The sequence below is a fragment of the Podarcis erhardii genome (genome assembly GCF_964252035.2).
Source record: "Podarcis erhardii genome assembly, chromosome: 2".
Taxonomy (NCBI): domain Eukaryota; kingdom Metazoa; phylum Chordata; class Lepidosauria; order Squamata; family Lacertidae; genus Podarcis; species Podarcis erhardii.
In genome coordinates, this window is record NC_138498.1 from 43,531,163 (window position 1) to 43,671,883 (window position 140,721).

The 140,721-nt window shown below is 44.0% G+C and overlaps 9 protein-coding genes and 1 long non-coding RNA gene across 17 annotated transcripts in view; 7 read left to right on the forward strand and 3 right to left on the reverse strand.

Annotated features, from left to right (window-relative positions):
• Nucleotides 1-756: 756 nt before the first annotated feature.
• Nucleotides 757-39,515, reverse strand: STXBP2 (syntaxin binding protein 2). Of its 2 annotated transcripts, XM_081850139.1 has the most exons (20): nt 39,363-39,470; nt 36,801-36,941; nt 16,228-16,277; nt 14,704-14,785; nt 14,275-14,351; nt 13,814-13,892; nt 13,052-13,155; nt 11,459-11,607; nt 11,034-11,118; nt 8,406-8,536; nt 8,163-8,270; nt 7,521-7,578; nt 7,118-7,183; nt 6,317-6,397; nt 5,959-6,097; nt 5,571-5,677; nt 4,920-5,015; nt 3,431-3,516; nt 2,374-2,531; nt 757-1,641 (listed from the first exon to the last, which is right to left on the reverse strand). In XM_081850139.1, the coding sequence occupies exons 3-20, from the start codon at nt 16,249-16,251 to the stop codon at nt 1,562-1,564; spliced, it is 1,710 nt and encodes a 569-aa protein (XP_081706265.1). In that variant the 5' UTR covers nt 16,252-16,277; nt 36,801-36,941; nt 39,363-39,470; the 3' UTR covers nt 757-1,561. The 2 variants fall into 2 exon arrangements, with proteins under 2 accessions (XP_081706265.1, XP_081706264.1); XM_081850138.1 differs by lacking the exon at nt 36,801-36,941 and having other exon boundaries at nt 39,363-39,515.
• A 448-nt stretch (nt 39,516-39,963) lies between these two features.
• LOC309335269 (resistin-like) lies at nt 39,964-52,164 on the forward strand. The gene is made up of 5 exons (XM_081850143.1): nt 39,964-39,989; nt 44,021-44,071; nt 48,945-49,084; nt 51,564-51,641; nt 51,965-52,164. The coding sequence occupies exons 1-5, from the start codon at nt 39,979-39,981 to the stop codon at nt 52,099-52,101; spliced, it is 417 nt and encodes a 138-aa protein (XP_081706269.1). The 5' UTR covers nt 39,964-39,978; the 3' UTR covers nt 52,102-52,164.
• Nucleotides 52,165-54,745: 2,581 nt separating this feature from the next.
• On the forward strand, nt 54,746-59,039 carry LOC309335510 (resistin-like). 2 transcript variants are annotated; one of them, XM_081850572.1, is made up of 5 exons: nt 55,880-56,004; nt 56,160-56,274; nt 56,809-56,948; nt 57,949-58,026; nt 58,841-59,039. In XM_081850572.1, exons 3-5 carry the CDS (start codon nt 56,825-56,827, stop codon nt 58,975-58,977), a joined length of 339 nt encoding a protein of 112 aa, XP_081706698.1. In that variant the 5' UTR covers nt 55,880-56,004; nt 56,160-56,274; nt 56,809-56,824; the 3' UTR covers nt 58,978-59,039. The 2 variants fall into 2 exon arrangements, with proteins under 2 accessions (XP_081706697.1, XP_081706698.1); XM_081850571.1 differs by lacking the exons at nt 55,880-56,004; nt 56,160-56,274 and adding an exon at nt 54,746-54,846.
• A 3,979-nt stretch (nt 59,040-63,018) lies between these two features.
• LOC309334813 (resistin-like) lies at nt 63,019-66,442 on the forward strand. The gene is made up of 4 exons (XM_081849405.1): nt 63,019-63,111; nt 64,609-64,763; nt 65,716-65,793; nt 66,232-66,442. The coding sequence occupies exons 1-4, from the start codon at nt 63,077-63,079 to the stop codon at nt 66,366-66,368; spliced, it is 405 nt and encodes a 134-aa protein (XP_081705531.1). The 5' UTR covers nt 63,019-63,076; the 3' UTR covers nt 66,369-66,442.
• Nucleotides 66,443-76,665: 10,223 nt separating this feature from the next.
• LOC309336138 (G-protein coupled receptor 54-like) lies at nt 76,666-85,803 on the forward strand. Of its 3 annotated transcripts, none has more exons than XM_081851612.1 (6): nt 76,666-77,275; nt 77,837-78,228; nt 82,161-82,285; nt 82,507-82,642; nt 83,486-83,724; nt 85,142-85,803. In XM_081851612.1, exons 2-6 carry the CDS (start codon nt 77,925-77,927, stop codon nt 85,376-85,378), a joined length of 1,041 nt encoding a protein of 346 aa, XP_081707738.1. In that variant the 5' UTR covers nt 76,666-77,275; nt 77,837-77,924; the 3' UTR covers nt 85,379-85,803. The 3 variants fall into 3 exon arrangements, with proteins under 3 accessions (XP_081707738.1, XP_081707736.1, XP_081707737.1); XM_081851610.1 differs by having other exon boundaries at nt 76,675-77,275; nt 85,013-85,803; XM_081851611.1 differs by lacking the exon at nt 76,666-77,275 and adding an exon at nt 77,434-77,578 and having other exon boundaries at nt 85,013-85,803.
• A 7,146-nt stretch (nt 85,804-92,949) lies between these two features.
• Nucleotides 92,950-96,388, reverse strand: LOC309335272. The gene is made up of 2 exons (XR_014153435.1): nt 96,294-96,388; nt 92,950-94,066 (listed from the first exon to the last, which is right to left on the reverse strand). It is a non-coding gene; the product is annotated as an uncharacterized lncRNA (long non-coding RNA).
• Nucleotides 96,389-97,134: 746 nt separating this feature from the next.
• Nucleotides 97,135-110,017, reverse strand: LOC309336382 (uncharacterized protein; the record flags this gene model as incomplete). Its single annotated transcript, XM_081851999.1, has 5 exons — nt 109,860-110,017; nt 101,195-101,305; nt 99,500-99,634; nt 98,109-98,242; nt 97,135-97,182 (listed from the first exon to the last, which is right to left on the reverse strand). Exons 1-5 carry the CDS (start codon nt 109,876-109,878, stop codon nt 97,135-97,137), a joined length of 447 nt encoding a protein of 148 aa, XP_081708125.1. The 5' UTR covers nt 109,879-110,017.
• A 2,464-nt stretch (nt 110,018-112,481) lies between these two features.
• Nucleotides 112,482-115,429, forward strand: TRAPPC5 (trafficking protein particle complex subunit 5). Of its 2 annotated transcripts, none has more exons than XM_081849399.1 (2): nt 112,482-112,871; nt 113,763-115,429. In XM_081849399.1, exon 2 carries the CDS (start codon nt 113,767-113,769, stop codon nt 114,331-114,333), a length of 567 nt encoding a protein of 188 aa, XP_081705525.1. In that variant the 5' UTR covers nt 112,482-112,871; nt 113,763-113,766; the 3' UTR covers nt 114,334-115,429. The 2 variants fall into 2 exon arrangements, with proteins under 2 accessions (XP_081705525.1, XP_081705524.1); XM_081849398.1 differs by having other exon boundaries at nt 112,492-112,875.
• A 2,211-nt stretch (nt 115,430-117,640) lies between these two features.
• LOC309334847 (asialoglycoprotein receptor 2-like) lies at nt 117,641-133,063 on the forward strand. 2 transcript variants are annotated; one of them, XM_081849441.1, is made up of 6 exons: nt 117,649-118,470; nt 123,890-124,003; nt 124,883-125,008; nt 130,429-130,574; nt 131,029-131,138; nt 132,837-133,063. In XM_081849441.1, the coding sequence occupies exons 1-6, from the start codon at nt 118,368-118,370 to the stop codon at nt 133,024-133,026; spliced, it is 789 nt and encodes a 262-aa protein (XP_081705567.1). In that variant the 5' UTR covers nt 117,649-118,367; the 3' UTR covers nt 133,027-133,063. The 2 variants fall into 2 exon arrangements, with proteins under 2 accessions (XP_081705568.1, XP_081705567.1); XM_081849442.1 differs by lacking the exon at nt 123,890-124,003 and having other exon boundaries at nt 117,641-118,470.
• Nucleotides 131,449-140,721, forward strand: part of LOC309334848 (early activation antigen CD69-like) — a 13,607-nt gene continuing 4,334 nt past the window's right edge. Inside the window, exons 1-4 of one of the 2 annotated variants that reach the window (XM_081849444.1) lie at nt 131,449-132,165; nt 135,096-135,304; nt 135,858-135,974; nt 136,588-136,713. In XM_081849444.1, coding sequence (XP_081705570.1) covers nt 135,187-135,304; nt 135,858-135,974; nt 136,588-136,713 — 361 coding nt within the window. In that variant the 5' untranslated portion in view covers nt 131,449-132,165; nt 135,096-135,186. Of the gene's footprint in view, nt 132,166-134,694; nt 135,305-135,857; nt 135,975-136,587; nt 136,714-140,721 lie in introns of those variants that run through there. The other variant, XM_081849443.1, reaches the window with a different exon arrangement.

Here is a 140,721-nt window from a genome sequence, read left to right on the forward strand (position 1 = left end):
ATAATAATAATAATAATTTATTACTTATACCCCACCCATCTGGCAGGACCTCCCCAGCCATTTTGGGAGGCTCCCAACAGAATATTAAAAACACGATTAACATCAAACATTAAAAACTTCCCTAAACATGTCTGAACTTGGCAAACTCCAATTAATTTAAACCCTGGGTGAGGAATCTGTGCTCCAAATATTGTTGGACTACAACTCCCATTATCCCTGACCACTGGCCATGCTAGTTGGGGCTGATGGGAATCAAGTCAAACAACATCTAGAGGGTCACAGGGTACTCACACTTAGTTTAAACACTGGTTTGCTCAAACAAGCCAGGATCAAATCATTATTTTATGTCCCTGGCTTGTTTGAACAAAGCAGAGTTTAAACTAACCAGGGCCCCCCAAGTTCAAATGTAACAGGGAACTCTGGTTAGTTTAAAAGTGGAAGTTTCCAATCTCTTTGTGGCTGCGCTAGAAGAGGAGACAGGAGGGAGGAGCAAATGTAACACTAAAGTTTTATGTCAAGTCCAAATTGGGCCTCCCTCATCTTACATGAGGAAGTAGGGTGAACAGAAGAGAGCAGGGCCACATAAACCTGTAACAAGATTTAAGGTTCCTAGTGAGAAACATAAAATTCCTTAAAGGAAAAAAAAGGAGCAAGCTGATCCACCATCAAGTGGGATACCATTCTGCCTGCTAACTTCGTTTTGTGCCACCACCAAAGTTTCACAGCTTGAGTCACAGAACAAATTATGTAGACAACTTTAATTTTCACATTTATTTATATACACTGGGATTCTGCAGCAGAGCTAAACAAGTCTCACAATGCAAGTAGTACACAGCACCTCCCATACATTCATCTCCCCTGGTCTTCTAAAAATAGTAGTATCCCCCGTCTTATACTAGGTGTCAGCAGAACCAGTAGGCCTGCAACACTGGGAATCCAGGAACAGCTACTGCTTCTACAGGTTACATAGGACTGGGGGGTAAATGGACTTGAATCCATTCAAACTTTTCCTCAAACCAACAACAACCAAAAATAAGTTATTTCAGTGAGCAATCTACCTTTGCCCTCCCAAAAAAAGAAAAAGAAAAAGAATGAGAACCAAGCTGGAGTCTAGACAAGGACATGTGTGTAGACATCAAAGAAGCTCATTTCCTGGAAATCCCCCTCGAAGGAGTAAATAACTGCACTGATGAAGGGAGAAGTAGGAGATGCTTATCCATCACATATACAGTTTACACTTCCCCTCCTTTTGGGGAAGGCTGGGCGGAGGTTGGGGGGAAGAGGGGAACAGAAAATAAAGTGCAACCAGAAACCTCATCACAGTGTTAAATAAAGGATTCACGTAACAGGTGGCTGGACCCTTGTCTTCAGCCTGGACACCAGACCAGGTCCTCCAATGTCATGCTCGTTCATGATAGCTGGCTGAAGGAGGGGCCGGTCTTAAAAGGACAGAAGCCAAGACAGGTGTGTGTGTGAAAAGGCATCTCTTTGAGAATAAAGGTTTATCTGGGCAGATAAACAGAACTGCTGTCAGACAGTCTCTTAGGGGCGTGGGATGTTCTTAGGACTTCAGTGGAGCTTGCTCAGTCAGATTGCGCACTTCTTCCAGGAACTGCTTGGGAGTCAGGATGTGGGATGAGCCTGTGTAGCAGAGAAGAAAAGTTGGAAGGGCAACCTTAGAGGAGTCCATCACAGATCACGTGTGTGTGATATGATTCTGCAGATCACACTGAGCAAACAGGCCCACATGTTAAGAAGCTGCTGTGCTCTGCCAGCAACTAGCTCATCATTACTTGCTAGCTCCCACATGATGGACTTCTGGACAGGAATGCTGCCACAGCTCTATATCTCAATCTACAACTGGTTTCTCCAGCCAAGGTTTGAAGAAGAATGTAGCAAACAACCTTTCCAGGTCCATGCCAACTGAGTCGGGAGAAGATTTTACCCAAAGAGCTTCAGGACACACAAGTGATACTCAACAAATCCATGTAGTGAAAGTTGGCAATATATAGGTTGGCATCAAAAAGCGGCTGCCAGAAGCAGCCATACCTGCCAGGGCAACCCCTCTCTAGCGAAGAACTTTATCTTAAGCCAGAAATAATTCATTTGTAGAAGCATTACATCTCCCCAATAATGATAGTAATAATGATGATGTTTATATGCATACTACTTTTAACCCCGAAGCCCCCATTGCTAGAAGAGTGCATTGTCAAGTTCCAGAAAACCCGTCTGAATTTGCTTTCTGCTCTGTGCGTTCCAATATATGTTGCAAGGAACACCAGGAAAATTCCTGAATCATTTACTTGCCTATGAATGGTTTCCAGCCTAAGGAGTGATCTGTGCCCTGGACACGCTCCTCATCAGCACACTTACCAATTAGCACCTCCCACTTTCCATCCGTGGCATCAGTGACTTCATAGGCACAGCGCATTTCCGACATGGTAACTCCCCCCAGTACAAACAGGATGAGGCGGGGTCCTGTCCGGTACTCGGTGGCTGTCTTGGTCTTGTGCCAATGACCAAAGCGAGCACTGAGGGGGAAAAGATGTTATGTGGGCATAGGGCACCAGCTGCAAGAAGACTGTCAAGTTAAGTACATGCCAGCTAGCAAAGCAGAGTTTTTCTCTATGTGCTGGGCCTGCTGCTTCTGTAAAGGATGGCTCCTGCACAGTCTCAGCCCAGGGAACAAGGAACATATTGCTATGTGAGTTAGAGTTAATAATGGAAAAGGAAATCTAAAAAAGGGCTTCTACAAAAAATAAAATAAAATGAATCAAACACAGCAGGACAGGGAAACATAACAAACATTGAGTTTTATTTGGAGAAAAGCAGCACTAGCAGCTTCAGATGCAGTTCTCTTGTTCTTTCATGGTGTATTAGGTCGTGTATCATACTTGGGCATCATAGAACTACGAGGTTTGATGTGACTCATTACAGTGCTATGAGGTTTGACACCACAAAATAGTGCCTGTTCGATCTCTTTCATCTTGCAACCACCACCCAATCCTGCTGCACAAACACTAGTGTATATGGATTATCCCTCTCTCTTAACTCCTCCCCGCAGCCTCTACAAACAAATTTAGGCACCATCACCCCCTTCTTTGCCTTTGCTTGGAGAAGAATAATCCCTACTGCATACTCTGCAGCTGTAGAATTCTCATGTTGTGCCTTATAAAGGAAGAGATCTTGTCCACCAATAAGTCTCAGGAAGATAAACACACACACTTTTTAAAAAGCTTTTCCTTGGTTCATTTCTCACTTGGTTCAAGATTTATTTATGGCCTTTTGTTCCCATAAAAGGGCGGGGGGGGGGCTTGAAATAAACTTTTGGAATGTAGATGCAAGCCCTGGAACCGTGTGTTTGTGGAGACCTGGGAAGCGGGTGGGATAGAGAAAGGAGGCATCACAAAATACTTCCACTTTTCCTCACCTCACAGCAGCTTGTGAAGAGGGGCCCGGGGCTGGGCAAGACACATAAGGCCACAACTTCTTGTCCAGCTTGTCCTCAATGACGTCCTGTGAAAACATGAACAAAGAAGATCTTTCTTTCTTCTCGTTCTGCTGGAAATAATAAGCTGCAGGGCTCATTCCACTGTTCAACTTGACTATTTATTTGGGGTGGGGGTTGGCTTGTTAACAGGCCAAAGAATAAAGGTGAATTATTCAGCACCCCTGAGGAAAACAACAAGGGTTGATTTCCACCAGGCAGTTACCACAACGTTGGTCAACATTACAGAAGATGTGGCATAACACCACAGAAAACGGCACAGGGCAGATAATATAAGGCATGCTGAACTATCACCACTTATTTGCCCAACCTCATCTCTGTGGCAGAAATACTATCAGAATCCTTTCCCCCATCCCTCTAAGCATTACTCACAACCAAACCACTCCAGCAGCTCAGAGGCACATGGGCCTGGGCTATACAACAACACGGGAATGCTTCATAATGAGGACTTTCAAATTAATCCTTTGTTGACTTTTTATGGTGGGAGCTTAATGTTTTGTGCAGCCCAGCTCACAGAGCTATGTGGAGTTGGCTGGGGTGAGAGCAGGCGAAAGGCTCCTTTGATTGGATTTAACTATCAGATTGAAGCTGAATCAATGGGCAGTACCAAGATGAATCGTCAGGGTAATAGCAACCATGTCAGCCAAGGGCAGCCTGGCCCAAGCAAAGGAATGCAAGCCACGCCCACCCGCACCCCATGGCCTGCATGATTCAGAGTGACCGCAGCAAAAGTTGGTCACAGGACAAACACATACAGGAGCCCCCAAAACAAGACAAAATGTTAGGCTGGACACATTCTCAGACCAGAAGTGGGGAAGGAATGGGAGATGGCAAGGACCTAGCACACTGTAAACGTGTTACTCATGGTAGTCACAAGGAAGGGCAAAACAGGTCCAGGTGACTAATATGGAGAGACTGCACCATAGGCCCTGCCTTAGAATGCTTTCGGTTTGTACTACTCTTTTGTGGGGGGAATCAAGTGAACCCCACCAAAATGGGCAGCTCTTTTGATGCTCTAGAGGGACCAAACAGGATATGCAAGCCATCTGCATAATTGGCTCCCAGTCTGAGGAGACAGAAGGGGAAAATAAAGGAACAGATACCTGCCTTTCCCAGGGTACACTCCATGTTCCTGGATGTGCACTGTAGTGCCCAACTGGGAGCATGAAACTGTTTGAAATGTTGAAGGGTATCCATGCTGGGCTGGCCTTGATTTTTTGCCCTGTGCTCTACATCTTGATAGCCTCACCTCCGAAGGGGCCTCTCTTATACAACTGCTCTGCCTCCAAAGGGAGATGCTCTCTGCAGTGAAGTCCCCCAGGACTTCTGAGGCAGGTGGCATAAAGAAACCCTCTTCTTTCCTGTAGCATTTGCGACCTTCCCCACCCCACCCTGACCCTTGTCTGTGTACCTCCATGACATCCTTAAGAAAAGGAATCCACCGGGAGAGCTGGTAGGTAGGCTCCAGTCGCACTTTCCTTATAGGTTTCATGTGTGCACCAATGTCCTGTGAGGTGAGGAATCAGTGAAACAAAATAAATTAAAGTTGAAAGTCAGCTGCTCTGGAGGAGGGGAGTGGAAAGAGATTCAGGAATGAGCTACTGCTTACCAAACAGGCTCCAGCTGGTTTGGCCAAAGAGACAGGCAAAGAGGCAAAAGAGAAAAACAACAAAGCAGAATGAGATAGATGGACAGACAGACAGACAGACAGACAGATGGAAGGGCTTCCCTCCCTCAGGAGAGCCGCCTTATCAGGAAACCCAGAAGTTACTTCCTGAAAGACCAAGAATTGCCTTGACTCTCAAAGAACACCGGCAACAGCAGAAGCACAACCTGACCCAGCCATAACAGCTTAGGCCAGCCTTCAACTGGTGCTTTCCAGATGTTGCCGACTACCACTCCCATCATCCAGATGGGCTGGCACAGATGGAATCTGGACTCCAACAACATCTAGAAGGCACCACATTGGCAAGCCCTCCTCTAAGGGCACCAGGTTGGGGGAAGCTGGTCCAGCCGCAAGCCACCTGCACAGAGATTGCAACAAAGAATGGGACTGAGATACCTCTGGCATGATGGCGGCCCCCAGGCAGTGCATGTTGTAGAGGATGTCCCTGTCCTGCTGTATGTTGGCATGCTGGATGAGCTTGGTGAGGTTCTCCTCGTTGATGCCTATGCAGAGAGAATGCGGCTCAGAAAAACAGCACTCCAGGATGCTAGACGTGGCCCTCAGGGTCACGCCAGCACCTGCCCCAAGCAGCTGTACATAAGATATATGTACCCACCCACTTGTGCTGCTGGGTGCTGAGAAAGAGCCCCAACAATAGTCCCATGAACCCATGCCTCAGTTTTTCTCAAGGCAACAGTGGCAAAACTCAAACCATGTCTTGGGAGGAAAGCCCTAGGTCTCTGCGGACGACGCAAGGTAGGAGAAGAAGTGGACAAGGGAGTACCGTTCTGGAGGAGGATGCAGAGCAGGATGATGCGGATCTTATCCAATGCGGCCACGTTGGTGTCCAGGACAATCGGCACAATGGTCTTCATAGGGTTTTTGATTTTCTCTCCGTCAACGTCTGTACCCGTGGCTAAGTCCTGGAGACAGGGAAGACATCCATCAATCCCCTTCTGCTTGGCTGCTCTCATGGAGCCATCTCCCAAGATCACAGGACAACATTACTCAAGAAAGCAAGGGGAGATTGTCCATTGCTCTATGCGTCTGTCCATGGCCTGAGCTCTGAGTGAGCGAAGTTGGAGGGGAGGTAAGGCTATCCAGCCCCTCCTACATTGCTCCAGACTCTTTAACATGCTCACCTGCTCCACGCTGCACAACCTCTCCACTGTGCCCTTGAAGGAATTCATGCAGTCCTCTGCCAGGTGCAGATGTGTGGAATACTGCAGGGTGAAGGAGGTGGGCAACGGGGGGAAGGGGTAGGACAATGATTACTTCCTCAGCCAACCAGTCTTTGACCATCCCTTCTCCTTGCCTCACAGTGAAACCTCAATGGGCAAGCAGCAATCTCTGGGGCCTCCTTTACTGGATGGGATGCAACAGAGTACCTCTTATGTAAGCAAAGGCTTCTAGCTTTTAGGTTCTATTTAGTTTCATGTTTGTTTTAATGTTTGCATTATACTGTAAGTCGCTTTGAGTCCACTTTTTGTTTTAAAAAGTGACCAGTAAGAACAATAAACAAACCAATAAATATAAAAATACTGCTCTTCTAAAAGAACAAGCAGCATATCTGTAAGTCCCAAGATGCTGATTTTGAACTCTGAAGCCTCAAGCAAGCATCTTAGGTATTCTTAAGGACTGTCGCCTTCCATGTGAGGCTGCCATGCTTTGGTCTTTTGGGGAGGCCCTGCTCCATGTTGGCCCTGCTCTCTCCTAGCCTTCCAAAGCCAGGTAGAAGCAATTAAAAACAATTTGGAAATGTACTGAAATACTTCTGGTATTTTAATTCCTGCTAACTGCTGCTGAATGGTTTCTGGTTTTTTTTTATCTGTTTATTACTTCCATGAGAGGCAGGTGCTCTGAGAGTGGAAAGGTGGTGGTGGTGGTGAGGAGAATAGACTATTCAAAGCAAAATGACAGTCCTGGTGCCTTGCATCTGTTACCTTGTGCAGTTCTTTCTGGTACTGGGGCATCTTCTTCAGGATCTGAGACAGGTCTTTAATGTTGGCCTAGAAAGGGAAATGGAGAGACCAGCAATGCCAAGATCAGATGGCATCAGAGATATGGACCAAAAACAACTTTCCCTACACTAAGAAAATCTGCAGGCTGGGGGATCCCAACTCATTCAACTCTTACCGAATCCCACGTACCCTGGAGCTTCCAGCCAGCAACACTTGAGATCTCCATGAAATTGAAGATGGAAACTTCAAGTGGTGGGGAGTTTCAGCTAAGCATCTCCAGCCTTGGTAAGCTGCTGGATGGGACACTGCCAGGAAGCCTCTCTGAACTCCCCAGGGGAAGAACGGCTAGAAGAGTAACACATAGGCATCAGCCTAGCAGCCTCACCTTGTCTGTGGTGAGTCTCTTGCTCTCACAGAAGGTCCGCAGGAGCTCAGTCACTTTCCTGTGGAAGAAAGTCACATTCATGGCCTGTTCTGGAATGGGCTCTCTGAAGAGCTACAGCCAAACAGAGGGCAAGCTGAAGGGCCATAGCTCAGGGGTAGGGCATCTGCTTCACATGCAGAAGGTCCCAAGGTCAATCCCCAACATGACAGGACTGGGGCAGACCGCCACGTGAAACCCTGGGGAGCTGCTGCCAATCAGTGTAGACAACAGAGCTAGAGGGACCCAATGATCTGATTCAGTATAAGGCAGCTACCTTTGTTCCTAACAACTCGCAGAGATCTGACTCTCAGCCTCTGCAATAAACAGCAGTGCTCCATGCAGGCTGCAAAAGTCAGAGCTCCCCACAGCAGAAGGGATGTTATTATCAGGGGCAGCAGCAGTGCCGGTGTAGGAAGACTGTATTTGCTATTACCACCTGATTCAGTCTGGCTGTAGACATAAGTTGTAACCCAAGTGGACCTGGGAAGTGAGGCAACAGCTATCAAAATAATTGATTCAGACACATCTGGGATGGGTTACTTCCAGCAACCAGGAAGCAGAGTGCGTATGTGTGTCTGCGCGCAAACACAAACAAGTTCTCACTTGGAGACGTCGGCAATGTGCATATGGCGCAGATCCACCCACAGGTCATCGTCCTCATCCAGCAGTACCACTTTTTCTCGTGAGTCGCTGATGCCTGTGGATTCATACCTGGCAGGGTTGAGGAAAGGCAAGAGGGGGAAAAGGCTTTGGTGAGACACACATGGCTGCTACCTGAGCAAAGAGGCATTCTCCCCCTCCAGGGATTTCCACCTTTGCGTTCTTGCCACCACCACCGGACCTCACCTATATGTATCGTTCTCAATGGTGAGCAGGTCATAGGCCATGGCCTGCAAGGTGAGCTCATGGAGAAGCGGAGATACAAGGTCACAACTGCGGTCTACAATCAAAAGCTGAGAGCGAGATTTGTCAGGACCCTGAGAAGAGTGGAAGAGGGAAGGTGAGGTGAGGAGAGAGATTAGCTGCCATTTGAGGCCAGCACCAAGCAGCCCAGAAGGAAAGGCTGTGTGCTCCAGTTCCCTGGGCCTCGCACCTCCTTCCTCCCCCGCCCCCCCCCCATAAACCTGCCTGCTGCACTAGCTACCAGTTGCGTGCAACCTCTCCAGCAAGCTCAGGGCAGAGGGCATGGTCAGAAATGCAATTATTAAAATGTACCAAATCCCTTCCCAATTGGCAGTGCACAATCCCATTAGTGCAGAGATGACTCAAAACATGTCAGGCTGTGCATGCTGTAAAGGAAAGAAGCCGTCACTGTGAGCCACAGACCTACCTGTTATCTGGGGTAGAAATTCTGCTTCTGGTGCTCTTTTACAAAAGTTATTTAGGGTTTGCTTGGACAACAGGGACTGCCTATAAATCCTTTCACAGATATCTACTAGAAGTCAGCTTGGATGAGGCCAAATTTGCAAGTTAAAAAAGGAGACACTGCATTCCAAAGCATTTAGGCTGCCTTGACGACAGGAAAAAATATCTCTATGAATGCAGCGGCAACAGCAGCTTGGGGGCTAAAAACAAACTATCCAAAATTGCAGCCCAAGCCAGGCTTTCAAATCCCAGCACTAAGTCTCATTTCCCAGCAATGTTCAAGCCTAGTCAGAATGAGCACAGGAATGTGCCTTTACACATTTGTGCAGTACATTCCCATGCCAGGAGGTGGCCACACAAACACACAGCAGTGTCCTATAGATGGTTCTTTTCAGATGAATCAAAGAACACTGCAGACAAGGAAGATAACACAGAGCAAGGGTAGCCCACTTTGTGCTCCCCAGGTGTTGTTGGACTGTAGGTCCCAACATCGCTGCCCACTGGCTGGACCTGATAAGAGTTGGCAGTCCAATAACACCTGAAAGGCACCCCCTGGGTTAAAGGCACTTGCAGTACCTTTGCTGTGGTCACACCTCCTTCAGAAGCCACTGTCAAGGCTACCCTCAGTCTTCCCAAAACGGTAGAACTATTGCTGATCGTGGGCAGTACCTCTTGTTCCCTGCCCAGTGAGATAATTATTGTTTGAGGGCAAAGCTGCTTCAAAGCAAATTGTTCCCTGCAACTAGCACTGCAGTAGCGCATCCTTTGGGCTGGAGGTGGTGGCTCCATCAATGTCATGGGAACATAATGGATGATTTCTGTGACATCAGCTGGAAGTGAGCCAAAAGTCCCTTTCCCTCTTATGCACACAATTTTGAAATCCCCAGAACATGAAGAAGTTAGCCCTAATTCCTGCTAACATAACATTTCCTGACATACTTGCGGAAAACAACTATTTCCAGCAAGCAAGACCAGTCCTGGTCTGCCCCCTTTCTTTATAAATTGGAATTCAAATATCATTGCAAGAGAGCCAACATGGTGTTCTGGTCTCTAATTCCCATCAGCCTCAGCCAGCACAGCCCAACCACCAGGGATAATGGGAATTGTAGTCGAACATCATCTAGAGGGCACCCTGGCCTAGAACTACTGCAGCAACACCAGAAAGAAATGGGACTCAAAGCCAGAGGGAAATGCCCTGTCTGGAAGTCATCTTGCACAGGACATCTTAGCCTTCGAACAGTGAGGTTCCATAAAATGGAACATTTCAGTGCCAAACTAAATGATGAGGGAGGGAAACCATGTGAACCATCTCTCTAGGTATTTTGCTTCGTTCACCTTTTTTTGAAATGAAATACGGCAGCAGGAGGCCTGATCAGAGCAGCACTTTGTGTATACACCTGTGCAACTGTGTGTGCTTTAACCCTTTCCCTGTAGACCATTTTTTTGGATTGTCATACACATGCCTCCTTAGTGGTTTTTCACTCATGAGAAAAAAAGAAGGTTGTGGAGAGCAGTGTAGAAAGACGGCCCTTTGGGAAGGGGCTAAAACACCCATGCACTTGTACACATACAGCCCCTATTGTGATAAAATTCACAGCCTCCCCCTGCTGTGTTTTAGTTTTAACAACAAACGGAAATAAAATGATGGGGAACTTTTTGCCCACACTACTTTGGTTCTTAGTACATGTTTAAACTCTCACAGGCAGCCTTTGCAAAAAGCACATCTTGTGGGTGTTTGGCAAGACACCCGGCATTCAGTTAAATGGAACATGCTAGCCATCAAGGGCAGGGCTTGGAGGAGAGGAAGGCAGTAAAGTGGTCAGGCTTCACATCCAATTGTCCACCCATGAATTAGTCACAAAGCTGAAAGCCAGCCATCAGCCACCCTGCCCCAGGTTGTTTTTCATCTCTGCGTGGAGGAAGGTCACTTCTGCATTCTCCTGCACTTCAAGGGAGTTTCCCCAGATCTCTCCTCAAGTCATCATACTCATGCTCTTCTAGTGAAATGCTGCAGGGCTTTCTGAAATTGTATCAGAGCAGCTGACCTCCCGCTGCCTCAGCCTCTTGCTCTACTCCACAGGCTGTGGCAAAAATGCTGGGATCACTCACCTCTCCCATAGTGGGGTTGTCCGCTTTGAAGGCATTCAGTTTTGCCAACACTGCATGGGCCAACAGGCAGCATTCTTCAGAGCCGCTACAACAAAACATCAAGAGGGTAAGGCTATTACCATTCCAACAATAAGTTGCAGGACACTTCCTCACGCCATAACGCAGCTTTCCGCAACCTGGTGCTCTTCTGATGTTTTGGAGTACTGTGCTGATGGGAGTGTACTCCAAAACCTCAGGAGAACAGGATGCCAGTAAAAGCTGGTGTAATGAATAGTTGGGTTATCTCTCATTGTAACTCCTAATATAAGACCCCCACCAACTTCTCTGCAAAGCATTATGGCCTGTTATGCTTCTGTCCACATCCTCCCGGTATCTCAAGTTCCCAATCCCCTCCCTCCCACTCCTCAGTATGCAGTGGTACTGACTTCCTGTAGCGAATTGAAGGATACTCCTTGAGGGTATCGCATAACGTGGCAATTTGCTCTGCCATCCTTTCTAAGTGATTGTTCTTATCCTCCCTGCAGTAAGGGCTAAAGAGATGGTGAAAGCTCTGCGGGCTGTCCAGGGTGTACACCTAGAAAGAGACAAAATGGGAGAAAGGGAATAATACACTAGTGGTCTGTTAGGAAGCCACCGGGAACCTACACCGTGCTCTAGCAATGGTCTTTCACAACAATCTGCCAGAAAAATCACAGAAGTCACCATTTCCCAAGAAATATTTTTCTGAAAACAGCCTCTGCCTGGATTACTGTGTTTGAAAACATCACCTCCTACACTGTATGTCAACAGGTGCAAACATGACAGGGCAACCTGTATCTTAAAATCCATCTCATCATAATCTCATCATAATCTCATGATCACACGATCATCACTGGGGCAAGAGCTAATGGTTATTTGTGAACTCTGAACGTGCAACACTTTAAGGTCATTAAAAGCTGCTGGGTTCTTGGTTCTCTGAAGCCTCTGAAGTGCTGTAATACGTCCTGGACCTATACAGGCCTCCAATTGGCATCCTTCCTTCAAGCTCTTTGGGGCTCTCATTCATCACCTTGTACAGGGACTATCTAGCACAAGACAGACTCATCTGGCAACTTGCTTGAGGTGATGAGAGCATATTAAGCTCTATAAGCAGATGCAAGATGATTTGATGAAAGCCGAGGAGTAATTGCTAAACCTTAGTTCCCCTTTCTTTGTAAACTTTTAACTTCTAGTTAACCTTTTAATAAAATAGCTATAGTTTAAAAAAATATAGAAAAGTTTATACGAGTTGCCTGTTAACCCACCCATCCACTCAAATCTAGTCCTGCACCCCAATACTGAGAATAAACTATGAGAAGCAGCAGAAGTGAACATCAGCATTATTAGGCAAGATGCTGTTCTCAATAGTTTGGCAGAATAATTGAAATATAAATTCTCTTGCTAGTCTCTACTAGCTGAAATGGTCGCTTAACTGACAGTCTGATACTTCTTCTGCAATTACTTAGCAGCTAAGCTTCCATTATCGGAGCAGGCACAAGCATGCATCCAGCAACACGGAGGAATCAAAGCTACAAGCGGTCCTCAACTTTAAGCAGATATGGCTTCTTCCATCCTTCCCCAACCTGGTGCCCTCCACATGTGGTTGGAATCCAACTCCCTTCAGTCCCCGCTAGCATGGGCAATGGTCAGGAACGATGGGAACTGTAGTCCAAGGACAACTGCAGCACACCAGGTTTGGTAAGTCTGATTTACCCAGCTGGATTGTTCCTTCCCAGCTACCAAGATGTGGCCAAAGTATGAACTCCTGAGGGAGTTCTGTGGGATATACATCACACACCTCGAGAAATCTCAACTGCAAGGCTGCCACCTCAAATTTTGTACAGCCACTGCAGAAAGCTCCCACACAAGAATTCCTGCACGTGGTGCCACGTGTTCTTAACAATGGCAACATCCCTCATGCAAAGCGTTACAATGACAGAGCTGCTGCCCCTCCATTTGCAAGCAATTCTAGTCCACCCTCTGCTCATCCGTCTCCTCACCTGTGATTCATAGGGAAGGAAAGCAACATTTATTTCCTTCAGTGTTTTGATGGCTTTGGTGATTCGCGACTTGCTGAGCTCATTGAAGAGGTTCTCGGGGCAGGCTGAAAGTCAAGGAGGAGGCAGGAATTATGCTGATCTTCCCCATTCCCCTCACCAAACTAACTGCACAGCAAGTTTCCTTAGGTAATAGCCCCCCACCCCACTCCGACGGCTACCAAGGTGGGAAAACAAAAGGTTGCAGTGTGACATGTGGGCCCAGAACTGGAGGCCACCCTGAGCAGTGCTGGTCAGCGTCTTCCTTTACTTCTCCCCAATGATGACAAGAAAACTCATGGGAAGTTCCAAGAAGCTCACAAATAGGGCACTGAGAAGGACAGATACTTCTCTTCAAGCAGAAGCATCAACTACTCTCCAAGCCATGTGACACGGGAGGCTCAGGGACATACTTTTGGAGTTTTCTAAAATGCACATGCTCACTGGGGCCAAAACACATTGAACCCTGTTGATAATATGTCAAGTAACAGTATGTGCTTCGGAGCACAGTCCAAAACCTACAGGTACAAGTGGAATTTGTGGCAGGAAGGCCTTCAGGTAGGCCAGGAATGCCCTCGATGACTAGAAATGCCACGGGACCGAAGCCAAATCTCTCAGTAGGATTATGGAGCGTTCCTCTATCCCACCATCTGCTCATCTCTCTCCCTTCCCAGAACAAGCCTTGACCTGCCTTCCTGTTTGATTAGGAGCAGGCCCTGAACTTACTGTCAGTGAAGAAGACGTGGGCAGCCTTATAGGTGAAGGTAGGAGTGGATTTGAAGTCGTTTATCAGAGCATGCACAGACTGCAGAAGGAAAATGGATTGTTAGCAACAGCTATATCTGCATTTGAGCTTCCACCGCTAACTTCCCTCACCTTGGTTTCACAAACAGGGATACTCCAGCCATACCAGGAATACTTAAATTGGAGAGTTTATGGGAAGAGCAGATTTCCTGGCCTATGGGGATAATAGGGCTTCAGGAAACAGCGGCAGGCAGCCAATGACACCTGCCCCACTTGCCCACAGTTCTTCCCACCAACTTCCTCCCTTCCTAAGGGCCTCCAGCATGCCACATGTTGAAATAAGGAACTGGGTGACTATTGTGGGATTCCCCCTCTATCAAGTGGCATCTGGAGGATCTCACCAATTCAGTGTCTGCCCAAGTATGCGGAGATTAAGGACCTACCGTCTCAATGGGGCTGATCAAGTAGATTGCTTCCAGGCTGGGGAGGGGCTCTCTGCGCTTGTTAATGTCTTCAATAACTGGAGAGAGGAAATGTATTTGAGATGTCTGAATTTTGGAAGGGAAAGAGAGAAAGAAAGAAAGAAAGAAAGAAAGAAAGAAAGAAAGGAGGAGAACGACGACACCAGATTCACTGACTTGACTAAAAGCATGAAGGTGCCTAAAGGAGCAGGTTTCTATTTTGTTCCAGGATTACACTATGCAGCAATTTGCAGATCCACCTTACTTTCAACTGATACACATATAATTCATTGGAATGGAAGGGAGGTGTCAGTGCCAGAGAGAGGATAGGGGCATTTCTCAAAGTAGTATAAGCCTCTGATTAAAACAGGATTAAAACAGAACATACAAAGCTCTTGCTCAAGTACTCACTTGTGATTCCTTCAGCCAAAAGGTCTGACATCTTAAAACAAGATGAGAGAATGCGGGTGCTCGGATGATCCATAACAAGTACCTGCAGGGACAAAGAGGGGAAGAATGATGGGAGTGAACACAAATCTGGTGAAAACAAAACAAATTCCTTCCAGTAGCACCTTAAAGACCAACTAAGTCAGTTCTTGGTATGAGCAAGAACTGACTTAGTTGGTCTTTAAGGTGCTACTGGAAGGAATTTGTTTTGTTTTGACTATGGCAGACCAACACGGCTACCTATCTGTAACTGAAACAAATCTGGTGGTCCACAAGGAAGCCATTTTTAACTGAGAAAAGAGATTTTTTAAAAAATCAAAATAATAATCACACCACTAAAAAGGCAGCATGGCAGAATCAACAAGTTCATGCTTGCTCCATCCCATTTCTTCCTGTGCTCTAGAATTATCAACCCACCTATCCTGTCCATTCTAAGCTATTAAGACTCTGCTTTCTTTCTAGAAATGAGCATGGAAAACTTTCAATTCTTACATATTCTGGGATGGAGTTGGGAGTATCCACTGTGGACTACTGGAGATAGATTTTGCTTGTAAAAAGGTCTGCTGGCTAAAACATTCCAAAGAGGACAATTTAGTGAATTAACCTTATGCAGAATCCCCACCAGCTCTTACATTCAGGATTATGGGAGCATCAGATGGTTTTCTAGGGTAGAGATGGGGAACTAGTAGCTCTCCAAAAGGGGTTGGACTCAAGATCCCATTAATTGCAGCCAGCATGGCTGGGAATGATGGGAGTTGGGGTCCAATAATATATGGAACGCATGGGTTCCCCATCTCTGTTCTAGGTGCTAAAGACCTTTTCACTTGTACCAAAGAAAGCTCTACAAAACATATCAATTCAGGATGCACTGAGTCTCACAAATCAGCTTCCTGATGTTTGTGGTGTGGGGAGGGGGTAACTCCCAGGTCTGCTTTCTAACCCTTACAAGATTTTCAGCTGCTGCAACACATAATCAGACACAGCAAAAAGGGATCTCTTTCTTTCTCTCAGTCATATTTGCAGTCTACAGGGGCAACTGAGAGATCCAATACTTTCCCTTTATGGAGGAAGAAATCAGAAAAGAATGAGAAGTGAGCTCTACAGAAGTCACGACAAGCCCTTGGAGAACCAGTGGAGCAAAGCTTATTCCAATAACCTCTTTGGTCTGTTGACAGCCAGTAATTTCATGGCTGACCTGGTAATGCACCCTCTTATGACAGCAAAAGTTATGGGGAGTTCTAGGAATGGTAATTGCCACGGAAGACACAGTGAACACATGGCCCAAATAATAACGACACACTTGCTACATTGCAGATTAAGTGTGGACAGCAATGGTTTGACTGAATTAAGTGCCCAGTAGAAATGCAGGTAATTTTTATTAGTAGGCTGAGAGATCACTGATCTGTAGGCAACATGAACCCTGTAGTCAGACTTTGTGTAGCTCACCCCACACATGCAGTGCTCTGAGCTGCAGCAACCATTTTTTACCTTCCATTCTCCTTCCTTCTTCATGCTGCGGATGACATCGTTCAAGATCTCTGAAAGGTGAAGGAAAGCTCTGAATTAGCACCGAGACAACTACTAGATGCAATTAGAATAACTGGCTGACTCCTGGGCTGGAGAGTGATAAGCAATGCCTCTGACCGCCCCAGTGTAGACATCTTCTGTGACATTCAATGAGCAGAGTCTAACTTTACTGTCCACGCAAGACAAAGTGGATTCACATGCCCTGTGGGGGAGCCCTCTGAGCAGCAGTTTTGAAGGCAGTAGGAGAACTGTACCCCTAACCTGGTGGAGCAGTTAGCTTCCAGGTTTCAGAGGTGCAGGGGAAAGATGTGGAGTGAGTAGGAACATAGGCGTCTGCCCTGAATAGTATCAGACCATGGGTCCATCTAGCTATCTACATATACTAGCTGGGAAAAGCTCTCAAGACAGGTCTTTTTCTCAGCTCAACCTGTGGACTGAACCTGGGATCTTTTGCATGTAGAGCATATGCTCTTCCCACAGAGCAACTGCCTTCCTCATTTCAGACTGTCTGAGACCATGGTATTTAAGAAAATGGCCTACTCCCATTTGGATATGTCAGGTGAATCAGGGGAATGGGGCGGCATCTACCAGGGGCTGGACCTTTTCAGTGCTGGTGCTTCAAGTATGGTGATTTCCCCCCTTATCAGCTCAGCTTGTGTCATATTTAACATCATTTAGACACCAGGTGCTTTGGAAGAGTTTGCTGCCATTAGAAAATACTGCTTAATTGCTGCTTTATCACTGTTTTAAGCACGCACCGTACTTTGAAAACATTTTATTCAAAAGCTGGGTCTGAAATGTTTTAAGTTGATCGGATGAGTCCCCTAACACGACATTTCCACTTTATGAATGGGACAGAAGTCAGGCGCATCAGTCATCAGGAAATTAAACAGGCGCTTCTCTCTAATTGGAACACACTCTGCATTCTCCCTCATTAAGTGTTCAGTTGGTAACTTTAAAAAAAAAAAACTACCAAGAGCCTTGATGCCGAACCAAGAACTGCAGGTGTTCGCACTTCTTCAAAAGTTATACTTTGCGGTCATCGGTGGGAGAGAAGCAAGGCTCACTACAGATCGTTTACTGGCAATAAAGATAACAAATCATGAACCTGACTGCTCTCTACAGAGGACTGGCAGGTGGAGAGCCAACAATGCCCAGAACTGCAATGTCAATACATCTTTGTTGTGCTCCAGCACTGCTCACCAGATATAGGTAGTTTTTTCACTAAGGGCTGATTCATACATTACGGGCACAGTGTGGTGGTTGATTACCTCTGCCTGGAACCTACACTGCTCTGGTGATGTCTGAGCAAACAAACTTGAGTGGGTGGAGGTGGATCACAGTCTCCAAGGCCAATGGAGAGATGGAGGGGACTGGCAGACATACAGGCCAAAGTTTGTTCTCACTGCTGTAGACCATGGATGGGGAAACTGTGTCCCATCTAGATACTGTTGGACTACTCTAGCTATGCTGGCTGGGGCTGATGCAAGCCGGAGCCCAACTCTGCCTGGAAGGCCACTCATTATCCACCCCTGACCTAGGCAATAGTCAGTCAGACAAAGTGAGGGGCAGACCCACTCTTTTGGTAAAGGGTCACTGCCAGCCTAAGAGCATGTGATGATCACCAAGATAAAATGGGGTTTACTCTCTGAGCCAGACAAGCTAAAAACAAAAACGGGTCAAAGTTTTCTAGGATCAGCTATGTGATAAATGCTGCTAACGAACATGGGTTACAGTCATAAGGCATAAGGAAGTGATGTCCTCAGTGGGGAGGTAGCCTGCACAAAATGACAGAAAACATAAAATGCTTCTTCTGCAGTAAAATGATCTTCAGTACTCCAGTTCAACTGACCTTATCCCACACCATATCTCCCTCCTTGCAACACACTAGTTCATCCATGGCATGGGGGGGGGAGGGGGGACAAGAGCAAACAGTTCCATTTTCTAAACTTACTCTGATCTCTTATAAACTGACAAGTCTCCCTCGGGAGGTTGTGGACTCTCTTTCCTTGGAAGTTTTAAAGCAGAATTTGGATTGCCATCTGTCATGGATACCCGGAGAGTCATGTTTTAGACATTTAAAAAAAAAAAAAAGATTGTCCAGGATTTTAACTGGTTTTATATCTACTGCTTTTTTGTATTTTTAATGTTACTACGATTATTGCTTTTGTTTCTGATGTTTCTGATCTGTTTTATATTTGTTTTATGGTTCTCTTTTGCAGGCTATCCTGAAAATCTAGATTAATAAAATTACTTTTAAAAAATAATGGATGTTTTATCTGAGATTCCTGCATTGCAGGGGGTTGGACTAGATAATTCTTGAGGTCCCTTCCAACTCTACAATTCTATGATTCTAAGTGGCAGAAGTTTCCCCCCGGATTAACCAAAAGCGCTTCCTGTCTTAGCAACTGCACACCAGTTTAAATCAGATCTCATGAGCTGTAATGCTGATAAACCTAATGATTCACTCAAAATCTAAACCCAAAATTGAATTAATGGATGGGAATGAGATATGGTATCCTTTCTTTCTGACAATCTCTCTCTCTCTCTCTCTCTCTCTCTCTCTCTCTCTCTCTCTCTGTGTGTGTGTGTGTACATAGATCATCTGGGGTACTAAATCCAAGACGCCTGAAACCGATGCCTCTGAATTAGTGTCACATGTTAATAGAGTGCTAAGTCTTTTTAAATTAGACACTCAAGGTGCTTTGAATGCTCCACGTACCCAGCCCAAAACCACATAAATGAACATAAACACAGTAACTGGACAGGTTGAATTAAAAAGAGTAACTGGTAATACTTGTTTAAAAGAGTTGTGACAATGAGCAGGGAAGAAAACAAGGCTATAAAACTACCAGCTGTGACAAAGTGAAAATTCTTTGGAGGAATCCAGCTGCCAAACTAGAGCACTGACTGAGAAAAGGCAGTGAAAAGTACACAAGGGGGCAACCAAGTCAGAAAGACCCTGGATATGCCACCGGCCACATTACCATAGACAATATAAATAAAATGGTTCTGCCTCAGAAACCATTCATGTTTTTTAAAAAAACAAAAAACCCAGGCATATACTAGGGGCTGTGCCTCTGCTTGCTCTGCTCTCCAGCTCCTTACCATTCCTGCCACATTAACTCCATGGAGCTTCCCCTTCCCATCCCATGCAACTATTAACCTTGCTTGTCCCCTTCCCAGCCACATTTCTAAAGCCACCTTTCTATTCCACAGCCTTGTTTTGCACCCATTTTCACCGTCACCCCATGTCTGTGCCTCCTCTCTTCTTTTCTTTGTGCAACCCCACCTGCATGGTAAATTCATGTATTTTCCTCTTCCCACACATTGAAATTACTAAGCATCCATTTCATCCTTTGCTCAATTATGAATCCAACTTTCCCTATTTTTCAGATCCTTTCATGTCCCTGCTTTCCTTTCTTTTCCCCGTGCTTCCTACTCCTTCCTTTTTTCTTTTTTTTTTTTTGCAAGCCCCCATTCCACCTCCACTCCTTTTACTCCCTTCTCTTCCTTCTCCTCAATTTCTCAATTTTCCCTTGCGCACAGGACACCCCCCCCAATTTCTGTGCCTCCTCATCTCTCGTATTCTGCAGTCCCTTTGCGCACACACTCCAGGCTGTATCTTTAAGATGAACAGAATCATAACAGCAAGTCTGTCAGGGCTCATCCACACTTCTTTTTGTGCTGAGTTTCTAGGTACAGTCATGCTTCATGTTACGTTCTTTCAGGTTATGTCCCGCGGCGACCCGGAAGTACTGGAAATGGTTACTTCCGGGTTTCGTGGCTTGTGCATGCACAGACGTGAAAAAATGATATCACTTGCATGCGCAGAAGCGGTGAATCGCAACCCATGCATGTGCAGACGTGCCACTGCGGGTTGCGCTCTTTTCATGTTGTGAACGAGCACGGGTCACGTTCGCAACCAGAGGTACCACTGTACAGGTCTGGGCTTCACAGGTCTATGTTTGAGTGTGGTGTTTGTGTGTGTCCCAGTGCTTCCCCCTGCATTTTATTGCTGAATCGGAGTGGTGGTGGGTATGGCAGACTGTTTTAGAATGCTGGCTATGAGCTTCATGTCTGAGCAGGACAATGCCATAACACTTCAGGAGGGGCAAAGCTGGGCAGCGGGCAAGAGCTGAAAATGAACAGCACAGAAGGCATACACAGCTGGAGAGACGTCATTATTTGGATAAACTGTGGGTGGTCTGTTTCATGCTCCATGTCAGTGGACTATGTGCTTGTGAATCACAATCTTGGTGTTATGAAGACAAGAGGCTCAGGGCAGCCAAGAGGCTAGACTAGAGAGACAGTGTAAAAAAGCAAATCACTTTGGACAATTCCTATCAGCATTGGGTGAGAAGACTAGGCCAGTGAACAGTTGGGGCTAGGGAGCATCTGGTAATGGAGGGGGTGTGTGGGGAGTGCCGAAATTTAACACAAGCAAATGCATATTAGGATCAACTTCTTATGTCAACCTTGCGGCTAGGTAATTTGACTTTGGATACAATTATCTACTGTTTATTCATCTCATCTATATTGTGCATCTAATAATACGCCACAGGAATTGTCATTTAATCAACTACTTTGGTATTTGCTACTGATTAGAATGTCTGCTGAGAAATACAATCCTTAAGTGTGTTTCAGGCTTGTAAAAAAACAATTCCATTTTGTTTCATGACTGATGCTTCTTCCCTGACAAGAAGCTAAAACTCTTCTGGGCCTTTTGATGCCATGAGCTCACAGGACCTGCTTCAGATTCTGCTGTCTTCCCCCATGGTCTGCAAAGTATGCCCCCACTCCAAACGTGAACCCCAAAACATGGCACTCTCCCTTTGCAAAATGAGGTCCATGACACCCAACCCCGGGCATCCTATATATTAAGAAGTGCCCTCAACATGGGACTTTCTGGCAACAGATTGGCCCTCTCGACTTCAGGACTGTACTGTAAGGTAGCATGGATCAGATGCAGGATGGAAAAGCAAAGGTGACTCCCCAAAACTAATCCGCCTTGCCCTTTATTTTTAACTACGTCACATATGTCTCTTACTATTCTTGAACAGACAATGCAAGTTACAACCAAAATCATAGCAAGCCCTTGTCATACTATTTGTACATGTCAGAGAAATTCCCATGAGCAATCCTCTTTCAAACTATCTTCTATGCAAGAGACAAACTGTCCATTGCACACAAAGTGTTTCTGGTAAAGCAGGGAGGGAGGCATTCCGAACGAGGAAGCAGTGGGTGGGGTGCTTAACCCTTTCCCCGCTGGCCACTTCCCCCTCTGAAATTCACTCCTCATCCATTTCCTTTCCTCAGGGTTCAAAACACGGGTAAACACATACTTGCAACCTTATGGCTGGGAAGAAGAGAGAGGGAACAGATGTGGGAGGGGCTTGGATTAGAAAAATGACCTATTCTCATCCCTAACCTCCAACTATGGGGTCATCTCAAAGATGCATCAAGAAAAGCAGTCACAGAGACAGCTACATGCAATTTGTAGCTTGTTTCTAAGCCACAGTTAAGTCCTTGTTTGAAGGACGTGGGGCAATGGAAAACTGTTTGTGTCAATCATGCTGCTATAATTAAAGAGCTTCTCTATTCATCTATTAACCAAGTTTAGCCTCAACTCCAATCTCAATTAGCTCAGCTCTGCTATCTGGCAGTTTCCATTCCACACCTGCTTTATGAGAAAGAAGGGAAGGTTGCTATCATACCCACACCTGGCAGCTAGCATTGCAGTGCTTATTGCATCAGACAACATCCTAAGCAGAACAGAACAGAGAACTAGTCAAACTGGACCTTTTGGAGTATGAAAGGCATACTGGAAATGCTCCCATTCCTGTACGATCAGTTTTCGATATCACCTGCTGTAGACATGTCCCAAGGCATGGTCTGAGGGCACCTGATGCAGCCACCTTGCTGAAGCTAAGCAGGTCTGGGTCTGGTCAGTGGCTGGATGGGAGACCTCTTCAGAACCTCATGTACACAGCTTTTGAGTTCCACAACGGAAAAATATGTAATAAATAATGCCATCACCACCAAAGGCACTAGCTAACTTGCTACAACAAACAGTTTTCATAGAACATAACATAGCAACATAGCAATAATGGCATGGACCCCGTCCACATAGCTAATCAGGGAAGCTGAGACGCACAGTTGCTTTCTCCAAGGACATTTTCAGATATTGCAAAACCAGAATTGTTATACTGGAACGGAATGTCTCCAGAGTGACTTATAATCATCTGAAAGTGATTATTGCTGGACTAGAAGTGTAGAGCTACATTTTTATCTGCTCAGTCAGTTATTGCATACACAATGCAATCCTAAACATGCTTACTCAGAAGGAAGTTGGATACAACCAATAGAATTTGGAAGAAACTACTGTATTTTTCGCCCTATAGGACGCACCGGCCCATAGGACGCACCAAGTTTTTTTTGGGGGGGGGGGGGAAATAAAGAAAAGAAAAAAAAAAGCACTCTTCTCCCCGCCGCCCGCCTGCAGATCAGGTCCGGGGACAGTGGGAGGATGCGCTGCGCCTCCCCGCTGTCCCCGGAGCTTGCGGGGCTGGCGGCCGGGAGAAGCACGCGTCTCCCCGCCGTCAGCCTCCAAACCACATCGGGAGACAGCGGGATGGCGGCGTTCCGCCTCCCCGCTGTCCCCCGACCTTGTGCGCTGCGGCTCTCCTGAAGCCTGGAAAGCGAGAGGGGTCGGTGCGTACCGACCCCTCTCGCTCTCCAGGCTTCAGCGAAAGCCTGCATTCGCCCCATAGGACGCACACGCATTTCCCCTTCATTTTTGGAGGGGAAAAAGTGCGTCCTATAGGGCGAAAAATACGGTAAGTTCTACTCAGGAGAGACCTACTGAAATTCAAGGATCTAAGTTATCCATGTCCAGTCATTTAACTGGGTATGTTCCAAGTAGGACTAACACTGTATACCACCCATTGGAACTTACTCTCTGGTAAGTATGTTTATAACTAGCCTGAAACTTCCAAAACCATCCCAAAATAAGTATCTGTTCCTTGTTTGTTGAAAAACAAATGCTTTTTCAAGAGGCGCAGAATCTCAACAGGCAACAATGACATGGAACAAAGTTCTGGGAAGCAGACACCAAAAGCCAGATGTTAAGCCAATGGGAATCTAACCAATCAGAGTGTATTCATCAAACAGAACCAAGTCAGAAACTAAGAACCACACTGACTTTTACAGGCAGACTGTAGAAAATTGTGGCCTTCCAGATACTATTGGATCTCAATTCCCATCTGTCCCAGCCAATGTGGAAAATGGTCAGGGGTGACAGGAGCTGGAGTCCAATAACAGCTGAAGAGCCAGACATTCCCCACCCCTTACTGGATGTTAGAAGGGAGACAGGAGAGACATATGGCCCTATGGGATGTGTGCATGTGTAATATGAAAATTGATTTACCTAGCCTTCCAGAGGCAATTTCTACTCTCCACTAGTGGATATCATTGCAAATCTGTTCTATTCCATATGACATATTCTTGTCCTGATCCAAAATGTTAAATAACAGTAAAGGTAGCTATGGAAGTCAACTAACTGTCTTCATGCCCAAACTGGAGATGGGGAGTGCAAGCAATTCAAAATAAACTCAGCAGGTGTCACTGACATAATCATGGACTCCATTCAGAAGTAAAGAAAAAGTGTGAACATAGAGATCCCTCTCCATAGAGACCCAACCTTGAAATGTGGTAACAGAAAGTGGCCTTCTCAGGGAAAGAAGGTTTGGGCAGTCTTCCAACCTTCCACCGCAGTAGAAAAGAAGCCTTGAATCCATACAGCAACCAAGTTCCTCTAAATGAAACACATTTGTTTCTTTTATGTTTTTTAGCCACGAAGACCAATCAAACTTTGGAAATTGCAAAATTCACATAGCATCTTTGAAAAGCATGATGTATTACAGTATTTTAATATATATTTTTGGAAGCCGCCCAGAGTGGCTGGGGAAGCCCAGCCAGATGGGTGGGGTATAAATAATAAATTATTATTATTATTATTATTATTATTATTATTATTATTATTATTATTTTATTATCCATGTCTGGGAAACAAGAAGCACCTGTATGTAGACTGAAATAAAAGGCAAGAGGCAGCCTGGGTCTACTCTCTGTCTGAGAAAGTGCTAGCATAAGACAGAGATACGAAAAGGGGCTTAGGCTACAAACTGCGCACACTTACCGTATTTTTTGCTCCGTAAGACACACCTTTTCCCTCCTAAAAAGTAAGGGGAAATGTCTGTGCGTCTTATGAAGTGAATGCTGCATGGAGGAGAGGAGGAACGTGTAAGTGGCTCCTGTCTGCTTTGCTGCTTTAAAGTGAGCCACAGAGGAGGGAAGGAAGGGGAGCCATGGCTCCTGTCCGTCCCTCCTCCGTGGCTCACTTTAAAGCAGCAAAGCGGACAGGAGCATCCCGCTTTGCTGCTTTAAATAGTTTAGTACCACATTCGATTCAGAATATTTTTTTTCATGTTTTCCTCCTCTAAAAACTAGGTGCGTCTTATGGTCAGATGCATCTTATGGAGCGAAAAATACAGTATCTGGAAGTGAGCCCCACTGAACTCAGCTGAACAGTTCCAAGCGCACATGCATAGGATTGTGCTGTAAGGATTGCCTCGCAGATGAGAGGCACCAGTGCCATCACACCAGCGTCACTGCACACGCATGGTGGACTGATGATGCAGAAGTTCATAATGCACTAACAGCTTTGGCAGAGAGCACTGCCAGAGGATCACCCACTAACCCTGCATAATCTACCAGGAAACACCTTGTAATTGCAGATGTCCACAACATTTGGTGCCAAAGATCTGAAACTATTAATATAGCAAAGCTATTTGCATCCCAACTAGAGGACAGGGATGACAACTGTGGGTAGTGGAGGAAATGAAAGGCTTTGTGTATCACATCTAGCTTCAATTATGGGAATGGGACAAAATTTCAGAAAGTCTGAAGGCCTCATTTCTCCAACTTCTACTTTTAAATCACAACTGAATAGAGTTTCCAGAATGTGACATGGGGAGACTGTCCACAGTCTTGCAGTGTGAATAACATCACGGAGCATATGAAAGAAGCCTTTTTTCAGCTAAAGGGAAGCAAATTGATACTATAGTGAAAATTCAAAATGCAGCCACTTATGCAGCATATTCTCTTTCCTTAGATGTTTTCAAGAAAGGTTGGGGACTGATCTGTTAAACATGTCTTTGGGAAAGAATGCTCTTTCTCTGAACCTTTTAGTAGCTGATATAATCAAAAACTACAAAAAGCATACTTTATAAAGCAAGAGAGAGCATTTGTTGCCAAGCAACAAAGGAGCAAGTTGACCCCACAAATCAGCTTGCAAGTACAAACACTCAGTACAGTCCTTAACCCAAGATAACAAACATTTGCAGACACAGGGCAACACCCTGGTAAACCTTGAACACTGTATCAGGATATCCAAGGTGCATACATAAACGTCCCCAATTAAGAAAAACAGAGAAACTACCCCAGACAGAAATGTAAGAAAACTTCCTTGATCACCAATTCTCTTCTCTTCAAGGTGTATGAGACCAGTAAAATAAATTTTGTCTCACAGTGAATCATCACAAAGGAACAGGCCAGTCTGGCCTGCTTGCTGCATCTTACAAACACTTGCTTTCCTCATGTCAGGAAAAATAACCCTCTTACAAAAGTGCCAGCCTTGACACGCAGTAACAGCTCTTGCTATAAACATCTAGTAACCAATACTATAAAGAGGCCAGTCAAGCATCTCAGTCCAAGAAACCTTCATTCACCACCAGTTGGGAGAGCGAGCAGGCTGCTCTACTAGGAAAACTGGTGAGGGAAGATCACTTCTAAAATTCATGGTTTAGCCTCGACATATAAAGCCCAGTTTGTTGCTGCTAATGCCTCCAGCCTCAAGTCACTGGAGGTCTGTGGCCTTGAAGCTGTTTTACAAGTACAAAAATTTCTCTCTCCACCTCCTCCTAGCCTACCCACCGTTAGGTAATAATTACCAGGCTACATGGGCAGCAAGTCTGGTGAGCTGCCTGCCCTGAGGGGAGTGAATCAGTATAAAATCATTTCACATGCCTACTTGGTGCGCAAACTAAGCTTCAGATTTATTCTGCAATATCAGAATCAAGTACAGGCACTATGCAAAATGGCCTAGCTATGCCTTCATGGTGACATCACTGGATTTAGTCAGAATATCACACTTCCTGCTTTTATTTCTATTTTTGGACAAGTCCAATTTTTATACATATTAACATTGTGACTCTTTGGCATTTATAAAAATAAGGACCCCCCCAAAAAAAAAAGTTTAAAAGGGGTGGGGGTCACAAATCTATATTTAAACATGAACACAGCAAAAAAGCAAAAATCCAGATAAAATGTGTAATAACTTAATTGATATGACTCAAGAACTGCATTGTGCACTCCAAGGGGAATATAAAAATAGATCAAATGGGAAACAGCTACCTCAAAGATTTTTCCAGGAGAGAGGCTTTAATTGGTGCTTGTCTTCCTTCTGATAATCATGAAAGCACCTTTTCTCCTAGCTCTGCCTGAGACAGGCCTGCTCCCATGGAGCTCTCCTGTAAGACTTGTGAAAACTAGAGTAATTATTTGTTGCTCTGCTGGCAAGTTAATCCAGCACTTAATAAGCTCTCATATTTCTCAGTCTCATTTGCTTTTGTCCTTAAGGGGGGTTCTGCTCAAAAAACCATTCCCAGTTACCCACTTGCGACCATCTTGCTGAAACAGTTCTCTTGCCAAGTACCACTGAAAGAAACCAACTGCATTTAAACATTCACACTTTTTCAGTTAGAGAAAGAGGCCATTTTGTACTTAACCAGTTATATACTTAACTAGTTTTGAGACGGGCAAGGGGGAACCAGGCCTGGCTTCCACACTGAGCACAGGAACTCAGCAGAACAGACCTCCCCACCCCTGTACAGATACTCAGCAGCTCAACTAGAATTTTCCATTCTTGACTCAACTAAAACAGGCACCTATCCAAAATAAGTGCCTATTTACATGCACATTTCACTGAGAGAGTAATAAGATTCTGAACCCATAATCCCCCTGCCTAGAGTGTAACAAGTGATTAAAAAGTTCAAATAAAAAATAAATTATCAAGCAAGCAAGCCTCTACACAGGCACCAATGTAGGGCTACAACAGAAACCCAAAGAAAGTTCTTTCATTTCTTAGTAGTGTTCAGAGGACTTTCCATTTGTGGCAGGAGAAACGGAAAGCCTGATGAAATGATGCCTTCTCAGTGAATTTACACATGATAGTGGCTTTCACACTCCATGAGAGAGGATTCAGAAAACTAGCAGGCTGTCAACAATGTGTGTAGTCAACTAAAAGGTGTACAAGGCATTTGTTAAGGTGGCTCCTGCTGCATTGTAGCCTTCAGCATTGCACTGTACAATTCAGCAGAACTGCTAGAATAACAAAAACAAAACCAGTTTGGAGTTCTGGGAAAGTAGGCTTGAAAGAATGCATGCATGTTAAAAATCTGAGAAGCCCAAGGGGAGATAAGCGATTACAGCAGCCAGCGGAGTGGCTTTCCTTGTCTTCTGTTCTTCCTGCACCTCTTCCCAGATCTAGCACCCGAGAGCCAATGAATGGTGGCAAGAAGAAAACTGATTTTGGTCTGGTGAGTTCCAGGCCTATAATGCCCACTTATAATGTACAGGGTGGCCTTGGGACAGTTGCCACTTCTTAACTGATATTCTAGGAAGGAATAGCAATAAGTTTGGCACACTATGTTTCTTACAGAAAGGATGAGGTGCTAAATTATACATGCAAAAGAACAAATTACACATACACACACCATTTTTTGTGGGGGGAGGAAAAAACTGGCTTAATTTTTATGATTTATCCAAGCTTCAGCATTTCTTGGAACAACTGATAAAGAAACAGGCTATACTCAGTCCTGATTACCATTCTATTACTTTTGAGTACCCAAAAATTATAAGCTCTAGATTGCAGCCATCCTTCGCCAGCCTTGCTGGGATATTCATCCCAGACACACTCAGACATTAATGATGGAACAAAAGGTTTGACCCTAGTCTGTGGGGTAAAATAACCTACATGCTAGAAGAGCATTTAAGTGTGTTCATAAGCACCAGTGTGTAATATATAAATACGTTGCCCTTGAACAAGAGTTTCATATCTGAAATGTAACAAACTGTTCTCCTTGCACCTCTTGAGGGATATTTTTCTCCCCCAGGCCCATTTCTCTCTCTTCTTTGGTACTGCTTATTTTGTTCCTCTGGAATTTTAGATACCTGGTTTCAGTTCCAGCAACAGTCCCAAAGTAACAACAAGGAAGCCATTCAAGGCTTCAGCTCCCAGCTAAGAGATGAGGATTACTTCCCCCAGTCTCCCTTCACAAGTAATTCATTCCATGACTTCTGTTTAGAGACCTCCAACCTTCCTTGATACTATCTTGGATCATTTAATGGGGATCCCAGTTTGACTGCATTGCACCATACAGAGGACTGGAACTCCTTCACATTTTTAAAAAAGCATGAGGCCCAATTATCATCATTTGCAATGGATAACTATAAAATGCACTCTTTATCAAGAAGCAATCAATCTCAAGTGCCTTTTAGCAGAGTCTGGACTTTGAATGTTACCAGCTGAATGAAGAAAGACCCTTCTTCATTAGTCTAAATGTATAAACTGTCCATGCCTGCATTTGCATATAATGTAAGCTATGTTTATAATCGTTTTATTGTTAATTCTTAATTCTATGACTTTGTAGAATCAGCTTATAATGGTCTCATCTCATTGAGATGAGATGTTTTGTTCTGTGTTCTATTATTAAATTTATTGCTGCTGCTGATACTTATTTTTTATGAGCCACTGTGGGATGGACTTGAATGGAAAGCGGCACAGAATCCATTAATCTTAGGAACAAGCTGCTATCAGTCTCAATCTCATGCATTCCCTTCTCTGGTGCCGATTTGTTGAAACAAGCCTGCTTCATAACCCAAGCTGTCCATGGTTGCCTAGTGTGGATCTACCGTATTTTTCGCTCTATAAGAAGCACCAGACCATAAGACGCACCTAGTTTTTGGAGGAGGAAAATAAGAAAAAATAATATTCTGAATCCCAGAAGCCAGAACAGCAAGAGGGATCTCTGCGCAGCGAAAGCAGAGATTCCTCTTGCTGTTATGGCTTCTGGGATAGCTGTGCAGCCTGCATTCACTCCATAAGACGCACACACATTTCCCCTTACTTTTTAGGAAGGAAAAAGTGAGTCTTATAGAGCAAAAAATATGGTATGTTGAAACCAGTATGTGAGATTGTCCAGTACATCTCCACTTTGGCCCATGTCATACCATTAAAAGGCAAGGCAAGGGTATGTACGCAACAGTACTTTCCAGAGCTTTTGATCACAGATTAATTTTTTTAAAAAAACTTTCAATTCACAGCCACCCTTCTCTGAACAAGTCTATATGTTAGATGAATCTGGAAAGAATAATTGCAAGTAACAACCCCTAATCTTCCATCACAATGGAGGGTAAACCAACAAATTCTAAGCAAACCCTAGGCTTGGGTGGAAAACTTGGAAAACATTGGCAATTATGTTCCACCCTTCCCTTTTGTGGTCTGGAATCAAACAACAGCTTGACAACACAAATCCAAAACTAGATAACGAGGTATTACCCTAACAACAATCTTCATACATCACTGGAACTTCAAGAACTAAAACAACCATAGCTGAAGAATCAAGTTACCCTGTTAAGTGCTTTTACACATGGAATCAACCAGCTACTGCTATTTGTTTTTCTACCTCAGAGATGGGGAACTGGATATTGCTGGACTGTAACTGCCATAATTTGTGACCATTGGTCATACATGCAGAGACAGATGGAGGTTGGGAAGTTCACAGGTTCCCATTCCCTGTTCAGACAAGTCCCACCAACACTAATATTGCTTTTTAGCTAGTGCTCCTTCTGCAGTTACTATTTTCAAATCTCATTTTTTTAAAAAATAACTTAGATGGTTGCCTGTACACAAGAACTGCCTTCAGGTGCCAGCGATAGTGTTCAGCATGCAGATAATACAGTGGCTTGTTACAGTGAGATGCATGCAACTCTAGGGAGACTGCAGGCATGACTTTATGCCCACTACTAGTCCCAGCTACCTGGGAGTAGCTGAAACATGGGGGTTGAGTAGGAATCAGATTGGGCAGGAGCAGAGATGAGGAGCAGCCCATTCCCATACACACACACACACACACACACACACACACACACACACGCATGCATGCTATTTTAACCAATTTTCTTTAAGAGAGGACAGATAAATAAAATGGTGAAGTGGGAACAAAACAAACCACATTTCTGAGAATCACAGCGGGAAATGGCTAGAAATAGGGCTGAAGCCATCAGTACATTAGGTGACCTATTTGAATCTATTAAATGGCTGCATCACAAATTAAAATAAAAGCCTCTTAAGTGAGTCAGACCCTTTCCTGCTGTGGTCACCAGGACCTGATCTATTTTTGCTGCTCAATTCTTCTTGGAGCTCCCTCTATACTGTCCTGCTTCTGAAGGATTTGAACAGAACACTCATGCAGAGTTAAGCTAGAGTGGAGTTGTTCTGGGCAGGCAAAGGGGAGAAAACACACACAGGTGACCTTAATGTCCCTTTCAAGTAGACTGCAACACAATGAGAAGGGCACAAAAATGCCACAGAGGCTTTAATATGAACAGGTTTACTATGGTTGGAGTCAACAACATGAACAGGTTTACTATGGTTGGAGTCAACATACAGATTGAGGATTGAAGAAGAGGTCTATGTACATCACTGTACTTCCAACTCAAGCCCACTGCCTCATTTCATGAACAGTGTTAGAAATTAGCCAGGAACCAGGTGTGTTTTGCGACTGGTGCAGGTCCAATTGTGACCATGTAGAGATTTATAGATGCCAGGCTGGAGACTGACATCTCCAACTGCCTGGCCTCTCCAGCTTTCCTAAGCAGGTTAGCAGAAGAGCTTATTCATTGCATTTATATCCCACCTTTCCCCCCCAAGGAGTATGTGGTTCACTCCCCTCCTCAGTTAATCCTTGCAATGACCCTGTGAGATAGGTTAAGAGGCTGTGACTGGCCCCATGTCACCTGGTGAGCTTCATAACTGAGTGGGACTTTGAACTCTGATCTCTCAAGTTCTAGCCTGACACTTGAACCACTACACCACGCTGGCTTCCTTGAGCACTTCCGCTATGGGGCAGCTATATAAATTAAGGAGGTAAATAAATATGGGGAAAGCAAAATGTCACTTAGAGAAGCATCTGAAGTATTTCCCTTGAAGCTTGAATTTGTTTTATTCTGGATTGTTTTATTTGATGTTTTAAACCTTTAAAATATAAAGTGGTACAGAAATAATATGAATAGGGTTTAGGAAAAAATAGACTGTTAATTGGTGAAAGGAGGGAAAGTAAAGTTACATCATATTGAGATAAATTACAGAACAAAAATTGGAAAAGATGATTAGCTATAAAATATTCTGATAATTCCTTTTGCGCTTTTCCCACTATTTTCTGGTCATCTAGGAGATAATCTTTCAATCTCCATCTAAAAGTTCTTTCTTCGAGGCTTCTTAATTCAAGTTCTATCGGATTGTGATCAGAGATTACTTTCGGTTGAATTTCTATCCGTTGGGTTCTTGGTGTCAGTTCACTCGAGATCCAAATCTGGTCAATCCTTGACATTGACTTATTCGGTTCAGAATAGAATGTAAATTGTTTGTCTAATGGATGCTTGAGGCGCCAAATATCTATCAGATTGCAACTCTCAATCATCGAAAAAAAGGATTTTGGTAGTTTTCCTTCTTTACTTATTCCTTCTCTGCATCTATCCATTTCTAATGAGGTCACCCCATTCATGTCACCCATTAAAATGATTTTTTGATCTATGTATTCAGATAGATTTTCTTCTAACACTTTATAGAATTCTGTTTTATTTCCGTTCGGTGCATAGATCCCTACAATAATCAGATTTTCTCCATGCCAATTGATTCGAACCGCAATTATCCTTCCCTCTTCGTCCTTAAAAATTTGTTTCGCTTCAATTTGTTTTCTAATATATAAGACCACTCCTCTTTTTTTCTCCTTGTCTGACGATACAAATTCGTTTCCCAGTCTTTTATTGATTAATATTTTTTTGTGTCTTCTTGCTACGTGTGTCTCTTGTAAACATATGATGTCTAAATTTTTCCTTTTTAGAAACTGTTCAATACTATTCCTTTTCTTTTTTTCGTTCATCCCATTTATGTTCCAATTCCAAATTTTTAACGCCATGATATCTTAATTTAAATAAAGTCTAGCTATTTGCCTATAATTTGTCTGCCTCTTCTTCTTCCTCGTCTTCTTCTTCATCCGTTTCCTTTCTAATCTCTCCTTCCTTTGTAGTTTATATAGCTGAGATTCTAACACTGTCCATAATTCTGGAGACAGTGGACTGCTTCTACCTATAAGAACCTCATACCGTGACAATCTAGTTAATTTCTAGAAGGCTGCAGCAGATTGAACAAACTGAAATGGATTGCCCCGGGGTTTCCAGTCACATGAAGAGCACATTTTGGATTGATGGTTCCCAAAGTGTGTGGCACCACTCCCTGAGGGGCAGTGGGATTACGGACTAGAGCAAAACACCTTCCTCACATTGTATTGTTGATTGTTTCATTGTTGATTGCTAAGTCCGGAAAGCCAAATACTACTGGTGAAGAACTCCTCCTACCAGCAGTTAGTGAGGTTCCGAGTACTGTTCTGCATAAGTCACCACACCATATAATTAAGATTATTCTTCTCAGCAACAATTCAGTGTGAAGACACATAGATGAAATGGCTGAGAATATTGAAGAGACATTGTGCAGCTTACTGAGGACAACAGAATTCACATTACTGCTGGATGAGTCAATTCTGCCAGGCAATGAATATTTGCTTCTCGCTTATGTGCACTTTATAAAAGATGAAAGTCTAGCTCAAGAGTTGTTATTTGCAAGGCAAAGAGAAACAGATACAGATACAGAGTCAATATTTCTTGTTAACTCTATTCAAGCACAGTATAGGCTGTCTTGAGTGACACCAATTTCCAAATATGTCTGAGCTAGAAGAGAGAGGTGGGATAATAAATGATGATCTGCAAGGTTATTTTACCACCTGGATATACTGCATATATGTTTGAGTGATTTGGGGATCTTCTTTCGGTGGCAATTCCAGATTGGGTGATAAATCCATTTTCAGATACTGAGGAAATTGGGTTATAGATAGGTAGCCGTGTTGGTCTGCCATGGTCAAAACAAAATAAAAAAATTCCTTCCAGTAGCACCTTAAAGACCACCTTCTCACCCCTTGCTTTTTCCTGTCAGACCTATTGCAGTCTTTAAGAGTCGTCAACAGGCTCATCGCAGCTATCTGCCAATCACCCATTCCCACCACCCTTCTGAGTAATACCCCTCCCCACCTTCTCACTATATAGAAAGGTCCGGTGACTTCTGTTTCAGTGTATCTGAAGAAGTGTGCATGCACACGAAAGCTCATACCTAGAACTAACTCAGTTGGTCTTTAAGGTGCTACTGGAAGGAATTTTTTTATTTTGTTTTGAGGAAATTGGGGTGGTAGAGGAAGAACTTGCCGAGCTACAAAATGACACTGAGCTGAAGTCAAAGTTTAAGAAATTGTACAAAGAGTTTTGGTTACGGAAGAAAATTGTGGATCGTTATTCTGCACTATGGACAGTACAGTGGTGCCTCGGGTTACATACGCTTCAGGTTACACACTACGCTAACCCAGAAATATTGCTTCAGGTTAAGAACATTGCTTCAGGATGAGAACAGAAATCGTGCTCCAGCGGCACAGCGGCAGCAGGAGGCCCCATTAGCTAAAGTGGTGCTTCAGGTTAAGAACAGTTTCAGGTTAAGAATAGACCTCCGGAACGAATTAAGTACTTAACCCAAGGTACCACTGTAGTTAAGAAACTTAATGTTACATTTGCAACATCATATTTGGTGGAACATGGTTTTCGTGTGGCCATACAACTTGTCACCAAGCAAAGGAATCAATTCCAGATTACTAAGCACAGTGATTTAAGACTCCTGTTAAGTGACTTTAAACCAGACATTTCGAAACTGGTATCACTTCATCAAGCCCATTCATTGCACTGATGAGTTACTGAACAGTGAAGTACTTACTATATGTGGTACCTCTTAAGACTCTTGTTAAATGACTATCAGACTTTGAAAAGGAAATTCATGAATTCTGCTAAATTAATTAAACTAAATAGCTCAAACTGGATTTTTAATAAATATGCAATTAATTGTTACTTTTTGAATTTTATTGTGTTATTGTCTTCCTTAGTGTGTTGTGCAAACTGCTATTCTGAATAATGCTTTTAATATGGTAGGGTAGGGGGCACTGGGAATCAGTTTATGGAACCAAGGAGGCAGTGGCCCAAAAAAGTTTTGGAATCACTGCTCTAGATGCAAAGAATGGCCTTTCAGACCTTCACAGTAGAACACACAAAGGTCACAGAATCATATATCAGATAATTGTGAAGTTGGAAGGGACCACATGGGTCATTTAGTCCAACCCCCTGCAATGAAGAATTTGTTGCCCAAGATGGGGCTTGAACCCACAACCCTGTGATTAAGAGTCTCATGCTCTACCAACTGAGCTAATACCAGCTTTTTAGGTGTGATCTCACTGCTCTTCCAGACATTAAGTCTATGTTTAATGGAGAAGTTCTAGAATCAGCGACTCTTTTGGAATTTGTAATATTGCAAACTTAAAAAAATAAATCAAAATCTACAGAAGATCTGAGGTTCAAACTAACAGAGTTAAACAATGGCACATGGTTATGATGCTGAACTCAGCAGTCAGTAAGCTCCATATTCTGTTACTACTCAGCTACTTATACTGTGGTTGTATAGAGTGGAAGAACAACAGTTCTCGTTCTTTAGATACCGGAGACTAAAAGCTATCATCAAATCCTTTGAGAGAGACTGAAATTTGATTTAGTGGTTATTGCACCAAACTCTCACCAGAAGCAAGCAGATGAGAACTATTCTGAGGACTCCATATCACATACCTGTTATTCTTTTGCAAATGGAACTGGTGTCTCAAAATAAGAGCCCACCTGCAAATTCTCAGTGATTGGCTTGACATTTCAGCAAAGGAAGAAGCAAGACTTACAAAATTATTATCTTTAATGGCAAGTGTAAGCAGTCTAGATAATGACTGTTCTTAGCAGTAAAGGCTTCCCCTTTACTCAGAACCAATTCACACTTCAAACAACAAGTATGTTTTATTAAATGCACATCACTTTCTACAGCAAAAAAGTGCAAAGGGAAGATGTGCATTTCTAAACATGTAGTGACATTAAGTAATTTTAAAAGTCATGTCTATGATACAAACAAAAGTTCTTCAACTGATTGAAAGCCTTAATAATTTGAAATGTTCCTTTTCTTCCAGTAGTTATCACTGTACATAAGCCATGAAGAATGAAGGCTATACAGTATGCAAATCCACAAGGTTTGGCTCTCGGCAGTTTTTTATGTCAAGTGTGCAGAGCACTGTGATTCTGGTATTTATCATAGTTGCTAGACTTTAGTAGATTTAATTAGTGTCAGAATGAAACCTTTGTCAGTAAATTCAAACAGGAAGAAAAGGTCAGAGTCTCATAATGCTCATAAACCACCTCCATCATCTTCTCTCTCCTCAGAATGAATGTATTGCCGTATTTTTAGCTCTATAAGACGCACTGGACCATAAGACTTTTTGGAGGAGGAAAATAAGAAAAAAAAATATTCTGAATCCCAGAAACCAGAACAGCAAGAGGGATCACTGCGCAGCGAAAGCGATCCCTCTTGCTGTTCCTGGCTTCTGGGATAGCTGCGCAGCCTGCATTTGCTCCATAAGACGCACACACATTTCCCCTTACTTTTTAGGAGAGAAAAAGTGAGACTTATAGAGCAAAAAATACGGTAGGTCTGTTCACATATCCTGTAGGAATAAAAACAAACCTAAATACATGGCTTGCTCACATTGCACTTGAAGCACTGGAATTTGCTCTGGGAAGGTTCAGTTAAAGCCCCACCTCTCCTAAGGACTCATTTTGTGGCTTCCAGCAAAATTCTCTTTCTTAACCTCAGGTCCCTAGTTGTTAATAGCAACAAGAGTTATGTATCTTTCATGGCACTATCACTAACAATAGGATTTTGTAAGACACACTTCTAATTAAGATTGCTTCATACTTCTACTTGTAGGTGAATTAGGAAATCTCCTGATGTTTCCTTAAGGGAGGGTTTTAATTCAGCCAGTCTTCACTCATCCATTGGGAATTCAATGGCCTAGTTGCTACATACAGGGAACAGGGGAAGCTGTCAGAATTTGAAGAAGTGTGCATGCACATGAAAGATCATACCAATAACAAACTTAGTTGGTCTCTAAGGTGCTACTGGAAGGAATTTGGTTTGTTTGTTTCGACTAAGGCAGACCAACACGGCTACCTACCTGTAACTAGAATTTGAAGGGCAGGGATTCTAAAACAGTAGTAACATCCCACAGATTATCTTTTCACTATCACATTTCTATGAAATAACACTCATTTGCTGCATCATGCATGGAACAACCCAGTGATGACAGTCAAAGCAGCTGTAAGTATTAGCAGAGTGTGCAACAGTTTCAAGATTAGCCAATTACTAATACAATGCTTTAATTAAATACCATTTTGGGGTGCTGGCAGGCACAAGCTTTCTTGCATAAAGTCATTAGTTTTATGCATTTGGTTGCTTGCCCCACTACAATGGAAATCTACCTGATTCTCTCTCTTGCTGTGCCCCACTAAGAAAACCTCATTGGGCAATGCTTAAGAAGCAGTATATAAATTACTAGAAAAAAATAAAATAGTAATATTTTGGTTCCACACCATTATCTTTGGATTTATTTGGTTTGATCTCGTTTCCTTTCCACCCTAGTAGGCAGAATGGGATGGGATGGGTCCAGAATTCAAGTAATTTGTCTCTGCTATCACTCCCCTCATTCCTCCCACTGAACCACCTGTGTTTTCAGAGCTTATAAACAAGTGTTTCGAACACCTGCATACACTCCTTTAAAAACAACAATACAAGCCATCAGAAGTGCAGAATGTTAAGATCTCAGAAGTCTCACTGAACAATGCAGGAACTGATCCACCCTATCTCTTTTCCAGCCCTCTCCACACCTTTGCCCCTTGCCACTGCAAGCAGGTAGGGATTAGTATCCAGAGGTAACATCCATAAAATGCAGCCACTTTGTGTAACAAGCATCAAAAGAAAGTACAAGAGTTATTAGAGCAATCTTTCATCTTCTCTCACACAACAGTTGACTAATAGAGGCAATAGTTTACAGTGGTACCTCAGGTTAAGTACTTAATTCGTTCCGGAGGTCCGTTCTTAACCTGAAACTGTTCTTAACCTGAAGCACCACTTTAGCTAATGGGGCCTCCTGCTGCCGCCACGCCGCCGGGGCACGATTTCTGTTCTCAACCTGAAGCAAAGTTCTTAACCTGAAGCACTATTTCTGGGTTAGCGGAGTGTGTAATCTGAAGCGTATGTAACCTGAAGTGTATGTAACCTGAGGTACCACTGTACTTTACCTTATTTCAGCACATTTACATAAAATTAGCATTACAAGCTAACTGCCTTGATTAAATCTGGTCTTAACCTGCTGCCAAACAAGAAAGCAAAAAACTTATAGCCCACACTTAGGATGTTTACTCAGGAATAAGCTCAAGGATGATTGTGCATAGTAGGACTGTAACCTAGAAGTAAAACCACCCTTGACTGTTCAAACTACTTTTAATTGTGAGGAATTATCATACAAATGAGGAATAACAAGCACCCTGGCCAATCCCTACTGTTGACAGAAACTTTGGGTCCGATCTATGATGTTGTTGTTTTTACAACCTGTCCCAGTTTCTGTTATACCATCAAGCATCTCAATGTAAACAGAGTAAACTGATAACTTCAAGCAGACTGTGAGTAAACTATGCCACTCTTAAGTTGCTACAATTCAGGGAAGGATGCTGCCAAATTGTGAAAGATTTAGCAAACAACTGTGAAGAGAAAGCAAAACAAAGGATACCAGGGCAAAAAACCTCAAGTATATTTAGTACAGGAAAAAAGATAAACTGAGCAGAGAGGACACATTTTGGCAGTTTTCAGATATTTAAAAGATCATCATCATCAAGATGGAGCACGATTACATATTTCGAATAGGCACTAAAGACCAGACAGAAAGAAATGCTTTTAAATGATAAGACATAATGTTTAACTTGTGTAAGGGTGGCGGAGGTGGGGGTGCATCCTAAGAACAGTTTAGTGCTGAAACTCTTTAAAAGATAAGGAGGAATCTCTTAGAGAGGAGGGTTCAGTGACCACAGTTAAAGATTACATTAGCAATGCCTGATCACTTAATTCAGAATAAATGGATAGAATCAGAGTTGGGAGGGATCTCCCAGGGTCATCTAGTCCAACCCCCTGCAATGCAGGAATATTTTTGGCCAACGTGGTGCTCGAATCCTTGACCCCCTGAGATTAATGAGTCTCATGCTTTAGTGTACTGATAGTGCACAGGGGAAGAATACGAATACTTCAGACGGCACTGCCTAGGAAACACCAACCGGAGTTTTAAAGCCCAATTCTCACGTTCTAAGAGAAGAGAGTCGGCGCCCTTGCCCTCGCCAGGGAGTGCTGCTATCATCGAGGCACCTGCGACTACGCCAAAAAGCGTAGGGGACCCTCCCCGGAAGACACAATATGAAATATGGGGGGGGTGAGGGAAAGAGGGGGGCCAGCAGCGTCCCCCATCTTGACTGGGCAGAGTCGCTCTCCGCGATTGCGTGAAAGGCTGGGTGACAGGGAGGAAACGACACCCTTTCATCCTCCCCACCCACCCCGCGAAAGCCAAGAACTGCGCGCTCTCTCACACGCGCGCGCGCACGCAAATATATCTGGATACACACAGGGTGTGGGGCACGCGTGTCGTGGCCCCTGTCGGGCGAGCGCCCTCCTCCCGCCGCCTGTCCCCACTCACTCTCGCCCACTATCGCCTTCAGTCCCGCCGGCGCCATGACTCCCGCGTCCCGCTTCGGCTCCTGCTGTCCCAGAGGCCAACACTTCCGCGTCTGCAGGCGGGCGGAGCCGACCTCGGGACTCGCCCCTTTTGTGAGCCGGCCTGCGGGAGGCGCACCTCGGGCGTGCAGGGCGGGGTGCTCCGCTTCCGCGCGGAGGGCCTGCCCGAGCGCACCTGCGCACCACGCAGGCTGGTTCCGACGGCCAGCCCGGTCCTGCTCTGACAGGACGGCCGGCCCCTTGCAGGTGAAGGGCCGCCCAACTCCGTGCACGGGGTCGGGCTACAAACCCGATGCCGGAACAGGATGGCTCCACAGACAGATGCACTTCGCGCAGGACGCGTGGCAGGGTGGGGTGCATCTTCCAGCTCGCGGCGGACACGTGTCCAGGGGTGTCAATACTATGAATAAAATATTGGGGGTCCGAGTAAGCCCCGTCATGGGCATAGCCAAACAGAACGGAGGGGAAACTGCCCTTCCTAAATCAGTACAAATCTGATGATATGCCCCCCTTGTTATGGGTCAGGAAAAGCGTGAGGAAAAAGAACCAGTTCATCTGGTGGTTTCACAGGTCCTGAAATGAAGCAAAGGCACGTTTTATTTTGACATCATTGTCCCAGATCACTCCCTATCACCCACAGGAAACAAGCTTCAGACATCTGAAGGCAGCCCTGTTTAGGGAAGTTTTTAATGCTTGAAGTTTTATTCTGTTTTTAGTGTTCTGCTGGGAGCCGCCCAGAGTGGCTGGGGAAGCCCAGCCAGATGGGCGGGGTATAAATAATAAAATTATTATTATTATTATTATTATTATTATTATTATTATTATTAAGCTTCCCACCTGCATTTTCTGCTTAAACTTCTAAGCCCTTCAGTCGTTTTCTGCAGCTGCTCCCAGTTCATGACAGTGCAAGGCCTCAAGAGGGGTCTCCTGCTCTTTGTAGCAGCAGCTGCTGCTGCTTCCGTATTTCAGTTCTTGAGCCTTTGCATTTCCTTGATTTTGCTGCAGCTTCTCCTGCCACTCCACCAACAATATCACATACTTTCACCATTTTTCTTCCTGCCCACCCTTGGGAACCTCCACATTCCTGAAAACAGCGCAAGGCTCACTTTTGCAATTACTGTTATCTCCTTACCATTCAGATAAATGCTAAACTGACGACTTTACTTCACTGCTTGGGCCCAGAAGGTCTATACAGTGGTACCTCGGGTTACATACGCTTCAGGTTACAGACTCCGCTAACCCAGAAATAGTACCTCGGGTTAAGAACTTCAGGATGAGAACAGTAATCATGCTCCGGCGGCGCGGCAGCAGCAGGAGGCCCCATTAGCTAAAGTGGTGCTTCAGGTTAAGAACAGTTTCAGGTTAAGAACGGACCTCCGGAATGAATTAAGTACTTAACCCGAGGTACCACTGTACTGTATTAATCTATTCTCCCTTCCTGCTGTGGCACAGGATGCAAATCCGTATGAAGTACATCGGGATGAGCACTTTAATTCCCATATAAATGTGATTGCTGAACAGTACATATTCCCTTTCAGGGTTCAGTTACCAGGAGACTAGATCAATATGCAACTGCATTATGTGCATTGAGTGCCACTTGTGTTTTTGGCAACATATATGAAGAAATGATTAAAGACCAATTGTTCTGGAAACCTTCCAGACTTCAAGGGAAACCCTTAATGGAAAGGCAGCTTACTTTGAATGTAGCTGTTGAAATAGCAAGAGGGCTGAGAATACTCTTCACTGTGCCAAATCCAGTGCCGGATTTATGTATAGGTTAAGTAGGCTGAAGCCTAGGGCCTCTAAATCTAGGGGGCCTCGCCAGCCTGCCCACTCCCCAGCAGGCAGTCTCCCCTCTCCCAAAATTGCAAACCCAAGACTTCATGTGAGGGCAGGACAACTCAGGCCTCTAAATCTAGGGGGCCTCGCTAGCCTGCCTGCTCCCCAGTTCCGCAGTCTCCCCTCTCCCAAAATTGTAAACTCAATACTTCGTGCAAGGGCAGGGCAACTCAGGCCCAGCAACTATTAGACTTAGGGCTAGCTAGTGGGGTCCAATTTGAAGCAGTGGGGCACAACTTGAATTTTTTATTTTTTTTTTGTAGGGCCCCAGTTCACAGCCAAAGTCTGCAAAATCTTATAGATATAAATAAAATCCATCTAGATTGCCCTGGTGCAGGGGCCCCCTTAGGAGTGGCCCACGGGGCCCCAATTTGGCCCAATTGCTCCAATTGCCTTAAGGTCAGCCCTGATGAGACTGTGCAGGGGTTGGACTGACAAGCCGTGCACCTTCTAGGTCCCTGGTGTCACCATTCAGAGTACAGACTCAAGGACTTGTTATGGAAATAAAGGGAGGGCACTTACTGGAAATCAGTTTTGTAAACTCTTCCCCCCAAAACCCCAAGACAATGAGCCCAGCCACCTTTTATTCACAGCCGCATAAGCACTACATTACAGCATGGCCATAAACTTGTACGTTCAACTGCTGAAATATACGTAGCAAAGGTGATTTATGTTACTGCTTTATGAATGAACACTGTGTTTTATGAATGAACTCTATTTTGTGAATTACCTAAGAGCCACCAACAGGGAGCTCTAGAATCTGACAGCTAACCAATTGGGTACTACCAAACAGCGACCCCTGTTGCTGAAAGCAGGTAACCAGCAGGAAATGTTTCAGCTCAGCCTTTGCACTGTTGACTGAACATCCCCTGCTGTGCAGTTAATAGAGAACGCTCGTAAATTGTATCCCTTCTAGCATCCTGGCCAACTCTATTACGTTGGTGTAAACCCTGGTGCACCAGAAGCACAGAATAGCAGCAAATAAAATCCGCTCATACGTCAACAACTGATAAGACTTGTCAACCAGTTCTTCCAAAGTCTTCCTAAACGATAAAGCTCCAAAATACAGGCCAAAAGAGAGCAGGTATTGGAAGAGCGAGGCATACAATGGGCACCACCAGTGAAAAGGCCCTGCTCTGTGTAACTCCTGCCCTGTCATTTGCTAGGGTGCCCACTTGCCCTCCTTCTTGACATGGAATGCTCTCTGTTGGAGTCTCCAGGTCCAATACAAAGACCATAAGAAGGGAGAGCAGGGACCTTGAAGTTCCCAACAGCTGTTAAGCAAGCAAGCAAGCAAACACACAGGTCACCTTTGTCACAGTCAGGATGCCTATGTTCTGGCCAGGCCTCCACCCAATCTTGTTTTTGTACAATCCTGTTTGTCCTCAGTAACCAAAATTATGTTATCAACATATACAAGCAGAAAAGTTGTTTTCCTTCATTTGCAAGGAATTGTACAAAACCAAGTGGCACTAATAAAGAAAAGTTCAAGGGTGGCAAGAGAAAGCAAACTAAAAATGCTTTTGCAGTTCATCAAAACTATCCAGCAATATCAAATTATAGGAAAACTGGTGCCTCCTTCCCAAATCCCAGGAAGCTTCCGCCCAGCTTAGGGAGGCACAATGTTCTGACGGGGTCCAAGAACCTGCCCGCCACCTTCCTAAAGCCCACTCAGCTTTGGGAAGGAGGCCAGAGGGCTCTAGCATCCTGTGCTTTTGTAGCTAGGGGGTGCTCTTGATCCATCATTTTCAAAACACAGGTATCCTCAACAGCATAGAGTGCCTTTTACAGCTTACATTTATTTGTTGAATTTATATCTTGCCTTTACTCCCCAAACAGCCCAAGGTGACATTTTAAAAAAGTATTCTAAAATAGCTAAAATATTCTAAAAGCAGTTTAAAAAAAATCTAAAAGTAGTTTCAGTTAAAAACATCCTAAAAACATTATTTTGCCTAATGATCTGAGGGTCGCAAGGAACAGTATTCTGTGGACACGAAATGTGAACTCCTGAAAGAATGATGGAGGCATATGGCATTCCACAAACGGGGAACAACCATTGATTGCAAAGGCTCTGTTATGTGCCACAAGTCAGTGCCAACTCAGATCATAGAGTCTGGAGGTGCTTGATGTTCAGAAGGCACAATTTTAGATATTTGGGTCCCAAGCCATTTCGGGCTTTATGTGCTGGTGGGAATATCTTGAATTGGGTTTGTTATCTCACTGGCAGCCAATTCAGTGCTTTCAGCACTGGTGACACATGATTCCACCAGGCTGCCTCACTTACCAATTCAGTAGACACATTGTACACTAGTGCAGCCTCTGGACCATCTTCAATGGCAGCCGCAAGAAAAACACATTATAGTAGATCACACAGAAAGTCACTAGACCTTAGTATAAACATCCTGATCCTAAGAGTTGCAAAAATATCATTATATCTAATCTTTTTGTTCACCAGCAAACATTAATTATCACCCTCTCATAAGCAGGAACCAGACGCCACATAGACAATGAAATCTTTTTTGTTGTACACCTATTATTCAGGAACTACAGAGAGAAAGATGTGGCCTTCCCATAATTAAGCATGTACGCCCCGCCCCCCAATACTTCAAATCTATTTCACTAAACACAATGGTAAGCTACCAGGAATGACAATAGTTCAAAAAACTTAGGCATTACATTATTCACTCTCTCAGGAAGCCCTATAGAGATTAGTTAGCATGAAACTTTACTTTTCAATGGTTAGCTCATAGCTCCAACAGGACCTCCTCTTTGCTCCTCGAGGATCTCAAAGATCAACCCTGCGCTTTGCTGGACCACAGACCAAAGGAACAGGTGAGAGACATTGTTATCTTGCTGGCACAGAATCCTGAAGGTGAGAACTTAACTCTCAGAGAGCTATGATCCCTGACTTTGCATTCCACTTGCCCAACTTTGGGCTCAACCCTATGACCCTGAAATTAAGAGTATCATTCTCTGCTAAGCTACATATCTGTTTGCAACTACAGTGGTACCTCGGGCTAAGTACTTAATTCATTCCAGAGGTCCGTTCTTAACCTGAAACTGCTCTTAACCTGAAGCACCACTTTAGCTAACGGAGCCTCCTGCTGCCGCCACGCCACCGGAGCACAATTTCTGTTCTCATCCTGAAGCAAAGTTCTTAACCTGAAGCACTATTTCTGGGTCAGCGGACTCTGTAACCTGAAGTGTATGTAACCTGAGGTACCACTGTAGAGAGGTGGAAAGTGAACTGTGTTTATTTGACTGTACCTTTTGCTGCCATGGGAGGAAAGTTGTGTATGCTGTTGACCATTCCTATGTTTAACCTTCTTCATAACAATTATTTAAAAAAATTCTTTTTAGTAAACTTTAAACCTTTAATCTTAAAATTTGGGGGTCTCCATTGATTCAGCACCCACATCTAAAAGTCCAGTTCCACACCACCTTGGAGGTCCTTGGGGGAGACCCAGGGATGGTTTTAGGCTGTGTGGTGGAAGGTAGCCTTGTAGGAAATTAAATCCTTTCACCTGGTAGCAGTAAAGTTTTAAAGGGAAGGGTGTGCAATCAGAGGTGTTGTGTATTGAGTCAAAGGATTTTATATCTGTATTATGATTGTCTGTATTTGCATTAGGGTAAAGTAACTGCCTTTTGGTTCCAGAGGGTACAGCTACTATTGGTTCATTTAAGCTGCTGTATTTGGATCCTCTGTCTTATTGGTTTCCTCCAAAAGGCAGGACTGTGATTGCCTGATATTGTTCCCTCCAAAATGTATCCTTCTAGCTAGTTCCCTGTCCCTATAAATGTAGCTCTCCCCTCCTCAGGCCCCAGTCTTGTTTGCTTTAATAAAGAAGTGTTACTAGAGAACTGTCTCCAGCATATTATGTCAAGAGAGCAGAAATCACAAACCCCACGCTACAACTATTGGCGACGAGGATGGGATCCGGAATGCTGAGGAGCGGTTAAACGCAGCCCTGCCTCAGAGTCCGGATTGTAGCTAAGAACAAGACTCACTGGCCAGCTGAGAAGACGACCCTGCCCACAGGACAATGGAGAGTCCAAAGGTATTGGAGCCCTTCCAGCCATCAGAGCCCCACACGTGGGAAGACTACGTCGAACGATTCGAGTTCTTCGCAGTGGCTCAAGGGATCACCGATGCCAGCAAAAGAAGGGCTACATTCCTGAGCTACTGTGGGCCTGAGATCTTCGAGCTGGCTAAGGCATTGCTTGCTCCAGCGAAGCTAAGTGAGACATCTCTCAAAGATATTCTTGCCTGCCTAACAAGCCATTTGGCGCCTACTGAGACCAAGATGGCCCGGCGGATGGAGTTTCATAAGAGGCAGCAGCGTGCTGGGGGGTCTGTATCTGCATTTCTAGCTGAACTGCGGAAGCTCGCTCAGCACTGCGACTTCCAAGATCATGTCAAGAGAGCAGAAATCACAAACCCCACGCTACAACAAGAGGTGGACACTCCGTCCTAGCCAGAACTCCCTTCTGCACATGGCTCAGGTCCCAGGGTGCAGCTGGGGAGCCGTCAGCCCTGCTTGTGCTGTGCTGTGTAGTTGCCTCTCGAGGCGGCAATAATGCAATAACACTGGGAAGTTTTGCACAACTAATAAAGTGGAATGAAGCATGGACAATCCAGTATAAATCCACCAGTAAGACAATAATATTTTGTCAATGACGTACTACAAAATACACCTGTAAAAAGACTCCCACCAGTCTGTAGGGACCCCCAATATATCTAAATGTCACTGATTTTATTACAGTACTCTTGCCAGAAACACGACCATCTGACTGGTTTTTATCTTTGTAGCTGGGCTTAGTTTTGTTGGAATGGTTGTTCAGATATTTAATTTGTGTCTATCTTAGGGTTGGATTTGATCTATTGATGGGTTGATTTCATTGACTATAAAAACGGTTTTATTGTATGGTTTAATTCTCACTGTTTTCCTTTGTATGTCTCCAGGATATTTATGATAAATAAATACACCATAGTGCACATGCCACCCTTTTCAAATATCTACAGGTACACTTCAATGTGTCTGGTGTTCAGCCTCCACCCTATTGTAAAACACCACTGTAAATGGACAGCTGAGAAATGGAAGCTGTTTGCACAGTCTTTGCTGTTTTGCATAAAAAATGTTTGAAGTAGATTTATATCACTAAAAGCTTTCAGCAGTAAGGATGCCCCAACCCCTAACGCTAACCAGGAAATATTGTGATAACATTGTACAACGGGGTGTTCTAGGGGGTGTCCCTATTGTGGACAGGTTGTATATGTGCACCTTTGGGGCAGAGGAGTAAAATGTTTTGAAAGGTGAAACCAGTCAGGTGGGCGTGTTTGCAAAACTGTACTTAAAGCGGGGGTAGTTTGGTTGGTGAATGAAACTTCTGGAAAGAAAATTGTGCTTTTGAAGGTACGTGGCTTTTGACAAAGTAATGATGAAAAATAACAGTAGGCAGGCTTTTATATCTTCTGGATTCATATTCCAAGTAAGGCTATCAACAGATTGATGCTGTACATTAATGTCTTAAGATATATATTGATAATTCTTGCTCATAAATGATCTGATTAATAGCTTATCTCTAATAGACTTAATTAATTAATTAATTAATTAATTAATTAATTACCAATTAAACCCTCAGTAGAGACAATGTTTTGAGAAGGCTGAGGGAAGTATCTGTATTGGTATTCATAGCGGTTTCTTTTGACTCTGCGGCAGATTCAAATTGAATTGGGTTAGGAATGTCATCTTAATTGCACTTCAAGGACCTTAGTTTCAATTAACTTTTTTTTTAAAAAAATCCAACCTGGTGGTGATTATAGATAATAATTAAGCTATACCATGGGATTGATCACCACCTTCTGCAAGTTAATTGATTCCCTCCTTCTCCAAGGTGTTTTTATTTTTCTGAAGGACAAACTACACATAACACGCAAAATGCCCTCCATCTTCCTTTCTCCCTTCCTGATCCCAGATGCCCATTTATCCTGGGAAATACACTTCTGGAATTCCACTGGGATGGAAATGAGAGTTAAAACAGCCAGTGGGGGGGAAAGTTTCATATGCCCTTCGGCATGGAGGTTGTGCGCTGAAAGCCCTACATTTTTCTGTATATAGAAAATGAAAACCTTGATCCTGTCTTTCACACATTGACATGTAACATGTAGTTTGCCCCAGATGTATCAGCATATGCTATCTGTAGTATTGGTTGGGAGGTTCAGGCCACATTTATACCATATATTTAAAGCACAATGATATCCCTTTAAACAGTTACTGCTTCCTCCAAACAACTCTGGGAGTTGTAGTTAAGGGTGCTGAGAGTTGTTAGGATATCCCTATTTCCCTCCCAGGGCCACAATTCCTAGAGTGGTGTAAGAATCAACCCGTCTTTGCAGGCAACCCTAGTCATTGTAGCTCTGTGAGGACAATAGAGGTCTCTTAGTAACTCTCAGTACCACATTACCACATTACCCATCCATGATCAACAGTACTTCTGTCTTATCTGAATGAAGTTCTGCTCAGTTGCTTACAGCCACCAGGTAGTTCAGGTTTTCAGCCATGGGTCAGATTTGTGCAATTCTCCACCTCTCCCCAGTGCAACATTTCAAAAAGAAGCTTAGTCTTGCTCAAGTGACTCGGAGAGACTTATGGCATAAATGAAATAGTGATGATGACTTATAATCTTAGATGTCTTCTAGTGACCGTGTCATTGGTGCAGGTTTGCTGACACTGTGTGTCCTGCATGAAAAGAAACACACCTAAAGAAAATCCCCAAACAGATTCTCTGACAGTGCTCAGCCTTAGCGAGCTTAGCACCAGCACTGGAAAATGTCAGGGTCAGTATTGCAGCCTACCAAGGACAGAGAACAGGCATAGGAAGTCCTACATCAGACAGCAGTGCCTCCCACCCTCCCTTGACTGGAAGCAGAGGTGAAAAAGGGAAGAGTGGGAATTCTCTCTGCAGTGGCACCAAGAATCCTGGGGGCCTTACATTTCCTTTATGGGGAACATTGCAGCACCCACGTGGCCTCTGTAATACAAAAAGTAATAGGCCTCATGACCGCATACTGGTATCTTCAGTTGGTTCCAATAAATACATTGTTCCTACATGGGTGGCGCTGTGGGTTAAACCACAGAGCCTAGGGTTTGCCGATCAGAATGTGGGCAGTTCGAATCCCCGCGACGGGATGAGCTCCCACTGCTCGGTCCCTGCTCCTGCCAACCTAGCAGTTCAAAAGCACGTCAGAGTGCAAGTAGATGAATAGGTACCGCTCCGGCGGGAAGGTAAACGGCGTTTCTGTGCGCTGCTCTGGTTCACCAGAAGCAGCTTAGTCATGCTGGCCACATGACCCGGAAGCTGTACGCCGGCTCCCTTGGCCAGTAAAGCAAGATGGGCACCGCAACCCCAGAGTCGTCCACAACTGGACCTAACGGTCAGGAGTCCCTTTACCTTTACGTCTTCTTATGACTCAACTCTTACTTTCTGGTTAGACTGTGATGCTGATAATCCCAAGGTTGCAGGTTTGATCCCCATATGGGATGACTGCATATTCTTGTATTGCAGGGGCTGGACTAGATGATCCTCAGGGTCTCGTCCAACTCTATGATTCTACTTCCTCATGCTTTTCCTCCAAATTTTGCCATTCGTGACATGGCATAGTATACAATAGCTGGATTTTTTTTATTTTTTTTTATCTGTACAGGAAATTCTTCACCAGCATGATGAAATTCACCATATTCCTGATCTTTGCTGTGGTGTTTCCTGCAAAATATGCAAGTCCTCAGTCATGTGTTATCGATACTCTGATTAATGGGAAGATCCAGGCAGCAATTGATTCCAAAGGTATTTGGATCCAAGGCCCCTTTATGATGCTTGAAAATCTGTTCCCTATTGTCATTCTAAGATTCCCAGGTTCTTCCAGGATTGTCTGTTTCTAATAATAATGTTGAATGCTTCATTTGGAGATTATTACATCACCTAAGTTTTACCCACTGTAAGGTAAAAAGGGGCATGAACCGTAAACCCATTACCCATACCAGAAAAATCCTTCCATTTTTCCTAGATTAAATTCACTCCAGTTTGGTAAAGTTTGCTTCAACTGGGGATCTTGTTTGATTCATAGATGTGATTTCTCATTGGAAAGTGTCTGGAGATGCTGCAATTCAGAGTTGTTGTTGTTTTTTGTTATTCTGCTGCATTAAAGAATTTATGTTAGCTCTAATTGTGATCTCTAATTAGAGATCACACTAGACAAGAGTTTCAAAAAGCATGGGGAAAATGCAGAGAATACTTCACAAAACAGTGCCCTAAAATACATACCTGGACTTGTTTCGATTAATGTCTGCAGGAGACTTTGTGGATTTTTAAGTTATAATTAGGAAAATCTTAATAATTATTCATAAAGGAAACAGTTTATAAGAAATAAATAAGAAGGCTAGATACAGGATAAAGGAAGTCTTTTATTTAGTTGTTTGTATTGTTAAGCTCACTGTATGTTATGTTCACGTTTAATGAGGGTGGATTGTGTACTGGGGTGGGGTGTTTATGTTATGTTGTAAATATTCCAATAAAAATTATTTTAAAAAAGAAAAGAATTTATGTTAGGATAGCTGGCATTTTCTGTAATGCATAGTTAAGAGTCCAATACAGAAATAACAGTTGATGCTCTGATTTAAATGAGTTTAAAATGCAAAACTGAACATATTGTACTAATTTTGAAAATTGGTTGGCAAATTGTTGTTGTTTTTCTTGCAGTTGCAAAACACACGATGGTGATGTAGGGGAAACAGAAATGTTAATTGTTTGCTTTACAGCTGAAGTGGCACATAATTTAATTTTAATTTGCTTTAAATCAAGGGAAGAGAAAGTGGCAACACTAATGTTTAGTCTTGTTTTCTTGTGGCTCAGATGGAGAAATCTGGGGAGACACTCATTTCTGCTCCCAGTCTTTGTGTAGACAGACACAAAAATGATTAGTAATGATTAGTAATTTTGTTAACAAGGAGCAACCAAGAACCAAGAGGATTAAAAAAGAAAGTTTTCAGACTAGGAGATGCCTGGCATAACTTTTCTCTTGCCCTGAGAATTCCTTAAGAGATGTGAACTGTACAGTTGTCGATTGTGTGAAAGATTTTGCATCTTCAGGAGCTACTGATATATAGTGTGCACAAGCAATTCAGAGAGATTCATGTGACAAATGTAATATGGAAATCAATCTTGCATCTTTGAAGGAGTAGGATGATTTTTTAGCTATGGGGTCAAGCATACAAGCCTTCTCTTGGAGGGCAAGGAATATACAGTGGTACCTCTGGTTACATACTTAATTCGTACAGTTTCGTTTTTAACCTGAAACTGTTCTTAACCTGAAGCACCACTTTAGCTAATGGGGCCTCCCGCTGCCATCGCGCCGCCAGAGCACGATTTCTGTTCTCATCCTGAAGCAAAGTTCTTAACCTGAGTGGACGTGCCCAAGGATTAAGGTCTTTTGGGAAATGATCTATAATGAACTGAAAAAGGTACTTAAGTACACCTTTCCTAAGAAACCGGAGGCCTTTCTCCTGGGCATAGTCGGCCAATTGGTGTTAAAGAAAGATAGGAATTTCTTTATGTACGCTACAACAGCAGCAAGAATACTTATCGCGAAGTACTGGAAGACACAAGAGCTACCCACCGTGGAAGAATGGCAGATGAAGGTGATAGACTACATGAGTTTGGCAGAGATGACGAGCAGAATCCGAGACCAGGGAAGAGAGACGGCGGAGGAAGATTGGAAAAAATTTAAGGACTATCTAAAGAAACATGCAAAAATTAGTGAATGTTAGATTGATGCTGGATGAGAAAATTAGGGGTTAACAGCGGTAATGGATAAGTTAAAAGAAAATGAGTGTTTTTAAAATTAAGTTGGAAATAAGGGAGGGATTTGATAAACAATTATAGACATGAGAATGCAGGAAGGAGAGGTATGAGGAGGTCAGGAAAGTAAGGTATAAGAAATTAAGACTCGAAATTATATGTGTTTTATGTTTTTTGTTATGTATTTATGTTCTGTTTGTGTGGATAAAAACTTTGTGGAAACTTTAATAAAAATTAATTAAAAAAAAAAGTTCTTAACCTGAGGTAATATTTCTGGGTTAGCGGAGTATGTAACCTGAAGAGCCTGTAACCTGAGGTACCACTGTACTTCAAATGTATGGGGTGTATACAGCATCAGAATGAATATTATGTTGCTTGTAGCTGTCTAAATAGCAGCAAGAAGAAAGCTTTTCTATTTGAGCAACGATGGCATGCAGTAGAATCCTAACCCTCCTGTCTTTATTTACAGTGCACTCACTTCTGGCAAAGAGAAAGCTGATTTGCACAACCGCATTTTCTCGTGGTGCTAATGCCTACTGTCCTTCAGGTAAGACGTATTTTTGGGAGAAGAGCAGAGACTGGGAGGGTATTAGGAGCAGGGACATGGAGGACAGGAAAATGACTTACTCTCTGGGTAGCAGCTAAACACATCTCCATGGATCTCTGCTTGCTTTGTTTGGTCATGCGTATAAAATCCAAGGTCATGGCTGAGGGAAACTGGTTGGGTGTCTAAAACTGTGGCATTAGCATAGCAGCACCAAGGACTTGCATCTCAGCTGTGATGGTGTCTGATTAGATGGATATCCTTCACATCATGGGGATAAAAGTGCTCTGCTGCCTGTTTCTCTAACTTCTCTCTTCCACTCCCAGGGTACCTGGCCACTGGATGTGCCTGTGGAATGGCTTGTGGTTCCTGGGATATTCGTGGTGATACTGCCTGCCACTGCCAGTGTGCCAACATTGACTGGACTTCTGCCCGGTGCTGCAAAGTGGCCATTGTTGGCTGATATCTCCCCAGCTCCCTGTTGACTCCAGTTTCTATGCTCAATAAACTCGCTTCTATGATTTTATGAACATTCTTTTGGATTAGTCTTTTTTTTTAATGTATCTCAACAGTGGCAGCTGTTGAGAGATGTCAGAAATCCATCTTCTTCTACTTCCTGGTGTGACAAGTTCACGAGTCTTAAAGGAAAATAACAAGAACAACAACAATAACAATATATTTATACCCTGCCCATCTGGCTGGGTTTCCCCAGCTTCCTGCAGCCAATCAGAAGCCCTGCCTTGGTTTCTGTATGTTTGGGAAGTTAAACGGACTTCCGGAACAGATTCCGTTCAGCTTCCAAGGTACGACTTATTATCTGAAAGGATGCACAGCAAAGTCAGCTAAAACAAAATCTTAAGCATTTCAAAAGAAAACATTACTAAAGGAAGTCAAATATAAAATGTATATTTAAAACAGCATAATTAGCAAGATAATAAAATAATATCATAAGCATAGAACATATCAGCTGCTGTTGCTGCGAATTCTGCCAATGGTGGTTCCTGGTGGCTGTGGAAGTTCAGGCTCAGTGACCTGGGTCTGTATTAAGGGACAGCCAAGATGGTCTCTGGTCTCTTCGGCAGCTTCAGCTTTTGCAAGAATGACATTGGGGAAGCGTTGCAGAACAAATAAGCAGTATAAATCCACCACTAATTCACTATTTTTGTGTCAATGACATGCTGCAGAATACACCCACAAAAATCTGCACCGGTCTGGAGCGGTCCTCAATACCTCTCAATGTCACTGATTTGATTTGATTGCAGAATCATGACAATTTGACTGGTTTTTCGCTATTGTAGCTGGGCTGAGTTTTGTTCGATTAGTTTAGGGTTGCCATATTTCAAAAAGTGAAAATCCGGCAAAGTTGTTGAGCAAAATCTTGAAAAGTTGAAAAGGGCACAGTCCTTCAATGGCTGCGCTCGTTTCTCTCTGGTCGGGGACAGAGGGTGACGCTTGGGGGGGAATTGTCATCGCGCCACTCCTTGGTGTGTGGAGTGCCTCAGGGTGCGATACTCTCCCCGATGCTTTTTAACATCTTTATGCGCCCCCTCGCCCAGCTTGTCCGGAGTTTTGGGCTGGGCTGCCATCAGTATGCCGATGACACCCAACTTTATCTGTTGATGGATGGCCATCCTGACTCGGCCCCAGACACACTGACCAGATGTCTGGAAGCTGTGGCTGGATGGTTACGTGGGAGCCGGCTGAAGTTAAATCCTTCGAAGACAGAGGTCCTCTGGCTGGGACGGGACGATATGGGATTGAGGGGGCAACTCCCATCTCTTGCGGGGGTGCAATTAGTGCCAGCACCGTCCATTAAGAGTTTGGGTGTAATCTTCGATACCTCCCTCTCTATGGAGGTGCAGATTACAGCTATAACAAAGGCGGCATTTTTTCAAGCTAAGCAGTTGGCTCCTTATCTCTCTCACCCTGACCTAGCCACTGTGATCCACGCGACGGTCACCTCCAGACTGGATTATTGTAACTCGCTCTACGTGGGGCTGCCCTTGAGACTGACCCAGAAACTCCAGCGGGTGCAGAATGCCGCGGCGAGACTCCTTATGGGGTCTTCGCTGCGAGTTCACATTCATCCGGTACTATACCAGCTGCACTGGCTCCCGGTGGAGTACAGGATCAGGTTTAAGGTGCTGGTTTTAACCTTTAAAGCCCTATACGGCCTAGGACCCTCGTACCTACGGGACCGCCTCTCCTGGTATGTCCCACAGAGGAACTTATGGTCTGCAAATAAAAACATCTTGAAGGCCTCAGAGAGGTTAGGCTGGTCTCAACTAGAGCCAGGGCTTTCTCGGCTGCGGATCCAATCTGATGGAACGCTCTGTCACAAGAGACTAGGGCCCTGCGGGACCTGACATCTTTCCGCAGGGCCTGCAAGACAGAGCTGTTCCACCAGGCCTTTGGTCAGGGCGCAGCCTGACTCCCTCCTCTGGAATTTTGCTTAACGGTTGCCATCAATTTGATTTTAATTAATTTTTAGAATGAGATGTTTTTAGAATGTTGGATTTATTTGATTGTTGTTAGCCGCCCTGAGCCCGGCTTCGGCTGGGGAGGGCGGGATATAAATAAAATTTATTATTATTATTATTATTATTATTATTATTAATAATAATAATACATAGATGAGCACAATGCACCTCCCACCCTTTCAAATACCTCCATGTGTCCCATGTTCAGCCTCTACCTTCCTGTAAAACACCTTTGTAAACACGAAGAACTTTCTTCAAAAGCTGGTTTCCTGGAAGCTGTTTGCACCACCTTTGTTTGCTGTTTTGCACAGAAGAACTGTGCTCCTATTGTTTGCAAATTGTATTGAGTAGCAAAGCTCTCATTTTTATGCTGGATCGCAAGAGTGGTAGGTCCAGGGGGAAACCCCTGGAATGTCCTAATTCCATGCTACTTGCCATATTCCTTTATTGCAGTAGAGTTTCACAACCAAGAGTTTTGGACAAAAAGCATGCTCTGTCTCTTTGACCTTTGCTTTGTGATCTAAACAAGGAAACGTTGTGAGAACATTGTGCAAGGTGGTGTTCTGGACAGCACCTGGGGGCAAGGAGGTGTAAAATGTTTTGAAAAGGTAAACCAATTGGATTAGAGATTTTGCAGCTCAGCTGTATTTAAAGGGGAGCAGTTTGCTCAGTGAACGAAACTTCTTGAAAGAAATTCAAGTTTTTGCAGGTATGTGCTTTCTGACAAGGTAAGGGTATTTGACAAGGTATTATGTATGGTAGGTGGGATTTTGTATCTTCTGAGAACATAGTCTAAGTAAGGCTCTCAACAGAAGCTTGTCAAACATTAATGCTTTATAATATATATTGTTAACTCTTGTTCATAAATGACTGATTGATTAATAGCTTATCTCTAGTGGACCCAATCAATGAATTTCCTATTGAATCCTCAGTAGAGGTCATTTTTTGAGAGCACTGAATGAAATATCTTTTGACTCTGCTGCAGATTCTAATTGCATACCTTCCAAGTGTCCCAATTTTCCAGAGACAGTCCCAGAATTATAGAAGCAATCTCAATTTCTGATTTGATCACAGAATGTCCTGGTTTTCCTTTTTCCTCCCCTCCATGTTTTGGAGAACAATTAAATGTGGTGTGTGTGTGTAGGAGCAAAAACAGAATCCTATTTATATGGAAAATAAAATACCTGCACCAGATGAAGCTGGCGTACAAGGCCCTTCCTAAACATGAACAATTCACTTTACATTCTATAATTGCAATGCTTCACCAGCCGGCCATTTCTTAGGAAACACAGGGAGTGTTTATTCCTTTATTGTAAATGAAGCCTTACATTGTCTACTCAGAAGTAAGTCCTGTTTTCAATGGAGCTTACTCCCAGGTAACTGGGTAAAGACTGAGTTGCCTTACCTGGCCATACTAAGCATTTTTACTCAGAACTGAGGGAAGTTTTTAATGTTTGATGTTTATTGTGTTTTTAATTTTCTGTTGGCAGCCACCCAGAGTAGCTGGGGCAACCCAGTAAGATGGGTGGCATAGAAATATTATTATTATTATTATTATTATTATTATTATTTATTGAGTTCAGTGGGATTTATTCACTGGTATGTTCCAGATTATTCTCACAGTTTCTACTATTAGTAGTAGTAGTAGTAGTAGTATTATCATGATGATGATTATCCACAGTGCTCTTTTTCTAGAAAAAGAAGTGCTGGAGCTCACCATGAATTCCTCCCTTGTTCTCTACCAGCAACATCTTTCCATCTTCCCACCCACCCACTTTCCCCTCTGCTTTCCCCATATATATATCCCAGACAAAGACAGAGTGCTTGAGGAAGGGTTGTGTGAAACTTGGAAGCTAAACCACCTCTTCATAATAGCCTCTATCCAGGTAACCACAAACAACAACCCAGCAGCAGCAATACAGACCAATTGAAGTTTTCAGACTCCATTTAGGAGCAGTCTCACACTGAGTGTGCTTCAGTAGGTGCAGTCTGGAGGCTATTAGTGCATGAATTACAGTGTGACTACGCCTGTCTTCTCCAGGAAGTTGTACCAGGCAGCTGAAGAAAAGTAAGGCACCCTTGCCACTTTTGCATCAAGAGGCAGCAGCACATTACAGAGCACTCCAAACTGCCAACTGGTATCTTAAGGTGGGGAGGTGGGTTTCTACCTCATCTCACACTGGCTAGATACAACACTGAACAAAAGATTCCAGCATTGCAGGGGTTGGACTAGATAGGTGATTGTTGTGGTGATCTCTTCCAACTCTACAATTCTATGATGCAATGACTCTAGATGTTGAGCTTTTTTTTAAAGGAAACCTACCTTTCAGTCATCAGACAGTTCAGGGTATCAGCCCCTTTGCTGACAGAGCCTGTATTGCAGCCCACCGAGCACAGAGGGCAGGCCCAGGAAGTCCTAAGACAGACAGCCAAGCAGTGCCCCTACCCTCCAATCTCTGGAAGCACCAAGAATCCTGGAGGCCTCATATTTTCTGTATGTGATTGGCTGCAGTGAGGCTTCTGCCTTTGTAATATGAAAAAAGGCCTCAAGGCCTCAAACTGGAATCTTCAGTTGGTCCAAACAAATATATTGCTCCTGTGTCTTCTTATGATTCTATTTCTACTTGTAATCCTTGCCCTCTGGATTCTGCGATTCCTGACAAGGCGGCTGCATTTTTTAATCTCTGCAGGACGTTCTGCAACAGCATGATGAAATTCGCCATATTCCTGTTCTTTGCTGCATTGATTCCTGCAAAGTACGCAAGTGCTCAGACATGTATTATCGAGAGTCTGATTAATGAGAAGGTCCAGGCAGCAGTCGATTCCAAAGGTATTTGGATCTGAGTGCCCTTTATGATGCTGGAAACTCTGGGCCCTATTGTCATTCTATGATTCCCAGTTTCTTCTAGGTCTGCATCCAAGATATGGGAACTGTGGGCTGTTTGATCACCAAACTGTTGCTGGGAAGAGGGATTGATTGTTAAACCACTCTAGACATGGTAGCTCTGTGAAGGAACTAGAACACCACCATTTTTAATTGGGCAGCTTACAGCTAAGACTAAACATGTCTACTCAGAAGTTAGTTATATTGAATTCAGTTGTGTTTACTCCCAAGGTGAATGGAGTTAAGGTTGTAGCTTTGTTTTTTAAAGAACAATACCATTTTGAATTGGGAAACTCGGCACCTTACAGTGCAATCCTAGCCACTAGGATTTGGAAGTAAATTCTCTATTTAGAAGTAAATCCAATGGGACCAACTCCCAAGTTAATGGTGTTAGGAGTGCAGCTTTAGCTAGGGGAGCAAAAGCAAGGATCCACCTCCATCCAACTTTCCAGTGACTCTCCTAGGTAAACCAGTTTACCACCCATGAACTGCAGAGGCACACAGACAGAGAGAAAAGCACCTGTGCAACTACCAGCACTTTGAGAGAAGCTCTGTTCTGAACTTAAAAAGCGGGAGAATGTCGGCTCTGTGTCAGAGTTAATTCCACAGCAAAATGAGATTTTTGTGGCCTGGAGAGGCATAACTCTCAGAAGCTTGAGTGAGATTTCCGTTTTTTGCTATATACCCATACCATACATTTAAATCACATTCCCCATCCCAGAGAATCCTGGGACTTATAGTTTACATCTCACAGAGCTACAGTTCCCAGCACTCTTAACAAACCCCAGTTCCAAGGATTATTTTATGGGCAAATATGCATTAAATGTATGGTGTGTACATAGCCTCAGAATGAAGCCTCTGTTTCCTGTAACTGTCTAAATTGCACAATTAACCAAGTTTTCTATTTGATTCAGTGTAACTCTGATCCTCCTGTCTCTTCTTGCAGTGTCCTCAATCCTCACGAAGGCTCAGCTGACTTGCACAAGCACATCTGCACCTGGTGCTGATGCTTTCTGCCCTTCAGGTGAGACATCTTGCTGGGAGAGAACAGAAAGGGAGAAAATCCATAGCAGAAAGACTGAGGCCAAGGGAGCAAGAAGAGAACTCATTTCCATGGAACTCTGTAGACATGAGTATAAAATATAAGCTCATAGCTGGGGGAAGCTGGTTGGGTTGCTTAGCTGGATTATTAGCACTGCAGTGCCATATGTTGGGTGGGAGATAAATATAGATCACCCATGTGGGTTAATTAATAAAAGATGTGAGGTAATTAATAAGAGATGTGGGGTAATTAATAAACGATCCCTAGATCCAAAGTGCGGGGCTAAACACGCTCCAGTAAGAGAGCCCCAGCAGAGTTTAAAAGACACAAAATGTGCAGCAACAGTGAAGTGTTAGGAATAGAGACCTTCTAATTTCCTGTTTAGTCCACTTACATGTTTTACTTACAAACTTCAAAGGTCTTATTCAGGAGCTATTTCATGCAGCAGCAGGAAAGGCACAGGCAGAAAATTCTTAGGTTACAAAATACAGAAAAATACAGGAAAAAAAGCCCAGACATGTTGCCTGGTTGGCTTCACATTGTGGAAGAGAGTAAACAAAGGAAGCTTCACTTCTTCACTTTCTTCTTTACCGGAGGTGAGCAGGTGTGACGAGTCTGGGAATACAATTTTGTGGTCTTAACCCCTGAAGCTTGATAGTTATATTTGACTGCAATATCCCACACTGAGCACTTGCACCTCAACTGTGATGGTGTCTGATCAGGTGGATATCCTCCACATCATGGGGATTAAAGTGCTCCGCTGCCTGTTTCTCTAACTTCTCTCTTCCATTCCCAGGGTACCTAGCCACTGGATGTGCTTGTGGAATGGCTTGTGGTTCCTGGGATATCCGTGCTGATACTGCCTGTCACTGCCAGTGTGCCAGAATTGACTGGACTGCTGCCCGCTGCTGCAAAGTGGCCATTGTTGGCTGATATCTCCCCAGCTCTCTGTTGACTCCAGCTTCTATGCTCAATAAACATGCACATTTAATTTTCTCATGCCCAAGTATTTTCTTTGAATGTATCTGGAGTAGCAGCTGCTCAGAGATGAGAAACTGGGAACAGAGGAAGCTGCTGTCTTACACAGAATTGCCAAGAGTTCATCGTGCTTCTCTACATTGGCTGGCAGTGGCTCTCCAGGGTTTCAAGCAGGGAGTCTTGCCCAGCTCTTCCTGCGGGTGCTTGAGATCGAACCTGGGACCTTCTGCTTAAAATGCAGGTGCTGTAAGCAGTGAGCATCCATCTGCCTTTGCACCGCAGATTGCGGAGTCAGTGTGGTCAGTGCTGCCACTCAAGTGTCAAGGACTAGGAGGGCTCCCTGTAGTGGCTGGAAGAGGTAGTGGCGCCAGAGCTTGATCCAGGGGGAAGGGGGAGCTATTTATATGGTTTTGTGCCTTCCACGAGGCACTAGCCACAGCTGGAGGATGCAGAGAGGTCTGAGCTGTAGTTTTTGTTAATAGAGAATTAAACTACCAGCTGTTTGTCCTCTTGTGCTCAGGACATCAAGACTCCTAAGAGGCTTTGACTCTCTTCTGTTTGTGCCTCCTGCATCACGCTCGCATTGTGGAATCACACAATTCTACTTTTTCAATACCAAAGTACATACTATATATGGGAAGGGAGAAAGACATTAGAAAGGCAGTAACTTGTTGACACAGGGTGGGTGGAGTGGCAGTGCTTACATGGCTTCTGCCTGGTGGCAGCAAAGGTCTAATGGGAACAGGGAGCAGGCAGAGGGTACTACAAGGGAGTGGGTGGCACTGTGGTCTAAACAACTGAGCCTCTTGGACTTGCCAATCCAAAGGTCGACATTTCTAATCCCCACGACAGGGTGAGCTTCCGTTGCTCTGTCCCAACTCCTGCCAACCTACCAGTTTGAAAGCAAGTCAGTGCAAGTAGATAAATAGGTACCACTGTGGCGGGAAGGTAAATGGCATTTCCATGCGCTCTGGTTTCCGTCATGGTGTTCCATTGCGCAAGAAGTGGTTTAGTCATGCTGGCCACATGACCCAGAAAGCTGTCTGTGGACGAATGCCGGCTCCCTCGGCCTGAAAAGCGAGATGAGCGCCGCAACCCTATAGTTGTCTTTGAATGGACTTAACCATCCAGGGGTCCTTTACGTTTACCTTTACAAGGTATGCACCTGAACCCAGCACTCACCTGTATTCCTATGCACATTCCCAAGAACTTTAGGATTTTTTACTGGATTTAAAGCACTCATCCATTATGAATGTGTTTTTAGCCTCAACCTTATACCCCAAGAGGCTCATACGCCAAAGGAATAAACAACGCTTGGTTTATTACATGAAATGAAAATGACAGGGTATACGGATGCCACTTTCAAACAGCAAAGTTACAATATAAGCAGGCAGCAAATCACACAGCATACACACCTTAAATCTAAAAGAGCAAGGTACCTCCATGAAAATGTCAACTCATTTTTCATTTTCATATATAGTTAACATGTTCTATATCATTTTAAAGATAATCTTCAAAAGCTTCACAATCTGGCAAACAGTTTTTCAAAAGGGCATTTTACATCTGAGTAAAGCAACAAGATGGCTCGGATTTTCTCTGTTTTCTTCCCCTAAAGTTCAGTTAATGACCTCTTCAAGAAAATAGATAATAGGTTAATTGTATTGATTATTGTATTGATAGTTTAGCTTTCTCATTTGGTGAAAAGACAGGACAATACTATGTTACGTTAGGAACAAAATCAGATGAGCTTATGACAAACTTACAATGGTTGAGTGCTACATTAGTCACAAAAGCACATAACACACCCCCATAACAAATGAAAATAAAAATGGATATGTTTAAACTTTATTTTCTTTGCTAAGGTTCTTAGCATTATGAAAATATGGTGAAATGTGTACATGCAACATTTCTTGTGACCAATGCAACCCAACAATGGCGCAACTTACATAGCAGAAATACGTTGTCATGTGTGCCATTTAAACTTATTTTTAGGATGTCATATTTTCTTTCCTGATAATCTAATAATTTAATAATTATTAGAGGAGCAATCCCAATGTCAAAATCCCTTTCGCTCCCTTTCGCTTAAGTGAGATCAGGCTTAAAAGGGAAGACAGGGAGAAGCCTCTGAGAGTTTCTTTTACTCCCAATCTCACTGCAGTCTTAAAGAGGGAGGAGGAAACCTCCCAAAGCTTCTGAGAGGATTCGCGACTCTCTCCCCCTTTAATATTACAGTGATATCAGGCTTTAGAGGAAAGGTGGCAGAGTCCTTTGGAAGCTCCTACATCCCTCTTTTTAAGATCACAGAAAGACAGGCTTAGAAGGGAAAGAAAGACACATATAGCTCATTTTTAGTGCTGAGTTTGGGTGCATCTGGAGCAATAATTTAAAATAAACACCACAAACACAGGGAGTCAGGAGCAGCCCAAGGCATTTTGCTGCTGGAGGTGTACGATAAGAAGCTGCATTCCTTATTCTGTGCACAAAATCTGATTAGAATGGTAAATGAATGGTAGAGGAGCCAGTGTGGTGTAGTGGTTAAGAGCGGTTGTCTCATAATCTGGGGAACCGGGTTCGCGTCTCCGCTCCTCCACATGCAGCTGCTGGGTGACCGTGGGCTAGTCACACTTCTTTGAAGTCTCTCAGCCTCACTCACCTCACAGAGTGTTTGTTGTGGGGGAGGAAGGGAAAGGAGAAGGTTAGGCACTTTGAGACTCCTTAGGGTAGGGATAAAGCGGGATATTAAATCCAAACTCCTCCTCCTCCTCCTCTTCCTCCTCCCCCTCCTCTTCTTCTTCTTCTTCAGTAGACTCCTTCATCACACACTAGTCTTGGAGGGGTTCTTAATACCTCCTCACATCAATGATTTGATTTGATTATACTCTTGGCAGAACTATGACAGTTTGACTAGTTTTTAGCTATTGTAGCTGGGGCGGATTTTGTTGCATTAGTTTCCAGGTTTTAATTTGTGTCTGTCTTTGGATTTTATGGCTGGTTTTGATCTAGCACTGGGTTGATTGTTGACTTTTTAAATCATTTTATTGTATGCTTTGTTTTATTTTTTCTGCTTTACAGTGTATAAGGAACTCTTATTCTTATTCCATAAGAATAAGAATTTTGCTATTTATACCCAACCCATCTGACTGGGTTGCTACTCTGGGCAGCTTCCAACATATATAAAAACATAATAAAACATTAAACATTAAAAACTTCCCTATATAGGGCTGCCTTCAGGTGACTCAGCGTCGGATAACTCCATACCCTCCAACATTTCTCCAATGAAAATAGGGATGTCCTAAGGAAAAGCGGGAAATTCTGGTATTGTAACTGGGACAGCTTCTGTAAATCTGGGATGTCCCTGGAAAATAGGGACACTTGGAGGGTCTGCTTTTGTAAAACATCTCTGTAAACACTTAGAACTTTCTTCAAACTCTGGTTTCCTGAAAGCTGTTTGAATAGCCTCTGTTGTTTTGCATGAAAGATGAACAGGCTCATCACAGCTATCTGCCAATCACCCATTCCCACCACCCTTCTGAGTAATACCCCTCCCCACCTTCTCACTATATAGAAGGGTCTGGAAACTTCTGTTTCAGTGTATCTGAAGAAGTGTGCATGCACACGAAAGCTCATACCAAGAACTGACTTAGTTGGTCTTTAAGGTGCTACTGGAAGGAATTTGTTTTGTTTTGTGCTCTCATTGTTTGCAAACCTGTATTGAGTAACAAGGCTGTCATTTTTATGCTGGATCACAAAAGCAGTAAGCCCAGGGGGAAACCGCTGGAATGTCCTAATCTCCAGTTGCCAAATTACTTTACCATAGTAGAGTTGCCCCACCAAGAGCTTTGGACAACAAGTACGCCCTAGCGCCTTTACTGCCTGCTCTGTGACCTAAACATGGAAATGTTGTGAGCACGTTGTGCAAAGGGGTCTTCCGGGGGTGTTCCTGTTTTGGAAAGGGTGCGCGTGTGCAACTGGGCAAGCGAGTAAAATGTTCTGAAACTTGGATGAGAGCTTTTGCAACCCTGCTGTATTTAAAGGGGAGCAGTTTGCTCAGTGAATGCAACTTCTCGAAAGAAATTTGAGTTCCTCAAGGTATGTGCTTTTTGACAAGGTGAAGGGGGGGAGGGAATATTTTTCACACAGCATATGCTGTGTGCCATATTGGTTGCTAGGTTTAGAGAGATGCTTCTGAGTGATGAAATTACTTATGTGAGCACTGCCCAATAGCTCTATCTCAGGCATCCCCAAACTCAGCCCTCCAGCTGTTTTGGGACTACAACTCCCATCATCCCTAGCTAGCAGGACCAGTGGTCAGGGATGATGAAGATGAAGAAGAGTTTGGATTTGATATCCCGCTTTATCACTACCCTAAGGAGTCTCAAAGCGGCTCACAACCTCCTTTCCCTTCCTCCAACACAACAAACATTCTGTGAGGTGAGTGAGGCTGAGAGACTTCAGGGAAGTATGACTAGCCCAAGGTCCCCCAGCAGCTGCATGTGGAGGAGTGGGGAATCGAACCCGGTTCACCAGATTACAAGTCCACTGCTCTTAACCACTACACCACACTGGCTCTCACTACACCCACTGGATGATGGGAATTGTAGTCCCAAAACAGCTGGAGGGCTGAGTTTGGGGGTGCCTGCTCTATCTGGTCACCTCCATACAACAACCTGGCAGTTGCATTAAAGGATGGAGGCTTGGAGGTTTTCAGACTTTTTAAGAACAGGTACAAATTGCTCATGTTCCAACAGCCAGTCTAGATATCACTAGTGCATGAATTTCTGTGGCTTAGGACTGCCTTCTGCAGGAAAAGACATGGTTGTTTTATGAGGCAGCTAAGAAAGGTAGACAGTCACCCTTTCCACCTGAGCATTAAGAGGCAGCACCAGTTTAGGGAACATCTCCAAGCTGCAAGCTCATGCCTTATGGGGTAGTCTGACCTCATACCACATTGGTCATATGCATAACCTAGGTTAATAATGTATTTGGATTTCATTTCAGTTTGTTCATCCATATGCAGGGACGTAGCTAGGGGGTGGTGAGGTGGGCCCCTGCCAGGGGCGCAGGAGAGGGGCGTGTGCAAAATCGGCTTTAAATATGTCCAAAAATACATCTATAAAAAATATCAATTATTGCCTCATAAGAAAAGGTTTTTAATAGAGGGTGAATTGAATGGGTGGAGGGGTTGGGGTTGGAGGAGAGGCAGAAAGAAGAGTCCATAGCTAGGGGGTGCAATCTGGATGGTTCTGCCAGGGGCGCAAGATCACCTAGCTACGGCTCTGTAGAGGTTCCTTGCTGCCACCAGAAAGTTCAGGGTTTCAGGCCCCTCCTTGGGGTCAGGCTTAGGGGATTCTCCAGTGTAGCATTTCCCAGAGGATTTCTGTCTTGTCTCTAGTGACTCTGAGAGACCCATAGCCGTAAGTGGAAGTGGTGATGACATGTAGCCATAGGTTGCAGAAGTGGTTGTAAGAGTGAGTGTGAACAGGTTGCGGGAGAGCACCTGCCCTACTGGGGGCATGGCCGTCTGTCATGGATGCTTTAGCTGAGATTCATGCATTGAAATAACTGCTCTTTCCCCCCCTTCTGTAGGAAGTTCTGCACCATCATGATGAAACTGATCGTTTTCGTTCTCTTAGCTGTCTTAATTCCTGCAAAATATGCAAGTGATCAGCAGTCCTGTGGTTATCCATGTATTCCAGAGAGTCAGATTAACCAGAAGATCCAGGAAGCAGTTGATTCCAAAGGTATTTGGATAGGTTCCAAGGCCCCTTTATGATGTTTGAAGCTCTGTGCCCCATTGTCATTCTAAGATTCCCAGTTTTTTTCCAGGACTGTCTGTTTCTAATTAAAAGTCATAGGACTTCTTTTGAAGATCTGGGAACCCAGGGTTATCACCAAAGTTTTACCCTAAACCATAATCCGATTACTCATACCAGAAAAGTCCTTATATGTTTTTTGTTTTTGCTAGATTAAAGTTTGTTAACGTGAACATCTTCAGGTTCTACTGATATATAGCTTGTACAAGAAATCCAAAAAGATTCATGTGATATCTATAACATGGGAATCAGTCTTGAATCTTGGGCTGGTATTAGGGCAGTGTTTTTAACTATGGGTCCGACAAGCCACTCTTCTCTGCCTGTCATGTAAGTTCCCACCTTATTTCCATGCCTTCCTGTGAAACATAAACATGAGACCTCAGAAAGGCAAGTGGAATATGACACCTACAGCCCAAACATGAAAGTGTTCAATCATTGTTGCATTTGTCCTCTTCAGTGTAGCCCCTGGCCTGACCTGCTGTCAGAAATAATCCCATGGGAGAATGGGACTTATGTGGCCTGGAGAGGCATAACACCTATAAACTTGAGTGGGATTTCTGTTGTGGTTAAATGCGCGCGCGCGCGCACACACACACACACACACACACACACAATGCATTTAAAGCATCCTCCTCCCAGTATCCCAGGAACTCTAATTTACCTCTCACAGAACTACAACTCCCAGCACCCTTAACAAATTACAGTTACAAGGATTCTTTGGGGGACAAATGTGCTTTAAATGCATGTTGTGGTCACAGCTTCAGATTGATTTCCCTATTGCTTGTAACTGTTTAAATAGCAGGAGGAACAAAGAAAGCATTTTCTATTTGAGCAAGGATGTCATGTAGTATAACCTGAACTCTCATGCCTCTTCTTGCAGTGTCCTCTGTCCTACTGAAGAGCCAGCTGATTTGCACAGATGCATTTGCACGTGCTGCTGATGCCCACTGCCCTTCAGGTGAGGCACTTTGCTGGGAGAGGAGAACAGATTGAGAGGAAATTAGAAGTGGGCTCATGGTGGCCAGAAGGGCAAGAACAGAACTCCCTCTGTGGGTAGACACAAAACACATTTCCACAAATCTCTGCTTCCTTTGTGTAGATGTCAGAGCTGGAGGCAGCTGGTTGGGTTGCTTAGTTGGATCATTAGCACAGCATGCACTTGCATCTTTACTTGCTGGTGGAAGGACAACAAGGAGGGAGCCAGTCTAACTTCTCTAGGGAGGGATTTCCAAAGTTTGGGAGCAGCCACTGAGAAGGCCCTCTCCTGTTAATTGGACCCAAAAACAGACCTGTAGCCAGTGGAGCTATTGTAACAAGGGAGTTTTATGCCCCCTCCATCCCATGGCGATTCAATGCTCTGCTGCCTCTCTCTCTAACTTTTTTTCCCCACCCTCAGGTCACAAGGCCACTGGATGTGCCTGTGGAATGGGTTGTGGTTCCTGGGATATTCGTGGTGATACTGCCTGCCACTGCCAGTGTGCCAACATTGACTGGACTTCTGCCCGGTGCTGCAAAGTGGGTATTGTCGGCTGATGGATCCTTGGCTGCCTGTTGGCTGCAGCTTCTATGCTCGATAAATCTGCATCTATAATTTTCTGAACAGTCTTGTGCTCATTTTTTTTTTTGACTTAAGAAAATTATACAGACAGCCAAACAAAGAAGCCTAAATTAACATTGCCTTCTACCAATAAGAAATAATAACAACTATTACAATAATGAAAATGCTAAAAATACATTTACCTCCCCTTCTGAACTTCTATTCAGGTTACAATATATTACTATTCTATAAGAAACTTTTATATCCTCTGCTGACCCATATATTATTTTATTTCCCAAATTCAACCTAACCCTCCCCTCCTCCCCACTGCTTCCCTTCATCTGTGTGAGATCTTCCCATCATAATATTTTTTTCTAGTTGCTTTAATAAAATAGAATAACATGAAAACTGTTAAATTATAATTACTTCTTTTGTCCTTACATGCTTAACAATTGCCTATTAAGAGTTCTGCCCAATCTTTTCTTTGTAAGTATCTGGAGTGGCAGCTGTCTGGAGTTAGACCAAACAATCCACTGGCAGTGGCTGCCCAAGGACTCGGGCAGAGGTCAATGCTGTTACTCCAAACGGCTTCACCCTCTACTGAGAGAAAATGTAGGAGGTCCTTGGCAGATTGGGGTTGGGCTGCAGTGCTTCCTGGGTTTCCCAGTGCTTGGGTTGCTGCCAGTTACTGGGAGGGAGAGGGTGGGGCAGTGTGGCCACAGCCGTGATGGAACCAATCAGGTTTCTCCCGCTGCTGCATGTGCACCATGCCTACTTCTCCAGCACCTCGCCATCCCCCCGTTGGTAACCAACAGCGACTTGAGCATTGGGAGGCCAGTGCAGTGCAGACCCACCTCGCAGGGCCCTGCCTACTGCCACTGGCAAAATATTTGTTCCCTATCCAAAGGTCTCCAACTGCAGCACAACTTGGGACACACATGTCAAGCCTCACAGTAGTAATGAGGCAGATACACATATTATACACACATACTGTATGTTGAGATGGGATAGGTGTCATCCTGTAACACAGGGGTCAGCAACCTTTTTCTTCCGTGGGCCGGTCCACCATCCCTCAGACCATGTGGTGGGCCGGATTATATTTTTTGGGGGGAAATGAACGAATTCCTGTGCCCCACAAATAACTCAGAGATGCATTTCAAATAAAAGCACACATTCTACTCATGTAAAACCACCAGGCAGGCCCCACAAATAAGCCAGGGATGCATTTGAAATAAAAGGACACATTCTACTCATGTAAAAACACACTGATTCCCGGACTGTCCGCGGGCCAGATTGAGAAGGCGATTGGGCCGCATCCAGCCCGCGGGCCTTAGGTTGCCTACCCCTGCTGTAACAAATCTGGGATGTACTGCCTATGGAGAATTTAAAGGGTGGCCTGGTATTGATTCTCATATCCCAACGGCTCTTTCTAAGTGCTAAAGAAAAAGAAAGAGAAAAATGCATCCATATCTTGTCCAGAATTATAATGAACTGCTGCTCATCTTGAGACTGGGAACACAAGAGCTGATTTATGCTTCTGTCAGCCCGGATATGTGGAAGCGAGTTCTTCAGATTATCAGACTGATAACTTCAGAAATAAATTGAGAACATATTCTGCCCTGACAAAGACAGTATGCCGTCACCCATTTCTACACAATACTTAGAGCCTTCTTCACACATTATGATGAATGTGCGTAAGGAAGGGGGGGGGAGAGGGTGGTGCCCACTTTCCTTGTTCTTCCTATCATGCCTCTTTGACATAACTTATGAAAGAGCCTATATAGGTACAGACCGCATGGGCGGTAGGAGACCCTGCCTTTCCTTTTGACCCCGATGGCATAGAGAGAGTCCATGGTGGAATCAAGACACATATTTAAAAAACATGTTGTGAAAATGCTTTTTTAAAAAAAGTTTTGAAAAATATATCGAAATAGCTCACAATCACCATCTAGTATCACATTTGCATAATACACTTTACAACACACTTAAAATGTGTAGCTGAGTCCCATACTGTATGTAGAAAAGTTTTATTGTGTATGTCAGGTGTAGCCAACATGGTGCCTCCAGATGGACTACAACTTCCATCACTCCCAAGTATTGGCCATGGCTCACAGCATCTGAAGGGCACCATGTTGGTTACCCCATGATGGTGGGTTTTTCCTAGATATTATGCTGAACATGCATAGGAAGACAAAGAGAGGTCAGCAGCCACAATCCCACTTATTATAATGTATGAAGAAGACTTGGGTGACAGACTAATGGGGTAGAATTCTGGACTGTACTGCTTCACTGTACCTAGGGAAAGGTGTGTGTTACATTTATGTTGTTTTCCAAACTGAAGGGCTCCCTGCCTGAAATACCCCAGTGCCTCAAGGATAGGGCTTTGGTAAATCTTTTTTCCTGATGTGCTACTTTTCTATGGTAAAGGAGCTATGATCATTCTAAAATATATCCATCCCGGGCTGCAACCTGGAACGAGACGCTACAGAAGCATTTCCTCACATTGATATTTATTGCATATGTTACAGAGATAAAAGACAGCTATACATCCAGCTGGGAAAGCTTGCTGGGAAATAGGTGTCTTCCATTGTTTCCAGTGGGCACCTATCGCATCCCAACAGCAATGGCATTCCACGGAACGGGGGAACAGAAAAAGCAGCTTTCCAATCATTTGCATGAACCAGAAGCCACGTATTGTAGTACACACTTTATTGAACCCTCCTTCCAACTTTGACAGCCACTTTTGAAAAAAATTAAGAACAGGGTGGGTGAGTTCCCAAATCAACTTCCAAAATGCTGCATTATTGGTTTTTAAAAAAACAAAACAAAACAAAACTCTTGAGAGGATATATGAAGGAATACCATGAAGCAGATGCATATTGAATACTATATAAAATGGCTCTCAGAGATGGATGAAAATGTTACACAGGCTGTAAGGGAAAACAGCCTGCCTTTCTCTTGCAGTTTGGCAGTGTTAATCTGACATGTTTTTCATATAAGTGCCTTTGGAGAGAACTGAATTACCGTTCTGAGCAACTGCAGTCCATGGCACCTTCCCGACACTTGCCAGACTAAGAGCTGCAATTGCATGAAAATGAGTCTCCATTAGTAATTGTGCTCTGAATTGAGTAACTCCTCCCCCCCCCACAGTTGCAAAGCAACTGGGTCAACAAGTTTTACAACAGCACAACTCTTCCCAACCTTGGGCCTCCAGCTGTTTTTGAACTACAATTCCCATCATCCCTGACCACTGGTCTTGATAGCTAGGGATGATGGGAGTTGTAGTCAAAAAACAGCTGGAGGCCCAAGGTTGGGAAACACTGCAAGTGCTGATGACTCCATATCCTTTTTATTTTTGAAACGTCTTTTTTTTTTATGCCAGTCAAGTTTTACATTTGCATGCGAACATGTACAAAGCAATCCACTTTGAATTATTCATCTTCACACTTGCCATGCCTTTCACATTCTCTCATTACAACACAGAATCTTAATAAGCAACAAATAACAACTAAATTAGCTTTCAAACAGCAACACAAACTGAAAGATGAAGCCTAAACCAAATGTACCGTATATTAGTGGAATTCAAGAAGGAAGACCAAATGTGTATATGTTTTGAAAAACTGCATGCTCGTTTTCCCGTTTCTACTTCTTACAGTAGCTGATTTTGATATGTCAATGTAGTGTGTCTTCCATAACCTTGATAGCAGATATTGCTAGCTCAAAAATATTTTTTTCATGTTTTTCTTCATCTTCAAGATTGGATTATTAGTATCAAGTATCTGTTGCCGTGTGCATCTACTCAAAAGAGATAAAAGGGGGAAAGCCATAGCTCAGTGGTAGAACATCTCCTTTACATGTCGAAGCTCCCAGAGTCGGTTCCTGCCATCTCCAGGAAGGACTGGGAATGCCCCTGTCTGAAACCCTGATTTCCTGTTAGTCAGTGTATATGGACCAATGTTTTGACTCAATATAAAGCAGCTATTCTATGTTCCTAAAAGTAAGCTCTATTGAATTCAATTGTGCTTACACCTAGGAATCAGGGCATAGGACTGTTAAGTGTAATTGTTTAATTGTACATTGAAATGGACAAAAATATATTTATATGCTCTGTATGTGTATTGCTAAAGTGGCGTGGAAAATTCCATTGCGCTAAACTAAAGAGCTCTCTGAGCACCTAGTGGATTGATAATTAACTTAGGATGTATCTCTGCTAGCTGTCATGTGGTGTTTAACCTTAGATCACATGAGTAAGGTATGCAGTTGCAAATCACTATTATGAGAGAGCTTTTGTTCTCAAGCCACTGAAGATGAAGGCGACCAAATGTGCCTCTCCTGAAAAAAGCTCAAGACTGTAATTAAGGCTATGGAGAGAGACAGACCTTTGATTTTAGGTCTGTTTGGAGTTATTTCATATTTGTAAGAAGCTGAACCTGTGCTTGGATAAGCACATGATTTTATGCAACTATTTGGATATCTCATTCTTTGTTTCTGTTTTGGAACAAGTTCTGTTGTTAAAGCTTTGAAACCGTATTTTAGGTCTGGACAGCTTTTATGCTAAGGAGTCTGTTTTTATTCAACCTATTGCTTCAAGCTGTGCAATATTAATATCTACAATAAGGACCGCAGTCTCAGTTTCACTTTAGATTTGAATTTATTCTTTTTACAGCAAAAATAAATATTCATTTATTTAAAATTCATGTCTAAGGCTTTAGGACTGTCAGAAAGGAGAAAACCACAACTCCTTGGAAGAAATTAATTTCCCTATTCTGCTTTTAAGACCCTTGCTCTAAATCGAGAGGTGGACATTCACACACATTGCATCAACATTCCTTGACTAAGTTTGCTCATTAGCTTCCTTGGTCATTGTGGTTACAATGACAAAAGGTATGTCTGTTATGGGCAAATAGATTCTCAACTCTTACACAAAGCCCAGAAGCACGACCTATGAGGGTGGACCATGTTCCTGTATATCAAAACTCTAAAGCTGAAGGCTGAACTGGCAACTTTGCCCTTTAACTAATGTGCAGATGTAAGTCAGTAAAGCTTCCACGAGCCAGCTTAAGTCATCACCCATGCACATCCACCTGGGAGATCTTGGTACAAGACAGGTTTCCTTCAGAGCATCTTAATTCTCTGACACTAAAAACCAGCTGTGCCCAAACAAGAGAATAGCTCAGCTTAAGATGGGTGTGGTGGGAAGATATGGATGCAGCAATCTCAGCATCCAGATGGTGACTAGACATGCCTGCAATGACATTGTTTCACAATAATTATTTGGGAATGCATCAAGGTGCTGACTGCAAACAGTGCTCATGTCATTAGATTTTAACCCTGGAATTTAGGGTTCTGCCCATTTAAGGAGTCGACTTATTCATCCATCTAGCACCACTTTTTAGTCCTAGGCCAATGACCTTCTCTCTTTTTGTCCTATTCCTTCATCCCTAGGATGCATTAGGAGATCAGCAAGAGCTGCTCTTTGCCTATAAATAAGGCCCTGCTTTTGTCCAGTAGGGCCCTAGGATGCCTGGGGTGTGAGATCAGGCCTCTCTGTGAACAAAATTGTCCCAGGAGATTCATTATCTCCCAAGCACTCAACCGTCTCTTTCCATTCACTGGCTGACGTGTGCAGCAACGTAAGCCGAGAGCAGGGACATCAGTCTATCTTATTACACAATAAGACTTGGTAATTGTGTCTCTTGGCTTCCTTGAATTAGGATGAGTTATCTCTTCTCAACTCTTACCTCTTATTAGGTTGAAATTAAACAGCCTTATTTATAACAGCCGCCTCACAGGCACAGAGAATGTCAAAAGGATTCCACTGTCTCCACGCCTAGGCAGAAAACCCAGGAATTATTTCTAAGGCACTGATGTTCTGTCTTGCTATGGGGCTGAAGCAAGGAAAGTGTCAAGATGCCTCAGGGGACAGTGTCTAGGGTGATTAAGGCAAGGAAGTTAGCAATATCTCCTGTGGTGTTGTAGGATATGCGCCATTTTATGGAATCATCCATAAGCTATGCCATATATTGAAGAGCTAGGAGGAAACTGCAAAGCTGTGACAAATGAAGGATTTTGTCAAAACAATTCAAAGAGGCGTAAAGGGGGTGCTAAATAAAAGGCTTTAGTAAGTGTGACATATTTTATGGATGGTCCATTTTACATGAAGCAGAAGCAGTTAAGAGTCAAGATGTGACAAGAATTAGACATAGGAGTAATCTATGGCGCCTCCAGCCACCCTTTTAAGTGTGCATTCTCGATGATTTGTACTCATGGCGGTATCAGGGCAGTTATACACAATCCCGCTTTCAATACTGTTTGTACCTGCAAAAGTTTCAGGGTAGACATACTGCTTCATTTCCAACAAATGTGTGTTCTGTAACTTCCTGCTGAAATTCTGTACCTTTTAATACTACCAATGTTTCAGTTTAATTTTGCCTCACTTTTGAGTATGACAGATGGAACCACCACACTGTGTCTCATTGTTAGAAAGCAACTTACTATCTTTTTAAAGCTGCTTTTTGACTTAAACTTATACCAAGAAAGTCGGGATAACCCCAAGAAAAGGAAAAAGCTCTTTTTCAAAAACAAGCTCTACGCTTGTTTGTTGTTCTTTACAATCTCTGGAAGCCCTTCCACCCTTTAAATAATTTTTTTTTAAAAAAAAATAAGCTGTGGTGAAGTTAGGCAATCTTGGACTTCACAGTCTCATATGAGGGCCCTTCTTTAAATGACAATGTGTGTTACTTCATGTACTTCAAAATGTGTAAGTCGCTCTTGCCTAATTTGGGGGCTTTCCTTCCCAATCTGCTGAGTGAGGCCCTGAACTTCTGTCCTGATGGCACCACTGACTGTGCAGGCCAAACAGCATGCGATTCTGAGGGCTGCCTCAGCCAACCTCTGTGGAAATGCCTTCTCTTCAGTACCAGAGTTTGAAGGACTCCCCCTCACCACTGCCCTCCAGAGAATATAATTTTATGGCAGGAATTCATGGTTCTGGGCTCTTGTAGAAAAATATAGCATAGTCAGAGATAGATATCTAAGCTGGCAAGAGATTTATAACAAACAAAGAAAAATATTTATCTGGCAGAGTGGTTTTCAGCCACTCCAATGATGCAGAGAGGACACAATATTTTGTCTTTTGTGGGTTGCAAAGTCTCCTTGTGAGTTTATCTTTAGATGAATTTAGTCAAGCCTCTCCAGAGAGACGGCCATGCCAGGTGATGTGCTTGCTAACCCGCCTGGTGTTTGGCTGCTGATTTCCTAATCATCCAATTTGCCAGCTTGGTAATGTGTTTATTGCTGATTAGCTCTGACTCAGATGTCTGCTGTTCTCTTTGGGGGAGAGTCTGTGTTCTTGAGAATGATCCTGCTGGCTTTACATCATGATGCAAACAACTTTACAAAAAGGTCTGTGAGGGAGCTCTGTACTACACCTCTGGATCAGAGATAGGGCCAAGTCATAGTGGTGTGTTCTGAATAAGAGTTGAATGCATACTCATAGCATTCAGCTGGTTGAAGTGACTGTGATCACTCATGCCCTCCTTGCAACTCAACACACATTTATCAATGGTAGCCTAAGCACAACTGGAGGACCACAGGCTCCCCAGCTCAGCCCAGGAAGACTGTACTATCTCGTTCTGTTCTATCCATAAACCAGACCAGAGGTGTTGATGTTCAAGCCAGCCTGCAAGACACATGCTCTCTAATCCCAGGTGCAGGAAGGTTCAAGAATATCCAGGAATCTGATCTCACAGCAGGTACATTGGCATGCAGGTCTGGGGACTGAGCCATCATTTACCATGATCTAGATTGAGGGAAGGTGATATCAGACAGTCCCAGAGATTGAGCAATCCATGAGGCATTGGCAGTCCAGTGTAGTGCAGTCTCTAGAGGGGTCAGACTAGGACCGGGGAGATCCAGGTTCAAGTCCTCATGACACTCAGCCACAAACCTTTTGAGGGAGCTGCTGTTTTTCAGTACAATCCAGCTCACAAGGTTGCTTTGAGATTAAAAATAATAATGGTTCATGTATGCAACTTTGAGCTTCTTGGAAGGCTAGCTGTGGTAGCCATAGTAGTCCTTGGCAGGTATTTGCTTTGACACCTTGGTTCTAAATTAACCTGAGGGGAACTGAGGAAGAGAAGTTCCATCAAAAGCAAGCTCTTTTGATGGGTCAATTGAATTCTCACCATGAGTTCTTATGAGCCACTAAGAAAAGGACTAGCTGTGGTAGTCTCATCAGGCATTTGCTTAGACACCTTGGTTCTAAATTAATTTGAGGAAGGCAGAGAGAAGCTCCATCATAAGCAAGCTTTGGAGAGAGGCAGAGACCAAGGGTGTGTTCACATTGCCGCCTTACAGTGCAGCACAGTTGTTTTTCCCCTGAGGTGCTTTACTGCTCTTTCGCTCCCCACCAGCTGTTCACATCAGTACAGCTTAATTAGTATGAGGTTCATTTTTGTTTGTTTATACAAACAAATTAGTAACAGCTTAAGGAATCCAATCAGTGTGAAGCTGGTTTGAGAAATGATGCATCAACCAGCAGTACAGGATACATATGCATTTTGGATCATGCTGTGTGAACGTGGGTTAAAAACCCAGCACTGGAGATGCAGTAAGTGCACGGCAAACAGGAGTTGAATGTGGTCCAAGAGTAGAACAGGACTGTGCACTTGGCTTCCTTCCATTTTGTTATTTCCCCACTCTCTCCCCTTCCTTTCGTCTGCCCTTATACTTCATTACCAGTATGGCTCTGCCTCATTGTGTGCTTTCCCATCCTTAGTGCCTCTTTGCTTATTGAGGTCTTTATGCCAGCATGTGTCACCATGGCACTAGAACTAAGAGGCCTATGAAAAGCTCTTCTAAAGAAATCATAGAAGGGAATGGATGGAGAGAATGCTGTGCCTTATTAGCAAATGAAGAAGAAGAGAATATTGAGCAGCCCCCCAAAAGAGATGAGACAGTCATCTCTCGGTAAAATTGGCTTAGGATGAAAAGCAAATAAAGAAACACTTGGACATTTTTATATCAGGAAGCCACTTATACCTTTCAGAAGCATTCAAGAGAGAAGATAAGCTTCTCCCTGAGAACGATTGCTATTCTAGGTGGTCATTCATTCATTCATTCTTCATTTATAGAAACTGGAGATATTGGGGGTGGAGGGATGGGCCGGGGGAAAGAAAAACAATGCTCATATTAGTTAAGAGGCTGGAAAGCAGATGCCTCAGGGGTGAAGGACAAATACTCATTTGGAGGGGATAAGACTATCAAAATAAGTGGAGTGGCAAAAGTAAGGGCCAATGCATGTAAAAGGGTGTGATCTTTGAAGGACCTGGCTCAGGTTGGTTGCTTAGGTCTGCCTTGTTCCCCAAACAGAGGTGGTCCCTATAATAAATTCATGCCCTAGTTATAAAACAGAAGATGACCCTCTCCCTGTGTACCATGGGAAGGGCTCTTCTCCAAACCTTGCTTCAAGTATCAGAAGCTTGAGAATCCCTTCAGATCAAGTGTTGGAAACAAACAGTGGAGGCCTAGGTTCAATTTGTGTCAGGCCATGAAGGTGCCAACCTTTTCCAAGCTTGATTTACCCTCAGAGGCTTGTTGTGATTGGGGCAGGAGGGGCACCTAGAATCCCTCTCATTATATAACCCCATTCACTATAAGGGGCTGGGGAAGCACAGCAGGTGTTGCAGGTTGGTCTATAGATGTTTTGGCTGTTTAAGCAAATGAGAGATTCCAACTCACAGGCTACCATTTCAAACAATTACTAGGAAAGGAGCCAACATTTGTCCATGTTGCTCAGTACTGTCTATCTACACCTATCTTCCCCAACCTGGTGTCCTCTAGACGTTTTGGACTGCAACTCCCATAATTCCTGTCTGCTGGCCATGCTGTCTGGAACTGATGGGACTTTGAGTCCCACAACATTGGAAGGGCCACAGACTAGGGAAGGCTGGTCAGCAGAAATCTAGGATCTGCAGAAGAAGTTCCCCCCCATCACCTACTGCTGAAGTGCTTTCACTTGGAGGTGCCCAGATTTGAACCTGAGTCCTTCTGAAATGCAAGCCATTTATTTAAAAGGGAGCAGGGAACTCAGCAAGGATTTATTTTTCTTTAAATGGGTTTTCTTGAGCTTTAGGTACTTATAGGTGTGTTGTTTTTTTTGTAAATAAAATAAAGATTTTGTTCATTTTTTAATTGTGCAGGATAGTGTGCTCAACCCTAACTGAAAGTTTTCAGAAATGCTGAAAAGGAAAATCAGCCCCCCACTCACCCACCCACAGTCCCATTCAAATTGTCAAAGAATTAAAATATGCAGGAAAACCGGGAAAGTTTTTTGTGTCATGGATTCATAGAATTGTAGAGTTGGAGGGGATCCCCAGGGTCAACCCGTTGCAAGTCGTTGGTTCAGTTCAGTACCTCTGTAGAAAGAAGTAAGGCTTGTGATTCCTTCCTCGATTTAAAACAAAGAGGACCACGGAAAACACCCAAGGTCATCTCAGGAAAATAGTGGCCTCTGTGTTCTCACGGAGTAAATTTCAGGGAGACCTCTGGAGTGCTCCCGTCCGCCAGACTCACATTTCTAAGCGTCCACGTTTGATCTCCTCGCTCTCTTTTCGCCTCTGCTTTCCCGCTCTGCGGGAGGGGTTGCAGCCGAGCCGGCGTGTGAGACAGAGGATGGTCTTCTTCATTTCTGCCAAACACTTGCACGCATCGTGTGGATCCTTTCTGCTGTGCACTTGCCTGCCGCTCCCTTCGTCCCGGACTGGGCATCTTCAAGCCTCCCCCGCGCACTTGTGGACTGCATCCCTGGGAGCCAATCAGAGCCGCCTCTTCCTCCCCTCATCGGCAAGTTCAGCTTGCCTGCTGTGCCTCTCCTTGGGTGCGGAGCCCAGCGTCGGTCAGGGTAAGTCCCGGGAAGGATGCTGCGCCAAAGGAGGCGGGTGGAAAAGAAGGAGTTGGCACAGGAAGGAGCTCAGGACCCCCCAGCGTAGTGGAAAGGGCAGACCGAGAGAAGGAGAGAGAGTTGCCAGCACACCCTCTCTGAGGGTGAAGGGGTGTGCGGGGGTCTCTGTTCTGGCACAGGAGAAGGATTGCAGGAATAATGGGATCAACTCAGAGAGAACCCACCAGCGCTAAAGATGCTCTTTTGCCAACCCCGCCTCTAATAATTGCTGCATCACCTTGCTACTGCCCCTGAGCCTGAAAGGTTGGAGAAACCTTAGGAAGCTTCTTAATTGTTTCTTCCTTCCACCCAAAGACCTGCTTAAGCTTTGAAGTTTAACGGGGGTTGTCTCCTTTCCCTACATTTGGCACCCAACCCTATTTCTGCCAGGACTTTGCAAGTCACACACCCCTCTCTCCTGTGGCTAAGAGGAAATTGATCACCCTTGGGACATCAGTAGTTGCTCCAGTCCCTGCTACATCATCTCTCTCTCTCTCTCTGTCTCTCTCTCTCGCCTTTCAGAGAAATTAGTAAGACTTCCCACCCACGTTGCTTAGGAAGGAAGGCTGCACAGGTAGGGTTATTGTGGGTCCTCCCCTTCGCTCCAGGAATGGAGGCTGAGCTTTCACCTTCCGAGGCCTGGTCCAGCGGGACAGCAGAACCCACCACACCCTGGTTGATGGAGCTTAGCAGTGTTGGGCCCAGCACAGATGGTGCCCTTCCAGTTGGGATGCAGCTGTGGATCTTCAACAGCAGTGGAGAGGAGGACACCTCACCCCCATTTCTGACGGACGCCTGGCTTGTGCCTGTCTTCTATGCCCTCATCATGCTGCTTGGTCTGGTGGGGAACTCACTGGTCATCTATGTCATCAGCAAGCACCGTCAGATGCGCACAGCCACCAACTTCTACATTGGTGAGTGAACCCCGCCTGCTTGCTTTCCTGTTCTCTAGGCTTGCCCCACAACCACCTTGACTGCTGACAGGTGTCTTGGGGGAGAAGAAGGAGTGTAAAACTTCTTCCAACTCTCCTCTCTGATCTTCTTCAACCTGCCACATGTCACAGTGCCCAGACATGACTTTAGGCTTCTGTTATGCCAGAGAGTGCCCATCCATCCTAACCAGGATTGCTAATGGAATATTTCATATCCCCAGTATGCACAGCCCTTTCCCCAATGTTACCGCCAGTTCTTCCATAACATAAACAGGACAGGAAAGACTGTTGAAAACTAACCTCATAGTGAATTTGCCAGAAATGCGTTCTCCCCCCCGGTGTGGTAAATAAAGTATTACCTATTTTTGGTCAGCCTCCCACCGCTAAGACAATTCAGTCTTGATTGCATTTTACTGATTTCGCAGACAGATGGTTAAAATACCCATCCATCCCGATTTTTATTTTCATTTTATACTGATTCTCGTCCAGCTGGATATCTCAGTTGGTTAGAACATGGTGCTGACAATGCCAAGGTTGCAGGTTCAATTTCAATCCCCATATGGGGCAACTGCATATTCCTGCATTGCAGGGGGGTGGATTGGATGATCCTTAGGGTCCCTTCCATCCTTATAATTCTAAGAGCTTCTAAAAGTACATTTATGGTCCATGGTGACCTGTAGCCTCCTGCTTGCACAGTTCGTGGGATTTAACTTGTTCTGATGTCTTCCAGTGATGGTCTACTATCAGGGGGAGAGAATTTTACTCTTCTCTATCCTCTTCAGGTCTCTGTGGTACACTTGCTCTAACTTTAAAATAATTGTGGATGTAATTTATCTTCAAGACGTACGTTGATTTACCAATAGAAAATACTGCAAATTGGTATATTACTTAATCTGTTTCTTCCATTATTTATCATACAAATTTGGCACCCTGATATAACAACTCTCACAATTTCATAGCTCTCCATGTACTATCAATATATTTAGATTGTGTGCCACAGCTATAGTGTCTACTTAGAAGTAAGTCCCACTGAGTTCAGCGTTGAATATAGTGGGACTCTGTTCTGAGAAAACATGCAAAGGAACCCTCGGGAGCTCACTTTAAGCGCCTGAATGTCTCTTTTGAACCGTGTCCTTACCTTCCTCCACATACAATTCTAGGTTTGGAGCAGGCAGGCATAGTCTGAGGGAAACAGCTTCATGGGCCAAAGTGGGACCAGTAACAGGCTTAATTAGGCTTGAGGGCTGGAGGTTCACCATCCCGATATATAAGCTTGTTCTTTTAAAAAGCAAGCATTTTACCCATTAAACAGATACCAGGGGAGGGGGCAAAACACACAGGTATCTCAGTGCTAGATGCAAATTCACAACAGCAACAGGTACACAGTACAGTGGTACCTCAGGTTACAGATGCTTCAGGTTACAGACGCTTCAGGTTACAGACTCCACTAACCCAAAAATAGTACCTCGGGTTAAGAACTTTGCTTTAGGATGAGAACAGAAATTGTGCAGTGGCGGCACAGCGGCAGCGGGAGGCCGCATTAGCTAAAGTGGTGCTTCAGGTTCAGAACAGTTTCAGGTTAAGAATGGACCTCCAGAATGAATTAAGTTCTTATCCCGAGGTACCACATGCACATTATGCTTTTGGGAGCAAGAGGATTCCCTCCCTTTTGTGCTCAGTTTCCTTAAATGTTTAAACTGCCCGAGAAACATGTACAACTGACTGATTGGAGCTTTAATTTAATTTAAGTAGTTTGTTTAAACATTTATATCCTACCCTTCCTCCCTAAGGCAGCAGATGAGAAGTGATAAAACATCTTCAAAATATTTTGAAAAGCTAAACAGAGATGCAAATTTGCTGCCTGATGAGCCATACTACAGCTGTTCGACAAGGACAGTATAAAGGGAAGCTCCCCATGGTTTCACATTTTCAATTTCCTTGAGCTAGCCAAGGGATTCAGCCAATATAATGTGTGAAGCTGGTCAGTGTCTGCATCCAAAGCATAGCTTTGTGAGTCTAGATGAGAAATCCCCACTCGCAGTCCTTAGCACAGAAAGTGTTTCTTTGTCTGATTACCACGATCCACCACCCTGCCCTCTGCTTTTCCTTAGTGTGTGAAGACTGTCAGTATTTTGCATGGTCTAGTTTAGTTTGTTTTCCATCTCATAATCATTGTTAGGCTTTCCATTATTAGTGTGAAGGCTTGTATCTCATCAAAAATGGTTTTGTGACTGCTCTAGACAGAAGTTGTATACTATTCCTCTTCTGAGCTATTTTCCAGTCCCATTCTCCGTCATTACTGGGGTCTGTTATTGGTCTTCCTCCTTCTAATCTAGATTTACCCTATTATACCCTGGACCCATTTTCATGAATGAAACTATTTTCTAACATTCTTTTACCAAAAGCTGCATCCTACTGGCTGCAACCTGCTCTCAGGGCACTTTCACACTATCACTTTTTCAGGTGAGATTCAGACACATACAGTACTAGCAATTTCAGGTTGCACAGTTCAAGATGATTGAGTGATCTTTTGCGACAAATCTGCTTCCCCAAAAGACTGGACTTATTTGCAATAAGGAAAGTGATGGGAAATTTATGGGATAACACTTGCTTTGATGCAAGGTCATCTAACTGCCCAGGAGCCAGGATTGTCTAATCTCTCTGCAAACAAATCAGTGTGAATGCTCAATAAACAGGTTACCTGGAAGTCCTCAGCCCTATTTTTTGTGCATTAAATATCCCAGTCTTTTTTTAATTAGTTAATTTTATTAAAACGGTTATTAAAAAATTACAGTACAGCTCTGTCTGCTGCTGCCAAAATATCACAGAACGATCATTCCAATCCTCAGTCCCACATCACTGTCATGTTGGCTCACCAAATATCCTCAAATATCCTGGTATGTGTAGGGATACATCGGTGCAAATTGCTCAATTTTAAAGTGTTATTGATAGGAAATAAAACACCATCACCACCTGCACTTGCAGTTCTGGAAGCAGATTTATACAGGAACTGTGCAAAGATACCACAGGAGTAACTAGCAACAACAGCCCTGGTCTCAATGTTCCTTTATTCTGGAGTGTTCAAGGGGCTCCATCAGAAATGTCACTATTCCAAAATTCTGGATGCAGTGAGCATCCAGTGAGCAACATGAAGCAGAATATTATTTATTTATTTATTTATTTATTTATTTATTTTTTCATTTCATTTCATTTCATTTTTAAGTGCCACAATTCTTCCTAAAAGAGCCTGGAGCAGTAATCCACAACGCAAAGGAATTGTGAATAACATAAGTAAAAACATTTCAAAACAACCACATGTCTCCACAGCAAATGATAGAAACTTTCATAGAGCTGGAAGGGACCCAAGGGTAATCGAGTCCAACCCTCTGCAATGCAGGAATCTCGGCCAAAGCATCCATGGCAGATGGCCACCCAACCTCTGCTTAAAAACCTCCAAGGAAGGACAGTCCACCACCTCTCGTGGGAGTCTGTTCCACTGCCTAACAGCTTTTACTGCCAGATAGTTTTTCCGAATGTTTAGTCGGAATCTCCTTTCGTGTAACTTGAAGCCATTGCCTCAAGTCCTACCCTCAAGAGCAGTAGAAAACAAGCTTGCTCCAACTTCCATACCATTTTAAGGCTTCCAGGAGCAGTATCTTTCAGCCATTACATGCCTCAGGAAACAGAAATCTTTTATAAATTGCTCCTGTATGTAATGGTGATGATGATGACGTTAATAAGAAACTTTTTATTATTTATATGTCTCCCGTTTGACTGGATTGTTATTAATAACGGAGGCAGTAACAGGAACTTCCCAGTGCAGCCAGTACCGATTCAAGCACACACATGTGTGATCTTCAGTACGCCTATTATGCCTAAGTCCCATGCTGATGTTGACTCTGTATCTTTTGCAGCAAACCTGGCTACCACTGACATAATTTTCTTAGTGTGCTGCGTTCCCTTCACTGCCACGCTCTATCCCCTCCCCAGCTGGGTGTTTGGGGACTTCATGTGCAAATTCGTCAACTATTTGCAGCAGGTGAGCTTGAATGGTGGAAGAATCTATGTGTGATATTTTAGTGGATTTACGATATTACGTGTGTTGCAGTGAGGGCGAGTGTCTGTGCACTGTATATCGTACACATGTGTGCAGCTGTTTGGGAACAGTGCCTTTCCCGTGAAGGGGGTGGAGGTGAGTGTTGGAGTCTAAAGGAACAGATCATATGGTCTCCCTTTGCCAGTTGTTTCTCTTCTCACCAGGTAACTGTGCAGGCTACGTGCATCACTCTAATGGCAATGAGTATGGACCGCTGCTACGCCACACTGTACCCACTGCAATCACTCCGTTATCGGACCCCCCAAGTAGCCATGGCAGTCAGCTTTGCGATCTGGATTGGTGAGTGAGGGCAGCAAAGTCTATGAACACAAATTTATGGGGAAGAAAGGGGCTGGCGCTTGCTTGATACGGAGGAGCCAGGTAAGTGTAAATCCTAACCCATCCAGTTTGGTATTCCTGGTATCAGGCTTGTCACTCAGAATCTAAGCAAGAACCAGCTTCTTTATTGACTCTTTGGTGTACATATTTACTTTGGTCAATAAAGAAGAAGTTGGTACTTGCTTAGATGCTAATACCAACTTCTTAATTCACCAAAATAGCTAATTTCATGGGCTACAGTCCACTTCATCTCTTGCATAACATGCAACCTTCTGCTAGCAGGGATTTTTACATGTGGGTATACTTAACCGTCTAGGAGTCCTTTACCCTTTCTCTTTTTTTAACCTTTTATAGAGAATAATCATACACAGTGAGGTCAGAGAGTAATGGGGTGCCAAAAATACAGATTGCCATAATTTCTTTAAAGCACACATGTGTGTAAGATTCATAAATCAGTATTGATAACAGAAACACAATGACATTGGGAAGTTAATTAACACCCTGCAGTACATTAAGAAATAAGCAGGCTATAAGCAGAATTGGTGGTTCCAGTGTCTTCACTGGCTCTAACGTTCACTTCAGTTGCGGTCAAAATCCTGGTCTCACCTTTTCTTCACAGGCCCACTCCTATTTACTGAAGAACAAGATCTGCCTTAATCACATGGTATCCGAATAAGGCCTGGTTTGTTTATTGTTGCTCGTTGATGTTATTTTGATCTCTGTAGGTTTTGCTTTGATCTCTGCAGGTTACAAGATGGAGCATCGCTGCATAGGAGCTTGACATCTGTGTCTTTGACCCCCTAGGTTCCTTCATTCTCTCATTGCCCATGGCTGTGTACCATCGCACTGAGGTCGGCTACTGGTATGGCTTACGCACCTACTGTATTGAGGCATTCACCAGCAAAAGCCAGGAGCGAATCTTCATTCTATACACTTTCTTGGCTGTCTATCTGTTGCCCCTCCTCACTATCTGCCTTTGCTACTCTATTATGCTCAAGCGCCTTGGACGCCCTGTGGTGGAACCCATGGACCATGATTACCAGGTAAGTCGGTGGACAGAAATTGAATGGTCACCCTGTTTCTTGTTAGGCTTTAACAACTCTGTCACCCTATATACGTCACAGGCAAATTTTCAATTTCGCTATTCTAAAGGAGGCCTATGAAATCTATACCAAACTGCTGAAAGACAGGCAAAGTACTAAACACCTAGGGGAGGAGTCAACTAACAAGCCCTGTCAACAGGGCTGGATTAACCATTACGTGAAAGACACATGTGCTTAGGGCATCAAGGGAAGGGGTTTGGGGCACGACAAAAATTTTCCATTGCTGAATTTACCATGGGCCATATGGTGCAGCTGGGGAAAAAATGGCCTCCACAATAAATGAAAAAATTACATATATATCTGTGCAAGAATAAAAAGAAATAATAATAATAATAATAATAATAATAATAATAATAATAATAATAGAGATTAATGATATACAACAAAATATATAACAAAATTAAAATCTGGTAAACTGCCACTTGGTCCACCAAGGCTCACATGTTTATATTTTGAATTAGATATATATGGGGGCACCAAAATCTTTTAAGTGCTTAGGGCCTCTAAAGGTCTTAATCTGGCCCTGCTTGTCAACATAAGTCCTGCACAAGGACTGATTTTTATTATATTTTTAATTTTTATTGTATTTTAAACATTTTGTTCAAGGCCTCCCAGAGTGGCTGGGAAAACCCAGCCAGATGGGTGGGGTATTATTATTATTATTATTATTATTATTATTATTATTATTCCACTTGCATAATGGGGCTTTCCCGCCTCCCCTCCAGGCCTCCTGTTTGGTGGGTGGTGATTAGGGGGGTCGGGAGAACCCTTGGGACAAGGCATGTGGGGAGGAGAGAGGGGGGTCATTCCACCTGCTAAGCCGAAAGGCTTTCACTGATGGAACAAGTAGAAGAGCAGGACGTCAAATTCCTCCCCTATTCTCTTATCGTGTAGCAAGTTTCCAAAAAGGGCAACTAAAATGATCAAAGGGTTGGAGCATCTCCCTTATGAGGAAAGGTTACAACACTGGGGGCTTTTCAGTTTAAAAAAATGATCGGGGTGGGGGCATTATAGAAATTTATAAAATCATGCATGGCATGGAGAAAGTGGATCTCCCTCTCTCATAATGCTGTGTGGGCAGAGTGCTGTTACATGCATGTCCTGTTTTCAGGCTTCCAATAGGAATCTGAGAAAAGGATGCTGGGTTTAGATGGGCCTTTGGTGTGATCCACCAGGGCTCTTCCTATTCTCTTACACTGGGTGGACCACCTGTGACTTTTCTGTTCAGTCCCAGCAGGTGCAACATATGTCTGAGCGCTCAGCTGCCATGAGGGCCAAGATTTCCAAGATGGTGGTGGTGATTGTGCTGCTGTTCACCATTTGCTGGGGTCCTATCCAGCTTTACTTGCTCTTCCAGGGCTTCTACCGCCACTTCCAGGCCAACTATGAGACCTACAAGATCAAGACGTGGGCCAATTGCATGTCATATGCCAACTCGTCTCTCAACCCCATTGTCTATGCTTTCATGGGAGACAGCTTCCGCAAATCTTTCAAGAAGGCTTTCCCCTTCCTGTTCCGGCAGCGGGTTGGGGACAATGGCGTGCACTCAGGCTGCCGCAATGCGGAAGTGAAATTTGTCATGGAGGGAACTTAACCCTTTCGCCTGACCTGGCTTCTGTCATGAACGATTCTGCCTGGTCTGCACTGCCAAAGGATGCCGAGAAGGACAAAGACGTAGAGCAAGATGACCTGTAAGCCATCAAGGGTCTCACAGAGAGAAATTTGTGGTTATTTCAATACAATAACCAGAACACTAAGGATTTTTGTTCATCGATACACAGTAATAATGCCTTGGGGGAAGGTCTGATTGTGGATTTTAGTTTTAACTTAAATGATGCAGGAATCTGAACCGAAGTGCTATGCCACAAGATTAGCAGAAGCAAGCCTCTCTTTTTGTGTTTGTGGAGTGGATAACATGAGTGTACTCTGCCTTCTTCAAAACATGGTTTTGTGTTTGGCACTCCATCTTGGATTTATCCTGGACCTTCAAATGTAAGAATAAAGCTTTTTCAAACTGCATTTCCTCCGAGGCTTAAATACATTTACAACCTGTGTTTCCCAGGTTCTACTCATCCCGCACTGTAACCACTACACCACACTGCCACAGGGCCAGCAGCATAGGTTCCATTGTCCATACCACTGCAGACAGATATTAGATAGTAGCAACCTCCTTTTAAGATGTTTCACCTTTCTCCTGCCATGAAGATGGGATAATCCAGAGGTCAAAAAGCACAAAATGTTCCTTCTCGTCATTCTCATTAGAAGGTGATGTGTAGGCAGGTTGAAGTGAGCAGTAGCCACAATAATTTCACCCGAAGTTCTGGAAAATTACATTATCAACAGCTATTGCTCCTCCTGGTGGGTTCATTCTGCACATTGTTCTGTGTTCTCAAGGGCCACCTACTGGTCGATGTTTCAGGCTGCAGTCCTGTTGCTTATATGGGAACTTCCATAGCTGTCAACTTACAGATTTGAAAATAAGGGACCAGCAGCCTCGAAAATAAGGGATCAGCAGCCAAAATAAGGGATTTTATTCAACCAGCTGAAATACAAAGTTAATAGGGACCAGATAATTTTGGAGAGCAGTGCTGGTTTTTAGCCCCTAATTTCCAGAGGTTGCAGCTCAAGACACCAGCTGATGAAACACTGCAATTAAATAACTACAAGCAGCAGCCACTTCTCGCGCAAAACGAAGTCCAAGCTACGAAGATGCTGCTGCAGTTCTGTATCTTTTCTCTTGTGCTCCATCTGCAGCTCTCAGTTCCATCAGGCAGGGCGGGAGGAAGGGGGGGGGGAAATAGCGCCCAAAGTAAACTCACAGATCAGACCATCTATGCTAGTCTACCACTACAAATCTATGGGAAAAGCGCTTGCGGTCCTTCCTCCGCTTTCCCTTTCTATGGTTAGCCCTTGGAACACCTGCCCGCGCCTCCGCCTCCACCTCCTCTCTCTGAACTGCTTTCTCTATAGTTGCCCTCGCTCTCCTCTCAAGGCTCCTCAGCAATTCATAGGCCGTGCCAGGCTGCCCATCTCATCTGGGTCCTTTGGTGGCGCAGCCACAGTAAGGCCTAGTGGGAGCAGAGGGGAGGCCCCAGGCAGAGACACTCAGTTTGGCGGCCGCGAGGAGGATGGTGGCGGAAGGGCCCGAGGCTCCCGCCAGTCCCAGCGGGAAGGAGCTCCCGGGGGCCAAGGCTGGTGAGAGGAGGCCGGAGGGGGGCGGACCGGGCAGCCAGGCAACACAGTTGGAGCCTCCCTCCTCCCTGGCCGGCAGGGAGGGAGGGAGAGGAGCTGCTTCCTTTGAAACCCAGGAAATTTAAGGGACATCATCAATAAGGGACAGCAGTGGGACACGGCGCTGGGATAAGGGAGTTTCCCGCCAAATAAGGGACGGTTGACAGCTATGATGGGAACTCAGTGAGGCTTCTCAGTAAAAATGCCTGGGATTGTGCTGTTAATACCCAATTAATCTGGTATGCACATTTTAAAAAGGTCCAAACTAAGCACATTGGTGCCCAAAGAAAAACTGCTTTTATGTAGCCATTGTCAACACTTTGTTAAGATGTAAGTAGTCAACCAAGTGAGGATTCCCAGGTAAGATCCTCCATCTATTGTGTGGGCAGGTAATCCCTCCCCTACCTGGCCTGGTCTCCTTGGCAACACCTCCCCCAGGTGGGATTGGACAATTGACTGAGGTAGACGGAGACCTCTAGGTATCTCACCTGAGGGAGGCAAAGCCAAGCCTATGCTGTTGGAGCCGCTTCAGATCTAGGGGCTGCGCGCGTCCACGCAAAGGGCGCCCCCCGTTTTAAGTGGGGAGCGGTCATTGCAGACTAGCAAGAATCCATGTGGGGTTTCGTGAGTGCATATATGTGCATCTGTTTCTGTTCATCAACTTCCTGTTGCCCCTTGTATAAATCAGCAGGAAGGAGGAGGAAGAGGGAAGAACTAGAACTGGTTCGCTACACTGGTCATTGGCCGTGGCTCCACCTACTATTACTCTCTCTGCCTTCTGTCCTGCCAGTTCTAATGGGCACTAGCTGTTACTGTTAGATATCACAGTGGTTAAGTATAAGATCCTATGCACACTTACTTTGAGTGTGCATTAGATTCAGTAGGACTGACTTATAAGAAAACATGCGTAGAAGTGGGGTTATGTCAGTAGCCTAGTCAGAAACAAGGAACCATAGGGATTACATGAACAGGAGATTGGAAACATGTGCCTGTGGTTGTCCTGGAGCATATTCTCTGTAGCTTGCAAAGCTCCTCACTTTGCTTGGCTAATGTGCCTAACATCTTTGCAACCCACAGAGAAGGTATTCCAAAACAACTAAAGGTGCAGGTACCTGATTTCCTATAGCCAGTAAGTGGTTTATTTGCATGTTTATAAAATATTTAGAGCCTATGTCTGAACTTTCATTTTCAAGGCAGTTTATACAACACTTCTTCTTCTTCTTCTTTAAACACATTAAAAGAGGAATAACGGAACTGAAACGTAAAAGCAGAATAGTACAGTAAAAAGAATAGAATTATACAGGCAATAACTACGGAGGCCACTTTCATATCATCAAGGAAGTGCATTAACTGGAAAAGAATAATAATGAGAGCCCAGTTTTGTAGACTTCCTAACTATGGCGGAGGTATATTGTATTTCTGTTTAAATTATAGTCATTATTTCTAAATTTGCATGTAGAAGAGGATGTGTAGAGATGCAAATTTGGAAATTTGCAGTTTAAACAGAAATACAGTGCATATTATCCAGATTTCATCTCCACTTTAAATGCATTTTGAACACATTTTAACACTGCCAGCCACTCAAATAAAGGGGACAGTCCCTGAAAGTCATGCAAAACCTTAAACTTTTTATATCCTTCATTGTGTGGTAAGAAGAAGAAGAAGAAGAAGAAGAAGAAGAAGAAGAAGAAGAAGAAGAAGAAGAAGAGTAGTAGTAGTAGTAGTTTGGATTTGTTATCCCGCTTTATCACTACCCGAAGGAGTCTCAAAGCGGCTAACATTCTCCTTTCCCTTCCTCCCCCACAACAAACACTCTGTGAGGTGAGTGAGGCTGAGAGACTTCAGAGAAGTGTGACTGGCCCAAGGTCACCCAGCAGCTGCATGTGGAGGAGAGGAGACGCGAACCCGGTTCACCAGATTACGAGTCTACCGCTCTTAACCACTACACCACACTGGCTCTCCAGTGTGAACTCCATTGTGGGACAAGACCTGGGAGAGGAAATTAATATGGTTAAGGTAGAGTAAGATCTGGCCCTCAAAACAATTGTCTTCAGTTTCAACCACCATTACAGAAAATTCAATGAAAATAATTCACAGTTGTTTTCTCATGCCTGCATGGATGGGGATCACTTTTAGAAACCAGGTAACAAGTTCTGTTGGTGTAATTGTGCCCATCAGTTCGCACTTTCTGGTCCAATGTAATAGCAGAAACTAACACTACTATTGGTAATGTGGTAGAGGCAGACCTGGCTTTGTGCCTCCTACCTATATTCAAAGGCAGTAACTTCTCTGTCGTGCTGAAACTCTTTATTATCTATCTGTTAATGGCTGCTCAGCTCATAGTGGCCCAGGGGTATAAGGATCCCTCAAACATCACAGTGAATAATTGGCTTAGGGAAGCTCTGCACATTGCAGTCTTGGAAAAACTCAGGCACCATCTAAGAGTTGGGGGGGACGACGACAAAAAACCAGAGAATTTTGCAGCTGTTTGGCCGATTTTTATGATTTTTGCTTGCCTGTAAATGGAAACATTAATGACTCTTGACATCATTTGATTGGGCATTATACTAACAGACAATTTTGTCTACATGGGTTCCACCATAACCAGCAACCTCTCCATTGACACTAAGCTGGACTTGTGTATTGGCAATGCAGTTATGGCAATGGCTTGCCTCTCCAGAAGGGTATGGGAGAATGTGATGCTAATGCCCAGTACCAAGATGAAGGTCTTCCCTGACACACACACTCTCTCTCTCTCTCTCTCTCTCTCTCTCTCTCTCTCTCTCTCTCTTATAGCAATAGAACCTATTGCTCACCTGCTAGTTCTTCCGGGTATTTGTCTTTCAAGCCTAAATTAAATGTTTCCAAATGACAAGAATCCCTACATTGTGAATTATAGAATTGTAGATTTGGAAGGCACCCTGAGGATCATCTTGTCCAGCCCCCTGTAATGCAGCAATCCTACCCACCAAACCTCTGGTTTACAGCCAGATGTACTGACCCATTGCTTTGCTCAATCTCGGTACACAACTGAAAGGTTTGTGCTTACTCACCTTTTGTTGTATACTGTTTTTCTTTATCTTGCTTCTCTCCTTTTTGTGTTGGACTAATCCAATTAAAAAGAAGGAAGGAAGGAAGGAAGGAAGGAAGGAAGGAAGGAAGAAAGACAATGCCTCTCACCCAGGTTACCTATGTGCCTGCTCAGTCTGCTGCCTAGGTAAAAACCAGTGCATTTTTTCAGCCAGAGTGTGCTGGAACACAGTTCCGGCACCTCTCAGTTGGGTGCCATTGAGGGACAGCTCTCCCCTGCCTGCTTCTTGCCTTTACGTACTTCCCTTCCTCCCCCACAACAAACACTCTGTGAGGTGAGTGAGGCTGAGAGATTTCAGAGAAGTGTGACTAGCCCAAGGTCACCCAGCAGCTGCATGTGGAGGAGCAGGGACATGAATCTGGTTCACCAGATTACGAGTCCACCACTCTTAACCACTACACCACACTGGCTCTGGTACTGGCAGGGGCACATTTATTTGACCTGCACCAGAACCAGGGATGACCCAAAAATCAGCTAGGGAGACAGCTTGCCCTAGTTTTTCACTCCTCTGCCTGTGGTGAACAAAGCTGTTGTTACTGCAACAACTTCATGGTGAGAACCTATTTTCTTGAAAATAGCACCTATTTTCTTGAAAAAAAGCACTGGTAATAACCATCGATGGACAAAGTCATGGCCCCTTCTACTCTTCTGCTCTCCCTTCATAGGCCCTTTAAATAGAGGCTGTCTCACAGCAGCCTCATAAACTTAAAAGATATAGAATGAAATTGGTATTAAGGAACATTTAAGCTTAGAACTGCTCCAGAGCCAGACTCAATCACATCTTTTTAAAGGCCATGGGTCTATTAGAAGTAGGCATGAATAGTTGAATCTTCAGCTAATGTTTCATGGTCAATGGGGTCTCCCCACCCCAATTTAATATTGAATATAGGCTAGGATTAGACTAAATGTTGGTGTTAATCTTGGCCCTTCTCCTGAAGTCTCTTCTTCTACCCGATACAGAACCTTGAAATGGCGGACTTTCACAGTATGCCTTTAGTAAAACTGTCTACCAGTCCAACTCAGAAGGCAGATGACCTTCCATTAGCAAATATGACTGCTAGCTCTCATGGTTTCCAAGGCAACAAAAGGTGGATGAGGTTCAGGAACAATGCCTATCCCTTCTGATGACAGGGAAATTAGGTCAAGGACTCCAGTATGCCAAATGGTGTTTGAGCGTAGGGTGTGAGTGACTAAAACGGGCTGGAAATAGAAAGCACCTTTGCTGAACTCAGCCCCTACCTTTAGTCCTATTATTTTAGAACAAGTGAAGGCAAGGGACATTTTGTTAAGACAGCAATTCAACTGGTGGTGTTCCTGTTCATGAAACTACTGATAATAATCCATTCTTCAGGGAGCTAAGCAGTCCAGAGCAATGCCACCTGAGATAAGCAGAGGGGAGGCCGTGGGCTTTGGCAAACAGATTTGGGATGGTTAGCTAGCTGGAAGAACAGGAGAAACTCTACTGAAGGAGAACAAAGAAGGACAATGGATCCAACTAGGGTATCTGGTGTAACTTTTAACCACCTCTCTTCTCACTTCCTTAAAACTTGGTAGGCAATTATGCAATATGAACTGATTTCCTTAGAAACATTTACCACCCACACTGAACGGTTTTTTCCAAGTACCTCAAAAAAACTGTCATGAGTGCATGGCACCACTTCCCTAAGTGGCAAGACATCAAGGACAGTCCTACAGGGCTTAATTCCCTCTGGATGAGGTAGCATTGAAGACTTACCATTCCTTGAACATTTGAGAAAAAGTTCTGCTGTGCAAAATGCTCTTGTTCGGTGAATCCACAGATCCATGCCCCTTCCCATCATACTCCATTCCCTTCTTCATATGGCCAGTGGGCATGCCCAGTCTTCATTGGTGTGGTTTTTTTATGAAAGGTGGTGGTGTTCCACTTTCTTAGGTTTCCCCCCCTACTTTGAAAACTTAGGGTTTCCATGAGTATGCTCATACCTCCAGCTTGTTCCCCAGTGGCCCTGTTTCGGCTAGAAGTGATATATAAGCAGAGCCTTTTGGAAGCAAATAGACACTCCATCAGCAGGCAGATCCCCAGAGAAACTTTGGCAGCTTCCATCACCACAGCTGAACTCCATCTACAAAGTCTCAGCTGTCTGACCCTCTCTCTTTCGGGACACATAAATGTGCTCACTCACAGGGACTGCTGTGTGTGGTTTACCCACAGATCTACAAAATTTGATTCCAAATACCATCTGCAAAGATGATATTCAGTGAATTGTGAAATACAGTGGTACCTTGGTTCTCAAATGGCTTGGATCCCAAACATATCGGCTCCCAAACGCCGCAAGTAAGTGTTGCGGTTTGCGAACGTTTTTTGGAAGCCGAACGTCCATTTTGGCTGTCGGCATTGTTTCCAGGGCCAATCAGCCAATCAGAAGCCATGCCTTGGTTTGCGAACGGACTTCCAGAACAGATTGGGTTCGAGAACCAAGGTACCAGTGTACTCAGAATCCAATCGTTATTGCTACTATCTTATTCATTTGAAATACTTCTCAGTTTATGCCAGTCAATAAGTGTTTGCATTTGTAATTTGACCTAGTTTGAAGGGCGAAGATCAAACTTTGCATAGTGAAGTAAATCTACCCAATCCAGACTTCTAGACCCAGTACACAAGCACAAGACACAGCTACCCTTTGAAATTTGCACTTTTGTGATGCAGTTCTCTAACAACAATAACAACAGTATGTAAAAGAATGCAGACATTAAAAATATGTGTTAGTGATAATAGCATATTAGGGAATATGCTGGCAAAAATGCATATGCTGGGCACAACTGCATCCAAAACACATCAGGAGAAAAGCACAGGAAAATGCAAATAATTTTTCATGAACTTTAAAAATATTTACAAACTGATGCAGAAATAAGGGTGAATTAAGATTGGAAAAATTTGAAATGAGAAGAAACCAAAACTGTGAGATTAGTCTATCTTTAACTCAGCATTTCTCAAGCAAGTTCCATACACAACAGTGTATTACTTTAGGCTCAGCTCAATTCCTTGAAATCAGGTAAGTATAATTTGAGCTTCTTCTTCTGTATTTTCATTTTCATTCTTTGCCTTCCCTTATTATTACACATTTGCATAATCATCCAGTCATATCCTGAACTTTAGAAAGGCCGAATCAAAGCCAGCACTGAACATTTTCCCTCTTTTTCCTCTTTCTTCTATCGTATTTTCAATATTAGTTCACATTGCCAGTTGAGCAGCGAGGCAATTTTCTCTGATTTCCCTCTTATTACTGAGGCACATTTCTAACATCTTTTTTTTCTGGCTGAAATCCACTTTTGGAACTGTTTTTCAGTTTGCTGTTCCCTTGTTCTCGTGACATGCTTGTGCTATTTAAAGCCATATTTAATGCTCTCTCTCTCTCGCTCTTCCCATTTCCTGTTTACTTCCTTTTCTTTCTTTTTTCAGTTTTTAGAGCATGATCCATTTCTGCCCCCAACAGTGATGTGGTGGAAGACAAGATGCAAAGTCTCTGCACAAACACACACAAGAAGACCAAGAGCTGTTCGCCACAAGCAGACACACCTGCTCTTTAGTGTTATACCAAATTTTAAAAAAGACCATTCTCAGCTGTTTGCCCACCTCAAAATTGGCTGTTTTGTTTCTGCTCTGGAGATATACTTCCATAGCACTATAACAGCCATGTGAGACATATTCCTGTGCAACTGGCCATAGAAGTGCAAAGTCCGCCGTACATTGAAACTATGAACAGAGCACATACATAGACGAGCACATTACAGCTACATGCCATAATTTTTCACAAATGACAATATAAAGCTTACAAAGTAACATGGAAATATATTGTTTCTTATGCTTGATATTTTTCACAAATGTAATGCAAAGGATGGGTGCAAGAAGTTTGTGAAGGAGCAATCGTATTGTTTTTCCAGCAGACAAATGTACAATTTTCATTTTCTGTCTTCCGAGTTCTATAAAGAAAGAATAACATGCTTCATTTTTACTGGGAAAGAATGACCCAATTCTACAAGTGTCAGTTAAGGAACACACAAGGACACGTAGATTGCTTTCAACTGATCAGGACCCTTTAGCACTGGTGAGGCATTCATTGCCTTTCTGCAATCAGTTGGAAGCAGAATTAAAACGGTGGTCCTACATGACACTTTAGATAACGCTGTTTTCATTGGGCAAAGTTCCACTATATATTACTAATTCATTTTATTGGAGCATTTCCATCTGAGCTCTCCAATTCCAAAATGAAACACTCAAAGTGTCTAACATAAATACAACCAATTAACGACAATAAACTCCTCCACTCCTGTAATTTGCAGGGAACAGGAAATGACTTATGAAGAACAATTCATGAAAGTCATGGCCATAGTGACTGAAAAGGAATCAACTAATTAGGAGGATGTGACTAATTAAAAAGGTACAATAACTCAAAAGTACTCTCCATAGCACTTTGCCAGTCCACACTAGACAGACTGATGCTGCAATTGTATTTTACAACAAAAAGAGGCCCTTATCAGGTCTGAATAAATTGGGAAGACAGTAGAGGAGCTCACATGGGCTGTCATTACAAATGAAATTTATACATAAAAAATTAGTGAACAAAGGAGGCAATTCCAGTGAAAATAGGGTGGAAGTGGCCTTAAAGGAAGGTCCAGATGAAGGATTTATTAGGTTTGAATATGCTGATTCACTGCACAGGTAACAAAAAAATCCAGTCTCTCCTCCTCTCAATCACTTTAGGAGAATCTACATCTACATCTAGAAACTCTGTACTCCATTGCCTAGGAGAGAACAACTCATGTCGAAAGCATCACACGCACAGAAGATGGACCACCACTGCTCTCCATCTGACATGAAACATCAGAAGGAGGTTGGCTCCATTCACACAACTTGTCACACCTCACTGGATTGTTGGCAAATGCTAATGATAAAATTTCCCTTGGTGGATATGATAAGCCTCAATGATGTGATATCAAGGAGAACTGGCTTCCTTTGGTTGGCCAATCCCCTTCCTAACTGATCAGCACTTCCTACCAACTGTAAAATCTCTCATTCTAATTGGTTAACAGGGTTCTCATTCTGCTCTTTTAGAAATCTTCAATATATGCTATACTTTTATGTGGTTGTTTGGAAACTTGCCTTGATCTAAACCGGTGCCTTAGATCTCTTTGGTCACACTGGGCTAACATGTAAGTGTTTTGTTCTGCTGGAGGCTACACACAGCAGAGAGTAGCGTTTTAGTTCTTATTTCCTGGAATCTTGCAGGAGTCTGGCATCTCCCGGGTCTGAGTTGGGGGTGGACTGTTAACAGGAGTGGTGACAGCCTATCAGTTTGGGGGTTTCGATTGACACTGAACCCCTTAACCTTTACAGGTCTGTGCTGTAAGTTCCTACAGAAACATCAGGAGGTGGAAACAATTACAGTACCTAGTATGACAAGTTTTACTTAGGGAAGCACTGGTAGGTTTGTCATCTCTCGAATAACATTTGGTGCCCACCTAAAGGCTTGGTTCTCAGTATTTTTAATGTGACAATTTCTCCATATATAGACTCCTCTGGAGAATTCTGATATGACGGACCAGCTTTCTGAGTGCTTTGGTTAGTCAAAATTACAGCTTGCCATATCCAGGGCTTAACCCACACTAGTAGGGGTTCTCAAGAAAACTGAGATATACTGAAGGCTCATCCATACTTCTGCTTGCTCTGAATTAGAGCTAAAGAGCAGGTTTTCTGGGGGAAAGTGGCAGGGCAAAGGCAAAACCACTAGATTTATGCCTAGAAAGCATGGGACCAGCAGAAAATCACTCAGAGCCATGTTTTCTAGGCACAGGACAAGAAGCAGGATGGGCCCTGAGATGGAATCTTGTGTTGTACATGATGCAGCATTCCCAGGATCTCTGGGGAAAATAAACTTGTGGTGAATTCATCACACAAACTAAAGGTTGTATACACTGGCATTCATATAATTGCTCTACCTAGCCCACACTGGTCTTTGTACTGTCTCTCTCTTTCTTCTGGAGCTTAATGGATACCTACAGCCCATGATGTGACCCTTGTCAGCTGATTTCATAATGTTCTCTTTTGAAAAGTGCAGCACACATTTGCAGCTTCATGTGGTCATAAAATTCTTGTGAGCAGATAGGAATTTGGAGAGGAGGCCAACAACAGTAAATGAAGCTTACTTACCTGCCAATCGATTTATTCTGTTCTCCTTCAGGGTTGTCAACCCAGTATTCAGAATTATTTCCAAGGTTCAGATCCTTGATCTAAGGAGAGATGATGATGATGATGATTTTATTGAATTTATATACCACCCTATACCCGGAGGTTCCAGGGTGGTTCACAGAAAAGATAAACATAAAAACCACAATATATATATAACCACAATAAAAACAACAACCCAATAACACATCCCCCCATAAGAGAGCCACATTTTAAAAGGGCATAGGATGTCAATCAGATCAACCAAAGGCATGGTTAAAAAGAAACATTTTTGCCTGGCACCTAAAGGTATATAATGAAGGTGCCAGGCGAAAGTCCCTGGGTAGAGCATTCCACAGATGGGGAGCCACTGTAGAGAAGGCCCGTTCTCATGTTGCCACCCTCCTGACCTCTCAAGGTGGAGGCACATGAAGAAGGGCCTCAGAAGATGATCTCAGGGTCCAGGTAGTTTCATATGGGAAGAGACGGTCCTTGAGGTGTTGTGGTCCTGAGTCGTTTAAAGCTTTATAGGTCAAAACCAGCACTTTGAATTGGGCCCGGAAACTAACTGGTAGCCAGTGCAGTCAGACCAAGATCGGAGTAATATGCTCAAATCATCTTGCTCTGGTGAGCAACCTAGCTGCACTTGCTGAAGTTTCTGAACTGTCTTCGGAAAGCAGGAAAGGTCAGATCAGAGTCTGCTCTTTGCCCTCCCCCTCACTCCGAAGAGTATAAGCAGCACTAAAAAGGAACTGCAAGTTACCCTCCAAATTAGGACCTCTGAGATAGCTCTGGACTATAGCAACTGCACCTCTAATTTAACAAACTAAATGAGATTGACTGACTGAGTGCTCACTAATGGTTCCTCGTCATCCTGGAAAAAAGGGACAAGTGGGTTGCCATGGGGTTCTGTGCCGGGCCCATGGTTCTTCAATGTCTTTATAAACAACTTAGATGAAGGAATTAAGGGGATGCTCATCCAATTTGCAGGTGACACCAAACTGGGAAGGGGAGCCAATGCCACAGAAGGCAGAATCAGGATTCAAGATGGGCCCAAACTAACATAATTAAATTCAATAGGCTCAAATGTAAAGTTCTACACTTAGACAGGAAGAATCAGCTGCACAAATATAAGATGGGGGACACCTGGCTTGCCAGTACAGTAGTACCTTGGGTTATAAAGTTAATTCGTTCCGGAGGTCCGTTCTTAACCTGAAACCATTCTTAACCTGAGGCGCGCTTTCGCTAATGGGGCCTCCCGCTGCTGCTGCGCCACTGGTACGTGATTTCTGTTCTCATCCTGGGGCAAAGTTCTCAACTCAAGGTACTACTTCCAGGTTAGCAGAGTTTGTAACCCGAAGTGTTTGTAACCCAAAGCATTTGTAACCCGAGGTACCACTGTAGTACATATGAAAAGTATCCAGAGGTCTTAGTAGACAACAGCTTAACATGAGCCAGCAGCAGCAGCAGCAACAACAACAACAACAGAAACCAGCTAATGCTATTCTAGGCTACATCAACAGAACTTTACTGTCCAGATCAAGGAAAGTCATACTTCAAGCAGAAGTGTGGATTAGCACTCAGCTTGAATTTGTTCTTATTTGTGATATAAAGTTGCTTAAGTAAAGAAACTGAGTAGCAGATGGACCATCACAGAAAACTATGAGGATCAAGAATGGGAAGAACAGTGTGTGTGTGTGTGTGTGTGTGTGTGTGTGTGTGTGTGTGTGTGTCCTGCATCACTGAAATCTAATTAATTCTCTATGCAAGGTTAGTTCCAGGAAATTCACCAATGCTCACCGCTTCAGCCGTTGCCAGGGGCGCACTTCGCCTACTGCAGTCCCTCCGTGCCTCTGCCCAAGTATGTTTATGAGTGGAGATGTAAAGGCACTTTGTTTGATACTTCTGAAAGTCCCCTGGACACTGAGGAATAACTGAAACACACAGAGCCCTGGGATAAGAAACCATGGTACTGAAACAATTCTATGTAATAGTCATGAAAGCTCCAGATCTTAGCATAGCTTGCTAGTCATACACATCCATCCAAAACTGGGCTCCCCGTTCTATACTGTTCAGTGCTTAATGCTGTGGATATTTGCACATTTATATATTACAAATGTATTCTACCCAGCCCAGCAGAGAGTACATAAAGTTTTGATCCATTGCCCATGAATTGTCACAACAGGCTGTGGATTTAACCTATAATTCAGCCCTGTCTTTCCTCTATTCCTTTGGGCTGTAGAGCTCCTAACACCATCTTCCCTCTAACAGCTTGGCTACTGTTCTTCCAGTGTACATGCCGGTGCTACAGCAACATAGCTGAACTATCCTCAGAAACGCAAGGCAGCTAGCTATCCTCTAATCTGCATTTGAATATTTAATCAACCAGTGCTTGACAACTTCTCACATACACAATAGTCCCATGAAAATCACATCAGGAAGTGACCACATCAGCTGCCCACAGCAAAAGGCTTTGATTCTGTGTATCAGAGATGATGAACCTGTGGCCCTCTAGATGCTAGTAGAGTACAACTTCCATCACCCTAACCACTTGCCATGCTGGCTGGGGCTGACAAAGGTTGGAGGCCAACAGCATCAGGAAGGCCATAGACAGAGGCGGATTTAAGGGTACTCAACCGGTTTGTCCACACTGGGTGCCGAACCAAGAGGGTGCCACATTTTCTCCACTCCTTCTCACAACACACCTTTTGCCCTAACATCAATTAGTACAATGCCTCATGAACTTCTGATAAGTGCACTTCTTTCTGGAGAGAAGCTGAAGGTACATTTCATTCTTACATCCAAGAAGGGTTCATACATGAGCATGCTAAGAGTGAGAACTTCCTTTACCCATGCAAGAAGCCCAACTGCTGCATTTCCATCTGAGTGGCTCTGGGCCTGCTGCATTAGCAGTGACTGATCAGACAATGCAGAAAGGTGTGGTAACATGACTTGCCCCATTCTGGTGGGGTTGAATGGAAGAAGGCAAGAACTGTATATAATGAGGAAAGACAGTGGGCTTCCTCCTCTGGGAGTGGGTACTTTAGGCTAGCAGGAATCCTATTTTTTTTTAGTCTGTTTCCTGTGGCACATTAACAGTTCCTCTCACAGTATAAAGTTTGAGAATGTTTGGACTAAAATGACCAGCGGCATAGGATGATGTGCCCTTCCGGGTCCTCTGTTGAACTTACATTTCAGAAAGGCCAGCACAAAGGCAGCTGACGCTATTAACAAGGAAACAAACACCAAGATGTAGAGGGTGACGATAGAAGCTCTTCGACAACAGCAGTCCGTATGATCAGTAAATCTGGTGGGTGTGGGCACACCTGCAGATAACCAATAAGAGTGACTGTTATAGCACACACAGAGAAATAGCTGGTATCACAGAGTAAGGGGCCAGATGTGACCTGTACATATGTAAAAGGCATGTGTATATGAGATGACATGCTTAAGTGCAGCCCACTTCCTCCCCCCACTACACCTGCTGTGGATGGGAGATTGTGGGATCTGTAGTTCAAAGATGAGGTGGGGTGGTGGAGGGTGATACTTGGGGTGAACCCCCCTAATGTATATTGACAGGCCCCTGCAGAGGGAGGGACACAGGTGGGTATACTTGCCCTGGGCCTCAGAGGCCTAAGCCAGCTGAAGGTGGGGTGGGCAGGGACTGGCTGCTTTTTTGTTTATAGTTTTATTCTATCAAGAATCCTGCCCTGTGCCTCAGACAAACTCTCCATGGGCCTGTTAAGTGGTGCCTCAGACCATCAATTTCCTTGTCTTCTAGGCTCAATCCTTCTGAAAGGACAGATGAGCCTAATGTGTACAGCAGGCAGATAAGCACCAGGCATCCTGATATATGATCTGTAATAGATGGTGTTTGTTCAAAGCAGGAGAAGGAGGGCTTCTGGGGTGGGTCATCTGAGGGAGGTACGTTCCGGCACCATTCTGTCTAGGAAAAAAAAAATGCTGCTTATATGAAAATGATGTTTTGAATGTGCTATAAAGGTACAGTGTGCACACAGCCTTAGTTTAAGGGAGGTGTATCGCTCAAGGACACATCCATTCTACCTTTCTGCATGAAGCTGACCTATCAGCATCAGTGAGTCATTTAACGAAACATCCTATTGGTTAAAAATAATGAAGGCCTTGGAAAGATGTCAACATGGTGTGGTCACTCAGCTCATGATCTGCATTAACCTACTCCCCTAATTTGTTGTTTAGTCGTGTCTGACTCTTTGTGACCCCATGGACCAGAGCATGCCAGGCACTCCTGTCTTCCACTGCCTCCCGCAGTTTGGTCAGACTCATGTTTGTAGCTTCGAGAACACTGTCCAACCATCTCGTCCTCTGTCGTCCCCTTCTCCTTGTGCCCTCCATCTTTCCCAACATCAGGGTCTTTTCCAGGGAGTCTTCTCTTCTCATGAGGTGGCCAAAGTATTGGAGCCTCAGCTTCATGGTCTGTCCTTCCAGTGAGCACTCAGGGCTGATTTCCTTAAGAATGGATAGGTTTGATCTTCTTGCAGTCCATGGGACTCTCAAGAGTCTCCTCCAGCACCATAATTCAAAAGCATCAATTCTTCGGCAATCAGCCTTCTTTATGGTCCAGCTCTCACTTCCATACATCAGTACTGGGAAAACCGTGGCTTTAACTATACGAATGGCTTTACCTCCCCCAATATATGGCTTTAACTCCCCCAATAGGATAGTTTATTTATTTACCTGGAAATGATCTAGGTGAGCAATTATTTAAACAGGTTCTAGTGGGCCTTTTGGATGGGGTGATAGGGTGAGACCTCACAGGCATTTCCACAGCGCATGCATTGGCTTCTTCCCAATCCCCAAACCAGATTGAGGCCATGGACATTATTGTGCTGTTAAGAATCACTTACCTGTATCTGCTTTCTGTGTTTGCTGTGGGGTTGGTTGTTGCCATCTCAGCAAATGGGGAGGTACAACATTCTCATAATCCCTTTCAGATGGGGTCAGACTTTCTATGGAATCTAGAGAAAGAAACAGTAGCTAAGGGGTGGTATTAAAATCCACACACCCTTTGAAAATCATCATTTACTGTATTCTGTTTATGCCAGGCATGTCCAAAGTCTGTTTCGGGGGCCTAATCCGGTCCCTGTGGCAGTTTATTTCCTGGGGTAAAATCCTAAAAAAACCTCCAGTCCTAAAAGAAACTCAACAACTCCAACCCTAAAAGAAGCTCAACAACTTCAATCCTAAAAAAAGGTCAACAACTTTGGTTGGCCCTTTGGTTGGCAGTCACGGCCCTTCACTTCATCAAATCTGGCCCTCTTTGAAAAACGTTTGGACACCACTAGTTTATGCAAAATGGCCATGTATAAAAATATGTAATGTGACTTAGAAAGTACACAGTGACCCAGTTCTTATGGCTGTACGTGATCAAGACAGCATGCTGATATTCACAGCAAAAACTGCAGCTATTTCACTCCTCCTCCAGTCCAGCAGCTGCTCCATTACTCAGAGCTTACCCATGGTTTGGTTTGGTGTTACATGCAAACTTGGGCATGTTGCTTGTCTCCCCCAGATAAACCAGTGCCGGATTTATGTATAAGCTAAACAAGCTATAGCTTAGGGCTCCACTCTCTTGGGGGCCCCAAAAAAATTTAAAGGAAAAAAACTGGATGTACGTTTCCAAAATATAAGACGAAAAAAACAAATAAAATAAAACCTACATACAGCAACAGTGTTTGTGTTGTGTATGGACCTATTAGGTCCATAAATTACCATATAGCATATATTCAACACAAAAAACAGTGACAATTTGTGGTTGACAAAGGACAGCTGGACATATAAAGGGCCTCATTACCTTCAGTAACTTAGGGCCTCATCAAACCTAAATCTGCCACTGAGACAAGCCTATGAGTGATAAGCAGAGAACAAACCTTGACTACAGCCTGTAGCTTGACTGAAGTGAGGGAACCCAGGAATCCAAGTTTAGACATCATGCTAAGCCAAACCATGGCTTAGGTCCAGGTAGCAAACCAGGATAGTGAGAGTTGTAGCTGTGAGTGGCTGGAAAAACTACTGCCACAACTGCCGAAGTGGCTGTGTACCACCTAGCAAGTATTTCTTCTCCATATGGGTAAGGCCATGTACAAAGCCACATGGAACAAAATAATAGTCAATATAGGAACAGCTGCCTAGAAACTGGTGCCTGAGTTTTGCTTTTTCTCTTCTCTCCTTGTCGCTTTCCCCTTGTGTGTCTGTGTTTTTAAGACTGCAAGCCTACAAGCAGGGAGTGTTTTGTTTTGATTTTATGTAAGCCTCTCTAGAAAGCTTCTCAAGAGCAGGGTACAAATGCCTAAAATAAATGAAGCACATGGGAAATGGATCCCCTTAGTGTCTATGAGATCAGTATCACAGAGGCCAGATCCAAATCTGGTAAAAGGCCCCATTCAGATAGCTTTGTAGCCCCAGCTGTATGGAGCAAATTTTGTAAGAGCCAATGGGACCACTCAACTTTTCAGTGATGTTTCAACACAAACACAGGTTAACCCCCCTCCAAAAAACCACCACATCCTATGATTGTATGCATCACCACGGAAATGTAGCATAGTTCCAGTGAGAGATGCATTGCTTCCTCCATGTGTGGCCACCATTGGATTGCTTTGCTTGAGGTATTCTAATAGGTATGAGAATGATTACTATGAGAACAGTCACTATCCCACTTGTTTGATCCTTGGGAGAATGTTCTATGAGCTGGGGTAGAGTAGGTAATAAGTTAAAAAAAATTATTCCGCTTCTTTCCCCAGCCCTCATATTCTCATATAATGCAACTGTTTACTACATGGCTAACCAACAACGTTAAATCCACATCTCTGTGCTAGGTTGCTCACTGATACAGGTGTGCAAAGTTGACACAGAACACTTCAATGGGAATTAGTAATTATCTTGTTTTTATTTCTTAAAGCAAAAACAACTAACTTTTGCACACTGGAGCAAAAAATTATAACTTCACTTATATACTAATCTAGTCTGAAGTGGGGGTAACTGACCAGGAATTTCAAGGCCTTGGTGGATGGTTAAATGAAAATGTTGAACCCCAACATGCAGCAGTTATGAAAATAGTAAATTCTGTGTTGGGCTCATTAGGAAACAGATTAACTGTCAACATCATAAAGCCCTTATACAAATCTATGATGTGACTGCACTAGGAATACGATATACAGTACAGTTCTGGTCACAACACATCAGAAAGAATATTGGGGACTGAAAAGGTTTCAGAAAAGCCCAACCAATGGAGAGGGTGGAACAACTTCCCTATGAAGAAAAGTTACATCATTTTGGGTTTTTCAGTTTAGAAGATGTGGAAAGTGATAGACGTGTATAAAGACATGTGCTTCATGGTATGAAGAAAGTGAAGAGAGTATCTTAGTATTTTTTAATGCTAGAGCCTGGGGCTATCCAATGAAGCTAAACATTGGAAGATATAAAAGGAAGTACTTCTTCACACAGCATATACTGTATTTTTCGCTCTATAAGAGTCACCAGACCATAAGACGCACCTAGTTTTTGGAGAAGGAAAACAAGAAAACAAATATTCTGAATCCCAGAAGCCAGAACAGCAAGTGGGATCGCTGCACAGCGAAAGCTGCGCAGCCTGCATTCGCTCCATAAGACGTACACACATTTCCCCATAATTTTTAGGAGGGAAAAAGTGAGTTTTATAGAGCAAAAAAAAGGTAGTTAAAACCATGGAACAGGATTCAACAAAGAGTCTCATCCGTGGAAGCAATGCAAGAACTTCTACTTGTTAAATGGTGCTTTCCCCGCCCTGCTCCCATCCACATGCCTCAAAATTGGGTCACTGAGGGGTGCCAGGAGAAACACCCTCCCCCCCGAACAGTGCGTGCGAGGAGAAGAATGAAGATCATTCCTCCTGGGAAGCCCAAATGTTGAAACTATTGGCTTTGTGCAACATTGAATTATTCCCCTTGAATTCAATACCATAAGATATATGAAGGGCTTGGTTTGCTTTAAAGGAGGATTAGAGAAATTAATGAAAGATAAGGTTATTAATGGTTACTAGTTATGGTGGCTGTATATTAACTCCAGTACCACAGGCAGCATGCCTCTGAATACTAGCTGCTCAGGAGCACAATGGGAGAGTGCTTCAGCATTCATGTTCTGCTTCTGGGCTTCGCAGATGTATGAGGGTGTTCAGGAGGGCACCCTCTATATTGGGGCTGGGGAACCTTCCTTAGTCTGGGGGCCACTGGTGAAGGAACAGGGGTGCGGGGGGGAGCGCAAGATCCTGGTGGTACGATCCGGCTGGGGTGCCATCGCGGCTGCCCCCTCATCCAGCGCTGGGTGCCATGCCCCTGCAGGCAGTGCGCCACGGCCCCAGGGCACATGCCACACCCCTGCGGGTGGTGCACCACGCCCCCTGGGATGCGTGCCTGCTCTCGCCCCCCCCCCCCGAGCTTGAAGCTCCACCACGGCTGGGGGCCAAAGGTTTAAGTGTGTGATGTTGTATTGTGGTTTTAATGTTTTCTGTTGGGAGTTGCCTAGAGTGGCTGGGCAATCCAGGCAGATGGGCACAGGGGCGAACCCAGGCTTTATTTCACCAGGGTCAAATACCCAGTTTGGCACACGCACCAAACACACATATGCGTACACACACACACAGGCTAGGAGCCTTAATGGCACCCCTAGGAGCCTTAATGGCACCCCTCTGGAGGCTTCACCTGGGGCAAAACAATCTGGCTAGCCCCCCCCCCCCAACTATTGTAGCACCCTGCTTGTGGTTAACGCTTAGCTGGAATGAAATATTCAACGCAGCAATAGAGAAATTAAAATAGTAATTTATTTGTCAGACAAATAAATAAGAGGCTCAGTGGTACGTGGTTACCAAGCTCTGGCCTGCCTCCTGCCATTCTGGCCAGCACTTATATTCCCTTAATCCAGCCCCCTTTGCTCCTCCTGTGGCTGCCTCTGTCCAATCAGCCTGGTTGAAATTCCTATTGGCTGTTTGCTAGAGCCAATCACAAAAGATACACCCACAAAAGATACACCCACTTCCTTGCCCTTATATGGGAGACAAAGAGCTATATATAAATGACAAATAAGTAATAATATATCTTACATGGAATCTTAATTACCAGCTCACCTCTTGCCCTTCTTGCCCTATTGCCTTCTAAAACAAATGGTTTAATCTTACATTTTTATGTTCAACAGATGTCAAGGATCTTGAGTTTCACATCAACATTGAAAGATTTCCTTCATTTAATGTTTCTAAACAAAATGCCTGACAACTATATATCAAGACTGCTTGGATGGCGTCTTCTGTCTGGCAGGGGGGGGGCTGGTGGCTGACTTAATTTCAGGATAAATACAACTCTTACAACCATATGAAATAAGAATCTAGCATTCCTTAAATCCTTTGCATAATTACATTTAAGCCAATATATTTAAGCTAATATATTTCATACATTTATCATAGGTAGCCTCTTAAAAGAATAAAGCTTCTCAAAGTGAAAAGGAAGGAACTCAATAAAACACAGCTTTTAAAAGAAGCCTCTTCAGTTTGCACCTCCCCCTTTCCCCCTCCTCTCCAGCCTCAAAATAAAATAGGAAGAAGCTGCTTCTTCTGCCAAGCCAGTTGCCTTTCCAACATTTAACACATTTTAACCTTTTAACTCTCTCAGTTTAAGAAACAGCTTTAGAAGAGACTTCCCCAAAAATGCTCTCTTTCTTTCTAGCTAAATGTTTTTCCTTCCATTTGCTCCTGGCCTTTCAACCTTAGAAAGAAGATCTGGCTCATTTTACTGGGAGGCACATTGGTATTATCTTCCCCCATTCCTAATGGTGTTTTCTCAGCCTTGGGGCAGCATATGTAATTCTCCCTTTTTATGACTTTGAGAATTGTTTTTCTACTATAAATCAATGGGGCCCTTCTTGTCTTAGGAGGAAAAACATCTTGCCAAGGTTCTTTTAGGCAGCTGGTCTTTTGCCTGGCATGAAACATTTGAAAATCCTTTTTTAAGCTCATTTTTAAATACAAGCCTTGATTGAAATATATAGAAGCTTTGATAAAAATGCAGGCTTATGATTAGATGCCTCACTATGCCTCTGGATGGAAGGCATACCGTATATTATTATTATTATTATTATTATTATTATTATTATTATTATTATTATTTGGTTGGCCACAGTGGGGAAGATGATGCTTGACTAGATGGGACTTTGGCCAAGGGCTCTTCCTGTGTTATGTTCTCAAGGAGTGCTGTTTGCATGTGTATATTTGGCAAAATTGCATGCATGAATGTGTCCATTAGGAGAAATTCACACTAGAATGCAAATGAATGTAACCGTAACTTCTCCCACTCTTAAGAAGCATCAAATTTACGATCTTTCTCCAAAACAAATTATGATACAAATGAATGTTCATGATGTTAATTTTTTGTTAAAAAACAAACAAACCTTAAACTGATGCAGAAGAGCGGAGAAGTGAATTTAAGATTCAATAAATTAGAAACTGAGAAACAGAAATTGACAGATTCATCTATTGCAAGCTGTAAGCCACCCACTGCCCCACTCACAGCATGTGTGCAGGAGTGAGACAGAAAATGCTATGGATGGCGGAGATGACCGGCAGAATTCGAGACCAGAGGAGAAAGTCGGTGGAAGAGGACTGGGAAAAATTTAAAATTTATCTTAAGGACGTTTGTAATATTATGGAATGCTAAGATGTCAAGGGATTAGACACAAGGAATTACAGTTGTAAAATTTGAATTTGATAAACTTTAATAAGAAAGATATTTAAGAATTGGATGAAAGAATGCTAAAAAAATTGATAAAATAAGGATGCAGCGAAGGGGAGGTTTGGGGAAGTCAGTTTATATGTTTTTGTTTGTACTTTTGTTTGTCGAAAATTAATAAAAATTATTTTTTTTTAAAAAAAGAAAATGCTATGGAAAGGGATGGACAAGGGAAAAGATGTGTGACAGAAAAAGGGTGCATTGGAGGAGAGAAATACACAGTAGAGCAAGGTTCTTCCTGCAGACTGACAATTAGCTAGTGTGCCTTTGAGTTCACCAGCCAAAACACTAAACACAGGCTTCTTGTACAGTGGTACCTCGGGTTAAGAACTTAATTCATTCTGGAGGTCCATTCTTAACCTGAAACTGTTCTTAACCTGAAGCACCACTTTAGCTAATGGGGCCTCCTGCTGCTGCCGCGCCACCACCGCACAATTTCTGTTCTCATCCTGAAGCAAAGTTCTTAACCCAAGGTACTATTTCTGGGTTAGCGGAGTCTGTAACCTGAAGCATCTGTAACCTGAAGTGTCTGTAACTTGAGGTACCACTGTAATTATAACCATCAAAGCAAATAGGGCATTATTTTATATTGTTATAGGTTTGAGGGGAGTCAGTCTGAACGATACTCATGGATCCCTTCCAAACCTGTGATCCTATGTATGTGAGGTTAGAATCCACAAGAGGAAACCCTTCTTCACATGATCTCAGGGCGGGGGATAGTGACAAAAAACACCTGATAGTAAAACAAATAAAATACATATTGTAATACTAGCATATGAGCAGGAAAGAAACACATCAGTTAAAAACTACAGAGTCTGCCTATAAAATTCCTAAGCTCCCTGAAAATACATCTGGCAAGTATGCATAGCTTATAGAAAGGAGAAAGAAAAGGTGAACAGGAAATGTATGCCTCTGGTTGTAAGCTGAGCCAAAATTTCTTTTTATTATTTGGCCATTCTGTTGCCTCTTTATAGGAACTGCTTTCTATCTCTTGCCTTCTATGAGTAGAACCTCTGCAAAGTTGAGTCCCAGCCAGACGCAGTATACTTCACATGGCTTTCCTGCCCATATCACCATGATCTCATTAAGCATATGTTGCAAGGGAGGGCAGGGAACAAACCGGGGAGATGGTGCTCCATACATCCCATTGATTCTAGGGTAACAAACTAATCATGTAATCTAGTTGGCCACTGCCTTATGTGTTACTATGGTTTTTGTTTTGGAAGGCTGGGTAAAATGATACAAGCACACACCTACCTTAAATATATATAAATTCCATTTTTAAGCTGCTCTCACAGCAGTGCTAGCGCTTCCTTATTACATCTCTTCCTGTCTGGCATGCCTTATCAAAGAATGCTACAGTTGCAGCCAGCTAAATCACTGTGCATGCAGAACAACTTCCGTAAGTAGAATGGCACTTCTCCTCCTTCTCCTCTTCTCACGTGCCTCCTGCACTGCCCCAAATTTGTTTTCCAAGGCTGAGTGTGGGAACTGGGGGCCAAGCAAGGGGAAGAGAGTGAAACTGAAGTCCTCATGTGAAATGAGAAGCTGGATACAACCCATAATATAAATAAAATCCAGGTAGAGATATAGGTAACCTTTGATACTGGTTATTGCTTTAGACTAAATATGTTTTAGAAATATGTATTGGTGAGTTTTAATACACTGTACACCACCCTGAGACCATACAGTGAAAGATAAAGAAACATCTAAATAAACTAACTGCAGATACCCATTTCATATTATGTGGAGGTAAACTTTATTTTTTATGTATAACATTCATATCCCACTCTACATGCAATGTACAGGGCAGTTTCTAGATATCCTGTGTTATTTCACAGTCACACTTGGTAGATTGCGGTGGGTGGGTGGGGGAGGCAGGGAGAGACAGACATACAGACATTATCCGGAAGAGGTTTAACCCAAAGCCTCCCTTTCCATCCAGAGTCAGAGATAAAGAGAGTAGAATGAAACTCAAGAGAGAATGCCCAAATCATAATCTCAAAGAGGCAGCCAGGAGTGGGTGGGTGGGTGGGTGGGTCATGGAAGAGAATGCATGCCAGGTTGCAGAGGTGTGTTCAAAAACAGTGTGGTCCTTTGTATCATCATCACATTTATATCCTACCTTCCCTCCAAGGAGCTTAAGGAGGCAGACACACTTCTCCCCACCCCCATTTTATTCTCACAAACATCCTATGCAGTAGGTCAGGCTAAGAAATGGTGACTGGCCCAAGGGCACTCAGTAAACTTTCTGGCTGATTTGGGATTTGAACCCTAGTCTTCCAGGTCCTAGTTCAACACTTTAACTGCTATATCACAAGGGCGCTTTGTTTAGTAAAGACAGTGGGCTAGACATCAAGAAACACTGGGGGCAAATATTAAATCAATAAGCCAGGATGAGTCACTGCTTCTCTACCAGAAACACATAATGTTGGAAGCAGGTCAACCAGGAATGCTGGTGAGACCGGTATCCTCATGGATAGTCAGGCTGCTTCTTTACTTCATTTCGCAGAGCAAGCACACACTGCTCCATCCCATTCACACTGTGCTTTTGCTGAACCTGATGAAGCCTCTGTTCTGCCCACATAGTTGGCCTAATAATTACCCTCTAAATTGGTATTGGTCTCCCTTTTCAAACGTCACTTCTTTCTGTAGAGTAAGTAGACCAATCCATCAAAGCAAACGCTGGTCAAGGTAGAGAAGACAGGCCTACGTGCACACACACAAACCCTTCAAGGTTCTTTTTTTGCTGTCCAGTTCCTACCTGGCCTCCGACGTGCCATTTGTTCTTTTCTCGTGGTGTAGTACAGCTCCAGCGCTCCAGAACTGTTTCGGCACTTAGCACTGTTTGCTGTTCCCTCAAAAGTGAGATGTGGCTACTTCCCCAAAGGCAGGCGTCACTGACTTGTACAACAAGTGGACCTAAATGTTTATGTCTTGCAAAATTCTCAGAAGCTTCCTTTAGCTCAGAGACCACAAGCCATAAAAGGTCTACACATCATGACTTTTCTACCAGCCCCCTCAGTTCCTTAACCCTGCTTAGTGTGTATTGCTGGGAGGGGAGGGCGAGCAGCCTTAGCTGCTTTTAACTTGTTTTTCATTACCTTATATGTAAATCGCCTTGAGGCAGTGGTTTAGAATGTGATTATTAATAAATGAAATACAATAATGGTGAGCCATCTTGGGCTAGTCATAGCACAAAGCAGATCAGTTTTGAAGCAAGCTGAGTCACTAAGGGGCAAAGAGGAAAGGAAGAAAAAGGACATGAATTATCCCCAGTCATCAGTTTATATACCATTTACAAGTTTCCAAGCAATTAAGACAAAATAGCCTCCCTGACCTTGTACAGACAATTCTGCTTCCGCTCTAAGTAACATGGAACTCTGTGACAAACCTTATTACAAAGTTCTGGCCCTGTTGGAACAAGAGACACCAGGATGCACACTCAAAGACACCAAATGTTATATTCTGTGGTTTTAATGTTTTAGTTGTTGTTAAATTTTATGAGCCATCTTGGGTCGATCTTTGATGGACTGGAATGCAAGTTATTAAAATAAAAGTAGTAGTAGTAATAGAGTGAGAGAATTAAACATTATTTATTTAATATACCATTGCTCACCACCAAAATCTCCAAGCAGTGTGAGATTCCAAGAGTTCCAGGCACCAGGTCCATGTTTCGTTTTGGAAATGAGGCACAACAGAGACAGTGGTGTCTTCATCATATAGGGTTTATTTACACATATATACAACCTGAGCCTATGATGGAAGGGGTCACAGCATGAACACTCCAAGGTGGTTTTGTTTCTCCCATAGCCACAGCCTTCATTCAAACAGAAATCAACCATTGTGCTCTGATCCTCTAGCTTGCTGCCTTTTGCAACCTGCAACATTTCCCCCCCCCCCCCAGGTCACATCATAGCCCACTCTCAACTCTGACTTTTGTTCTTCTAATTTTCTCAGCAATAGAGGAGGGTCCCATCCATTTACCATCTGGGACAGAACCCCCTCTCCATTGCTTTCTTAATGGCTCATCATCTTCCCTTTGTTTTCTTAATGGCCTGTCTGGCTTTAACCCTTGCTGGATCCAGGGGTTTGGGAGGCTTGATTAAAGTTGAATATAAGAGCATCCAAAAATGGCAAAGCTGGTCCTGTAGGAAGAGTACTGTCCCATCCAGAACAGGCTAAGCGCCTTCTCCCTGAGAAAATTAAACAGGAATCCTCAAAACCTCCATCTTGTCAGAATTGTGCTTCAGATTATTGGTCCTCATCCAAAGCAGGCTATTACTGATTTCATGCACCAATTCAGCACTTCAGCTGCCACACAATATGCTGCTATGAAAGCCCTACACTGTAACCCTCTTGTGAGGAGTAACTTGGCTTCACAGCAGGACCATCTGATGACCCTTAACTACTGGGCAGGAATAATCATATGACGAAGCCTCAAGAAGTATGTAGGACCTAGGCCATTTAGAGCTTTATATGTTAGAGCCAACACCTTGAATAGTGTATAAATACCAGACACCAGAGAAAGATGAGGATCACGAAGCACAGAATCTTTAAAAATAAAGAAAAAACTTAATTTGATCCATTCTTCTTGATGCCCCAGTCTAATATTCTGCTAATAATTAGTGAAGATTTTCTCTTTCTTGAGGAGCAGAGGTGGGAGTACCTTCACAAATGAAACAATGCTCTATCCTTCTCCAGGTACATGAAGTGTTTCCCAATATACTTCAGTCCACTGATGAATCTGAATTTGAAATACATCTTGGAATGTTGCAGCTACAGTGCGCTTCCAACCAAAAACAGCTTTTGGGAGTTAGATGGACAGAAAAGCTGCCTACAATTGGGAGGGGGGACTGGCTCAGATGCCAACAAACTCAACACCTACCTCAGACTTTGTAAGTTCCAGACATGGCCAACCCTAAAAGAAAGTATGGATGCTCCTTCCACTTACTGAATGCAAAGTAACTGTGTGTTTCAATCACTTAAAAACCACTGTAACCATTTTCAGAAGGGTCAGCTGTGTGTTTGATGCAGCAAAACCTAAGAGTTTTGAGTCACCTTAAAGACTGTAACCAATGTGCTACGGCATAGTAAGAACGAATGCTTATGCCAGAATACGTTTGTTCCTCTTTAAAATGCCACAAGACTCTCTACTCTCTCTATATTTTCGTTATTCCCGCACCCCGCGCTGAAATCACTGCAAGGCCAGCTGGCCACTAGAGGGGCACAAAGCACACACCATGCCTCTCTACATTTTTTCTAACCAGCGAGAAAAGCTTCCTTAACCACAACCTCACCAGTACTCTTCCTTTTAAACAGGGAAATGAGGGGCGCATGCGTATAACTGCCTTTTGCCATAGAGACGAGACCGGAAATCCAGCCGGGCGTTCATCGTGTGATAACCATAGAGTACATGACAGGTTGCCACGGTGATCGCTCAACCTTCCAAGCCACAACCTCTGCCGCTGAACTTCTACCAAGCCCTGTTTTCTTCCGCAATTTGGTAAAGACACGCAGGTTGTTATTACCAGCCTTATAATACTCCCTTAGGTTCAACTCGCGCTCCGAGGAAACGCTCCGTTTTAGCTCATTCTCACGGAACGATGGTCGCAAGACCACCTAGGCCCCCGTTTCGTTGCCATGGTGACGCTTCCGAATCTTCGCCACTTCCGTTAAACGCATTCGTTTCTCCCCTCCCCTTTTGCAGCGGCCGTAAAGATTGTCGTACAGGCGGAAGGTGAACATCGCTGCAAAAGAGTGATAATTTCACACAGTAGGTAAGAGACATGAAGAGCATTTGGGCTCAGTAAAAGTTGGCGGGGAGGCAGAGGAAGCATTATTGTTATGGTATTGCCTTCCCCTCTTAATCTCCGTGATTCCTCCAGGTTTGCAGAAACAGTGGGAGGGGGAAGGTCCCCTCTAAAGACCTAGTGGCGTCTTAGGTGCAGCTCTTTCGTGGTGCAAAGTGGGGTTGTGTCTCGTATCTGGCTTTTAAATGTAAACAGGTTTGATATATGGCTTATCGGACATGCCTTTTCCTCCGGGAACTGCAATTTAGCAGGAGTGCTAGGAATCCCTTGGTAATCCTTTCACAGAACTTCAATTCACATAGAATAAAAACAGGCTTGCAATAATAAGTTTCCATTTGTGGCATAGACTAAAGGAATCTGGAGTTTCCCGTTTGTTATCTTTGTAAGTCACTGTCCCCATTTCAGGGGCTGCTAGGCTAACTACAAACTACTAGCTATGAACTACTCGGCCCTTTTTTGTAGAGAAGGTGATCAAGCATCATTATTTTGGTTGTTTCCCCCCCGCAGATATGCATATCTTGTTATATTGTGGTTTTACTGAATCCTTTTCCCAAGCATCTGAATGTTATATGTTTATAGGAATTCTCACATTTTACCTTCACAAAAATCCATGAATTATGTTAGGCTGGGAGGTGATGGCTAGCCCAAAGTCACCTAGTGGGGATTTAAACTTAGGCTGGCAATACCCAGAATCAGCATCCTATCCACTTCCTTGTACTAGCTTATATGTCTGTCCTCCCATGCAAAATAAATATCATTTAGAAGTTGCTGTATAAAGTAGTGCCCCATTTGAAATGCAGTTGTGTGAATTTTAGAAAGGTGCTTATTACCCTTTTAATTTTCTTTCTTAATAGCATCATGGACGCACGTTTTACCCGTGGAAAGTCTGCTATCCTTGAACGGTCACTCACCCGACCCAAGACTGATGTTAGCCTTAGTGCCTTTTCATTATTGTTTTCTGAGATTGTGCAGTACTGTCAGAACAGGGTCTACTCTGTTTCTGAGCTTCAGAACAAACTTTCTGAGCTAGGTCAGCAGGTGGGTGCTCGTATCCTTGATGTGTTGGTGATGCGGGAGAAAAATGGTAAGAGAGAAACCAAGGTCATCAACATTCTCCTGTTCATCAAGGTTACCGTATGGAAGGCTCTCTTTGGGAAGGAGGCTGACAAGCTGGAGCAAGCCAACGACGATGACAAGACTTACTACATCATTGAGAAGGAGCCTCTTATCAATACTTACATTTCTGTTCCCAAGGAGAACAGCACACTCAACTGTGCTTCCTTCACAGCTGGCATCGTGGAGGCTATGCTCACTTGCAGCGGCTTCCCTGCCAAGGTGACAGCCCACTGGCACAAGGGAACCACCCTCATGATAAAATTTGATGAGTCAGTAATAGCACGTGACAAAGCCCTGGATGGCCGCTGACTGCTTCATTTCATTTAATCGGGATTGTTTGTGTGTGTATGTATATGTATATGCATATATACACACACTTTGACAGTATCCTAAAATAACTACCCTGACCATGCTTGGTGCATGGTAAGGGAGAACCAAGTGGCATCGGAACAAGTGACTGTGTCCCATATACTGATGATAAATGTTTCTACAGCATTTGTACTGATTACACAGGACCCATTCTGTTTCCAGAAATCTACCCTTAATTCTGTTGCTTGACTCTTGGCGAAGGCTTGAGGAGGGAATGCAGTTCACGTTCCTAGCCAAGAGATAACACAGTCCTGATTTGCATATGAGCTATGTAATTTGATGTAAAGATTCCTCTCATGCTGTTGTATTGGTTTTGTTGTTACCCCACTGACATTATCACTAGAAAAGCACGGATGAAAGGTTATTGCTAGGCTGCCAGCTTTGGAATGAGCTAAATTGTCTCTACTCATTCTGTTGCTGCTTCTTACCTAGTGCCTATCAGTTATTATTTAACTTTGCAGTCTGCTTGCTGTCTTGCCTCTGGGAATGAGCTGCAGCTGCCTTAGCAAATCAAGTGAAACCCACAAATTATATTACCAGTTTGCTTAAGAGTGGCTCAGACTTGCAAATGAAGCACTTTAAGTAAAAAGCTCAAGGGCAGGGGTAAAACACTCCAGAACCGGTGAGAGCTTTACCTGCTGTAAAATACACTGTTCACTGCCCATGTTTCTTCTTTGAATACTTGTCTCCACACCTGAGGAAAATATCTAAGAGTTGTAAAGACTCCTTTGATAGTTATTCCAGGAGCTGTTCTTACAGGGCTTTCCCTCAGCACAACTGGTCCTTCACAGTGTTTCCTGTTTGCCCTGAGAAGAGAGGAAAGTGATGTCACCCCCAAACTAAGATTTTTCTCTCTTTTCCTTTTTTAAAAAATGGTAAAATAAATGATCTAAAATACCAAGAATATACTGTTGAAAGATATTTTATTGCAGAAATCTCATCTAAACCAGTCAGTTTCAAATCATTCCATACAATGAAGATGCTAATGGTTTTGAAGAATTGTTTACCTGGTTAATAAATTCCATAAAGTAATCCATTAAGGATGTTTTTGTCTGTCTCTCTCTCAACTTCATTTAGTATGTTGTTCCTGTTCTGTGCACAGTCCATTTTGTGTGACTGTAATAGTGTTCACATTCTTTCCAAATAGCATTGAATTGTTGGGCTTATATCTTTGTTTTTATTATAAAGATGTAAGTGAATTTATTTGTTTTTTGTCATAAAAATTATTTTTGGATAGTGGGGAAAAAACTTCAAAGTGGTTTACAAAAATAATAAAAAATAAAATTTATTGGTAATAACAATTAAAACAACAATTTAAAACATTCAAAAAAACTAAAACCAGAAATAAACCAAAAAGCACAACAGCATTCTAGATATTTGGGTAGACTTCGCTAAACAATGTTTTAGCAAGTGCTGAAAAGTGCCTGCCTGGTATCAGTAGGAAGGGAGTTCCAAAGTATAGGTGCTACCACACTAAAATACCATTTTTACAAATGCAGAATGGGTATTATGTGGCACCTGTAACAGTGCCAGTTCCTCAGTTTGAAGTGATCAAGTGGACATATATGGGGTAAGGTGATCTTGCAGGTAAACTAGGCCCAAGTTATTAAAGACTTTATATACTAATAGTAACACATTGAACCTGGCCTGGTGGCAAATCAGCAACCAGGGCAGAACCCTGAGTACAGCTGTTGTGTGCTGACAAAGTCTCACCCCTGGCAGCAACTGGGCTGTAGCATTTTTGCACTAACTGCAGCTTCTGGATCAAGTGACTAGGGAAGCCCCACATAGTCCATTGCCTTGAGGAAATGTGGCCACACTTTCCCAGTCTAGGAATGGTTGCAGCTGTTGAACCGGCCACAGTTGGTAAAAGGCACCTCTAGCCACTGAGGCTGCCTGAGCCTTCAGTGATACAGCTACCTCCAGAAGCACCCCAGAAGTGGTATCTTGCATCATAACTCATTTTGGATAAAAACCGTCAAATTGATGCTTCTTAAAAGTGGGAGAAGTTACAGTTGATTCAATGATTCTATTATTCTGTACTTACAATTCCAAGAGTGGATTCTTGTATATGCTGCTTGATCACTCTCAGATGTACAGTAGTACTACAGTAGTTCCTTCCTCTCCCCATGCAGTTCATTAGAAAATTACTAAATAAGATTACAAGTCATGAAACGTAACGAATATTTTTTTTTTCTTCAATAAATATTTATTAAATTTTTTCAAAAGAAATACATTGTAAAAACAAAAAGAAAAAACAACAAAAATACAGAATGCAAAAAATACAGAAACAGAAAAAATAAAAAACACATAAAATTTCCATTTACTTATTTTCTTTTAACTTATTTTCCAGACCTCCTCATACCTCCCTTTCTTATATTCCAATTCCAATTATTAACTCAGCAAATTATTAGTTCTCGCCATTAATTTAGCTTATTCCAAAGTCTTATTTTTCATATCTCTTAAAACATTACAGCTGGAAACCACTTAGTTTCTATCCAACATTATTCTAACATTCCTTAATTTTGCAATATTTCTGAAGATAATCTTTAAACTTCTTCCAATCTTCTTCCGCTGACTCTTTTCCCTGGTCTCGGATTCTGCCGGTCATTTCTGCCAGTCCCATATAGTCTATCACCTTTGTCTGCCATTCTTCCAGAGTGGGTAGATCTTGTGTCTTCCAATACTTTACGATGAGTATTCTTGCTGCTGTTGTAGCATACGTAAAAAAAGTTCTGTCCTTCTTTGACACCAATTGGCCGACCATGCCCAGGAGAAAGGCCTCTGGTTTCTTCAGGAAGGTATATTTAAATACCTTTTTCATTTCATTATAGATCATTTCCCAGAAAGCCTTAATCCTTGGGCACGTCCACCAAAGGTGAAAGAATGTACCTTCAGTTTCTTTACATTTCCAACATTTATTATCGGGCAAATGATAGATTTTTGCTAGCTTGACTGGGGTCATGTACCACCTGTAAATCATTTTCATAATATTCTCTCTTAAAGCATTGCATGCCGTAAATTTCATACCTGTGGTCCACAACTGTTCCCAGTCAGCAAACATAATGTTATGTCCAACGTCTTGTGCCCATTTAATCATAGCAGATTTCACCGTTTCATCCTGAGTATTCCATTTCAGCAGCAAGTTATACATCTTTGACAAAATCTTAGTTTTGGGTTCTAACAGTTCTGTTTCTAATTTTGATTTTTCCACCTGGAAGCCAATTTTCTTGTCCAAATTGGAACGTAACGAATAACCACTTTTATGCATTCTTACTAAAGCCTACATAGGATTGCAGACTTCTACCAGTGTTAACAGAGTTTTTGCTCATGGTCTTTTGATCTACTGATAAGGGTGCATAGGAGGGCTTTTATTCACCACCAAAAGCTGGAAACTTATCTTGGAACAAATTGAGCTTTTCTTGTAATCAGATGCTGAGTAGGTAGGAGGTGCAACTCATGATACAAATGACTTGATGGTGATTGTAACAACTAAATTGTAAACTGCTTCCATCTAATAAGAGCCACTTCTGAGGAGGTGTTTGGCTTGTGGAAACAGGAACTTAAGTGCAAAGCACATCCATATAGCTTTAGGAGACCACACAACTTTTCTCCCAGCAGAGAAGTGACTGTGTCAGCAGGGACACATTCTGAACCAAAGTAAGGCATGTTACATTTTAAGTGCTACGTAGTTGCAGAACTGCAATGCTTTAAAGTGTCCGCAGCATCGTTGCAAGGGAGGTGCACAAGGGGGGAAAAACAGAACAACAAACTGTGCTTTCCCTTGGCTTTTACCAAGTAAACAAGAAGACTTTCCCCTACCCCAAGCAGCGAGGTGGTGCTGGGGGTGGGCATTTAGGGGCCTGACTCATTTGTGGCTTGCTAGATAGAAGCTGATAGTGACAGAAAGGAAGCACAAGTGGCTGTGTTGCATCTGCCCCAAGAACTCTGACTTGGAGCAGCCTTAACCTACCATGGATGACGGCTATCAGAATGAAGAATACTACAATGACAATGTGTCAGAGAAAATATCCCACACTGAGGAAGTGCACTCGGAGTTTGAACCTACAAAAGCAGGTAACGGGGAGAATGAGAAGAAATTCTCAAAGGGTTGCTCTGGTTCTGTAATAAGGTGTTATGTTCACACAATAATAATAATAAATTTTATTTATATCCCGCCCTCCCCAGCCGAAGCTGGGCTCAGGGCGGCTAACAACACTAAAATAGTGCAACATTCTAAAAACATTATAAAAATTAATTAAAATCAAAATTGATGGCAACCATACTAAAGTTCTTTAAAGATTGCCAAAGGAGGGAGTCAGGCTGTGCCCTGACCAAAGGCCTGGTGGAACAGCTCTGTTTTGCAGGCCCTGCGGAAAGATGTCAAGTCCTGCAGGGCCCTTGTCTCTTGTGACAGAGTGTTCCACCAGGTTGGAGCCGCAGCCGAAAAAGCCCTGGCTCTAGTTGAGGCCAGCCTAACCTCTCTGTGGCCTGGGACCTTCAAGATGTTTTTATTTGAAGACCGTAAGTTCCTCTGTGGGGCATACCAGGAGTGGCGGTCCCGTAGGTACAAGGGTCCTAGGCCGTATAGGGCTTTGAAGGTTAAAACCAGCACCTTAAACCTGATCCTGTACTCCACCGGGAGCCAGTGCAGCTGGTATAGCACTGGATGAATGTAATCTCGCAGCGAAGACCCCGTAAGGAGTCTTGCTGCGGCATTCTGCACCCGCTGGAGTTTCTGGGTCAGTCTCAAGGGCAGCCCCATGTAGAGCGAGTTACAATAATCCAGTCTGGAGGTGACCATTGCGTGGATCACAGTGGCTAGGTCAGGTTGAGAGAGGTAAGGAGCCAACTGCTTAGCTTGGCGGAGATGAAAAAATGCTGCCTTTGTTATAGCTGCAATCTGCGCCTCCATGGAGAGGGAGGTATCGAAGATTACACCCAAACTCTTAACGTACAGTGCTGGCACTAATTGCAGCCCCGCAAGAGATGGGAGTTGCCCCCTCAATCCCATATCGTCCCGTCCCAGCCAGAGGACCTCTGTCTTCGAAGGATTTAACTTCAACCGGCTCCCACGTAACCATCCAGCCACAGCTTCCAAGCATCTGATCAGTGTGTCTGGGGCCGAGTCAGGATGGTCATCCATCAACAGATATAGTTGGGTGTCATCAGCATACTGATGACAGCCCAGCCCAAAACTCCGGACAAGCTGGGCGAGGGGGCGCATAAAGATGTTAAAAAGCATCGGGGAGAGTATCGCACCCTGGGGCACTCCACACACCAAGGAGTGGCGCGATGACAATTCCCCCCCAAGCGTCACCCTCAGTCCCCGACCAGAGAGAAACGAGCGCAGCCATTGAAGGACTGTGCCCTGGATCCCCACGCCGGCAAGGCGGTGGTCCAGGAATTCGTGATCGACCATGCTGAAGGCTGCTGACAGGTCTAGAAGAATCAGCAGCCCCGACCTGCCTCAATCCAGCTGCCTGCGGAGATAATCTGTTAGGGCGACCAGAGCCGTCTCAGTCCCATGACCAGCGCGGAAGCCGGACTTGAATGGATCCAGAGCCGATGTTTCATCCAGAAACCTACCAAGCTGTTCAGCAACCGCTCTCTCAGTCACCTTACCCAGGAATGGAAGATTCAAAACCGGGCGGTAATTGGATAAATCTAAGGGATCTAATGATGTTTTCTTTAAGAGCGGGCGCACCACTGCCTCCTTTAGTTCCCCTGGGAATGTCCCGGTGCCAAGGGACAGATTGATGATATCCCCCAGGGGGACCCGCACCTCGTCTGGACACGCTCTAATCAGCCAAGACGGGCACGGGTCGAGAGGACAAGTGGTGGGCTTTCCAGCTCGGAGGAGTCTGTCCACATCGGCTGGGGATATACGGTCAAAGTGGCCCAATACTGGACCCGAGGACAGTCGAGGGACCTCCAGTTCCTTTATTGTATCCAAATTGGCAGGGAGGTCATGGCGGAGCAACAGGACCTTCTCCGCAAAAAAGCTCGCAAATGCCTCACAGCTGTGTGTCAAATTGTTATTTAAATTTGGCTGTCCTTCAAGGGACGTTAAAGACCGAATTATACTAAATAATTGCGCCGGGTGAGAGCTAGCGGATGAAATGGAGGCCGAGAAGTAGGACTTCTTAGCGGCCTTCACTGCCATCTCATAGGTTTTCAAAAAAACCTAAAAGATGTTCTTGAAGCTCCGTCACGGGCACCCCACCATACTCGCTCTAGCCGTCTGAGGTCCCGCTTCATTTTCCGGAGGTCCTCGGTAAACCAGGGAGCCCGGTTTCTGCGGGGTCGCAGAGGGCGCTTAGGTGCGATCTCATTGATGGCTGCCAGGAGCTGGGTATTCCAGCCCTCAACAGCTCAGTTAATGAGTCGCCAGGGGGAGAAAGGTCCCACAAGGCTTGATAGAATCTATCAGGGTCCATCAGCCTCTGCGGGTGAGCCCAAATCGGCTCGCCACCTAAGCAGGGTGGGGGTGGAACGTCAATCCTGGCTTTCAGAGCGTAGTGATCAGACCATGGCACCTTCATCGAAAGAAACATGATCACATATATACCGACGCCAAAGATCAAATCCAGCGTGTGGCCTGCTTGATGTGTGGGGCCCGGAACAAAGTGGGAGAGCCCTAGTGTCGCCATGGAAGACACCAGGTCCAGAGCCTGTGAGGAGGGAGTGGCATCAGCATGGATGTTGAAGTCCCCCAATACCAATAGGTTAGGGAATTCCAAGGTCCAGCCGGCCACCACCTCCAGCAGGCCTGACAGGGTGGCTGCTGGTGTGCTAGGTGGCCGGTACACCAGCCAGACAGCCCCACACTAGGCCAACACATTCAATGCCGGGGATCGATGGTGATGGTAGAGCCCTGAAAGAACAATCTTCCCGGATTAATAATGCCACCCCTCCCCCCCCGGCCCACAGTCCGCGACTGGTGGAGGACAGAGAAACCCGGGGGCGCCATCTCTTGTAAGGTGACAGTTTCCCCTTCGCGCACCCAGGTCTCCGTCACACAAGCCAGGTCGACCCCCTGTGAGGTGAAGAAATCTCGCAGGGTGGCGGTTTTGTTGCCAATAGACCTGGCATTGCACAACACCAGTGACGGAGGTGAGTAATCCTTGCTCACCCTACCCTCGTCTCTCGGGATGGGGCGCAGATTGGAAGGGGTACGAGCATATCCGTATCTTGATCCTTCGCCTATGACATCTGCCCCCACCGCCATACCTCCCTCGCCCCTCCATGGTATGAATCCCAAGCCTCATACTCGCCTCCATTTACAAAATATAAAAGCAAAACAAACAAACAAAAAAACAATTACACCAAAACAAAACCAATCCCCACCCCACTCAACAACCATCCCACCCCAACCCAAAATAAAACAAAACAAAATAAAAATACATGAATAAAAACCACCGTTTATGGTGGTACAACAAAGTAAAAACTAAAAACACTTTTAAAACACTTTAAAATATATAAAAACATTTTTAACATTTGCTGCAGCAGCACCAGTGTCCTTAAAGTTGTGGCGGTGGTGAATGTGGGCCCCACCCCCTGGTCTGATGGAGTGGGCTTGCAGGGGGAAGAGTCCTCCCCACAAACTCACGGCGAAGCGGCAGCAGCAATGTCCCGAGGCCTCCTTGGAGCCTTATATGCTGAGGTGGAGTATGGGGCCCGCCCCCAAGCCCAAGGTGGAGAATGGGCTTGCAGGGGGAGCGGTCCACCCCAAACCTCACCGGCAAAGCGGCAGCAGCAGAACAACAACAGAACAACAGAAGCAAAACAGAACAACAGAACAACAGAAGCAAAATAAAGGAGGTGCCCTTCCCTAGGGAAGGTGTCTTATTCCGAAGTGAAATTTGCAACTCTATGCACTATGCCATGTAGCCACAGTTCTCCAAGAGCAATAAAATTTCTTGCTGCAGAACTCGGAGGTTATTGTGGAAACATTGTAAGAAACAGTCACATTTTTCACTACAGTTTAGTTAATGTCAGCTGCTTTTTGCTAACGTTTGGCTTGCTGTATAAACTTTCTTAAAATGTATATCTGCTAAAAAGTGTCAGCTCTTATATATCGAAACTTTTTTTCTCAATTTTTAGATACGTGTTCCAAAGGGCTCAATTTACAAGAGTGAGGGCTAGATGGTGGGACCCCTGTCCCACAGTGGGCAAAAGTTAGAAGCAATGTCTATAGGGAGACTACTAGTCAGCAGCCATCAAATTGACTGGAAAAGGAGCAGTTTAGTATATCTGGAATCTCTTGGTACCTGAATTTAAACTGAATTTGGGGAGAAATATTTGCCAAAGTGAAGAGGCTGACCTGAAACATTGGTCAGGACTAGTGATGGGGGTGGGGAAAGAAACTTGATTAAAGCAACCATATTACTAGTTGATTCACGTTCTCCAAGGCTTATGTCTCACTATCCCCCAAAGACATTTACTCAAACCAGGAGGCTCCAGAAGGTAGCCCTAGTATTGCCTATACTAATATGCTCTTAATAAAATGCAATACATAAATGTTATAAATATAGGAAAAAAGGTAAAGGTAAAGGGACCCCTGACCATTAGGTCCAGTCTCAGTCTCAGTCTCAGTCGCAGTCTCAGGCAGTTTTATTGCACATAGCCAAAGGCTGCCGCAATGTACACAGAATTATTTGACAATTAAAAGAAATTATACTGAATTGGTAAAAAAAGACTTAAAACATTTGTATTATTAAAACATTACGTACTCTAAACAAAGTTATAAAAGTACCCCAATGTACAAATAAAAACATTAAACAATAAAATTCATAAGCTAAAATCATCATATGGTCACTAATGTTAAAAACAGTATCAATTAATACAGTGTGCAATTTATACTCAGAGTTTGGTGACAAAGATAGAGCATAGCCTGAGGTAGATAGATGGGATCAAATAAATTCATCTCCTTTACAGTTAACGGCTACCTTGGCTATATAATTTGCTCTAATTTTCCTAGCAGCAGTTGCAAAAAGTGCTACCCCCAGGTCACATACTTATCTGTGTCTGCAAGGAGATATAACATCATGTCAAGTGGGTTCTGGTCAGGGGACCCTGTCATTATAGGTACCAAAAATCTTTTTCTTGCATCATGTGGCCAGCATGGCGAACCAGAGCAGCGCACAGAAACGTTGTTTACCTTCCTGCCGGAGAGGTACCTATTTATCTACTTGCACTTTGACGTGCTTACGAACTGCTAGGTTGGCAGGAGCAGGGACCGAGCAACGGGAGCTCACCCCGTCGCGGGGATTTGAACCGCCAACCTTCTGATCAGCAAGTCCTAGGCTCTGTGGTTTAACCCACAGAAGCCACCAAAAGGGCTATATTCTCATTGGTTTGTGTTACAGTTTCTTACCTGTGCACTGTAGAAAGAGAGGGCTGGATGTGCACCCATTCAGGGTGCAGCAATACCCTTTCATCCAGAAAGTCACAAAGCAGACAGTCTCTTAAAAGTGCTCTTTCCTCTCTGTAGACTCAATGATTTTGGACCAGGGATATGAGAATGCTGAGCCAGAATATGAGTACATCGGGTTTTCTGGCATACAGATGAGAAGGCTACCAGACAACAGAGGGAAAGCAGAGCCAGGTGAAAGCTTCAATGAACTTGACAAATGATATTACGAACTTTTCTAATGTGCTTGGAAAACTCTGGGAATATGCTTGTGCAATATATGAAACTGTCAGGGACTGGGCAGAGGAGGAATGGTGGAGACTGCCTCCCCAGCCTGACTCTTCCAGAGAAGAGGAGGACTGTTTAGAATTACGACAGGGATTTGAGGGAGGTCATATCTCAGAGGCAGATGAGGGGGAAAGTTGAGAAATAATGGGAGAGGAGGAGGAGGAGGAGGAGGAAGTACCAAGAGGGTGACAGCAGATGGACTCAGTGTCTTTAGAAAGCATTCCAGACACACACACCCAGAACCCTTCAAGCCTTGAAAGTAGGAGAGCCAGAGCTCAAAGGCACTTGTCAGCACCTGTAGAGGTGATGAGGATGATGAATAAGGAAGTGGGAGAGATGGGGTGTGTGTGTGTGGAGATTCACTTGGGACAACGCCATTATCCAAGAGGCTGGGTTCTAAAGCCTCTCTCTGTAAGTACTGAATAAAAAGCAGATGGCAAGAACATACCTTGCCTTCTTTATATGTTCTTGGGTAAACCGGCCATGGGAGTTGCTGGCAGCAGCCTGACAGAATCAGACTTTTTCAATTCAAACTGTAATCCCTTAAAATGGGTGGTGAACCTAAAGCCTGGGGGTCAAATGTGGCCCGGCCCTCAGGACACTCACGGAGTCATGGTTCCTCCCCAGGCCACAGTCCCTGCTTTTTAGCATCCTTGATTGCTTTTCCTGGCTGGAATTTGTCCTTGAACTGTGCTAATGCCTCTTGCTTGCCTGCAAGATTTCTAGTTCCTGAAATTTTCTGACGCTCCTACAGCTTCTAGGTGGCTTACTCTTCTTTATTTGCAGCACTGTATACATTTGAGGATGACAAGCGGGGACCTTTCATCAGGAAACCCGTCAGCATCTTCTCACTTCTGCTGCTCTGCTCCCTTATCATGGTGAAAGCTGCTTTCGTGATGACATCTGTTAGATGTAAGTCCATATCTGGAGAAGGCTAAACTTTTTTGGGTTATTACTTATGTGAAGCTTAAAGCATGATGCACGTTTAAAGCATGGCACGCATGCACCCATCTTTTAAATATCTAACACCTCTCAATTCATTTTATTTAAGAAATGCCAATTGCATACAGCCATGTTATGTTTTAAATGTCTAAAAACTCCAACACACACACGATTCCTTTCTTAAAAGTACACAGTGACAACCTGCATTCAGCTACAGAAATCTGAGGACAAAATAGACATAGAATCATAGATCCAGTTACAGATAGGTAGCCGTGTTGGTCTGCCATAGTCAAAACAAAACAAATTCCTTCCAGTAGCACCTTAAAGACCAACTAAGTCAGTTCTTGGTATGAGCTTTCGTGTGCATGCACACTTCTTCAGATACACTGAAACAGAAGTTTCCAGACCCTTCTATATAGTGAGAAGGTGGGGAGGGGTATTACTCAGAAGGGTGGTGGGAATGGGTGATTGGCAGATAGCTGTGATGAGCCTGTTGACGACTCTTAACGACTTCAATAGGTCTTACAGGAAAAAGCAAGGGGTGAAAAGGTGAAAAATGGCTTTGTCATGTATAATGAGATAAGAATCCAAGGTCTTTGTTCAGACCAGGTTTCTCCATGGTTTTGAGTTTGGTGATAAGTTGTAATTCAGCAGCTTCTCTTTCCAGTCTATTTCTGAAATTCCTTTGTAGTAAAACAGCTACTTTGAGATCTTGTATAGAATGTCCTGGGAAATTGAAATGTTCTCCTACTGGTTTCTCTGTCTTGTGATTCCTGATGTCCGATTTATGTCCGTTTATTCTTTGGCGTAAGGTCTGGCCTGTTTGTCCAATATAGAGAGCTGAAGGACACTGTTGGCATTTTATGGCATACACAATGTTAGACGATGAGCAATTAAATAGTCCCGAGATGGTATGTGTGATGTTGTTGGGGCCAGTAATGGTGTTGTCCGGGTGTATGTGGCAGCAAAGTTGGCATCTGGGTTTATTGCAGGCTCTGGTGCCAGTGTCTGTGTTAGGTCTGGTTGTAGTATTATTGTGGGTTAGGAGTTGTTTAAGACTGGGTGGCTGTCTGTAGGCAATGAAAGGTCTTCCTCCCAGAGCTTGAGAAAGAGAACTGTCATTGTCCAGGAGAGGTTGTAGATCTCTGATGATGCGTTGTACTGTTTTAACTTGGGAGCTGTATGTGATGACTAGAGGTGTTCTGTTATTTTCTTTTTTGGGTCTGTCTTGCAGCAAGTTCTCTCTGGGTATCAGTCTGGCTCTGTTGATCTGTTGTCTAACTTCATCTGTTGGGTATTTTAGTTCTAAAAAGGTTTGCTGTAGATCTCTTAGGTGAGAGTCTCTGTCTGTAGAATTGGAACAGATGCGGCTGTAACGTAGTGCCTGGCTATATACAATGGACTGTTTGGTATGTTTGGGATGGTAGCTAGAGGCATGTAGATATGTTTGTCGGTCAGTTGGTTTACGGTATAAGGTGGTGTCTATGTGCCCATCCTGTATTTTTATAGTAGTGTCCAAAAAATGTATTTCTTGCATAGATTGATTCATTGTTAGGTTGATTGTGGGGTGAAAATCATTGAATTTCTGGTGGAAGGTGTCCAGGGTCTGTTGACCATGTGTCCAGATGATAAAAATATCGTCAATGTATCGCAGGTACAAGAGAGGTTTGAGTGGGTAGGAGTTTAGGAAACGTTGTTCTAAATCTGCCATGAAGATGTTGGCATACTGTGGGGCCATGCGGGTGCCCATTGCTGTGCCGCTGATCTGAAGGAACAGGTCATCACCGAATTTGAAGTTGTTGTGGGTAAGGACAAATTGGCAGAGTTTGGTGGCAAAGTCCGCTGTGGTTTTATCTGAAATGGTGTTCCTTATAGCTTGTAAACCATCGTTGTGTGGGATGTTGGTATACAGAGATTCCACATCCATAGTAGCTAGTATAGTATTGTTGGGAAGATTATTTAAAGATTGTATTTTCCTCAGAAAATCTGTGGTGTCACGTACATAGCTGGGAGCACTGATGGCATATGGTTTCAGAACAGAGTCCATATAACCGGAGACACCCACTGTAATAGTGCCAATACCTGAAATGATGGGGCGTCCTGGATTTCCTGGTTTGTGTATTTTAGGTAGAAGATAGAAAGTTCCTAGTCGAGGTTCTGTTGGTGTGTTAGTGAGGATCTGTTCTTGGATGTGTGGGGGTAGCTCCTTAACAATCTTGTTCAGTTCTTTTTTGTATTCTTGTGTGGGGTCTGAGTCCAATTTTATGTAAAAGGCGGTATTGGAAAGTTGTCTGTGAGCCTCCTGAATGTAGTCAGTTTTGTTCATGATGACGACAGCTCCACCTTTGTCCGCTTCTTTAATTATAATGTCTGGGTTGTTTCTGAGATTATCTATGGCTCTCCTTTCAGCATGGTTTAGATTTTGTTGTAAGCGATGGTGTTTTCTGGTCACATCTGTCACAAACTCTGCCAATTTGTCCTTACCCACAACAACTTCAAATTCGGTGATGACCTGTTCCTTCAGATCAGCGGCACAGCAATGGGCACCCGCATGGCCCCACAGTATGCCAACATCTTCATGGCAGATTTAGAACAACGTTTCCTAAACTCCTACCCACTCAAACCTCTCTTGTACCTGCAATACATTGACGATATTTTTATCATCTGGACACATGGTCAACAGACCCTGGACACCTTCCACCAGAAATTCAATGATTTTCACCCCACAATCAACCTAACAATGAATCAATCTATGCAAGAAATACATTTTTTGGACACTACTATAAAAATACAGGATGGGCACATAGACACCACCTTATACCGTAAACCAACTGACCGACAAACATATCTACATGCCTCTAGCTACCATCCCAAACATACCAAACAGTCCATTGTATATAGCCAGGCACTACGTTACAGCCGCATCTGTTCCAATTCTACAGACAGAGACTCTCACCTAAGAGATCTACAGCAAACCTTTTTAGAACTAAAATACCCAACAGATGAAGTTAGACAACAGATCAACAGAGCCAGACTGATACCCAGAGAGAACTTGCTGCAAGACAGACCCAAAAAAGAAAATAACAGAACACCTCTAGTCATCACATACAGCTCCCAAGTTAAAACAGTACAACGCATCATCAGAGATCTACAACCTCTCCTGGACAATGACAGTTCTCTTTCTCAAGCTCTGGGAGGAAGACCTTTCATTGCCTACAGACAGCCACCCAGTCTTAAACAACTCCTAACCCACAATAATACTACAACCAGACCTAACACGGACACTGGCACCAGAGCCTGCAATAAACCCAGATGCCAACTTTGCTGCCACATACACCCGGACAACACCATTACTGGCCCCAACAACATCACACATACCATCTCGGGACTATTTAATTGCTCATCGTCTAACATTGTGTATGCCATAAAATGCCAACAGTGTCCTTCAGCTCTCTATATTGGACAAACAGGCCAGACCTTACGCCAAAGAATAAACGGACATAAATCGGACATCAGGAATCACAAGACAGAGAAACCAGTAGGAGAACATTTCAATCTCCCAGGACATTCTATACAAGATCTCAAAGTAGCTGTTTTACTACAAAGGAATTTCAGAAATAGACTGGAAAGAGAAGCTGCTGAATTACAACTTATCACCAAACTCAAAACCATGGAGAAACCTGGTCTGAACAAAGACCTTGGATTCTTATCTCATTATACATGACAAAGCCATTTTTCACCTTTTCACCCCTTGCTTTTTCCTGTAAGACCTATTGAAGTCGTTAAGAGTCGTCAACAGGCTCATCACAGCTATCTGCCAATCACCCATTCCCACCACCCTTCTGAGTAATACCCCTCCCCACCTTCTCACTATATAGAAGGGTCTGGAAACTTCTGTTTCAGTGTATCTGAAGAAGTGTGCATGCACACGAAAGCTCATACCAAGAACTGACTTAGTTGGTCTTTAAGGTGCTACTGGAAGGAATTTGTTTTGTTATAGAATCATAGAGTGATTGAAGGCCTCAGGCCACCTCCCATAGAATCATAGAGTGAATGAAGGCCTCTGGCCACCTCCTTCTACTCAACTCAGGACATCCAGAGTTAGAACATCCATAGCAGATGACTCTCCAGCCTCTAACTGAAGACCTACAATGGGGGAGAGCCCACCACCGCCCTTGGAAGCTGGTTCCACTGCCAAACTACTCTTACCATCCAGAATGTTTTCCTGTTGTTCAGCCAAAACCTTTCCTCCTGTAACTTCAGCTCACTAGATCTGGTCCCGCTTGCTGAGGCAGAAGAAAATGAGCTTCTGTGTGACAGCCCTTCAGGTATTGGAAGAGTGCCACATTTTCCCCACCAATCCCCCAAATTAACTAAATCAAACCAGGATGAATATACCCAGTTCTTAGTTTACACCTTCCTTTCTTCCTTTATTTATTTATTTTCCACATCCCTAAATACAGTAATACCTCGTGTTACAGACGCTTCAGGTTACAGACTCCGCTAACCCAGAAATAGTACCTCAGGTTAAGAACTTTGCTTCAGGATGAGAACAAATCGTGCTCTGGCGGCGCGGTGGCAGCGGGAGGCCCCATTAGCTAAAGTGATACCTCAGGTTAAGAACAGTTTCAGGTTAAGAACGGACCTCCAGAATGAATCAAGTTCTTAACCTGAGGTACCACTGTATCTTCATTAGCCAGTGGTCCTCACTGAACCCATTTTATTGTCTCTATAGCCTTCTTGGACATGGTTATCCAGATGAGGTCTGACTAGTGCAGAATAAAGTGGGATTATGAATTCCCATGACTTGGAAACTATAGGCCTGTTAATGAGGCTGAAGATTGCCTTAGCCTCCCCCCCCCTTTTTTTTTTTTTGCAGCTGAATCACACTGTTGAAATGCATCAGTTTAAAATCATTGCTGATTAGCTGATACTTACTGCAACTCACTTCACAATATATGAGAAAATCAGAAATCCTATCTGGAGGGTTGTAAGAACCCCAGAACAGTGTGCAGGGGGAGGAGAGGGGAGATTTTTCTACCTGGTAAGCTGAAATACTTGCACTGATGTCTTTACTGACTTCTTCCTCATTATGGTGAAAGTTGTGAGGAAAGCGGCACACCATCTTAAGGTCAGTGGGGTATGTGGGTTGAATGGGAAACCTAAATACCCCTTTTGGATTTCCAAAAGGGAGCAGGTCCCCATGTCTCTGCTGTCACACTATCATGTGATTAACTATCATATGATTAAAAACTCCTAGATATTGTATCATTTGCTGAATGTTCATGTAGTATGTGACACCAGTCATAGAAATATCGGATGAATGACCAGTGGAACATTTTGGATGCACTTGCTGTGGGATATATTGTTTAAGGCTCCTTATCTTGCAGGCTGTTCAGTGTGTTCAGATGAATGGGTAGCATTTCAGGAGAAATGCTATTTCTTTCCCATAAAAACAGGAAATTGGGGTGAGGTCAGAAGCTTCTGCCGATGGCTGGGTGCAGATCTGATGATAATTGACAACAAAATGGAACAGGTGAGTCTCTCCTGTCCTGACTCTCTCATCTAAGATGTGGAGATTCAGAGACTGTTGCATAGGACACCCTCTCCTTGCTAGGCAGAAATTACTGCAAGCAGGCAAACAACAGATGGCAGAGAACTGCTTTCCCATAAAAGCCAGTCCTATGCCCTGATCTGAAGTTGAGACTTAAGTATAGACAGGAGAGAAATTGGATTGAGTTCACACTTTCCGAAACAATATGTGAACCAAATTCACACTTCCCGAAACAATATGTGAACCAAAGTGCTGTCATCCTTTAAGATTTGCATTTCTCTGAATTTTGCAATGCAATCCTTGTAATGTGTACAAAACTATATACTAGGATAAACAGTGTATGTAAACGAATATATTACCGAAAAGAACATGCAAAAGTGCTTGGCAAAAATATTGGGCAGCAGGTAAAGAGTAATTCTGTTTTCATTTTGTCTAGGACTTTCTAATTTATAAAATGGATTCCACGAAGAATCTGTGGATTGGCTTGCGTTATGCAGAGGGTGTACCAGGGTGGCAATGGGTGGATGGTACAGAGTTGACCTTTGAGTGAGTAGAATTCCTCAATGCATCATCCTTTATCAATGCATTATCCTTTATTAGAGAGCCAGTGTGGTGTAGTGGTTAAGAGCGGTAGTCTCGTAATCTGGGGAACCGGGTTCGCGTCTCCGCTCCTCCACATGCAGCTGCTGGGTGACCTTGGGCCAGTCACACTTCTCTGAAGTCTCTCAGCCCCACTCACCTCACAGAGTGTTTGTTGTGGGGGAGGAAGGGAAAGGAGAATGTTAGCCGCTTTGAGACTCCTTAAAGGGAGTGAAAGGCGGGATATCAAATCCAAACTCTTCTTCTTCTTCTTCTTCTTTACACAATGAGACTGAGGCTCAGAAAGCTTTAAGAATTTCAGCAGTAAAAATTTGGAAGTGCGTTTCCCATAATACGGACAGGAAACAACATATTCACACCAAACCAAACCTTTAAAGCACTCTTATACTTTATCAGTCATGGATTCACCCAGAGAATCCTGGGAGTTGTGGTGTATTAAGTGTCTCCTAACAGCTGTCAGCACCCATGGCAAAGAATTAAATGTAGGGTGTTGATGTGACCAGTGTATATATGGTCCGTATGGAGGTGGATGTTACATGGAGTGCCAGCTTGGCTAAAAGCCTCCTATGTTAATTCTCCTTCTTCCATCAGGTGTGAAGAGATAAAAATGGGACTGGGCCAGTATCCCTGTGCTGTATGTGGTGCTTTGATCAGCTGATTGTCAGGGTTTTAGTGTCCAACAATGGGTCATATGATGTCATTGTGATGCCAGGTGATTGACAGGTGTCCAGCCTTACCCACCTGTCACACTTGGCCTGTGGGTGGAGGAGATAAGGATTCAACCCCCAAGTTATATCCTATTCCTCACCCCTGGTCTTTAATCTAAACAGCAGCTATTTGTATTTATTAGATTTTATAGGTGGTAGATAAAAGCATGAAGGGCATAGCAGGAAACTTGGATGGAGAAGGAAGAATATAGATCCTGCTGCCACCAGAGCCATTGAAGTAAACAGTACTTCAATATAAATGACAAGTATGTTTGATGTTTGATCTGGGACTGGCTGTGTGAAAGCAGAACCATCCTCTTTGGTCAATGTGATGTTCTCTTCTTCACATGCACCACAATCTTAGGCATCTTTATTTAGAAGTCAGTACCACTGTGTTTGGACGCGGGTGGCGCTGTGGGTTAAACCACAGAGCCTAGGACTTGCCAATCAGAAGGTCGGCGGTTTGAATCCCCGCAACGGGGTGAGCTCCCATTGCTCGGTCCCTGCTCCTGTCAACCTAGCAGTTCGAAAACACATCAAAAGTGCAAGTAGATAAATAGGTACCGCTCCGGCGGGAAGGTAAACGGCGTTTCCGTGCACTGCTCTGGTTCACCAGAAGCGGCTTAGTCATGCTGGCCACATGACCTGGAAGCTGTACGCTGGCTCCCTCGGCCAATAAAGTGAGATGAGCGCTGCAACCCCAAAGTTGGTCGCGACTGGACCTAATGATCAGGGGTCCCTTTACCTTTACCACTGTGTTTAAGGGAGATTTCCTCCTGGGCAAAGTGCTCCTAGGATTGCAGTCACCTGCAGTTGATCCTGCTGCTCAGAATCTGCAGAAAATTTGAGGCCAGCAGCTGTTTCTTTCCCAACTTCAAGCTCTGTCCCCTCTCATCACCCTGCTGGTATGTGACTCACGCTGTTCTATCTTTTTCAGAAACTGGGAGACGCCAGATAACATTCAACTTACCGACAAATATAATTATAAGACCCATTGTGTTCTTACTTCAGATGAAGCCTCAAAGGGCAAGTGGAACAACATTCCCTGTGATAAGCTCCATCTATCTGTCTGTGAGAGGGACAAGGAGGTGACCTGCGTTCTGCGGTCTCCACTTTCACCCCACTGAAATGATTTGCTTTATTTTTATTCCATAGAAACAATTTTTTAAAAAAGATAATTGTACAAAGCAAATACAGAAGAAAAGCAAAAGCAACTTGTAGCAAGGCATACACCAGTCAAACAGATGTGTCACTGCTGTGAAAACGCGTGCTCTATTCCTAACAGTATTTCATGAATTGTTTCCATTGTATTAAAAATCAACAACTGCAAGGTGAGACAACCAACCAAGTATTCCCCAAAGCTTGGGTTAAAAGGTGTGTCTTGTTAGAATCCTAGATACCAATTCAAATACTAATTAGACTCAGGCATGCTGTTTCTTTGAGGCTGGTTATCCCACAAACTGCCTCTCAAGCAAATGTAGCAATTGCATGCACAATTAACGACCCACTCAGAGTCCCATCTTGACTTGAAGGTTTTCAGAACTGTCTCTTGGTAGTGGCTTGGTCAGAATATCAGCTGTCATTTCTTTGGTTTGACAATACACCACAATTCAACATGTCTGTCTTGTATTACCTAATGCACATGGTAGTTTTTAACCCTAATGTGTTTAGTTCTTGCATGTAGCTTTTCTTTGTGATAATTTCAAACAGCTTTAATTGTGCTCCATCAACTGAACAGGTTTCTGCATACACAACCCAAAGCCCATAGTTAGTTGGTCAGTTAAGACCAGTTCTCTACATACCTCAGTTGTACCTATATACTCTCTTTCTTAGAAAAAGCTGGTAGCTATGCATGGCTCCCAGCTCAACAAAATATACATGCAAGTAAATTTTCCTAGCTAGGAGATTTACACAGCCTGCATGTCTTTGTTAACACAAAGACCGCATGATCCTTTTGTAATGAAACCACATTCTTTTCCTTTTAAATTGTTTGAAACCATTTTTCTTCTTTATTTTTACTTCTGATGGACAGAGACTTGTTTACTCTAACTACTGAAACTTTGTAAGTAAAATCTTTATTTATTTACAAAACAAGGTGTCTGTGATTTATTCTAGCCTACGTATTTTTGTGGGGACCATTGGTTTAAATGTGGATGAAGGCAGATGCAGAATCTAACTGAGTTTTAATGTGCTTTGTAGCAATCGGCCTATCTCTGCGAGGAGAGAGGAAGAATCTCTTCCCCAAACTTCTATTTCCAACATCACATCTTAGTATGCCATTTAAATATAAGCAGATGGTGCCATGCACACATCTAAAAGGTAGGGATTCCAATAGTCAAGAGGTCACCACAGAGAAGGCTCTGTTGCATACCACTGTCCCAGAGAGCACCCTAAAATTACAAACTTACCCTTTCTAGAGGAGTGCCCATCCCAATACACAAGGAGGCTCACTTCCTAGACTCAACAACTTGGCACACATTTATCTTCCTCTTCCAACTAGCTTTATCCAAGTTTTCATCTGTATTAAAACTATTTAAACTACTTGTATGTATGCAATTGTTTTTCATTGTTTTATATATGAAGCTGTTTTTTCCTGTTTCCTGTTTTGTGGTTGCAATTGTTTTATAACTGCATGTATTAATTTTGCAAACCACCCTGACACCTAGCAGAACAGAGATCTGATAAATAAAATGGACCTCTGTCTTGTCTGGATTTGATTTCAGTTTATAGGACCACCCACCCCACCCCCGCACACACCCACACCCAGCCCATTGTTGAACAAATAATACAAAGAATACAGATGAAATTACTTTTCCAGAAAAATGCTGTGCACAGATGGAGTGTGCGTCTTGCTAGTGTTAGGGCAAATGAAAATTTTGGCAGATACCTGGGTGATCAACCTTCTTTCAGACATCTACAGACATTTCTTATGATAATTTGAACCTTTGTTTTGCGGTCCCTTTCTTTTCTCAAATAACATGAAGCCTGATCACTTGCTCTTTCATTAAGAGCCCACTCATAGTTGTCTGAACCTTTTGTAACGAATCAGCTTCAGTCTCTTTCACAGTTCAGCTATAATTAGCTAGGACCATCCCATCCTGCTTTGCTACATTCAGCCATGACAGTTGCACTCCCCTTCCTGAGCATTAGGAGTGGGGCAAGCGCCTGACATTTCTGTGGTTTGTTAGATAGAAAGGAAGCTGATAGTGATAGACAGCAAGCACAAGCATCCGGTTACTGAGCTTAGCTGCTCTGAGAGGCATTCGAGGAGAAGAATCAAACCCATCATGGATGACGGCTATCAGAATGAAGACTATTGGAATGAAGATTACCAGAATGACATTCTTTCAGACAAATTTTCTCAGAATGCTGAAGTTTCCTCAGAGTCAGAACCTGGAAGCGCAGGTAAATCAGGGTGGCAGTGGAAGGAAGCAGGAAGGGAGGAGAACGGGAAATTCTCAAAAGGCTGTTCTAGTTCTGCTGCTGTTGTGTCCACATCACATATAAAACACACAATTCCCTATGTGAGTGTTCTAACAAGGTTATCATTCCTAACTGTAATTCTCCTCTATACTCATTACTCCTCTATACTCTAGTAATTCTCCTCTATACTCTATACTCATTAGGACTAGATCATGCTGCCACAGTTATCCAGTCTTGGGAGGCTGTTTAGTAAGACTGCAATAAACAGTCACAGTTGCTGCAGCAGTTGCAGCATGGTCACATTAACATGTTAGCCTCTTACTTGCTATCAGCACAAGCATTCTTAATATTTACATTTGCTAATAAGCTTCTTTTGCCCCAGTTTTGGCTCTTTGAATGATATACTATTCCAGAATGAGTGACAAAGCTGGACATGCCCAATTCCAGTGGGTAGCAAGACCATGAAATCTGGAAAGTCACAACGGAGAGCCAAGTAGGCAATCTCTTTAAAAAACAACACCTTTTCTGTCTCTAGAATCAGTGGTTTTGGACCAGCAAGGATATAAGAATGCTGCGCAGGAATATGAGTATATCAGGTTTTCTGGCATCCGGCTGAGAAGGCTACCAGAGAAGGGAGAGGAAAGAGAACCAGGTGAAAAGAATTAACATACCTCCACAAATGGCACAAATAAATGTTTTTAGTCTCTCTATTGTACTGCAGTCTGAAGAGGAGCACAAATAATATCCCCCTTCCTCATTAGACTTTAAAAAGCCTTTGTTGCCCAATTCAGACACCAGTTACACTGTTCATCTACTTCCCTGTCCCGCTTTCGGCTCTGATGTATTGGAGGACCACATGAACATTGTTGTTGTTCTCATTCCTTCCGTTTCCAAAATTCAAAGGAGCCTCATGTAGCTAAAATGGCACCATCCACACACAAGAGGGAGGTATCAGAAGCTTTGGGGAAACCTCAAGGTTTTCCAGAAGGACAAAAAATATTTTGAAACCCAGAATGAGCATGCTCAGTAGGCATGGAACGCTTGCTGTATTTTGGCAGGGGGGAAGAGGGAAACCTGGATGGAAGGGAGACTAGCCAATCCCTCTTCCCTGTGAATCCTGGGAATTGTAGCTCTCTGAAGAGAACCCTTAACAAACCAAAGAGGCCATGATTCTCTGAGGGAAGCCTTCTTTATTCTCAACAGTCCTGCTCCTGAAATCCTGTGGTCCTCCTTGAGCTTCCAGGTTTATTCTTCTTAATTTGCAGCACTGTTTACATTTGAGGACGGCAAGTGGGGACCCTTTGGCAGGAAACCCTTCATGATCTTCTCAGTTCTGTTGCTCTGCTCCTTGATCATAACAACGGCTACTCTCATAATGGCATGTCTTAGATGTAAGTTCAGATCTGAAGAAGGTAAAATCTTTTGGGTATTACTTCTGTGTAGTTCCACCTGCCCCACCCCACCCCCAGAAGTACATAGTGCTGAAGGAGGAAGTAGAGAGAGCGACACTCTGTCCCACTTCCTCTTTCAGCTCTATGTATTCAGCTGTATGCATTCCTCTTTTAGCTTATATGTATTGTTGCACACCACTCCAGTCTCCGAGAAGTGCCTGGATTCCAGGGGTTTCAGATGTTTCCTTCTGGAAATGAGGCACAGCAGAGACTGTGGTGTCTTTATGATATATTTACCCATATATGCAACCTGAGCCTAAGATGGAGGGGTTCACAGTATCAACACCCCAAAAAGTTCTTGCTTCTCCCATAGCTGCAGCCTTGGATTGAAGCAGAAATCAACTATGGCCCACTTTCTGCCTTTCCAGCCTGCAGCTTTTTCTCCAGCTTCTAGTTCACATTGCAGCAAACTCTGCCCTCAAACTCAGGCTTTGCCCTTCTATCTATCTGAGAGCTGAAGGAGGAGCCCTCCCATTTGCCATTGGACACAGAGCCCTCTTTCCTTTATTCTCTTAATGGCCCATCACCTTTCTTTTATTATCTGAATGGCCCCTCACCCAGGCAATTAGCCTGACTTGATTAAATTCTAAAATTTGCTGGATCCAGTGAATAAAGAGGTCTGGCAACCACAAACTAATAACATTGTTTTTCAAGGCTCAAATCAGCAGCTGAAAAGAAAGAAAACTGACAAGAGAGAATATGAGGGAAAGGAGGAGCAGTTTGAGAGACTAGGGGGAGGAAAATGGAGTCCCTGTGAGGAGGCAGGGTGAGAACAAAGACAGAGATCAAGAGGGACACACAGAGAGGAGGGGGATTGAAATATACTCAGAGTCGCAAAGTGATTTCATGCTCTTTATTCAGCTCATAGTGGTGAGGAGGAATGAATGGAAGTCCCCTCAAAGTATCTGCCTTATATACATTATTTACACAATGGGCTGCACATGATTGGCTAATTCCGGAATTGTACTGTAAACCAATCAGGTTGTGGATTCACTTCAATCTGGAGCATGATTGGGTGGTTCCTGCCAACCAATCATACTGCTGCATTGTTCTAGGACCAATCAGACTGCTGCATTCTGAATCCTATTGTTCTAGGACCAATCAGACTGCTGCCTTTTGGATCCTATTGTTCTAGGACCAATCAGACTGCTGCAGTTTGGATCCTATTCGACTCAGTACATAACACCCCTCCCCTCTAAGTTCCAGTCCTGCCCGGGAGGTCGCATTCATAGTCCTCAAGGTACGCTGGCGGCCTACGTGTGCGTTGCGGCCTGGGGTGTTCCCTGGTCCGGGGTTCTGGTTCTGGCTCGTGTTCCAAGGATGCTGGCTGTGATGGGGCTGTTTGGTCTGGCGCAACCGGCTCGCTCAGTCGTGGTTCTGGTTCCGGTGTCCTTTCGGCCTCCCGGGACCTCTCTGTATTTACTGGTTCTGCCTCTCCTGCTGGCCCCTGCTGCTCTATGGGCCTCACTGCCCCACTGTTCCCCTGGGACTCCTCTGACCTGTCCTCCTCCTCCTGGTTTTCTCCCGGGAATCGTCGCCGTATCTGGTCACAGTGGCGGCGCCAGCATTGCCCCCCATCCGTTAGCACCTCGTACGACACGGGGCCAGTGACCCTGGTGACTGTGGCGGGTACCCATGCAGGGCCTGCCCCAAAATTCTTTGCGTACACTGGGTCCTGGGCCTCGAAGGTCCGGGGGTTCCTGCCTTCCCCCACCCCTACCTCATCCTGAGCTCTATCGGGGTGAAGGCGGTCCAATCTGATTGCAAGGCGCCGACCCATTAGTAGTTCAGCGGGGCTCCGGCCAGTCGTTGAGCTGGGGGTGCTGTGCTGTGCTAGCAGGAATGTGGCAAGGCGGTACTCCCAATCCCCTTGCGTCATGCGGCGAAGGGTGTCCTTGGTGGTCCGCACCATGCGTTCTGCTTGGCCATTGGTGGCAGGGTGGAATGGCGCCGAACGGATGTGGCGGATGGCGTTCTGCGCTGTGAAGGTTTGGAATTCTCCTGACGTAAATGCAGTCCCGTTGTCTGAGACGAGAGTGTCAGGGAGCCCGTGCGTTGCAAACAGCCTGCGTAGTACCCGGATGGCTGCGGATGTAGAAGTGGATGGTACCAGTGCGACTTCCAGCCATTTGGTGTAGGAGTCCACCACTATGAATAATGTTTTCCCCTGAAAGGGGCCAGCGAAGTCCACATGCAGGCGTGACCATGGTGCTCGGGCAGACTCCCAGGACTGGACTGGGGCCCTTGGGGATCTGGGCGGGATTCTTGGCAGGCCTGGCAGTGTTTGACCCAGGCCTCTATCTCTCCGTCGATCCCCGGCCACCACACATAACTCCTGGCAAGGGCCTTCATTCTTACTACCCCTGGGTGTGTCTCGTGTAGGGCTGTGAGGACCCTTTTGCGGAGGGGCTGGGGAACAACGACCCTGCTTCCCCATAACAGGCACCCCTTGTGGGCCGACAGTTCATGTTTGCGGGTTGTGTAGCTGGCGAATTCTGGCCCGGGGCTGCTGCTGGGCCATCCCCTCCACACCCAGTCCAGGACCCGGGAGATGACCCTATCTTTCTTGGAATGGTGTGCAACTTCTTGTGCCTGAATGGGGCGGTCGGGAAGCAGCTCCAGGCTCATAACCTCTTGTGCAGGTGCCGGGTCGGGGCCTGTTTCTGGTAGTGGTAGCCTGCTGAGGGCGTCCGCATGGCCCATCGCCTTCCCAGGGCGGTGAATCAGTGCATACTGGTAGCTGGCAAGGAAAATTGACCACCTGAGGACACGAGGAGACAGCACTTGGGGGGTCTGCTTTTCGGGGGCAAACAAGCCAAGCAACGGTTTGTGGTCAGTCACCACGGTGAAGGGCCGCCCATACAAGAAATCATGGAATTTTTTTACTCCCTTCACGATTGCCAGGCCCTCCTTGTCGATTTGTGAGTAGTTCCGCTCGGTTGCGTTGAGTGTCTGGGAAAAGTATGCCACCGGTACCTCTCTTCCATCTGGGAGTTGGTGTCCCAGGACAGCGCCAATGCCATAGGGTGAGGCGTCGCATGCTAGCACCACCGGCAGCCTCTCGTCGAAGTGTGCCAAGACCGAGTTTGAGACAAGCAAGTCCTTGACTGCCTGGAATGCGGCCTCCTGGCGATGGCCCCACACCCAAGGGGCCCGCTTGTCCAGGAGTCTGTGTAGGGGCTCCGCTACCGCCGCCTTGTGGGGAAGGAAGGAATGGTAAAAGTTCAATAGTCCCAAGAAGGCCTGAAGTTCAGTCTTGTTCCTGGGCGCTGGGGCATCACAAATGGCCCGTACCTTGTCCCCAGTCGGGTGGACCCCTTCTGCGTCCACCATGAATCCCAGAAAGTCCACCTGGGGCACTCCTAGTAGACATTTTTCCCGCTTTACCTTGAGACCCGCTGTCTGGAAACGGTGCAGAACGGTGCGGAGGCGGTCCTCAAACTCCTCTGGTGTGGGCCCGGCAATCAACACATCATCGAAGAAGGGGGTGACGCCAGGAATCCCTTTAAGGAGAGAGTCCATTAGATTCTGGAATATGCCTGGTGCCACGCTGACACCGAATTGCAGCCGCTTTACCCTGAATGCTCCTCTGTGCGTCACAATCGTCTGTGCCTCTGCTGTTGCCTCATCTACTGGCAGCTGTTGATATGCTTGGGCCAAGTCCAGCTTGCCAAAAATTTTCGACCCAGCCAGGGTGGCAAGGACATGGCTGACCACTGGCACTGGGTATGCATGGGCCGTGAGGGCCTTGTTTATGGTACATTTGTAGTCTGCGCAGATGCGGACTGAGCCATTAGGCTTGACAGGTGTGACGATTGGGGTTTCCCAGGGGGCATTAGGTACCGGTTCCAGCACTCCTTGCTCCACGAGCCGGTCCAATTCCTCGTCTATACGGGGTTTCAGAGCGAACGGGACCCGGCGGGCCTTGAGCCTGACTGGTCGTACTGC

What these genes read in the sequence shown, in the direction of transcription:
- STXBP2 (XM_081850138.1), bottom strand. Translation starts at nt 39,399, where the DNA reads ATGGCGCCGGCGGGACTGAAGGCGATAGTGGGCGAGA. An exon ending in AGAAGGAAGGAGAATGGAAG is followed by an intron (nt 14,786 to 16,227) that starts GTAAAAAATGGT and finishes TTGTCCCTGCAG; the next exon opens with GTACTTGTTATGGATCATCC. An exon ending in ATTGAGAACGATACATATAG is followed by an intron (nt 8,271 to 8,405) that starts GTGAGGTCCGGT and finishes CAACCCTGCCAG; the next exon opens with GTATGAATCCACAGGCATCA.
- LOC309335269 (XM_081850143.1), top strand. An exon ending in ACCACAGACCAAAGGAACAG is followed by an intron (nt 44,072 to 48,944) that starts GTGAGAGACATT and finishes TTATCTGTACAG; the next exon opens with GAAATTCTTCACCAGCATGA. An exon ending in TAATGCCTACTGTCCTTCAG is followed by an intron (nt 51,642 to 51,964) that starts GTAAGACGTATT and finishes TTCCACTCCCAG; the next exon opens with GGTACCTGGCCACTGGATGT.
- LOC309335510 (XM_081850571.1), top strand. An exon ending in GGCAGCAGTCGATTCCAAAG is followed by an intron (nt 56,949 to 57,948) that starts GTATTTGGATCT and finishes CTCTTCTTGCAG; the next exon opens with TGTCCTCAATCCTCACGAAG. An exon ending in TGATGCTTTCTGCCCTTCAG is followed by an intron (nt 58,027 to 58,840) that starts GTGAGACATCTT and finishes TTCCATTCCCAG; the next exon opens with GGTACCTAGCCACTGGATGT.
- LOC309334813 (XM_081849405.1), top strand. Translation starts at nt 63,077, where the DNA reads ATGCAACTTCTCGAAAGAAATTTGAGTTCCTCAAG. An exon ending in AGAAATTTGAGTTCCTCAAG is followed by an intron (nt 63,112 to 64,608) that starts GTATGTGCTTTT and finishes CCCCTTCTGTAG; the next exon opens with GAAGTTCTGCACCATCATGA. An exon ending in TGATGCCCACTGCCCTTCAG is followed by an intron (nt 65,794 to 66,231) that starts GTGAGGCACTTT and finishes CCCCACCCTCAG; the next exon opens with GTCACAAGGCCACTGGATGT.
- LOC309336138 (XM_081851610.1), top strand. Translation starts at nt 77,925, where the DNA reads ATGGAGGCTGAGCTTTCACCTTCCGAGGCCTGGTCCAGCGGGACAGCA. An exon ending in AGCCACCAACTTCTACATTG is followed by an intron (nt 78,229 to 82,160) that starts GTGAGTGAACCC and finishes TATCTTTTGCAG; the next exon opens with CAAACCTGGCTACCACTGAC. An exon ending in CAGCTTTGCGATCTGGATTG is followed by an intron (nt 82,643 to 83,485) that starts GTGAGTGAGGGC and finishes TTGACCCCCTAG; the next exon opens with GTTCCTTCATTCTCTCATTG.
- TRAPPC5 (XM_081849399.1), top strand. Translation starts at nt 113,767, where the DNA reads ATGGACGCACGTTTTACCCGTGGAAAGTCTGCTATCCTTGAACGGTCA.
- LOC309334847 (XM_081849441.1), top strand. Translation starts at nt 118,368, where the DNA reads ATGGATGACGGCTATCAGAATGAAGAATACTACAATGACAATGTGTCA. An exon ending in TTGACAACAAAATGGAACAG is followed by an intron (nt 130,575 to 131,028) that starts GTGAGTCTCTCC and finishes CATTTTGTCTAG; the next exon opens with GACTTTCTAATTTATAAAAT. An exon ending in GGTACAGAGTTGACCTTTGA is followed by an intron (nt 131,139 to 132,836) that starts GTGAGTAGAATT and finishes TATCTTTTTCAG; the next exon opens with AAACTGGGAGACGCCAGATA.